Genomic DNA, 144,179 nt, shown 5'->3' with positions numbered 1-144,179 from the left:
GTGGAAAGGTTTTCTGAGTTGGGAAGAGACCTTATTTTTAATTATGTTTCCCCAACTCCAGTGGAAGATCCATTGCTTAAGTACTCAATTACAAGATTTCAAAAGAAAAATAGATTAAAAATTAAAGCTATTTGTTAATATTTTCTCAGTATTAGTAAATCAGAAGAAAACATAAGTGTATAATCATCTTTTATTATATTTAATAAAAATCATCAATGGTTATTTGGAATTAATTTGTTTTATGTTGTTATTTCCTTGCCATGCTTTTTATAGTAATAAACATGTTCTTACCATATGACCCAACAATTGCATTACTGACAAAAAAAAACCCTTCATTTATCCCAGAAAAATGAAAACTTATGTTCACACAAAGTCCTATACACAAATGTTTATAGCAGCTATATTTGTAATTAACACCAAACTAGAAACAATCCAATGCCCTTCAAAGGATGAATCATTAAATAATGGTGCATCCATACCATGGAATACTACTCAGCAATAAAAAGGAAAAATTTATATATGCAACAACTTTGATGGATCTCGAAGAGAATTATGCTGAATGAAAAAAGCCAATCTCAGATGATTGTAGGATCCCATTTATACAGCAGTTTTGAAATTAAAAAGTTCTAGAAAGGGAGAACAGATTAGAAGTTGTCAGTGGTTAGGGAGGTGTGGAAAGAAGGGAGGTGGCTATGGTTATAAAAATAGCAAGCGGGATCCTGGTGATGGAATTGTTTGCATCTTAACTGTGTTGGTAGTCATGCAAACCTAAAAGTGATAAATTTGCATAGAGCTAAATATGCACATGCACACACACGTAAAACTTGCAAAATCTGAATAAGTTTGAAAATATGTATCAACGTCAATTTCCAGGTTGTTATATTGTACTTAAGTGAGATGCTACCATTGGGCAAAACTAGTTTAGGGTATCTGAAATCTATTATTTCTTAAAATGCATGTGAACCTATAATTATTCATTTTTTTTTTCTTTAAATTGTAAAACATTTAACGCCAGAGCAACTCAGCAAAGGACAATTGCTTTGTTTTACTTAGCAGTAGCATTCTGTATTTCTATTGCAGAAAGGAATTTTTATGAAATATTAAATCATAAATAAGCCATGCCAGAAATTATCCCCTTGGTAACACAATACACTGTGAATTCTTTTCATGAATTCAAAGTCACAAAGTTGATGCTATAAGCCCACCACTGCTGAGAGAAGAACATGCTTTTAGTAAACACATGATGTTCCTCTAATCTAGTGAATGATCTATTGCTCACATAATCCTTGTGTAGAATTCAGTGATAAGCATGAGAGAAAAATACGAAATATTAACATTTCTGTAGAAATCATATATCAATACATATTTACAAAAATAACACACACACACACACGCACAGAGTTTAGATGTTATAACATTCCACAAAGCAGTGATAACTATGCACTTAGTATTTTGGAAACATTTTGACACAGTGTCACACATTTTAAAAAATAAATGAAAATTTTATAAAATGTAAATTCTAACTTTCCACAAAGATACATATTCTGAGCAAACTATAAGAAGTATTTTTCAAAGAATTGGGTATTTTCCAATGAGCTGCAAATATGAAACCAAGCATTTTTTTCCCCAAACTGCTAATTTAGTTCACCCTCCCCCATTATCCACTTTGGTAGCCATAAGTTTGTTTTCTGTCTGTGAGTCTATTTCTGTTTTGTAAATAAGTTTATTTATATCATTTTTTTAGATTCTATATATAAGTGATATTATACTGTATTTGTCTTTGCCTGAGTTACTTAATATGATAATCTCTAGGTCCATCTATGTTGCTGCAAAAGGCATTATTTTATTCTTTTTTATGGCTGAGTAATATTCATTGTATATATATATACCACATCTTCTTTATCCATTCAACTGTGAATGGACATTTAGGTTGCTTCTGTGTCTTGGCTATTGTAAATAGTGCTGCTGTGAACATGGGGTACCTGTATCTTTTCAAATTAGAGTTTTCTCTGGATATATGCCCAGGAGTAGGATTGCAAGATCATATAGTAACTCTATTTTTAGTTTTTTACCTCCATACTGTTCTCCATAGTGACTGCACCAATTCACATTCCCACCAACAGTGTGCTTTTTCTCCACACTCTTTCCAGCATTTATTATTTGAAGACTTTTTAATGATGGCCATTCTGACTGGTGTGAGGTGATACCTCATTGTAGTTTTGATTTGCATGTCTCTAATAATTAGTGATGTTGAGCATCTTTTCATGTGCCTGTTGGTCATCTGTATGTCTTCTTTGGAAAAATGTCTATTTAGGTCTTCTGCCCATTTTTTGATTGGGTTGTTTGTTTTTTTTTATAGATATTGAGCTGTATGAGCTGTTTGTATACTTTGGAAATTAATCCCTTGTCAGTATCATTGTTTGCAAAGATTTTCTCCCAGATGCTAGGTTGTCTTTTTATTTTGTTTATGTTTTCCCTTGCTGTGCAAAAGTGTTTCAGTTTAATTAGGTCCCATTAGTTTATTTTTGTTTTTATTTCCATTACTCTAGGAGACAGATCCAAAAAAATATTGTTGTAATTTATGTCAAAGCGTGTTCTATGTTTTCCTCTAGGAGTTTTATAGCATTCTGTCTTACATTTAGGTCTTTAATCCATTTTGAGTTTATTTTTGTATATGGTGTTAGAAAATGTTCTAACTTCATTCTTTTATATGTAGCTGTCCAGTTTTCCCAGCACCACTTATTGAAGAGACTGTCTTTTCTCCATTGCATATTCTTGCCTCCTTTATTGTAGATTAATTGAGCATAAGTGTGTGGGTTTATTTCTGGGCCTTCTATCCTGTTCCTGTTTCTATCCTGTTCCTGTTTCTCACCTGTTGATCTATATGTCTGTTATTGAGCCAGTACCATATTGATTACTGTAGTTTTGTAGTATAGTCTGAAGTCAGGAAGCATGATTCCTCCAGATTTGTTCTTCTTTCTCAAGATTGTTTTGGCTATTTGGGGTCTTTTGTGTTTCCATACAAATTTTTAAATTATTTGTTCTAGTTTTGTGAAAAATGCCATTGGTAATTTGATAGGGATTGAATTAAATTTGTGGATTGCCTTGGGTAGTATGGTCATTTTAAAAACATTGATTCTTCCAATCCAAGAACATGGTATATCTTTCCATCTGCTTGTGTCATCTTCAATTTCTTTCATCAGTGTCTTACAGTTTTTGGAGTATAGGTATTTTGCCAATAGTAACCAAGCATTATTTTTACAATAAGAAACAGAAGTCTATTTATAAAATATAAATTTTAATTTTCAATGAAGCCATGCATTTGAAATAAACCACCTCTTGGGGAATTTAAAACACACAGTGATATAATGACAAAGCATGTTGTTATCTGCAGTAAAAAACATTTAGTATCCTTTTGTATCATTCTCTATCAAGTTTGAGACAAGAAATATCTGAATGATACCTTGAGGAGTATACATTACAATAAGGACTAGACATCATATAAAAACATGATATCTCCTAGAGTATGACATGATTGACTGGTAAGTCGTATTTTAAAAGCCTTGATACATGCAGTGAAGGAATGAAAATAAAAACTACATGAAAAGCTTTAAAAATAAAAGGTGACATCAAGTCAGAACCAGAGTAAAAAATAATGGATGAAGAAACACCAAAAAAGTCTAAATTAAAACATGAAGCTGCCCTGGAAAAAAATACTTGGCAGTAAGTCAGTTACAGTATTACATAAAAACTTCATTGCCCATGGCCCCAGTGCCATCAAGATAAGACCAAAAGAAATTTGAATGAGCCATGAAAGGAATTAGCTTTATTGGATTTGACTGCCTTAGTCTTGTGAGGGTGGGTTTGATGAGAGTAACATATACATTAGTGAATATAAAGATCATAAGTATACTTTCTAAAGAGAGCTAGTTTTCCTTTCTAGTTTAAGTGAAGTCTATGAAATAAGGATGATGGTGGTATGAAAGATAAAAAAGTTACCATCTGAACATCCTGTAGGTGAAAAGGAATTTCTGGATCATATCATTGAAATATTTAAATTGTAACATAGAAACTTAGTGTTTATTTGAGCATACATTTGAAAATAGAACTTATCCCACAATAATATTATTTTGTTTTATCATTATTATTCTAAAGGAACTTTAGGCTTAAGAGGACCTCAGGTTTGGGCAGCTAAAATTCATGAACTAAGAGCATTGAAAAATATGACCTGGAATGTAAATAAATGTATTTCCACCATAAAAAAACACAATGATTTATAGAATTTGTAGATGTGGCCCAAAGTTTTATTTCTCAAGATCATAAAGAGAAAACAGACAAAAAAGCTGGGCATAGATCATATGCATTGATCTAGTAAGACTGTGAAAGGTGCTCAGACACTTGAAGGATAAATACTTATTCTTAACTGAGAAGGCAAAGAAGAAATAACTTTGAGACTGAAAATTGATAGGAGAGATTATTATGGCTGCCTTGTAGAAATTCCAAATTGTTAATATCCAAGACACCTACTTTACTTTCTTTAAACCTTCTGAAGAAAAAGCGCAGATAATGGAGAGGATATTTTTCTCTCATGATTCTTAGTAGTAAAAAGAAATGATTTCTTTACTGCATTAGGGTAAATGCTCCTAATTTTAGTGAATCATTTGATCTTTGAATTCTATTTGCTTTGCCAAAAAAAGTTTCCTGCAAAAATATGTCTTAATGAGTCCTTCAACAAAACGAACTACACCCTAAACACTTAGGTTTTCAGTGTGATTGACATTTTACTTGCATAGAGTTCAGTAAGGTCCCTGACAATGAAAACTCTTGTTTTGCCAAGTTAGTCATTTTTGAAGGACAATCATAAAGACTTTGTTCTAAAGATAAGGGTTTGAATAATGAGCTATATACTTTATATATTGTATATATTGGCCCCTGCCTTCAAGAAGTTTTTATTTGAACATGCATATAAGCCTAATGCATTAAATTTCTAAAATAAAAAACAATCACAACGTAGAATTATGTGCTTCACTTACTTCTATAGGTGTGTTGTCCTACAGCCATGGTCCTCAAACTTGAATATGCATCGGAGTCACCAGTGCGTTTGTTAGAACGCAGATTATGGAGTTCACCCCAGAGTGTCTGGCAGAGTAAATGTAAGGTGGAGCCCAAGAATTCTCATTTGTAACAATTTCCCAGATGATGCTAATACTGTCAATCTGAGGACTACACTTTGAGAACCACTACCCTAGGGAAATTCAGAAGAGGAAGATATCATTGTAAACTAGGATAGCTGAGCGTGTTTTGTGTAGGAGGTGGTTCTTACACTGTGATTCAAACAGATTTATACTGAATAACAATCTTATTCACTGTAACATTTATTCAGACTCATGATGATAAATGCAATTTAGTTATTATTCTTACCTTTATTCCTTCCTGCTCCTTTTTCTTCGTCTTTTGGCTGAGAACAAATAGTTTCATCAATTCCTCATTGCAATCTTCACTTTTGTCCAAAAGAAAGGGTGTACTTGTCACAGTTGTTTAAACTGGTACTGTCCTATCCAGTCCAGACCAATTTCCCAATAACATTTCCCAGGCTATATGTATAACTATTTTTGGACATAACTGTCTTTTCTATAAACCAATCAAACTGTTTCCAGTGACCAAAGCAAACTTCATTATTGAAGCAAGGGAGACCAAGTTGGGTTACACTATAATGAATGTCATACACAGATAAACTCTGCAATGTCAGCAATGTTTGCTCAATATTTCTAATTGCAAAAGCAATGTAAATAGTGAAATGTCAGGATAAAGATATAACAGGATGTAGGCACACAGACCAGATTTTCGTTTTACATTATTCAATGGAAAATTTTACCCACAGGAACTCTTTTTTAACTTCAAGAAACATTTATTTTTTCTAATTAAAATGTATCATTTTTATATGAAAAGGTAGTGCTTGGTGTTCTCCTCTCCAAATTATATCTTTGGTGCTCTACCTGGAAAGGGAGAGGTACAGGAAGATTCACTTTTTAAAAAGAACTAAGGAGTATTGTCAAAAACACAGAATATACTTTAAGATATATTTGCCAACATATTCACAGTATGTATTAAAGTATATTCACAGCATTTATACAGGAAGATGTTGATTTTATATATGTTTTTTACATCACTCACATAAACATCGTTTTGTGAGTGATAAATTAAAATCTTCAAACTGTGGCTCAAGTTTTACTTTATGAGTAGTGAAAGAAAAGAATCATCTCTCTGGGCCCAAACTAATGTAATAAAAACAGTGCTGGACGTCAAGGGTTTGAAGTAAATTGGAGAGTGAGTGGCAAACATACAGCAGCCTCCACTGTCCACCACCTGACCAGGCGGCTGAGCGCTCAAGAGGTATCTGTTCCAATGCACTGTTGCAGTTAGCTTCCCAGAGTCTATCCAAGCCACACTTCTCTCTTGGAGCCTTCAGCCCAGGGAGCAGGCACAGCTTTTCATCTTTCATTTTATTTCTTTTTCTTCTTTCCCTTTTGCTTTTGATAAGAGCTATTTGGGTAAGGTGCTTTATTATTCATTTTCTAAGAGCAAAGGGAAAACTCCATGAACCTTAGTAATGCAGTATTAATTAAGCTGAGACTTTCCCAGTCAAGAGGTGTACAACAGTAATTAATATATCCAATCCCAGTGTAGACTAAATATAGCAAAATGGACAGACTTCAAAAAAAATTTTTCCCATATGTAAAGCAATATTTCTGTTACCACAATGCTTTCTATGAAAGCACATATTTCTTAAAATCCCAATAGCTAAAGAGTCATGCTTCCATAACCAGGATAAATTTTAATTGGTTCAGAAAATCTGAGGGATGCCTTACTTATAATGATTCTAGGTAGCTAAAAATTATTGCCACAACAATAATAATTATTCTTCTTTTAATTATTTTTCAAGAGATGTGGACTTTTGAATAAACATAAAATACAGAATAGGAAAAAAAATGTTAAGTAAATTAAGAGTATGCAAACTTCAGATATTTCCAGCTCATCCTCTACCATGTCATTATGCATATTTATGTAGAGCAAAATTGTAAAAAATTATATAAAGATTAAATATTAAGAGAAAATTGATATATATAGACTTGAAAGGATTTAGTTCTTATAATTTCCCCATAGCATTTTCAGGTATATTTATTTTATGTGTAATTTATATATTCTTATGACTCCAAAATCAATAATGACAAAATATTGCAATCTAATCTATCATTTTATTGGCCAATATCCTAGTAGAAATAGAACCTCAAAATTTTGAGCCTTGTCATTTTCAGTTCCACAAATATTATCTCATTAAAATACATGTGTAATGTCTCATTAAAATAGATGTGTAATGTCTCATTAAAATTTCTTCAGGAAAAATGAGAATGAGTTTTCAGCCTACACACTGAACAAATCTGACAGGTTTTAAAGCTAGAATTCTTCTTAGCTGATTGATACTGAATAGCTTGCTTACACTTCATCCAACTCAAGATCTTTCTATAAACCAGTCACCTGAGATGAAAAATTTTCTCATTGTAATATACAGTGTGTTATCTCCTCTTTAATCATTTTTCTTTTCACAAAGGTATAAATAGAAGCTTCTCAATTTAAATGTCTCCTGCACATACCTATTTGTGTTAAGTATGATATAAAATAAAAATCTGTTCTTTTGTTTCTAATTTATACACACTAGAGTTCCTTTTCATGTTTTTCCCTACTAAAATTTAGAAAGGTTGTTTTTAAAACATTATAAGAATTCAAAATGCTATTTTCAGAATAGTTGTTTCTGTGTGTGGAAGATAACTTGACATCTATTTACTTATGATTTGCCCCTCGAGATAGACTTAGAGGAAAATGATAGAAATATTGATTGTCAGCTTGTGGATCAGCTTTAATCTTTATAAGTGGCACAGGGCTGATCTCATATTTCTACAAAAAAAAATAATTTGGGGAATGAATCCAATATATACCTTTTGGAAATAAAACTTTTTAATTTACAAAAAACTAAATTTTAAAGTCACTAGGCCTAGATGAGGTAGCAATTGAAATACAGCTAGTACTGCTATATGAGCCTTTACAACTTTTTTGCCTGAGGCCCCCTATGCAAACTCATCTATTAGGAAATATCTAAAAGGAAAACAACATGATGTTTTATTTCTAGGTTAAGCATTGCGTTCAGCATAGACTTGAACATGTCTGTTAACAATATTGACATATTCCCATTTTATCCTGGAATATTAATTATAAATATACTCCTTAAGAGTATAAAAGAGATATATTTTCTCCCAGGTCCACTCATCACACAAAAAATGAAAAACTTCTCCTCCTCTATCTCCATCCCAATCCTGGGGGATCATTAGGATTTTGTGTCCTAGAAGTCTAGACATTCCTTATACCCATGGATAACCAACAACATTTGCCCATTTTTAGGAAGAAGGATGAATCTAACAGAGGGGTAGGTTACCCCTCTATTAAGATATTACATCTGATGTGCCAAGACAAAAACATGAATGTGTTGTATAATGGTACTGAAGAAGGCCTCAGTCACACCTGGAAGGCAGTGAGGTCTCCAAGAACTGATAGAAAGAAAGAGTTTCTACAACAATCATGGAGATCTGAATGTGCTTCAGAGGAACACTTGGAGAGGCAGAACAACATGTGGGAGGGACATATGGATGCCTATAAGAACTAGACAATGGGTAAGGGTTAGGCTTAAGGTTAGGGTTAGGGTTAGGGCTGTGAGTTACTGGAAGGAAGCCTTATTGGCATGGAAGAATGGAATCACCAGGAAATTAATTTACCCTGACACTGCCTTAGTTCTTCCTCCAATTACACTCCACTGACTAGAAAACCTAGCTACATTGAAGGGATATGAATTGAGGAGTAAATAAAGGTAGGAGGAAAACAAAAGAAACCGACTATCTCCTCCATTTTCAAAATTCTTTACTATCACTGAATGTCTTGGTATCCACTTTAATAGATATATCTAAATTCAGCACAAAATTTAAGAAGCCTTGAAGGACTTATGAAAAAAGGAAGACTCTTTAAAGTGCAATGTAATTTAATTATGAAGTTTTTATATAAGATGTATAGATAAACTATATTTAAATCATGAAAGGGGAGGTTAATTAAATAAAATATGTTTAGGTTATATGGCAGAGCTCAGCACATCCCTTGATACCAGTATATAACTTGGTTACAACTATCTTGAGTCATCTTAGTCAGTGGCAAGGTCAATACTCTTAAAATTTAATGTATTAAAATTTCAGCTTATGCCTGGGTTGTATAAATCTTCAAAGAGCAACAGTTAGATAAACTATAATGAGAAATCTCTGGATAAAGTACAAAATCATAATTTTCCATGAGCTCATTAGGGAGCTGAGGTTGTTAAGCAATGAAGTACCCTGAAATTCAAGAAGAAACAAACTCCTCTAAGAAAAGATATCTAAGGCAGAACATGGATAAAGAGGGACTAGAAGCCATAGAAGTGGGTAAGAAAAAACAAAACAAAACAGCTGAAATTTTGATTAATTGGTAAAGAACAAGTATGAGCTATATGGCAGTTCAGAATCCTTGAGACACCCAGACTAAAGAGGATTTCACACTCGCTTGCAAGTTCTTTTCTATTGACCTATACTAGTTACCCTCAAGAAAGATTGGAGGCAGAGGAAAGCCCCTGTGGTTATACAAAGATGCAAGATGGAATGAGCTGCCACTATGGGAAGTGCACAAAACTTCACATTACTACCTGGGTCCTCCTCTTACACAGAGAAAACACTTTAAGCTTCTGAGGGATGGGCAGGAAGCATTGTCAATCTTATGATACAATGAAAGGTGAATTATTACAGGTATAATAGGGAAGAAAACCTTCTACCTTTGGGGAGAAGCAGGTTAGGAGACCATACCAACATAATCATAGGTGTTCTACCACTGGGGGAAAGGCAGAAAACCTTCTGCCTATAAAGTGAACTTTGGCTCTGATAGGAAAGAGGGATTTGAAAGCTGAGGAAGCCTCACACCGTGTTCTCATCTCAGGGCCTGTCTAATATTATGCTGGACCAGGAAAACACACTGCCTGCTCCCACCCCTCACCACCAGTGTAAGCAAGCATCAGGTGAGAAGTAACAGCAATCTACCATGCAAGGAAAGGCAAGAGGATGGAGAAAGACTTTTTCTTTTGTACAAGAAGGTTGTATTGGCTGATAGCTTGGAATGGAGCATAAATACATAGAAAAATTCCCCTGACCTTGAGCCTCTCCATTAATAATCATAAGGCAGTGGTAGACCACTGCTGGAAGAAATTCTTGCCTTTAGTACACTAACGTTACCAAAATCAAAAACAGAACTCAAACTCACTTCTACTCCTGAATAGAGTGACTCAACCACCCACAATTAATAACCAGACAGAGGAAAAGTCATGCTCATTTAGAAGGACAAATATTATTTACCACAACCTCTGCTATTCTACACCCAATGATCAGCAATCAATAAAAAGTTATGAGACAGATAAATAAATATGAAAATATCCAGCTCGGTCAAAGAACAAAGAAATCTATGGAACCAGAAATGGAGATGATCCCATTGTTGTAACTGTCAGTCTGGGATTTTAAGCAAACTATGATTTCTATGTTAAATGATCTAAAGGAAATAGTAGACAAATGCATAAACATATAGGCGATTTCAGGAATGAGATGAAATCTCTAAGACAGAGTCAAATGGACACAGCTAAGGAAATAATTAATTGAAGTGGGTCAGTGGAAATACCCAAACTGAAACACAAATGGAAAAGGGGAGGGTAAGAAAACAGAGCATCCAAGAGCTGTACATTACCAAGCAGTCTAGCATACATTTAATTGGAGTCCCATAAAGACAAGAGAAAAAACAGGGCAGAAAAATATAGGAAAAAAATGAAGAATTGGTGGCTCAAATTTTACAAAAATAATGAAAGATTTCAAACTGTAGATTCAAGAAGGCTAAATACCCTGAGTTAGATGAATACTAAGTACGTACACATACAGACATCATTTCAAATTGCTGAAGTTAAAAATAAGAGACAATCTTGAAGTCAGCCAGAGCTGGGGGTAGGGGAGGGGGCACAGTACTACATACAGAAGAACAAAGAGAAGAATGGGAGTAAACTTCTCCTCAGGAGCTGTGCAACTCAGAAGCTGATGGAGTGACTTACTTTAATTACTCAAAAAAAAAGAAAAGAAAACCCCCAACAAAAACAAAACTGTCAAGCCAGAATTCTCTAACCAGTGAAAATAGCTTTACAAAATGAAGGTGACATAAAGACTTTTTCTTACAAAGTCTTAAGAAGATTCACGGCCATCGCAGACACAATATGAGGAATGTTAAAGGAAACTCTTCAGGCAGAAGGAATATGGATTCAGATAGAAAAGTGGATCTTCACAAAGAAATTTTGAGCTCCAGAAATGGTAAAAATGAAGCACAAACATTAAGCTATTTCTAAAGGTTTTGTTTGTTTTCTATTTTATACCCTATTGTTTTACTATATTAAGTCATGGAAAGTGATATCTTTTAAACTTTCATGTTGTTAGCTTATAATTTACTTGCCTTATAACAGCATTTTTTAAAAAGAGAAAACCATTAGTGTCTTGATTGTACTGTGTAGAATTGGTCAAGCAAAAAAAAAATTCCTATAAGTGAATCTAAATGAGTAAACATTTCTATCTGAACTTTAGTGATTGTAAATATTATTTTGGGAAAAGTCCGACAAATAATAAAAGAATAATTATTTTACATGTAAAAAATTATACTTATTTAAGAATAATGGCCAAAGAAATACAAGGTGACTTTTTAAAAATTTTGGTATTGTCTAAGGTAAAAGAACTGCTTAATAACGCCCAGAAGCATAAAATAATTTTAATAGCTGGGTGAAGAATATTTGTCAACAGTAACATAACCTTGCCTTATTTGAAATGCAGCCAATGTACTCCTTTTGCGTGGCTCAAAGTCTGTTAGTTTATTGCTGTCCCTTAACTATTGCTCTGTAAATGATTTTTTAGCACTTGTATTTTGCATCAAAAATGGCCAAGGAGAAATAAACTTTCGTTGAACTTCCATATGTATCTCATTAAGAATTCACAGAAGATTTTATTTGCCAAATAAAAAGCAAAATGTCATTTTCCAGAATCAAAGTGAAAATTATAGTAATAAAATGAAATTTCTCCAGTCATAATAATTAGTATGTAGATTGACACTAAATACATAATGAGTTACTTATTCTCTCATACTCAAACAAAATATTGGAGAAGCATCAGAAATGAGGGCCTAAGGAGTCTATTCATTGTATTATGCTCCTGAAAATATAGTCAAACATAACATATAAACTTTTTGTTCATTGTATGACTGTCTATAAATGAAAAGTATTTTAAAAAGAAGCAGAAATGGTGCATAAATGGTAGTATTCCAATGTCCCAATATATGGAATGAAAGATGCCTGATAGTTTTTTCTCTTTTATTACCAATTATCCTATTCTATTCAGTCTCAAATACTAATGGGAAGACTATCAGAAATGTGCTCTTAAACTGTGTTCTTTTTTCTTTCTCACTTGTTATCTCTTAAAGCTTGGCTTAGACTCAATTACTTTATCTACAAAGGCCGTATTCTATCATCAAAACTGCCTAACGTAAGCTCTCAGTGGGTGACTTTGCAGCTTCAGGATCATGCTTGTGAGTGCAGGACATTTGACAAAATTGGGAGCTCTGGTGGCCATGGTTTAGCTTCTATAGATCCTGCATGCATCCACCTTTTCTGAGTCATACTCTGTCCCCAGAGTTCTATCACTTGACTTGGTTCACTCAGCTCTCCCTACCATCACCTGCAATGAGTTTAGACTTTTAGAGAAGACTGAGGGAGGTGGTGTCATCTATTATTTTCTCTGAAGCCAGCAAATACTAATAAACTAGAAAAAGCTTGGATTGGGGCAAAGCTGACTCCCTATTAGACTCTGCCAATAAGGGGTGTTAGAGAGACAAAAAGGCTGGAAAACGAAAATAAGTTACACATCCCTTCCTGTTTCACTTCAGATTTTCTTTTCCCTTTCTGTTCCTGTTATTGTTACTTCAGTAATGCTTCTTCACCCTGAAAGTGGCAGATAGATAGTTCCAGCGGCAGCCATTTTCCAGTACTCATAGAGTAAGGCTCATGAGACTCCCTCACGTGTCCCAGCACCAGCCATCCAACATCCTTCCTCAGAAATGGAATTTCAGCCCTGAAGAACCCCTCCTTCATGCTTCTAATTTTTAATCATTTCAAACTCTTCTTTTTGTTGTTAATCCCTAAGGATGCTAGGTGCTTCTTGTAGTTACTAACCTCTATGATACCCAAATTTTCCCTTTCACCTTTTTTATTTTTTCAATCTCTAGTTAGCAGTTCTTTTTTTTTTTTTTTTTTTTTTAAATTTATTTTATTTTTTTTTGGCTGCATTGGGTCTGTTGCTGCGCGAGGGCTTTCTCTAGTTGCGGCGAGCGGGGGCTTCTCTTCGTTGTGGTGTGTGCGTTTCTCATTGCGGTGGCTTCTCTTGTTGCGGAGCACAGGCTCCAGGCGTGCGGGCTTCAGTAGTTGTGGCACGTGGGCTCAGTAGTTGTGGCTCGCGGGCTCCAGAGTGCAGGCTCAGTAGCTGTGGCACACGGGTGCTCTGTGGCACGTGGGATCCTCCCGGACCAGGGCTCGAACCCGTGTCCCCTGCATTGGCAGGTGGATTCTTAACCACTGCGCCACCAGGGAAGCCCAGCAGTTCTTTATATTAAATTATTTCTGTTAAAATAACTGATGTGGTATCTTCCTCCTCACTGGACCTGACTGGCTGATTACGATATTGGTACCAGGATGGGGAACTCAAAAAGGAGACCCTCAAAGATGGAGATTTGGTATCAGTTTGGTCATGTCTTTGGTCAGGAACAGAGTACTGAGCTTCTTACAAATGGGAAAATAAGATGCAACTAATCCACATCGTGTAGTGACATCAGAATTAATTACATTATCACCTGTGTTTTATGGTGATGAATCAAACTCCTTGGGGGACTAAGTGACTGCTTCAATCAACTGTTAACTGTAGTCATGATGACCCCAAGGAGTACACTGGAGCACTTACAGGAAGAAAAAAACAAGCTCAGCTCTTTAAACTCTCATCTCAAATTAGAGTCAGATAACTGTGGAGATTCGATGACAGTCCCAAAATAAGCCCTTATTCTTTGTAGCCACAGGCCTGGTCTTAATTAAAATCACACCCAAACTTTAATTGAATGGGTTGTGAAATTATAACAAGTTGAATTTGTAGCCTCATCAATTTTCTCTCGTCAAGTTTAAGGCATTGCTTGGAAGAGACTGGGATTCTCATACTAGGAAATGGTTCATTGGGATGGATACGGGTAAAGCTCAGGATCTTCAAGCCTGAGTCACCCTGAGTTTCCCTTGCCAGTAAAAGTAGCCTGCTTTCTTGTTTCTGCAAATATCAGCCTTCCCTTATTTGAAGGGCCTGTAATAACCTCATCTGGTGTCTTGAAAATTGATGCTTCTCAAGACCGTCTTATTGCCATTCTGTCCACAGCTAGAGTCATATCACAGCATAATCCAGGAAGGCAGGTGCAAAGTAGGACTAGGAGGAAATAGCTTATACATCAAAAAAATTGCAAGAGTTTTGTGCACTTATATTGGAAGAAATCTGGGAGTGTGACTTAGAATTAGATCTATTTCTAATAATGGATAACTAAGCCCAAAACTAAGCTTTATAGCTTATAGTAACTTCTATAAATGCCATATATTATTTATAATATATGCCAATAAGTGGTACAAGTGGCTTGTACAGTGCTGAATTCTCTCATATATTATAGCTTTTAATTTGCCCCAATCACCAGTAAGATTGACAGCTATTATCCCCATTTTATAAAGAAACAGACTCACACAATCTTAGCTTATTGTTTGAGGTCAAGTGGTTATTTAGTGATATAGATTGCATTAATACCTACATCTGTCTGACACATATGGTTTTTCTTCTTCCCTAAACCCTATTTTGAAGTAAAGCTTTACAATTAAGGTTTATTTCTCTCATTGACACAGACAGTGCAAGGTGTCACAAAAGGAACTTGGCGGATTAAGTTCAGAATATGGGAAAAAGTACAGGTCATGAATGTCCTTTGTTAAGGAGCATTTATATTTGAATATAACATATATATTTCTATTTGATTTAAGGACTTGCTTCATTTTCTTTTATTAGAAATCAAGATAATTTTAATAATCTTGCCTGAGCCCAGAATCTCTTGTTCTTATATTCAAGATATACAGTTTGTGGACTATTGAACACAGATAAAACAAAGCCAATATTTTCTGTCATTTTATATTCTTATAAAATGTACCATTATCTTCTATTTGTTTCATTCACATTCAGTGCCTTTTTTCTATCCTGTCTCATCTTACAATGAATTCTCCCCCAAATGCCATCTTGTATTGAGTAGGTGACAGCACCTGAAAACTTCATCTCTGGCCATTTCTAACGTGTCATTAGGTATTAGGTAGAGTTGGGCAGGCTCCACAATGGAGGGGCACATGGACACATCACCAGATCACCAGGCAGAAATATTGCTCCTATTTCCTCCCTTCCTCTAAAGGTACTCAGTATTTCAAAGATAAGAAAGCAGCAGAAGGATCTGATTGATCATGTACTTTGGAGTATGGCAGACTTTGTGTTCAGTTCCACTCCAGCCACTTGCACCTGTGTGGATTGGGGTCCATCACTGAAACCCTCTTCGTTTCAATTTCCTCATATGTGCCAAAAGAATAATAATCCTTGCCCCTGAAGTTACTGGGCAGACCTGATGTGATTCAAGCAAAAGCTCTAGCTAACATGGTACCTGGGAGATTTATGTACCCAGTATTAGTAATAGGCTACCTTCTGAATTAAATCAACTAGTACTCCCTCTACTGTCTAGTAGCCAAATGACTCTGTGGGGGTGTGGGAGGGTGTGGGGAGAGGAATCTGAGAGAAGGAAATGGTAAATGAAGGGAAAGATAAGAAAACTTGTATATATGGATAAGATATTTTAGGATTAGAAGATTAAATGTGTTTTCTATTAAAGCAAAATATTTAACTTCGGTTACAGAAGGCTATCAAGTCTAGTCTATTAGACATAGACTATTATCAAGTCTATGATGACATTGGAAAAAATAAAGCACAAATTTAGGGCAATTGTTGTCTAATTGTGTTTCAAAATTTAGTACAAGTAAGAGAGAATTAGAAATCTGAAATCTAAAGTTAACTAATTAAATTATTTTCAAGTTCCTTCTGAAAATAAAATAAAACTTTTTAATTTTAGGAAATGCATAGATTACTCACATTTAATTCATTGAAAATTGAGGGCCAATTCAGAAATATTGTGTAATTAAGTGTTTATAGAAAATATTGCTATCGTAGTCTGTTTAAAGGAAGGCACAGCAAACCAAATAGCAGAGGTTAGCATGACAGATATCATATGAATTCACTTTTACCAAAAACATTCAAAGATTGTTTATTTTAAACCATAAAATGCAGCTCATTCATCTCTCCACATATTTGCAGAAGCTTTCTGGTTCGATTAGGGAACTCAATATGACTGTGAGGCTATTGATGGAGGTGAGCAGTAGTCCTGGCACAGTTGCATTGGCTTCTTTCCTGGTGGCCTTCTCAGAAAGAGATGCCTTTTTCTTCCCACAGCTTGCTGTCAGATCAACCACTGAGCATCTGGTACAGCAGATGGGCTCTGCCCTGTACCTGGAACAGTCACCAGTGAGTGCAATCAGTGCTTTCTCCACTTATGCATGAATTTAGTTACATGTTCTACTTTCAAATCATTCATTCTAGGATATATTTATTGATCCCTAGATTTGTTCAAGGCTGTAGAGATTACCAAGGTGAATATAGACATAAATTCTTACCTTAAGAGTTATGTTCAATTTTACATCCAAATCTTATTTCTGATGTTTCCCTGATCAGACTTACTTCTGATCTGGCACAGACTGGATTAATTTATGCATAATACTTTTATTTTTATATTGTGTTCCTTCTTCATGCTTTATGCCCTTTCGATGTTCTTGCTTTGTTTTATAAGCTATCCCAATCTCCATGCCTTGTTGCGACTTTGGAACTTATTTCTTTTCCTGGGTTTACTGTGGAATGGTACCAGGGATAGAGATTTATTAATCATTCCAAAAAAACTAAGGAAATTTTTCAACACACACATGCCCTAAGTTCACCCTAAGAGTGTCCAATTTGGTAAATCCAGCTGGTGTCCTGGTCTTACACTTTCTGTCACATTTTGTTCATATTACCTATTCTGAAATGACCACCAGGTTATGAGTGTATCCTTTTCTTGAACTTTATTATCAAGTATCCTGGTGTGATTCTGGTAGTAACTGTGTATTTTGTTTACAGCATTGAAGGGGAAGAGGAGGTGAGGTGGAAGGAAGGATACTATGTGTAGGGTATAGCAAAACAAAATGGTATTAATATTCAGCCAAGGAATACAATTGATAGAGGCTGGCTAGATATATTCAATATACATAAAACATGACTGAACAATAAAGTATCCTTACAGGCTAACATTTTGTGATCATGGATGTGCTTTCTCTTTGCTCTAAAGACAGAATCATGCAGTTCTATAGTCAGCTCCTTCAGGTTCTGCCTCAGCTTTAGCCTTTGTTACCGAATCAGATTTGTTCTGCCCAATACACAGCAAGACAAAATGCTGAGAGGCTGAGGTTTGCAGCAGAGAGAGGGTTTATTCACAAGGCAACCAAGTGAGGAAACGGGAGAACAAGACTGAACCTCCTCAAAGGCAAGGGGCTTTAGGTATTTATGGGATAAAGAATAAAGAAGCAGCACAGTCTGAGGCATGAGGAGCATGGGGAACATGGGGAGGTTGATTGGAAAAAGGTGCAGTAATCATTCTGCACAGGCGTAACTAAGCTGCAGGCCTCAGCCCATTTCAAAAGTGGAGGCACTTAGCATGATCTGAGGGTGGAGTTTTCAGCCTTCTGACATCAAAATGTCACTGAGCAGATACTTTTGCATGCCCAGTTGGAGGGTTGGTGGTTCTATCCAGTCATAACTGGCTCAGCTTGAACTAGAAAAAACTGATTCCAAGTTCCTGGAAAACAACTTGGGCAAACATCTTATTGTTCAGACTACATGCCACTAGGAGGACATGCCAGTCTTTTGTAGCAAATTAAAATTACCTTGACTAATGATGGCATGAATTTCAGGTGAAATGGATTTAACTAATGACTGCCCACCATTTCACCTTGGCAGAAGTTACACGCTTCCCAGGGTAGCCTATATCCAGTGGCATCTAAAGGCCTGGTCATCTCACTGAAGCAGGACGTGGAGATGAGCATTCTTGCTTTAGAGCTCCCCACCAAGTTGGCTGAGGCTTCGTCAAGCCTGCATAGCACTTGAACTTTTTTCTCTGCACAATGAAGCTTCCCCCACTCCTCCCTTTACAGGGGTTAGGTCCTAATAAACATCTTTTAGCATCTGTTTTCAGAGGACCTAACCTGTGACACATGCAGCAAATAGGAGTATAATATGCAGACCCCAAAAAAATTAAACTGTGAGATTATTATCTTGTAATGTGAGACTACAAGTTCCATTCAGACACTAGTATTGTTAGGAGATAGCTAGTTAGGACATAAAATTATTGTGCTTACAAGAGCTGAGAAGCAATAAACAATTCTAATATAATAAGCCATAAGTACCTGGCTGAATAATCTAAGTTTCTGTAGCAAAAAAAAACAAATTGTAGTTTTGGTGGATTCCTCTTTTTCTGCATCAATCCCATTGAAGCCAGCATCTATTCTTCTTTCATGTGAGATAAGAAACTTAATCTAAAGCAAAGTATTCACATATCTGCATCTACACCCATCATAGTCTCCTTCCTTCCATTTGGGATAAAAATATTCTCCTATCTGTGGCCCACCCATCAGAATCCTATTACCTTCCACAGTCTCTGAGACTTTATCCCATCAATTTACTCCTTTTTTCCTTTCTCTTCAACCTCAATCTCCTTGTTTCTAAATATGTTCAAGACTTTCCCAAAATAATTAACTATTCATGTGCACACACATTCAAACACAACAAAAATATTGAAAGAAGTCAAAATTAAAATTAAAGCTATATTTCAAAGGAATAAAACAAGATTTTCAAATATAGCCAAGCCTAGCCAAAGATATAAAATATTTAGTAAAATTCAAGTTGTATTTAGGTATAATTAATAAATAATGTTTTCTAAACATTTTAATTATTTACTTTTTATCCCCTCACTTTTCCTTTCTATGTTTTGTTTGTAATTTATTATTAGTACTCTAGCATATATATGATATATGCATTTTATATATTTATTATTAGTGATACACAATTGAAAAGTTTGGTCATTTTTGGCTTTAAAGAACATTGGTTTTATAAATCTTCCTACAATCTTTGAATGCATATAAAAGTCCCTATAAAATCTAAGATATAAAGCTACTTACTTTTATTCCAGTCTAAAGTCATTTTACTTACTGGAAATTAACTACAAGCACATAACTTATTCTAAAATTCCACTAAATATTTTCTTCATATAAAAGTTAAGGAGTCAATCACTATGCAAACATTGCCATTGGGGGTGAAGGACATACAGGATTTGTCTGTATTATTTCTTACAACAGCTTTTATATCTACAATTATCTTAAAATAAAAAGTTTAAAAAATTGACAAATAAAAGTTATCAAGTTGAATTTTTTATTCTTATAGGCAATATTTATAATGTCATCTAATTATGTTCATAAGATGAGAGTTTCAAGACAGTATTAACTTTTATCCTACTTTATTAATAATTTAAGGTAACATTTTTTGCAGCACAAAGTTTATTTTAATTTATATGTATCACAGTACAAACAGATTAATAGCAGAAACTATTATAAAAATTGAGGATATAGAGCAAAAATTTCAAATATTATTCATCATGCTTAACCCATAATTCCAATCTTCTTGTCAGAAATAACCAATATTACCCATTTATTTGCTTTATTTAGTTAGCATCTTTTCAATATATTGTCAAGTCAGTACAGAAAAGATCAAATCTATATTTTGAACAGCTGCGTAATATTCATCAGCTGCTTAAATTGGATATGTCATAAATTGCTTAGTCATTTTCCTATTAATACTATTGGATTGTTATTAGATGAATTATGGTTTTCTGCATGTCTCTTTGTCTAAATGTAAGTATATTTCTGTAGGAAATAAAATGGTTACATATTTGAATATTCACAGGTTTGAAGATTCTCAGATTGTCTTCAGCTAGGTATTACTTGAATTTTATGAAGGTGCAATTTTCCCCACAGTGTCTTTAATATAATGCTAACATTTTAAGAATGATAGCCTGGTGAACAAACCATTACACTTTCTTGTTATTTTAATTTCATTTTACTGATTATAAATGGCATTTGCCATTGTTTTTATGTTCATAAGCCATTTGCATTTCTTCTTCTGTAAATTGCCTGTCCAGTTTCTTAATATTCTATTGATTTGTTTGTGGTAATTGTTTTTTACTGTTTATATTAATCATTTTATGTCTGTAACTTTCCAACTTTTTCTCTTAATTTGTCCCTGTACATTGTTGAAATATCTAGAGAAAATCTAAAAATTTTCATATCAAACTTTCAGAATTTTATTGTTTGAAAAAATGATATACATCATATCTTTTTTCTAATATACTTTTTGTTATAGTGTCTGTGTAAATTTTACTTAAAAATGTAATGTATTAGGATTTTTTTGCAATGAAAGAAAATTATAATTTTATTTTTGTTTCACACTCTGTATGACGGACTCTAGGTCCATCCACATCTCTACAAATGACCCAATTTTGTTCCTTTTTATGGCTGAGTGATATTCCATCGTATATATGTACCACATCTTCTTTATCCCTTCATCTATCATTGGACATTTAGGTTGTTTCCATGTCCTGGCTAACGTAAACAGTGCTGCAATGAATATTGGGGTACATGTGTCCTTTTGAATTATGGTTTTCTCAGGGTATATGCCCAGTAGTGGGATTGCTGGGTCATATGGTAGTTCTATTTTTAGTTTTTTAAGGAACCTCCGTACTGTTCTTCATAGTGGCTGTATCAATTTACATTCCCACCAACAGTGCAAGAGGGTTCCCTTTTCTCCACACCCTCTCAAGCATTTATTGTTTGTATATTTTTTGATGATGGCCATTCTGACCAGTGTGAGGTGATGCCTCATTGTAGTTCTGATTTGCATTTCTCTAATAATTAGTGATGTTGAGCATCTTTTCATGTGCCTCTTGGCCATCTGTATGTCTTCTTTGGTGAAATGTCTATTCATGTCTTCTGCCCATTTTTTATTTGGGTTGTTTGTTTTTTTGATATTGAGCTCCATGGGCTATTTGTATATTTTGGAGATTAATCCTTTAATCTGTCTGTTGCTTCATTTGCAAATATTTTCTCCCATTCTGAGGGTTGTCTTTTCGTCTTGTTTATGGTTTCCTTTGCTGTACAAAAGCTTTTAAGTTTCATTAGGTCCCACTTATTTATTTTTGTTCTTATTTTCATTATTCTAGAAGGTGGGTCAAAAAAGACCATGCTGTGGTTTATGTCAAAGTGTGTTTTTCCTATGTTTTCCTCTAAGAGTTTTATAGTGTCCGGTCTTACATTAAGGTCTTTAATCCATTTTGAGTTTATTTTTGTTTATGGTGTTAGGGAGTGTTCTAATTTCAGTCTTTTACATGTAGCTGTCCAGTTTTCCCAGCACCACTTATTGAAGTGGCTGTCTTTTCTCCATTGTATATTCTTGCCTCCTTTGTCATAAATTAGGTGACCCATATGTGCGTGGGTTTGTCTCTGGGCTTTCTATCCTGTACCATTGATCTATATTTCTGTTTTTCTGTCAGTACCATACTGTCTTGATTACTGTAGCTTTGTAGTATATTTGAATTCAGGGAGCCTGATTCCTCCAGCTCCATTTTTCTTTCTCAAAATTGCTTTGGCTATCTGAGGTCTTTTGTGTTTCCAAATTGTAAAATGTAATAGGACTTTTTTGCTATGAAAGAAAATTATAATTTTATTTTTGTTTTCCAGTTGGATGAGCAAATTGTATCAATATCAGTTTGTGAATGGTGAATTAACTTCCAAAGATTTGAAATATCAAATATATACTATGCTAAAGTCTGTTATAGTCATAGTCTGTGTCTGTTTGGCTAGTACTCACTAAAACTAAAGTATTTTTGTCACTACATCTATAAAATGTGTCTTTGTACCTTATAAGGAACAATCTCTCTCATTATACTTGATGAGTTTTCTGGATAGAAAATAATATTCTAGCAATTTTATTTAATACTAAATGTTTGTTAGGTTGTAGAGAAAAGAAAGGTTTATACATAGATGTGGAAATTACTCATTAGTGTAGCTATTTGGAAGAGCAATTTGGCACAATCTGGAAGAATTGAAGAAGGGTATGGTCACTGATTTTTCTCTTATTAGACAAAGAATTTTGTAAATATACATGGTTATTTGATCATAATTTTTAAAAAAAGATATTCATCAATATCACCATGGTTAAATGGAATAAAAACAATAGATAATGAATGGATAAAACAGTGTATATACAAGGAAGTGTAATGTGCTATATTTATATAAGGAACTGTGAAGTTCTATATAGCCATTAAAAGTTATATGTTACCACAGATGCATTTCAAAAATATGAATGAAATACACTAAGTTAAAGAATTATACAGTATAATGCCATTTATATTAAGTTTAAAAATAATAAAAATAGTCCTTAATAAAGTTTGTGTTAAAATACAAGGTCACTGTACCTTCTACCTTGGTGCTCTTTCAAAGCACTGTGGTTTCAAATTCCTGTGTCCAATTTCCTAGTATATTCCCAAGATTTTAAAAAATTAGCTTCAGGATGTTTGCATATTAACATATTGCTCTGTCAGTATTTTTCTAAGCATTTAACAAATATTATACTTACCTACATAGAAATTTAATATAAAGTTCACTTTTTACAGTAATAACTTAATTCTCACATTAAAAAAAATCGTTATGTAAAATAAAGGAGTCTAATATTTTCTCATATTTGTTTCCGTAGGTATAAGTATTCTGTTTTCAACATATCTTTAGAAAATATTGATTTCTGTCTGGATTGTTTTGTGGCTCTTATGTGCATTGCCTTTTACATAAAACTAATTTATGTATCATTGAAAAGCTATTGAAAAGTTCATAATGACCCATGAATCAATACTAAACACTTAATCCAACCCTTTCCCCCTTACTTGTTGTATCTAAGTCAACAGTAATTAAGCTCAACATTTTCTTTCTGTCTCTCCCCAAAGAACCTCATCATTTGCTGTGTTACTTCAACATGATTTCCATTTCTGTTGCTCTGAGTATCATCTTGTCTCTCAGGAAATGGGCTGTGTACAAATACATAATCTTTAAAGAATAAAGTAGATCTGAAATATCTCCATGACCACTATTCAATATTGCTCTAGAGCTCTGCAGAATACTAATGTTTACTCAGAGGCATAATGAATAAACACAATTGGATATATTTCAAATATTAACCCACTCTTTTTCCTATAAAACTGATTTGAAAACAAACAGTTCACGTAATCTAGGATTTGAATAAGAACCTCTATCATGATTTCCAGTTGTCAGTTGCAAAATAGATCAAATAAAATTAATGGGAAGTTTTTAGTGCAGCCTAATTGTTAATGTTTTTAGGGTAAATATATACTTCAGTTTTTTTGTATTTTAGAACGTTGCTTAGCAACATTGTTTTTACCCTTGAAAATAAATGTTACAGTACAAAGTAATGTCAGTCACAACAACATTTCTTAGGCCAATAAATGCCATCTTATACCAAGCTGTTAAAATATAATACAACTCAAAGTAGGCATTAATTTCTTTAGCAATTAAAAGAGTGTGCATTTTAGTAACGTTTACTGATGGCATAGGTAGTTGATATTAATCGTCTGTTACAATCTCACAACATCTAAAATTGCAAGAGGAGGTTCCTGTTCAAGATGGTGATACTGAACTCACCTCCTGCCACAGACATACTGACCCTACAGCTGCATATGGGACAATTTCCTCTTAACATACATGTAAAGGCTGGCTGAGTGACAACTACACATTGGTCAAATGAGAAGAAAACGATATCAAAGTGGGTAGGAGAGGCTGAGACACAATCTCATAATCCCCACACCTGGCACAGTGACCCACAACCATGAGGGAACTAAAGTCCAGAGCTCCCTAAGGAAGGAAAAGTTTGAACCCCGCATTGGACATCCCAACTTTTAAAACATACACTTGAGAAACAAGCCCTCAAAATGTCTGTCTTTGAAAACCAATGGGTCTCACAGCTTGAGGCCCACAGGATGAGAAACAACTTTCAAAGGACTCGGGTGCTCAGACTCACCCACTCCAAGGCCCAGCTCAGAGGCAGCCTATTGTACTCAGACTTAAAGTGAAGTTGGATTACCTGCTTATATTAAAATGTTAGCCTGAGATGCAGGCATCTAATTTAATACGCATACCTAGGAGCCTGCTGGAACATTCTCTGGGGACAGAGACTGGTGGGCACCATCTTTGTGCTCTCCCTTTGCCATGCTCCAGAGTACCAGTATCTCCCGGAAGGGAGCTTTTATGTGCATCTAGTGCTCAATTTCATGACTGCCATCTAGGGACCACCTCTTGATTGCCTGGCTCTGGAGGCCAAGGGAGCTTACACTCCTGATCCCATGAGACTGTAATAATTGGTGTCCCCCAGGATGGAGCTCATACCCCTGTCTGGCACCTTGATTTTTATAACTGCTCCCAGGAGATACCTCTACGTTGTCTGGCTCTGGTGGCCAGTGGGGTTTAAGCTCATGGGTCCCACGTGTAACCAATGGAGAAAGAGTTCTTAAACAGCTACCATGCTTAGGGCATGGAAAGAGGCAACAGACTCAGGAGCTCCATCTTTCTACAATGGAAGCCTATTAGCAAATCAGCATAACTGTGGCCTGAGGGGCAGGCTTCGAGTTAAACACACATCTTGGGGCTGACTGTAATCTTTGCCAGAGATCTCGAAGGAAGGGCACTATCTTTGAGCTCACCCTCTGCTGCCCACCCCCAGTGTCAGTGTGTTATGGAGGGGAACTTTACACACATCTGGAGCCTCCATTTTTCTGTCTAGAGCCGTAATTTTTGTGACTGTTACCGAGGAGATATCCCTTGATCTCCTGGCTTTGGTAGCTGGGGGGCAGGGCTTGTATTCCTGGATCCCATGGGACTGTGGCAATTGGAGAGAAGAAGTTTGGTAGGCTACCATCCACAAGGGCACTGCACAGAGAGCAGACTGAGGCATATTCCCATCTTTCCGTAAAAGAAATCTCTTTGCTTCTCCTGGAGCTTCAGCCTGAGGGGCAAGCTTCGGATTTGGCACACATTTAGTGGCTTAAGAGCCACTCTCAAGGAATATAGGCCATGGACACCATCTTGGCACTCTTCCTCTCTCTTGCTGCAGCTTGCTGGTATCACCAAGAAAAGAGCTTATACACTTATCTGGATTACCAGTTTTGAGACTGCCACCCAGGGGAAACCTCCAGATCACCTGGCTGTTGTAGTCAGTGGGGCTTCCACTGGTGGTTCCACAGGACAGTATATATTTACATACTTTTGAAAGCTGATTTCTGAGGGTCTGGCTCCTAGTCAGCCTAAATCCAGGTGCTGATAGTCTCCCTTTTGAGACACTGACAGGTCTTGGCACATCCTCAACAACTGGGAGCTATTAAAATAAAATGGGACAAGCACAAAGATGTGAGAGACAACCAAGAGCTGAGGCAGGGTTGAATGAAAAGGTTTATCTCCTACAGGAGGCCACTCCTTCAAGACTGGGAGCGATGGATGTTTCATCTACTATATAGAAATCAATGCAGAGAATCAAGCAAATGAAGAAACAGAGAAATACATTTCAAATGAGAGAACAAGATAAAACCTTGGAAGAAAACCTTAATGAAAGAGAGCTAAGTAATTTACCTGAAAAAGAGTTCAAAGTAGTAGTCATAAAGATGCTCACTGAACTAGGGAAAAGAATAGATGAACACAGTGAGAACTTCAACAAAGCAATGGAAAACATAAAGTATCAAATAGATGTCACACAGCTGAAGAGTATAATAACTGAAAAATACACTAGAAGGGTTCAACAATATTAGAGGAAACAAAAACGAATCAGTCAACTTGAAGATGGGTAGTGGAACTCACCCTATCAAAGTGACAAAAAAAAAAAAAAGAATGAAAAATGGTGAAGTTAACTTAAGGGACTTAGAAGACAACATCAAATGAACTAACATTTGCATCCTAGGGCTCCCAGAAGGAGAAGAGAGAGAGAAAGGGGCAGAAATCTTATTTGAAGAAATAATGGCTGAAAACTTTTCTAATCTGGAGAAGAAACAGACATTCAGATCAAGGAAGCTCAGAGAGTTCCAAATAGGAGGAACCTAAGAAGACAGACACTAACCCACATTATAATTAAAATGTCAAACATAAAGACAAGGATACAATATTAAAAGCAACAAGAGAAAAACAACTTGTTACATATAAGAAAACCCCCACAAGACTATCAGCAAATTTTTCAGCAGAGACTTTGCAGGCCAGAAGGGAGTGACACAATATATTCAAAATACCGGGAAAAACAAACAAACAAAAAACCTTCCAACCAAGAATACTCCTTTATTTCTGAATGATAGCAAAGTTATCATTCAGAAATAAAGGAGAGATAAGTAGTTTTCCAAACAAACAAAAGCTAAAGGAGTTAATCACCATTAACCAACCTTCTAAGAAAGGTTCAAGGGACTTCTTTATGCTGAAAAGAAAGAGCACTAATTAGTAACAAGAACACATGCAAAGAATAAATCTCACTGGAATGGTAAGAATATATTAAAGGCTGTGCATTAATTACTTATAAAGCTAGTATGAAGGTTAAAAGACGAAAGTAGTAAAAACAATTTTGAATACAACAATAGGTTAAGAGATACACAAGATAAAAGATGTAACATGTGACATCAAAAGCATAAAATGTGGGAGGGGAGGAGTAATAATGTAGAGCTTTATAATGGGATCAAATTTAGGTCATTAAAATAGACAGTTATAGATATAAATTGTTATATGTAAGCTTCATGGTAACCAGAAGGAAAAAACCTATAGTAAATTCACAAAAGATAAACAGAAAGGAATTAAGCATACAACTAAAGAAAGTCATCAAAGCATAAAGGAAGAGAGCAAGAGAAAAAGAAAGGAAAGAGAGAAACTACAAAGACAGCTGGAAAAGAATTAACAAAATGACAGTAAGCACATACCTACCAAGTACTTCAAATGTAAATGGGCTGAATTCTCCAATCAAAAGACATAAAGTGGCTGGATGGATAAAAATAAGACACATTTATATGCTGCCTACAAGAGATGTAAAGACACACAGAGACTGAAAGTAAAAGGATGTAAGAAGATAATCTATGCAAATAAAAACCAAAAGAAAGCTGCAGTGGCTGTACTTATATCAGACAAAATAGACTTTAAAACAAAGACTAATAAGAGACAAAGAAGGACGTTACATAATGATAAAGGGGTCAATCCAACAAAGGTATATAACATATGTAAATATTTAAGTACCCAACATAGGAGCACCTAAATATACAAAGCAAATATTATCAGACCTAAAGGGAGAAATGGACAGCAATACGATAATAATAGGGGACATTAATATCCTACTTGCATTAATGGATGGATCTTCCAGACGGAAAATCAGTAAGAAAATATCAGCTTTAAATGACATGTTAGAGCAGATGTACTTAACAGATATATACAGAATATTCCATCCAAAAGCTGCAGAATACATTCTTTTCAAGTGCATGTGGAACATTTTCCAAGACAGAGCATATGTTAAGCCACAAGACAAGTCTTAATTTAAGAGAAATGAAATCATATCAAGCATCTTTTCTGACCACAATGGTATGAAAGTAGAAATTAATTACGTGAAGAAAACTGGAAAATTTGCAAATATGTGGAGATTAAACAACATGACACTGAACAACCAATGGGTCAAAGAAGAAATTTAAAAATACCTTGAGAAAATGGAAATGTAACATACCAAAATTTATGAGATAGAGCAAAAGCAGTTCTAAGAGGAAAATTTGTAGTGATAAAATCTTACCTTAAGAAATAAGAACTCTAAAATAAGCAACTTTACACCATAAGAAATGAGAAAAAGAAGAGCAAAGCCCAAAATTAGTAGAAGGAAGGAAACAACAAAGATTAGAACAGAAATAAATGAAATAAAGACTTAAGGGACAGTAGAAAAGATTAATGAAACTAAGAGTCATTCTTTGATAAGATAAACAAAATTCAAATTTTTAGCTAGATGCACCAAAGAAAAAAGAGAGAGGTGTCAGATAAATAAAATCACATATGAAAGAAGAGACATTACAACTGATACCATAGAAATACAAAGGATTATAAGAAACTTCTATAAACAATTACACACTAACAATCTGGACAACCTAGAAGAAATGGATAAATTCCTGGAAACATACAACCTACCAAGACTGAATCATGATAAAATTAAAAATATGAATAGACTGATTACTTGTAAGGAGATTGAATCACTAATCAAAAACCTCCCAACAAACAAAAGTCCACGATCAGATGGGTTCACTGGTGAATTTTACCAGGTATTTGAAGAAGAATTAATATCAATTCTTCTCAAACTCTTTGAAAAGTAGAAGAGGAGAAGACTCTTCCATACTTATTTATGAGGTCAGAATTACCCTGATACCAAAACCAGACAAGGATGATAAAAGAAAAAAAAATTACAGGCCAATATCCCTGATGAACATAGATGTGAAATTTTTCAACAGACTATTAACAAACCAATTCAACAATATACTGGAAGGATCATACACCATGATCAAGTGAGATTTATTCCAGGGATGCAAAGACAATTCAATACACAAGTATCAATTAATGTGATATATCATATTAACAGAACAGGGGTTAAAAATCACATGATCATTTCAATAAATGCAGGAAAAGCATTTGACAAATTCAGTATCTTCTACAGAATGAATATTTGTGTCTCCCTAAAATTCATATATTGAAACCTAATCCCCAGTGTGATGGCATTTGGAAGTGAGGTCTTTGGGAGGTAACTACAAAATATTCTCTTATGAATAAGATTAGTGTCCTTACAAAAGAGATCCCAGAGAGTGCCCTTGCCCCTTTTTTCATGTGAGATAGCAAAAAGATGGCTATCTACAAACTGGAAAGCAAGCCATCACCAGACATCAAATCTGCTGACAACTTGATCTTGGACTTTGCAGCCTCCAAAACTGAGAAATAAACTTCTGTTGTTTATAAGCCACTTATTCTATGATATTTTTGTTATAACAGTTAAAATGAACTAAAACTAGCCTTTAATCAGAAAACGTTCAATAAATTAGAAATGGAAAGAACCTAATGCAATGACAGCTATATATGAAAAGTCCACAGGTAACATGATTCTTAACAGTCAAAAAGCAGAAAGATTTTGCCCTAGAATTAGGAATGAGACAGGGATGCCCATTCTCATCACTTGTATGCAACATAGTACTAGAAGTCTAGCTAGAGCAATTAGGCAAGGAAAAGAATGAAAAGTCATCCAAATCAGAAAGGAAGAAGAAAATTATCTCTGCATACACGATCCTATATGTAGAAAACCTCAAAGACTACAAAGAAAGAAAACTGTTAGAATTAATAAATGTTAAAGTTGCAGGGTACAAAAATAAAAACACAAAAATCAGTTGAATTTTTCTATACACTAAAAAAGAGCTATCAGAAAAGAAAATAAATAATATCAAAAATAATAAAATACTTAGTAATAAACTTACCAAGGAGATGAAACACATGTAAACTGAAAATTACAAATCAGCAATTAAAGAAATTTTAAAAGACATGAATAAATGAAAAGACATCCCATATTCATGACTTGGAAGATTTAATATTGTTAAAATGTCCATACTAATCAAAGCAATCTACAGATTTAATGTGATAGCTATCAAAATTCTAATGGAATTTTTTTACAGAAATAAGAAAACAATTCTACAATTCATATGGAACTACAAAAGACCCTGGATTGCCAAAATAATCTTGAGACAGAAGAACAAATCTGGAGGCATCACACTTCCTGATTTCAGCATATACTACAGAGTTATGGTAATTAAAACAGTATGGTACTGGCATAAAAGCAAACATGTAGACCAATGGAATGGAATTGAGAGCCCAGAAAAAGCCCCATATATATGGTCACTTGATCTTCAACGAGAGCACCAAGAATAAAAAATGGGTAAAAGATAGAAACTTCAATAAATGTTGTTGAAAAAAACTGGATATCCACATGCAAAAGAATGAAATTGTATTCTTATTTTATACAATACACAAAAATTAACTCAAAATGGATTAAAGATTTAAATGTAAGACCTAGAATTGTAAAACACTTAGAAGAAAACATATTGGAAAAGTTTCATGACATTGGGCTTGGCAATAATTTCTTGGATATGACAACAAAAGCAAAAGCAACAATAGCAAATTTAGACAAAAGGGACTACATCAGACTAAAGAGCTTCTGGACAAAAAAGCAAACAATCAGCAGAATGAAAAGACAACATGTAAGTGGGAGAAAATATTTACAAACCATATATCTGAAAAGGGATTAATATCCAAAATATATAAGGAACTGCTATAACTCAACAGCAAAAAAACAAAAAAAACCAAGCAACCCAATTTTAAAAGAAGCAAAGGATTTAAATACACATTTCTTGAAAGACAACATGCAAATAGTCAGCAGGTATATGAAAAGATGCTCGACATCACTGATCATTAGGAAAATGCAAATCAAAACCACAATGAGATATTATCTTATACCAGTTAGGATGGGTATTATAAAATTTAAAATTGGTAACAAGTGTTGGCAAGATTGTGGAAAAATTATAACCCTTGTAACACTGTTGTTGGGACTGTAAATAGTGCAGTAACCATGGAAAACACTATGAAGTTTCTTCAAAAAATTAAAAATAGAACTACCGTGTGATCCAGCAATCCTCTTTTGGGTTATATATCCCCCGAATTTGAAATTGAATATCAAAATGATTTTGCACTCCCATGTTTATTGCAGGAGTATTCACAATAGCCAAGAGGTGGGAACAACCAAAATGTCTATCAGTAGATGAAGGGCTAAAGAAAACGTGGTATACACATACAATGGAATATTCAGCCTTAAAAAAGAAGGAGATCCTACTATATGAGACAAAATGAATGAAACCGGAGAACATTATGCTAAGAGAAATAAATAAGACACAGAAGGAAGAATACTACATGATACCACTTATATGAGGAATATAAAACAGTCAAATTCACAGAAACAGCAGATTTGTGGTTGAGGAGAGGGGGAAAGAACAAGTTGCTGCTCAACTGGCAAAAAGTCTCAATTATGTAAGATGAGTAAGTTCTAGAGATCTCCTGTGCAACAGTATTCTGTGCAATTTGTTGAGGATGAATCTCGTATTAAGTGTTCTCACCACAATAAAAATAAATGCATAAGTAAAATAAATTAAAAGAGTTGGTTACTGTTAAAATGCATTGCTGCCCCTCAAAGGTAGAAAGAGGTATAGTGTCCATTTGCTACTATGTGGTTTGCTGCCCTCCTTGTGTGACAGTGCTATATCAGGGGCTCATAATTGACCTCTATTTGATGTTAGGTTGGATATTTAGCAGCAGCAATACTTAGATCAGTCTTGGTGACTGAGCGCGCATAATTTTGAGCCCAGGCATAGGATCCGTCTCTGACAACATATCTACCCTATTCAAGTACCTATTGTAATCCACACAATTTTATAGGAGGAAAAATTTATATTCCCTTTAGAGCATAAGCCCTGGATAAGGAAACCTAGAATTAATAGAACCAGCTTCATTCCAAGCTCTGGTCCTGATCTGTTTTATTGTTACATTTGTCATGATATAAAAGGGACAGACTACCATGGTTGGCAGAGCCAGGGTCACATGCCAGCGAAATTCAGTACTTTCAGATAGAAAAATATTCAAGAAAGAAATTCTATTTTGAAATGACCTGAATCTATATAACTCTAAAAGAGAAAAGCGGCAAAATGAATTAAATGCAGTCAACAATGGGTTTTCTATTTAATGACATCAGGAAATGAACCGAATCCTTATTATTGTTTAGAATTGTGGGAAACATTTCAGATGAAATCCTTTGGAATGAGTGTCAAAGTCTTATCTTTTCCAGCTTAATACAACAGAGGTAGAAAAAAGTATGAGACATACATATCATTCCAAATCAAGTCAAAGTTCTATTTTCACAATATAGAAAAGCAGGAAAAATATTACAATGTTTCCTGGGCAAGTAGTGATATACCATTTCCTTGCTTACTATAGAGTCTACTGTAGTTTCTGAGTTTTTAAAAAAATCACAAAAAAGTATTCTTCATCTATACGTGGAGAAATAGACTGAAACTCTCCGAGATATTCTGGAAAAGGAGCCAATGAGAAATAAGGTAAAGTTTATTGAAAAAAATTCTACCTGGGAAAAAATTAAAATATACTGCTTTTGTAAAACAAAAGATCCTAAAATTTAATAGATAGCAAGTTAATGTAGTAATTTAGAAGACAATTAAATATTTGAAAAATGTGTCTAGCCTATTAAAAGAGTGAAAATTCTGATAAGAGAAATTTGAGCAAATTGAAATCTCAGGGGAAGGGCTATCTTTATTTCAACTCAGAATTTTAAAATGGAATCAATGTCAGAAAACAAAATAAAATTACTCTCCAGGAATATACTAAATGACAAGTGGGCAAGTTCGGTCTCAAAGGAAATTAGTGAGCAAAATTTATTTGGAGAAGTATTTATCTAAAGTAAGAAACACATTTAAGCTCTTCAAACACTGAAATGAAAAATTTTCCTTGTAAAGTTCTCTGCATTCTGTCCTCTTTTAAGGAAAAAGTAGTTTTTTTCATCAGCCTTGCCAGTAGAATTATAGATAAAATGTATCAAGCCTGAAATCTGTCAAATGTTAAAATACGTGAAATATACTGGGCAAGTTGGAGATTCTATGGCTAAAGAAAAAAAAACTTATTATACTTTTCTATTGAATTTATTTTGTCTTGATAACATTCCACAAGTTGAAATTTTTAATAAAGTATTGTTTTGATAGACATAATGCCAAGCTGATGTTTAATTCCGACCCAGATAAATATAACTGGCTAATATGTTTAGTCAGTAGAAAATTTTAAAGGGACATTCTTCTATCATGTATTATACTTTGAGTGTCATTTTCACAATAAAGAATAAAGATTTTGCTCTTTATATCCATTATATTTGAGGGATATATGCCTGATACTTCAAAGACACTAAAATTATTACTCAGATTTCATACTTTACTAAATACATTTTAATAAAGCATAGGACTCAGAGCAGGGGCCTCACATAAGGGTGGTACTGGCATGGGATCCCATCTGCCTTTTTTGGCTTTGTCTTTTCCATGGCTCCAGTTCTCTCTGGACAGAATCTGCCTTCATAGATGCAGGCCCTAATGAAAGCATCTCTTTCTTCATCCTGATAATCCTAAAGGGAAGTAGAACATTACTGTTATTATTCTCTGTATTATTTCATGGCTTCTGTCTGGATTTTAGTTCTTCAAACTGGCTAATTGGTTCCCAGATTTATATTTGCTCTATTTTACTACTACATGGCATGGGCTCTGTTTCCATACTGGACCCCAACAAATACACTATTTACAGAGAATCACATACAGCAAAGTAGAATAAATAATGTTTACAGTGGTGACTCTCTTTAAGAAAGCAGATGAAGAAGGAAGAGTAATCATATTAATATCCCTTTGTGACTATTAGATCAGTTATTCTCACACCATCCTGAAAGCTCATCCCTGAACCATGCTCTGAAACTGATACTGGCCTTGGGTGAGATTAATGAAAGATTCCCAACCTGAGTGAATCTCTAAACCAGTTTTGAGACTGTGGTCCCACTTTCCAGGGTTTTCTCATACCAGATGGCATAATTCCAGATGCCAATAATCTTCTAGTGTCTGATATTTTAACTTGTAAAGATTTACCTGCCTTTCCCCGTCTACATTGATAACTTGGTATTATACTACCGACATAGTTTATGAAAACTGGGTTTTAATTATTATTTCATCCTTGTTTAATCACTTTTCTCTTGGATCCATTTTTTTTTTCTGGTATTATATCCCATTTGCCTGTTCTAGACCAGACCATCCAGGCTATCACTGCTTTTACTCCATGCGTAGGCAAACCCGTATATAACTCTGAATACCTGCCTAGATGCCCCGTTCTGATCTCTGGTCTGGATCATTTCAGTGCTTTCAAACCCCAGTTATGACATAAATCATGTATTGTTTTGTATTTCCATGTAAAACATTCAAATTAAAAATAATTTAGCTAGACACTTGATGATGCATCTGTATGCAGAGGACGTTGCCTCAGAGGCTTTCCCAAGCTGCCTTAAGCAACCCCTAGAATTTGATAGATTAATGGGATAGACTTCATTATTTATGAACCATTTCTTAAATATAATGCTATTCATTCCAGATAAATGATCAAAACTTATTTGATACTCTATAAACTAAGTTCCAGGTAACACTAGTAATTTGTTTTAATTTTAGTTTGCGTATAGGATTCAAAACACATATTGTAGTTGATTTTATATTCCAGAGACAAAATTATTTGTTTATTAATTAAATGTTTACTAAGTGCTTAGTATATGACACCCTGGGAGAAGAAGCCATGATTTATGTCATGAAAATAAGTAGTTTAATGTAATATGCATATTTTGATAGGAGTACAGAATGTCATAGTAACACATTTTCCTAGGTAAATCTGCTCCCTTTTGTATAATTTTAACCTAACAAGGTCATTAAAATTTAAAAAAAAACTTTATTTCTCCACAGGCACATATTTTATGTTTGTGGAAGAAATGAGAAGGACTTCAATATTTTTAATCTTGTACTAAGCAATTCAGAAATATGCCTAAATCTGTCTACTCTTACTATCCACTATTTTATTTACATGATTCCTTTGCAGTAGTCAAAACAATTACCTCTTTTCCCTAAAAAAGGCTTGATCTTTTCTACCTTGATCTCTTTATAAATATTATTATTTTATGTATGAAGCATCTCCGTATATTGAAATTCTATCCACCATTCAATATCCATTTAAAATTCCTTTTCCATTAAAATTCCTCGTATCATTTTTGCGAACAACTAACTTCATAATATTTATTCTCTCTCTTATTTCCTTTATTTTTATACCCAAAACCCTTTCTATATTCCCCATTATAATATGTAAAATGTTCCATTCAGAAAAGGAATTAGAGAGAGAGTTATGAGAATTTTGAGGAAATCCCCCATTCCATGGCTCTAGAAAGAAGTCAGGAAAGGGGACTGAGAAGGAACAACCAAAGAGTCCAGGGAAAAATAACAAGGGAAAGTGCAATGAGAGTGTTGTAGGAATAAAGAAGAAAGACAATGATTGAAAAACTCGATCAAATTTACATGGGTTGTAGTGGAACAATGTGTGTGTGCCAAGTGAACAAATCTTTCTGTGGCTTTAAAAGATGTTTTTAGTAGTTTATCTGTAAATAAGATAAGTCCATTGATGGAGGGAAGTAAAGAGTTAAGGGAGGTTTTTTGAAAACAACTTTATTGAGACATAATTTAAATACAAAAACTGCATATATTTTATGCATGCAACATAATGAGTTTGGACCTATGCATACAACTGTGAAACCATCACCACAATCGAATAGACATATACATATACATAGATGTATACATCATGTTCAAAGGGAAGAATTTTTTTAAGTTATATTAAATAATCATGGAATTAACCCAATTAAAATAGACAAATATAGAGAAGAAAGAAGGGATAAATGATATATAAAGTTCAGGAAAAAGTGGGAGAACTTAAAGCCTAGGTGATTACTTTGCCTTAGCTAAAAGGAGGCATAGCTGTACCAACTAAACTAATCTGAAAAGAATGACTGATGCTATAGATGTGTAAAAGATCGTCGGGTTATAGATGTGATAGTGAGAATTTGATGGAGTTGAATCTAATATCTTTAAATTTTTCTCCATGAGGTGCATATGAAAGAAGTGGTAGGGGGTTGGATATTTAAAGGTATTGAAAAAAGTTTGAAACAATTTTGCAAAGAATGAGAGTTAGAAATGACAGAGAAATGTAATAAAAATTTGGAGTAGTTGAACTAACAAGGAGTATGCTTGTGATGTCTTAAAATGTAAATAAAGCTGTTAGGAGTAATATGCAGTATGATGTAGTATTCTTGAGGGAGGGGGATGAAACAGTAATGTGCATTGCTCTCAGAACTGAAGTAAATGGTATGAAAAGACTTTTCTCTAAAGCAGAATAATATCTTGGACTATTTCTTGATGTAAACTTGCACACATGTACATACATAGTTTCCTAACACTATTTGCCCTTTCTTCAAAGAATCAGCAGCATCCATTACCTGAGGAAAACATCAAAACTAAAGGATTTTTTCTCTAGGGTATCAGTGCTTTTGATTTTCAGGAGCCCAAGATTTTGAATATAAAAAGCTAAGAAGCTGAAAGACTGGGGAATACATACTATATTTAAAAGAATGTTTTTATTATTTAGGCAGTTTGGAAGTATCTCAGAAGAAAGCTACCCAAAAACACAGTGGCTTAAACAAGGTAAAAATATATTCCACTTTCACATAAGAGACTAAGGTTGTGGTCTAGTCTAATATGGAAGCTTGGCCATGTTGATGACCCAGGTTGTTTCTCTTGTTTTCTGACATCCTCAACACACAGCTTATATCTTCAGTTCCCATAATCAAGGTCCACATTACAGTCTTCGGGAAATGAAAAATATAGGAAGTGTAAGACATGCCTATGTTTTGGAAGAAGTTGCCCATCTCACATCTGCTCACATTTCACTGGCCAGAACATGTGAGCACCCAGCTGCAAGGTGGACTAGGAACTGTAGCTTTGTGGGAGGAGGGGTGTATGTTCAGAAAAGAGTGCACAGCCAGTGGTCAGTTAAAATCTGAAGATTCTATTTCTAAAGGAAGAAGAAAGTGATACATTCTACAGCAGTCTCTAATACAATATACCCCTTTGGTATATTGAAAATATACTCACAGAAAATACATTCAACATTTTCACAAGACAAGGCAACCAAATGATGGATCCAGTTACTACATTCATCTCAAGGTCTAAGTCCTCTGGGCTATGGGTACTCCTCTCCAGCAGATCCATATGTGATTGATGAATTAAAAATTAATAAGCATGTTATCTGCCTCCTTCTATCTCAAATAGTGTAGCAGAAACAAAAAGAGTGCACTTTTAAAACTTCCATTCAGAAACGGAAAGAATGAGAAATATTGTCAGTCAATTGTAATGATAAATCCCCCTTGAAATATTGTAGTGAGAATCTTCTTTAGAACATCTGGCAGTCATGATTTGGGTCTCTGAAAGTATCTTCTTGTCCACTATCCTTCATGGCCACATATGAAGAGACATTAGATCATGGGTCCTTCTTGGTGATTACACAATGCTTGCTGGTGCAATTTGGGAATACAAAAGTTTTCCTTCAGCGTTGAACAGTCACGTATTTGTGATTTCCTTCACATAAAAAAATTCTATTAGTAGATGTCCAATAAGAAAATGAACAAGTGATAAATAAAGTTTCCTTAATAGGTCTCTTATCAAGAAACCAAGTAAAGATAACACCTTGTAATGGTGCTTAAATATCAAAAGTCTTGTCATTTATTTAGATGGGTTGATACTCCAACAAAATAGACACTTGCTTGGGGAAACTGAAGCCTTGGCAGTGAAAGCAATACATTTACTGCAATGTGTTGATGGTTTGACTGTCGTTGTGTGTCAGAGAACAAGTGATGAGAGTTGCTCAAGAAAAGCTTGTGGTCAGAATCTTGACTCTTTTAGAGCCTCTTCATATCACTGCTTTAATTTAGGAATACACAATAGCTCATTGTTTTCATCTCTGAGAAACCCCAAATTATAGTTTTATCCCTCAAGATAGATTGCAGGCTATAGGCAGTAGGAGGTCCACTTAGCAAAGTTGTATCCCTTCCTTCAAGGTAAGTAAACCTAGTAGCTTGATTTCTTCTTAGTTCTAGGTGTTTAGTGAAAGTGGAAAAGAGAAACTGACACAAGCCAATATTATTAATTTTAAAACATTTCCCCATGTTTCCTAACTACAGTTGGCTTCTGGCCTGACTCCCAAAATATTGCAAGCAACAGTTTTATCTTGCTTCAGAATAACAATGTTTTCCAGTTTTCTAGTACACATTATATGTTTCCTTGGTGCCTTACACTCAAATGTTAAGCCAATATATTTTATTTTATTTTATTTTATTTTATTTATTTATTTATTTATTTTTTAAAGCTCTAGGAGAACATAATCCTAAATTTTTTTTTTATCAGATGTGTATGTTTGATTTATTTATTTTATTTTTATTTTTGGCTGTGTTGGGTCTTCGTTTCTGTGCGAGGGCTTTCTCTAGTTGTGGCAAGCGGGGGCTGCTCTTCATCGCGATGCGCGGGCCTCTCACTGTCGTGGCCTCTCTTGTTGCAGAGCACAGGCTCCAGACGCGCAGGCTCAGTAGTTGTGGCTCACGGGCCTAGTTGCTCCACGGCATGTGGGATCTTCCCAGACCAGGGCTCGAACCCATGTTCCCTGCATTGGCAGGCAGATTCTCAACCACTGCACCACCAGGGAAGCCCAAGCCAATATATTTTAGATTTTTATTTATGTGAGTGACCCACTTTTGTTAGAATATTTTATGGTAGTTACAATAAAGACTTAGCTGTCGAGAACACAGAACACTTTAAACAGGACAGTTGTCCTATCTACATAAAGTTCCAGCGAAATTCCAAGGAAGTGTATATATGTTTGATGATCCTGGGTACTCATAATCCTCCTAACTTGTTTCCCTGTCATTTTTAAGATACATGTTTCATCTTTTAGCATCAAGATGTTTGCTTCTGTTCCTGGCCACATTCTATGCACAGGAGGAGAACTGGAGCATGACAGAAAAATTACCTGAAACTTAGTAACAAGGCAAAACTAAAATTTGAATGGCAAATCTTTTCTATGTTATAAAGAGGCAAAAGCCACACAAGCACTGTTTGGAGAACGTAGTTAGTTAATCTCACTATTATTAATTGATCCCAGATTTAGTGAAATTGTTTGCTAATTTGTTAATGTTTTGGCCCTGTGGACATTATTCAATTTTGTATCTAATCCAATAATATTATTCTAACATTTTCTTTGTTAAATTGCCTTTGAAATCCATGATTTACAGATGGCCTTTGACCATGTCATAACATACTGCTTGTTTCCTCATTAATTAATACATTAAATCAAATCCTTGGTACATATTTATTTTCCATTTGTCTTGATTGTCATGATTTTATCTTCTGAAAATTATACTATACCAAAGGCAAGCCATTCCTTTTAGTGTCACAACCTGAAAGTTGCTCATATATCTATGGTTATAACATGGTAACATAGCCACACTTAACTACAAATGAGGTTGTGAAATATAGAATTTTTTTTCTGGATGTCAAGGGGCCCAATTAAAATTCAGGGGATTTCATAGTAAAGGAAAGGAAAGTGGATAGTGAAGGTCACCTATCAGTTTATAATTTATCAGCCATAATTGGTTTTCTTACCCTATATGAAACAAGATTTTCCTGGGCTATATCATAAAGAGAGATAAATCAAAGGGAAACACAGTATTAGATTCTAATGAGAGGTTCTGCTACACCCTCAGAGTTGGGTCCCAAAAATGAGGGAAATCACAGAAACCACCTAACTGGTTAGGGAGAATCTAAGAACAGAAGCTCCCTCTGCCTTGCTTTTTAGGTGAAGTCTTGTCGTGTTAGCCCATGCTTCACATGGTGTGAGTATTAAACAGCTGAGAGAACTATGTGAGGTTATCTAGGCTCATGGCCCTAAGATAGACTGATCAGGAACCAGCAATCTTTTATTACAAGGACCAGATAGTAGATTTTTTTGGCTTTGTAAATCATACCGTCACAAGCAAAAGCACTCCACTTTGTCGATGTAGCACATAAGCAGCCATAAATTATACTCACACATCTTTGAACATAACAAAAACTGACTATATAGTCAATTTGAATTGTACACTGTGCTTTGCCTGGAACACAAATCACAAAGATCTATTCACTTGTTAGTCACCATAATAAAGGAAAATTAACAACCTATATTGAGATTTTTGAGTTCTTATTTAATCAAATTCCTTTGTACTATAAGGTTCATTTTACAAATTTGTTTCTTAATAATCATCTTATTACTGCTAATTTCACTTTGAAGTTGGCTTTTTATTCACAGCTATACTGACAGGAAGTATTAGATTTCGTGGTATTATCTTCACTTATAAGCATTAATATGCCTTAGTCAAACTGCATGACTTCTATAATACAAGTCATGATAGCATAAATATTTCTCAAGTTTTTTATTGCATATGAGTGAAAACATCACTATGATTTGCCTAGGTATTTAGGTTAGAAATATTATTGTGGTAGTGCTAATTCTTACATTCTTCTCCTTTCAGATTCTCAGTTATATTGGCATTAGAAATCTTCTATGCTTTCTAGGTGAAGAGCACCTGTATGCACGGCATACTAATTCAAGAACTGTCAATGATATATAGTGAGTAGCCTCCTGATTTTTATTCTAAGTATTACAAATAGAAAATAATCTAAATGTTTTTTCTCCTAAAATATCCACCTGTATCATTTGGTAATGTTATTCTTCTTTTAAAATAAAGGAAAATTTTTTCTAGGATAAATTTGGAATATATATGTTGTTAGGATTACAGGGTAAATTCCCCATATAAAACCATTAAATATCTGAGTTTTATATCTCAGAGTTGTGGCTGGGACCTCAAAACCAAAGACTATTATACTTAGTGACCTAATATTCTAAAGAGAAGTGCTAGACAGAAGTTTATAGGATTTGCTAACAGAGACAAAAATTTGCCTAAGGACTGCAGATTTGCATGTCTATTCTCTCTACAACCAGCTCATTCCATTCTAAAAACACTGGCTACTTAACGTTCCTGGAACACGCCAGTCACCATCTGGCCATAGGGCTTTGACCTTGCATTACGTTTGCCCAAAGTGTTTTTGTCTCACTCTCACCTTCTTCAAGTCTTTGTTCCAATCTCACCAGGTCATACTGCTGATTACATTCACTATTTCGTTACACTGCTCTACTTTTCCTCTTTTCTACAGTTCTTATTATCTCCTAGGATATATCATAATTTGCATACTTCTTGTGCTTATTATCTGTTCCCTGCGTCTAGAATGTAACTTCCATAAGAACAGAGATCTCTGTCTGCTTTGTTTATGAATGCATCCTACGTATTTAAAATAGTGCTTGACATAAAACAGGTGCTCAACAATATTTTTGGCAAATAAATGAAAGAATCCTATTTAAAAAAACTTTTCTGAATAAATCTGCCATATGTTGTCAATATGTTTTGTAGTATCTATGTCTGGAAAAGTATGTATCTTACTGCTAAAAAGGAAAAAAACCCTGCAGTCACTTCATAATTTTATGAAAACAAAAAGCTAATTTTAAAATTTATTTTAGATAAATTTCCCTGCAATTAAAATATTTATATATTTTTTTAATTAAGATGAATGGATGCAGATTAAGTTAAAGATCTTATGTACAATAAGATAACTGAATATAATGTAATAAGATCTTTAATGTAAAATGAGGAAAGCAAAAATATAGTTTCTATCTAGTCCAAGATTATATTGTTTGAGTGCAAATTAAATGTGTAGTGTCTAAAGGAAAAGGTAGTGATACCAAAAAAAAGCTTCATTTTCTTAAAAGGATAAAAACATTATAAATGCAAATTCTAAAAGGAATTATTGAAAAGATAATTGTAGGACATAGTGGGTATTTTTAAAAAATTACATTATAGAAAATAAAAAATACTCCTCCTATACTAATTTGGTTTTGTTTTTTCTTTTACAGAAAATACCTAAGACCTAACATTAAATAGATCACAGTAAAGATATGTCTGTGAAAGCATAAGGAGTTTGAATTTTATAGCTCCCTGATAATGTTATTTGATGGTTTTTATTTCATTGATTCATTTTTATCAAATTTATTATGAGAAAATTTACATACGTAAAATGTATCCATTTTAACTTTACAGTTAGAGGAGTTTTGACATATGTAAGCATGTAACCAGGGTGGCAATCAAGATTAACATTTTCATCACCCCAAAACATTTCTTCATGAACATTTGCAGTCAATTCCCCATTGCTCCCAGTCCAAGGTAACTGCCCATCTCTGTCACGACAGAGGCAATATGCCTTTCAAAATCTCCTTTAAAAGGTATCAAAATTGCATAATCTTTTTTGTTTCTGACTCCTTTCACGAAGTATAATGCTTTTAGAATTGCCCATGATGTTGCATATATCCATTCTTTTTTATTGCTGATAATTTTCCATTTTCAGATACACTAATTTATTCATTCACTCACCTCTTGCTGTATATTTGTATTTTTTTCAGTTACTGTATTACAGGTGCTATGAAAATATGTGTAAAAATGAGCATATGTTTTAATAGCTCTTATGTAAATGGATCATATGTTAAGTATATGTATACTATTTTAAAAAACTGCCAAACTATTTTTAAAGTGGCTATATAATTTTACATTGTCACTAGTAATATATGAAATTTCTCATTACTCTACATCTTCATCAACACTTGGTATGGTCTGTTTTGTTTGCTTGTTTGTTTATTTGTTTTAATTTTCATCATTCTAGTTGATATGTATTGGTAGGTCATTGTGGTTTTAATTTGCATTTCCCTGACAGCACTTTCTTAATGAGCATATTTCCTGCACTGTCTTAATCAGAGCAGCCCACTGTTAAATAATTTATATATGATGTTTCCAGCAAGATTTCATTTAAGAATTAAAAGTTTAAAGAAAGATTCCATTGAAGGAATAAAGTTAAAGATTCCCTCTAACTGATATTTTTTGAATGCCTCTTTTCTCAGAAAGTGGCTTATGTAGTTTGGGTCTTTTTGTTCCGTTTCAGCATTTTTAAATACTTGAGGCAACTACAGCAAGTATTAATACAGAGGCAGGAATGGACATCTTATATCAAGTTATAAATTATGTTTAATTTAAGGTAGTAATCCTTTTTAACTTGATATAAGGTGTCCATTCCAAAGAAGGGAGGGAAAAAAATTAAAATAATTCACCATGATTAGAGATGTGACAAAGCATAAAGTGTTATTGAAATTTACCTGTTTATATGCACCTCATTATTTATATCCATTTTTATTACTAATTTTTAAATATTGAAATTTTTACCCCTTCAATCTGAGTTTAGCAACCAATTATAGTTTCATGGTTGTCTCATTCATTAGGGAAATGTGTTCAGTAATGTCAGGAGACTGTTTAAAACCATGAAAAAGGACATAGCCAAAATCTCACAGCCAACAGAAATAGTGGAGAATAAGCTGGCCTGTGACAAATGTTTGTGGAACTCTTCTATGAGTTGAATGTAAAGAGCAAAGAATTCTAGAGCATGTAATTAGATTATTTTCAACAAATAGCACAAGCAAATGTTAGCAATGATCATTGCTCTGTAAATTTCTATTAGGTCTCTCTTAGCCTGGCTAATATTTCCAATCTTTTTTTTTTTTTTTTTTTTTTTTTTAACATCTTTATTGAAGTATAATTGCCTTACAATGGTGTGTTAGCTTCTGCTTTATAACAAAGTGAATCAGTTATACATATACAATAAGTTCCCATTTCTCTTCCCTCTTGCATCTCCCTCCCTCCCACCCTCCCCATCCCATCCCTCTAGGTGGTCACAAAGCACCGAGCTGATCTCCCTGTGCTATGCGGCTGCTTCCCACTAGTTATCTATTTTACATTTGGTAGTGTATATATGTCCATGACACTCTCTTACCCTGTCACATCTCACCCCACCCCCTCCCCATATCCTCAAGTCCATTCTCTAGTAGGTCTGTGTCTTTATTCCCGTCTTGCCACTAGGTTCTTCATGGCCTTTTTTTTTTTTTTTTTTTTTCCCCTTAGATTCCGTATATATGTGTTAGCATACTGTATTTGTTTTTCTCTTTCTGACTTACTTCACTCTGTATGACAGACTCTAACTCCATCCACCTCATTACAAATACCTCCATTTCATTTCTTTTTATGGCTGAGTAATATTCCATTGTATATATGTGCCACATCTTCTTTATCCATTCATCTGTCGATGGACATTTAGATTGCTTCCATGTCCTGGCTATTGTAAATAGAGCTGCAATGAACATTTTGGTACATGACTCTTTTTGACCTATGGTTTTCTCAGGGTATATGCCCAGTAGTGGGATTGCTGGGTCGTATGGTAGTTCTATTTGTAGTTTTTTAAGGAACCTCCATACTGTTCTCCATAGTGGCTGTATCAATTTACATTCCCACCAACAGTGCAAGAGTGTTCCCTTTCCTCCACACCCTCTCCAGCATTTATTGTTTCTAGATTTTTTGATGATGGCCATTCTGACCGGTGTGAGATGATATCTCATTGTAGTTTTGATTTGCATTTCTCTAATGATTAATGATGTTGAGCATTCTTTCATGTGTCTGTAGGCCATCTGTATATCTTCTTTGGAGAAATGTCTATTTAGGTCTTCTGCCCATTTTTGGATTGGGTTGTTCGTTTTTTTGTTATTGAGCTGCATGAGCTGCTTGTAAATCTTGGAGATTAATCCTTTGTCAGTTGCTTCATTTGCAAATATTTTCTCCCATTCTGATGGTTGTCTTTTGGTCTTGTTTATGGTTTCCTTTGCTGTGCAAAAGCTTTTAAGTTTCATTAGGTCCCATTTGTTTATTTGTGTTCTTATTTCCATTTCTCTGGGAGCTGGGTCAAAAAGAATCTTGCTGTGATGTATGTCATAGAGTGTTCTGCCTATGTTTTCCTCTAAGAGTTTGATAGTGTCTGCCCTTACACTTAGATCTTTAATCCATTTTGAGTTTATTTTTGTGCATGGTGTCAGGGAGTGTTCTATTTTCATACTTTTACATGTACCTGTCCAATTTTCCCAGCACCACTTATTGAAGAGGCTGTCTTTTCTCCACTGTATATGCTTGCCTCCTTTATCAAAAATAAGGTGCCCATATGTGTGTGGGTTTATCTCTGGGCTTTCTATCCTGTTCCATTGATCTATATTTCTGTTTTTGTGCCAGTACCAAACTGTCTTGATTACTGAAGCTTTGTAATATAGTCTGAAGTCAGGGAGCCTGATTCCCCCAGCTCCATTTTTCGTTCTCAAGATTGCTTTGGCTATTCGGGGTCTTTTGTGTTTCCATACAAATTGTGAAATATTTTGTTCTAGTTCTGTGAAAAATGCCAGTGGTAGTTTGATAGGGATTGCATTGAATCTGTAGATTGCTTTGGGTAGTAGAGTCATTTTCACAATGTTGATTCTTCCAATCCAGGAACATGGTATATCTCTCCATCTATTTGTATCATCTTTAATTTCTTTCATCAGTGTCTTATAATTTTCTGCATACAGGTCTTTTGTCTCCTTAGGTAGGTTTATTCCTAGATATTTTATTCTTTTTGTTGCAATGGTAAATGGGAGTGTTTTCTTAATTTCACTTTCAGATTTTTCGTCATTAGTGTATAGAAATGCAAGAGATTTCTGTGCATTAATTTTGTATCCTGCTACTTTACCAAATTCATTGATTAGCTCTAGGAGTTTTCTGGTAGCATCTTTAGGATTCTCTATGTATAGTATCATGTCATCTGCAAATAGTGACAGCTTTACTTCTTCTTTTCCGATTTGGATTCCTTTTATTTCTTTGTCTTCTCTGATTGCTGTGGCTAACACTTCCAAAACTATGTTGAATAATAGTGGTGAGAGTGGGCAACCTTGTCTTGTTCCTGATCTTAGTGGAAATGGTTTCAGTTTTTCACCATTGAGGACAATGTTGGCTGTGGGTTTGTCATATATGGCCTTTATTATGTTGAGGAAAGTTCCCTCTATGCCTACTTTCTGCAGGGCTTTTATCATAAATGGGTGTTGAATTTTGTCGAAAGCTTTCTCTGCATCTATTGAGATGATCATATGGTTTTTCTCCTTCAGTTTGTTAATATGGTGTATCACATTGATTGATTTGCGTATATTGAAGAATCCTTGCATTCCTGGGATAAACCCCACTTGATCATGGTGTATGATCCTTTTAATGTGCTGTTGGATTCTGTTTGCTAGTATTTTGTTGAGGATTTTTGCATCTATGTTCATCAGTGATATTGGCCTGTAGTTTTCTTTCTTTGTGACATCTTTGTCTGGTTTTGGTATCAGGGTGATGGTGGCCTCGTAGAATGAGTTTGGGAGTGTTCCTCCCTCTGCAATATTTTGGAAGAGTTTGAGAAGGATAGGTGTTAGCTCTTCTCTAAATGTTTGATAGAATTCACCTGTGAAGCCATCTGGTCCTGGGCTTTTGTTTGTTGGAAGGTTTTTAATCACAGTTTCAATTTCAGTGCTTGTGATTGGTCTGTTCATATTTTCTATTTCTTCCTGGTTCAGTCTCAGCAGTTTGTGCATTTCTAAGAATCTGTCCATTTCTTCCAGGTTGTCCATTTTATTGGCATAGAGATGCTTGTAGTAATCTCTCATGATCTTTTGTATTTCTGCAGTGTCAGTGGTTACTTCTCCTTTTTCATTTCTAATTCTATTGATCTGAGTCTTCTCCCTTTTTCTCTTGATGAGTCTGGCTAATGGTTTATCAATTTTGTTTATCTTCTCAAAGAACCAGCTTTTAGTTTCATTGATTTTTGCTATTGTTTCCTTCATTTCTTTTTCATTTATTTCTGACCTGATCTTTATAATTTCTTTCCTTCTGCTGGCTTTGGGGTTTTTTTGTTCTTCTTTCTCTAATTGCTTTAGGTGCAAGGTTAGGTTGTTTATTCGAGATGTTTCCTGTTTCTTGAGGTAGGCTTGTATTGCTATAAACTTCCCTCTTAGCACTGCTTTTGCTGCGTCCCATAGGTTTTGGGTTGTCGTATCTCCATTGTCATTTGTTTCTAGGTATTTTTTGATTTCCCCTTTGATTTCTTCAGTGATCACTTCGTTATTAAGTAATGTATTGTGTAGCCTCCATGTGTTTGTATTTTTTACAGATCTTTTCCTGTAATTGATATCTAGTCTCATAGCGTTGTGGTCGGAAAAGGTACTTGATACGATTTCAATTTTCTTAAATTTACCAAGGCTTGATTTGTGACCCAAGATATGATCTATCCTGGAGAATGTTCCATGAGCACTTGAGAAAAATGTGTATTCTGTTGTTTTTGGATGGAATGTCCTATAAATATCAATTAAGTCCATCTTGTTTAATGTATCATTTAAAGCTTGTGTTTCCTTATTTATTTTCATTTTGGATGATCTGTCCATTGGTGAGAGTGGGGTGTTAAAGTCCCCTACTATGATTGTGTTGCTGTCGATTTCCCCTTTTATGGCTGTTAGTATTTGCCTTATGTATTGAGGTGCTCCTATGTTGGGTGCATAAATATTTACAATTGTTATACCTTCCTCTTGTATCGATCCCTTGATCATTATATAGTGTCCTTCTTTGTCTCTTGTAATAGTCTTTATTTTAAAGTCTATTTTGTCTGATATGAGAATTGCTACTCCAGCTTTCTTTTGATTTCCATTTGCATGGAATATCTTTTTCCATCCCCTCACTTTCAGTCTATATGTGTCTCTAGGTCTGAAGTGGGTCTCTTGTAGACAGCATATATATGGGTCTTGTTTTTGTATCCATTCAGCCAGCCTGTGTCTTTTGGTGGGAGCATTTAATCCATTTACATTCAAGGTAATTATCGATATGTATGTTCCTATTCCCATTTTCTTAAATGTTTTGGGTTTGTTATTGTAGGTGTTTTCCTTCTCTTGTGTTTCTTGCCTAGAGAAGTTCCTTTAGCATTTGTTGTAAAGCTGGTTTGGTGGTGCTGAACTCTCTCAGGTTTTGCTTGTCTGTAAAGGTTTTAATGTCTCCATCGAATCTGAATGAGATCCTTGCTGGGTAGTGTAATCTTGGTTGCAGGTTTTTCTCCTTCATCACTTTAAGTATATCCTGCCACTCCCTTCTGGCTTGCAGAGTTTCTGCTGAAAGATCAGATGTTAACCTTATGGGGATTCCCTTGTGTGTTATTTGTTTTTTTTCCCTTGCTGCCTTTAATATGTTTTCCTTATATTTAATTTTTGACAGTTTGATTAATATGTGTCTTGGTGTGTTTCTCCTTGGGTTTATCCTGTATGGGACTCTCTGTGCTTCCAGGACTTGATTAACTATTTCCTTTCCCATATTAGGGAAGTTTTCAACTATAATCTCTTCAAATATCTTCTCAGTCCCTTTCTTTTTCTCTTCTTCTTCTGGGACCCCTATAATTCGAATGTTGGCGCGTTTAATGTTGTCCCAGAGGTCTCTGAGACTGTCCTCAGTTCTTTTCATTCTTTTTTCTTTATCCTGCTCTGCAGTAGTTATTTCCACCATTTTATCTTCCAGGTCACTTATCCTTTCTTCTGCCTCAGTTATTCTGCTATTGATCCCATCTAGAGTATTTTTAATTTCATTTATTGTGGTTTTCATCATTGCTTGGTTCCTCTTTAGTTCTTCTACGTCCTTGTTAAATGTTTCTTGCATTTTGTCTATTCTATTTCCAAGATTTTGGATCATCCTTACTATCATTATTCTGAATTCTTTTTCAGGTAGACTACCTATTTCCTCTTCATTTGTTAAGTCTGGTATGTTTTGACCCTGCTCCTTCATCTGCTGTGTGTTTTTCTGTCGTCTCATTTTGCTTATCTTACTGTGTTTGGGGTCTCCTTTTCACAGGCTGCAGGTTCGTAGTTCCTGTTGTTTTTGGTATCTGTCCCCAGTGGCTAAGGTTGGTTCAGTGGGTTGTGTAGGCTTCCTGGTGGAGGGAACTAGTGCCTGAGCTCTGGTGGATGAGGTTGGATCTTGTCTTTCTGGTGGGCACGTCCACGTCTGGTGGTGTATTTTGGGGTGTCTGTGGCCTTATTATGATTTTAGGCAGCCTCTCTGCTAATGGATGGGGCTGTGTTCCTGTCTTGCTAGTTGTTTGGCATAGGGTGTCCAGCACTGTAGCTTGCTGTTCGTTGAGTGAAGCTGGGTCTTGATGTTGAGATGGAGATCTCTGAGAGATTTTTGCCGTTTGGTATTATGTGAAGCTGGGAGGTCTCTTGTGGACCAGTGTCCTGAAGTTAGCTCTCCCACCTCAGAGGCACGGCCCTGATGCCTGGCTGGAGCACCAAGAGCCTTTCGTCCACACGGCTCAGAGTAAAAGGGAGAAAAAATAGAAAGAAAGAAAGAAAGAAAGAAAGAGGCTATAATATAGTGAAGTAAAATAAAGCTATTGTAAAGCAAAGCTATACAGACAAAATCGCACCCAGAAGCATATACATATACACTCACAAATAAAGGAAAAGGGGAAAAATTAATATATCCTGCTCCCAAAGTCCACCTCCTGAATTTGGGATGATTCGTTGTCTATTCAGGTATTCACCAGATGCAGGCACATCAAGTTGTTTGTGGAGTTTTAATCCGCTGCTTCTAAGGCTGCTGGGAGAGATTTCCCCTTATCTTCCCTGTTCGCACAGTTCCTGGGGTTCAGCTTTGGATTTGGACCCGCCTCTGCGTGTAGGTCGCCTGAGGGCGTCTATTCCCCGCCCAGACAGGACGGGGTTAAAGGAGCAGCTGTTCGGGGGCTCTGGCTCACTCAGGCCGCGGGGAGGGAGGTGTACAGAGGAGGCGGGGTGAGCCTGCGGCGGCCGAGGCCGGCGTGACGTTGCACCAGCCTGAGGTGGGCAGTGCGTTCTCCCGGGGAACTTGTCCCCGGATCACGGGACCCTGGCAGTGGCGGGCTGCACAGGCTCCCGGGAGGGGCGATGTGGAGAGTGACTTGTGCTCACACACAGGCTTTTTGGAGGCGGCAGCAGCAGCCCCAGCATCTCACGCCCGTCTCTGGGGTCCGTGCTGATCGCCGCGGCTCGCGCCTTTCTCTGGAGTTCGTTTAGGCGGCACTCTGAATCCCCTCTCCTTGCGCGCCGCGAAACAAAGAGGCAAGAAAAAGTCTCTTGCCTCTTCGGCAGCTGCAGACTTTTTCCCGGACTCCCTACCAGCCAGCTGTGGTGCGCTAACCCCTTCAGGCTGTGTTCACGCCGCCAGCCCCAGTCCTCTCCCTGCGATCCAACCGAAACCGAAACCCGAGCCTCAGCTCCCAGCCCCGCCCGCCGAGCAGCCAAGCCCCTCGGGCTGGTGAGTGCTGCTCGGCGCCGAGCCTCTGTGCGGGAGTCTCTCCGTTTTTTTCCTCTGTGCCCCTGTTGCTGTGGGGTCTGCGGTGATCGCCGCGGCTCGCGCCCTTCTCTGGAGTTCGTTTAGGCGGCTCTCTGAATCCCCTCTCCTTGCGCGCCGCGAAACAAAGAGGCAAGAAAAAGTCTCTTGCCTCTTCGGCAGCTGCAGACTTTTTCCCGGTCTCCCTCCCAGCCAGCTGTTGTGCGCTAATCCCTTCAGGCTGTGTTCACGCTGCCAGCCTCAGTCCTCTCCCTGCGATCCGACGGAAGCCGAGCCTCAGCTTCCAGCCCCGCCCGCCCCGTCGGAGGAGCAGACAAGCCTCTCGGGCTGGAGAGTGCTGCTCGGCGCCGAGCCTCTGTGCGGGAATCTCTCCGTTTTTGCCTCTGCGCCCCTGTTGCTGTGGGATCCGCGCTGGTAGCTGCGGCTCGCGCCCGTCTCTGGAGTTTGTTTAGGCGGCGCTCTGAATCCCCTCTCCTCGCGCACCAGGAAACAAAGAGGGAAGAAAAAGTCTCTTGCCTCTTCGGCAGCTGCAGACTTTTTCCCGGACTCCCTCCCGGCTAGCTGTGGTGCACTAACCCCTTCAGACTGTGTTCACGCCGCCAACCCCAGTCCTCTCCCTGCGATCCGACCGAAGCCCGAGCCTCAGCTCCCAGCCCCGCCCGCCCCGGCGGGGGAGCAGACAAGCCTCTCGGGCTGGAGAGTGCTGCTCGGCGCCGAGCCTCCGTGCGGGAACCTCTCCGCTTTGCCCTCCGCACCCCTGTGGCTGCGCTCTCCTCCGTGGCTCCGAAGCTTCCCCCCTCTGCCACCCGCAGTCTCCGCCCGCGAAGGGGCTTCCTAGTGCGTGGAAATCTTTCCTCCTTCACGGCTCCCTCCCACTAGTGCAGGTGCCGTCCCTATTCTTTTGTCTCTGTTATTTCTTTTTTTCTTTTGCCCTACCCAAGTACGGGGGGAGTTTCTTGCCTTTTTGGAGGTCGGACGTTTTCTGCCAGCGTTCAGTGGGTGTTCTGTAGGAGCAGTTCCACGTGTAGATGTATTTCTACTGTATCTGTGGGAAGGAAGGTGATCTCCGCGTCTTACTCTTCCGCCATCTTCCCGAGCTCCCTATTTCCAATCTTTAATAGCACAACTTAGAGCCAAAAAGCAAAAGTTTCCTGTTACATGTCAAGAAGCAAGGACATTGCAGTGAATCCTCTGATACGTCCTGACCTTGCCTTGAGGACTTGGTTAAAGCTCATGCATAAAAAATAATTCCAGAGAATAAATTTTTCATTAGCCACGTTTGTCATTTTATGCATAAGAAACCCCATAAAGCCTTACCTATATGAAATGGCCTATCCTTGGTCTGAAGAGCAAGGAGAAAAAAGTTATATGGTGCTGTCTTCTTTGACCTCTGTCTTTCAAATAAATAGTCACTGTCTTTAAAGACAGTAGGTTAGCTTAATTTACATCTTCATAAAATAATTAGAGAACTATTGAGAAAACCATTCTTTCTAGGGAAGCAGTTAGATCCTCCTCTTGAAGAACATGGGCAAAGTCTATTATTAGATACCATTCTGTGGGCCTCATAAAAAGACAAATATCTTCCTATGATAAACAGTGCTTGAGGCTTGGCACCTTGGATGGGGCTTAATCTTGAGCAAGCAGTGCATCGGCTTCCTGAGTGTCTCCTGTGGCTTGACCAAAGTTTATTTTGGCTGAACCTTACTTCATTAAGGCAATGTTTGATTACCTATCTCTAGAACAAAATATAAGCAAAAATCCATTATCACATGCCATTTGGCAATTTGTAGTAGAGTTCACTGATGCATTTGACAAAATGTTTTCCTCCATGGTGGAGCTGCCCATCAAAAATCTATCCTTCCAATCTATACATCCTCCATCTGGAAAAATGGTACCTACATCATTACAGAGCCTTACATTTTATTGTCCCCCACAAAATTCTATTTTATGTCAACTGAGGGGAGGTATAGCTCAAGAAATTGTTAATATAATATCTGCATATTTCTTAGAAAACATTAATTGAAATATATAATTCATAACCCATATATAGGAGTTAAATCAAAATTGGAAAATATAAGTTACATCAGAAAATTTTCCTCTGCCTTTAAATGAGATACCCAAGAATTATCATTTCTCCATCATGTCTAATAAGTTATTTATTGGGAAGGTTACCCTAGAGAGCCCAGTATGGTTGGCAACATATAACTGTAATTGTTTATCTTGGAGGCTCAGAGTTATATTTTTCCATAATTACATTTTAGGACCATTGCTGATTTTAGGAAGCTCAGTATATCCCAGCCCAGATTTTAACTATCTATTTTTGGAATGAACAAGAGAAGGACTTTGTCAAAAGATAGCTAAGATTAGGTGAAAATAAACCCTCAATAGAAAGGAAATACTGAGAAGAAACTTAGTTGTTAACTGGTGGAAATGTATCTCATCATAAGCCAGACACTTTTGATGAGATGAATGGAAAGTTATGTTGATAGGAATGGAATTAAGTTGATTAAATGATTATCTGGGTCTGAAAATTTGGTCACTTTTTTTTCTAGAGTCTCAAATTATCCGTGTCAAATTTAAGAAGACAACCTAAAACTGCAGGATTATTTTCTCAGTTAGCTTTTTAAATTCCTCTTTTGTAAATTACTGAATCTTAACATGTAAAGAAAGTGATAAATCCTTATTCTTGGGGGTTTTTCAGTATAATTCTAACCTTGGTTAATGAGTATGGGTGCTCTCACTGTTACGCAGAGATGTCTAAGAATAATGACAGCCTTCTTCTCCTCAAACCCTTGTTCGTGTTACCTTCAGCAGCTCTAATATTAGCAGTTATAATCCATAGAGATACTTGAGGAGAACTACAGAAAGAAGCCTTAAGTCTTGCGTTGAAAGAACATGCCTTGGTTTAAAGCAGGGGTATACAAAGGAAAGGTAGTGACTTATCATGGATTCCCTTTGTACCTTCCTTCAGTGAGACATTTGGTGAGATTGACTCAGAATTCTTTTTTCTTTTCCTCTAAAGTAAGAGTTGAGAAATGACTTAAAGAACTCTCCTTAAATTAATAGGATTGTATGGGTTCTTGTGTTGTGATGAACAGATTGGACAATATAAATTCATTATGTTTTATATCAAATATATCTCATTAAAAAAACTAGATTAATAATTATTTCAATTATTATTTTTGGAAGAATCATTTAGATCCAGTGGCTAGGAACAATATGTTGCAGTTTGGAACAGTACAAACATGAGATTTTAAAGCACTAGAGACCTAAGTTCAAATCCTCATTCAGCTGCCTTATGAATATTTACCTAAAGAAAAATGTCTCTGAATTAATCTGAGCAATAATTTCCTCATATGTAAACTAAGTAACAATAATATTCACCCCATAGGGTGAATATTATTGAGAGTATTAAATGAAATAGTATATATAACCCACCTTTAAGATATGAGTCTGTTAAAAAAAAAAAAGATATGGTTCTGTAAACTGGCTCAAGTCTGGGAATTGATTGAGGGTCATAACTATTTCATGATTCAGGTTAATGACTTTTGTTCACTTGATCTAGAAATCCTCCACTATATATATATGTATATATAGATCAAGTAAGAATTTAGTAAATTTTACATCAATTTCACTTCCAGGAACACCATAATTAACTAGCAAATGCCATAGGTCTCTGAGAGTCAGGCTATTCTCATTGCTGCTTTGACTTTGCTGTTCATTACGGTAACCAGGCCCACCTTGCCTTTGGCAATTGAGGGCAGCCACTTGGCCTGAGGCACCCTGGGATCCAATTATCCCCAATGCATTTAGGTTCCCCAATTCAGTAGCAGCAGTTTCCACTACAAAGAGGAGCTATCACAGAGCTCTTCAAGGATGCTGTACTGAGAACATAGCAGACACTAATAATATTATAAACATTTTATTGTCATATATAATAGTAAGAATTATTAATGAAACATGACTATTCCTACTCCAAAATAGAAATAAATGTAATTATACATACAATAGATATTTTGGCACATCTTTAAAGTGCTTGTTAAAAAATTCTGATTCTAGAGCTGCAGCTTAACTGTTCTAAAACAGAGTATATGCAAGTCAGTTGCCAGAGTCTGCGTTTTTAGCAAGTGTCCCATTTTATTTTTATGCATGCTAAATTTTGAGAATATTTTTTGTAGTGCATTGCTTTTCTAATATAATTACTTGGGGCCGTATTATATTGATTTTTACAGTCCTCAGTTGTAACACTTTCAGATTTATTTTCATTCCAGAATTGATAAAGGCAAGAATAAATTGATAATGTTTGAATCACCATATGACAGACGTAAGGCAACATCAACTAAAAAAAATTATGTATATATATATATATATATATATATATAGACAAACTAGTTATATATGTATGTATACATACATAAATATACAATTACCAGAAACAGTATGTAATGTGTGTCTTACTTATATAAGTTATAATTCTTCTAACTAGGGAATTGGAGAAAAATATTCTTACCTGAATTTGACTAAAGGAAACAACTCCTAGTCCAAGTGAGATTCTCTTCTTCTTCCAGTTCTCTGTTTCTATGTTATCTATTGGTCTGTTCTCTGCTCTGTTCTATTTATGTCAATGTTCACTATCTTATATTAAACTTCTGGATTATACAGAGAAATCTTATGTTGTCATTGACAGTTTTGAATATTTTCTTTGATTTCAACACCTCCAGACTGTAGTGTTAGTTTCTGGCTCATTTTGAATAGGACACATTGAGAATTCCAAAAACATATTGCCTCCCAAAGCAAGGGCTATAGAAACATAGAATATACATAGGAATAAAAAGCATACAGAAAAATGCTCTTCAAATCTTCAAGTGTACATTGGAAATAAAACACTGTGTTAAAGATGAGAAACACATCATCAGTCCTCTGTTACTGTTACTGTAGCCTTTTGTTTTATCAACTTCATATGCAAATTAAGTAACAGACTAAAATGGGTTTCAAGCTGTTTGAAAAGCATGACAAAAAAATGTAGTATATTAATCTCCTTTGGAACCACAGTTATAATTACTTTCTTGCTTATCCAAAGTTTGCATTTATAAAAATGTAGAAAGAAGCAGACATCAGAAGAATTCATTATGAGGTAGTATGTTCGACTATCTCATTGCTTCTCTGTTGACTGATTGTTACAATACTAAAAATATTATTCATAGACTCACAGGCTTAGAAACATTATCTTTAGTGTATTTCAAAAACAGTTTTTAGAGCTTCTGGTTTTAGTGCCACCAAGTGAAGACCTTGGAAGTTCTTACTCTCATCCTCACAACAACCAGAAGAGCTGAACAAACTGAAATCCAGTGACTTTCTTCAGACCTATCGAAGGACTAAAGTCACAGGGCAAGCTATCACCCCAAAATCTGGAGAGACAAGCAAATCCAGAGTCATAGCCTAGATCTCCTTACCGGGAACAGAAGCCTCTGGAGGCATAAACTGATAGGAACACTTACAAGGTAATTTTTCTGGAGGTAAAACACTTACAAGGTAGTTGCTAGAAGCTGAGCATTCTCTAAGCCGACAGTGAGAAATTCCCAGGAGCTACAGTCTTAGGGAGGCCTCATTCTATTGTGGGTTTTACATCCAAGAACCACACAAAGTTCTCAATGTAAAGGGCCAGGAAAGACCCATTCATGACACTATTAGAGCGAGAAGAACTTTAAAATACATCCAGGACATTCTCTGTAACAGAAGTTTCCTTTCAAGGAAAAAAGACTGACAGAGCATTTTCCCAAGAGAAGAAAGGCATTTACCACTCTCCTGCCCCTTTGAGGCTTCCTGTCCCACTTAAGTGCGGAACAAAAGCTGAGAAACACTTATAAAAGTCACTGCCCTGGGACAGAGGCCCACTGAAAGACTGAGATTGAATCATGAGATCATAGAAAGTTTCCACTTCCCCATCCTTTACCACCAAACCAAGAGGGCTTACAGCTAAAAGACCTGCAAAACACAGAATCTCTCTGAGGAGGAGTACTTAGGGAAGCCCAGAATCAACAAGGGAGATAAAAACAAGAACATTAGAAGAATTTTAAACCTCATAGCAGCACAGATACAGCAAATATTAGACACAGCACAACTCCTAACCGGATTAGCAAATTTAAGGCTAATCTATGTCCAGCTGTCAACAACAACAAAATATTTATATAATGCTATTATTGCTTTTAATTAGATCCTATTTTTCTCTTTATAGACAAATTCAAACACATGAATCACAAGAACACATTTTAGGGAACAGTTTTATAGTAGTAACAGAAAGGAAAAATAATTTCCCTAGTACTCCTGACCCCCAACATATTTTTTATTGAATATACATTCCATTTTCAGTAAGATAAGATTTTTAGTCAGGATGATATACACAATTGCTTCATTATTTTTTAATTTGTGTGGTTGGCCTTCTCATAAATCTTTACAGAATAAAAAAATGTTTTTGAAGTTTTCACGTGTTGACACAAGATTAACAAATTGCTTCTACCTTCAAAGGGAGTATGTATAAACTAGAAAGAGAAAGTCAAAGAATCTGAGCTTTAGGAAAAAACTCACCAAGTCAGCTGACAGATGTTTACTCTCATGGGGGCTTAGATCCTGGTGGTAGCTGAGCAGTCTACAGAATTGACATTTATGCAAATAGTAACAAAAGTGTATGTAACTCATTCAATTGTTCTATTTCTCTTTTAACTAAAAGATCAACCTGAAAAACCAAAAACATAAATTAGCAGCAACCAAAGTGTGCAAGTGTTTATATGTCAGATGTGGGAAGAGTCAAGAGCAACTTTGATAAATATGGCATTTTGGCATTTTATCTAAACACTAGATTAGTTACTACAGTTTTAAAATAAAAATGTCAAATATCTGGAAAAATAACAAAGTGATGAAATTGCAAAGAATTTAATACTCTCTGAATTAAACCTTCTACAAAATCTAGCCTATTTTCCTAATCTCATAATAAATACCCTACATCCTAAAAGGATTGAAAGAAGTAAAGAATTAACAAAAAATATAATGGAGAAAGATGTAAATTTCAGTTAAACTAGAGTTTACAGGTATATAAGATAATTACTACAGCAACACTGACAACAGCAACATTAGTTAACATAAGTGACAGCAGGTTTGCCCAGGACAATCCTGGCTTCTTCATATTTTCCTGACTGAAATATTAGTATCACGCCATTTCACTCTAAAAATTAACCTGTAAGACCCTCTGAGATTTTCCTCTGCTCACCTCTCCAGTCCCATGCCACCCTCTCTAAACTCAACTCATCCTTAACTATTCAGTACTTCCTCTGGTTTTATGAATAGCATAAATGTGGCATGAGGTTGTTTTATACCAGAAACCGTCTGCCTCCTGTTTTCTGGCCAACTCTTATTTCTCAAATTACATTTGAAACATCCCTTCCTTAGGGAGGCTCTCCTTGACACTGCAGCCTAGACTAATTCATTAGCTCCTTTTTAATTGTTCTAATAACACGCATTTCCCTGTTGTAATTTTCTCACCAGTGAGGTATAGTCTTTAATGCCTACCTTCTTTTCTAGATTATAAGCTCCATGAAGGCAAGATCCAAGCCTTCTTTGTGACCTCTCTTTTCCTGTTTGTTGGTAGAGTGATCGGCACAAAGGAAGAGTTTACAAGTAATAATCAAATACATAGATGATTCTGTGATGACTCCCCTAATCTTCATCATACAAATGAGGAAACTGAGGCTTAAAAAGTTTACGTATAATTCTCATGGTCACATTCCTGCTAAACAACAAGCTGGATTTCAAACCCAGGCATGCATAAATTCAAAGCCCATGCTTTTGATTCTTTAAAAACAAAGAACAAATTACATGACACATTAGGCTTTGGAAAAATCACCTACTCTTTGAAAGATGTAAAATTAAATCATCTGGTAGGTTTTGGTTATAATTGGCTTTGTTTTTAAAATCAAGTTTATTGAAGTTTATTTTACATACAGTAATTTCACCAATTTAAATTATACAATTAGATAAGTTTTGCAAGTATATTCAGTCATCTAACAACCAGAATCAAGATATCAAACACTACCAAAAACACAAAAAGTTCCCTGGTACCCGTTTGCAGTCAATATCCAACACCCACACTTGGACCCTGGCTAACATTGATCAGTTTTGCCTTTTTCAGAATGTCATATAAATGGAATTATACATTAAGTAATATTTTGTTTTTAGCTTCTTTCACAGTTTTTGAGATTCATTCAGGTTGCATGTAGTTTATTCTTTTTATTGTTGAAAAGTATTTCATTCATATGGGTATACAACATTTCATTTACCTATTCATCTGTTGCTAAACATATGGATTGTTTCAAAATTTGAGCAATTGTAAATAAAGCTGCTCTAAATATTTATGAACAAACCATTATGTGGATAAATGTTTCATTTTATCTTAAATAAATACCTTGGAGTGGAATGGCTGGGTAATACAGTAAGAATATGTGTAACTTTACAAGAACTTGCAAAAAGTTTTCCAAAGTGATTACAAAATTTTACACTCCCATAGCAAGATAAGAGATTACCAACTGCTCCACATCTATTTTTAAGTGCGATAGTTTTGGGTTTGTTGCATAAGAAGAAACTACTATAATGGTAATAGAGATTGTTGATATGTAAATTTGGTTGTGGATCTATCTCAGAGAAGTGGCCTGATCATGGTAGTACTTGAAAAGCCAATTTAGTTTTGGGATTTACATGAATTCTTTGAAGGATAAAATTTTACTCTTTAACCAGGCTTACCCTACCCAGTCCATTAATTCTATATTAAAATCTTGTTCAATTACATTTTTTTGCAACAACAACAAAAAAAGTAAATTATTCAAATGTAATACTTTCTGCACTTAGAACTGTTATAAAACAGAAATGTTCCTTAAGGTATACTACAGTTCAATATACCAATGGAAATATAGTATTCAAAGTCTAAGTAATTGCATTAGTTTGCTAGGGCAACCATAACAAATTACCACAAACTGAGTGGCATAAACAACAGAAATGTATTGTCTCACAGTTCTATAAGCTAGAAGTCTGAGATCAAGGTGTTAGCAAGATTAATTTTTTCTTGGGTTGTGAGGAAAGAATTTGTTCCATGTCTCCCCCATAGCTTCTGATGGCTTGCTGGCAATCTTTGGCATTCTTTGGCTTGTAGAAGTGCCACCCCAAAATCTTCCGTCATTGTCGCATAATGTTCTCCCTGTGTGTGTGCCTATCTCCAAATTTGCCCTTTTAAGGACACCAGTCATATTGTATTGGGACCCAGCCTAATAACGTCATTTTAACTTATTTACTGCTGTAAAGACCCTATCTCCAAATAAAGTCACTTTCTGGGATACGGGGGAGTAGGCTTCCAATGTATGAAATTTTAGGGATACAATTCAACCAATAACAGTTACAGTCATCACTCAGTATCTGTGGGGATTGGTTCCAGGACCCACGTGGGTATGAAAATCTGCAGATACTCCAGTCCTTTATATAAAATGACATAGCAGAATTGGCCCTCCTGATTTTGTGGGTTCCACATCCTGGATCACAATATGAGGTTGGTTGAATACATGGGCATGGAAACTGCCTATAGGAAGGGTCAACTATATTTTGGATCCAGTGATGACTGTGCTTACTGTCATAGTGTAAAATAATAATTACTTGTAAATTTATAATAATGATAAGTTAACAGATATATGCAAGCCTCTTTGAATTGCTTTTTACAAGATTTCACTTTTATGGATTTCTTTAAGAGTAAGAATATTTCAGTGATAATGATGACAAAAAGTTACTAGTATGCAAAGCAAAAAGATAGAAAATTCTAAAATTATAAATATAGGTTTATTGAAGATAGTATATTATTTAATATTAGATAATAGATTATATTTTAAATACGGTAAATATCTTGTTTAGGTGTTTACTTTTGAAATTGTTAAATTAGTAACATATGAAGAAAAAGTGATATATGATTTTAATAATTTCATATGGAGGGTTCAAATGTAGTCATGTATATCATTTTCTAGGCTTCAAAGTTTTTATAAAAGTTATGATAATAAAAATTGTACCCTGAATTTCATATATAATTATAAAACAACTCACGTCTAATTCTAAACTGTAGTAATTGATCCTAGAGTGAGATTTATTCTGTGGTTATGAAAGGCAATGGTATTTACAACTAGGATAAATTAAAGCAAATGAAGAGGAAAATTGTATTCTATGTAATACTTAGTTCATTATATTCTTAAATGACTATGCCAACCCAAATTCATCAGTAAGAGATCTGATGTATGCAAAAAAATGAATAAAATGTATCACCAAGAAATAGCCTATATTTCACAAGCATAGATATTGTTGTATTATAATTCATGTGCATTTCTCTTTCAACATAGTAAAGTGAACGTAGTGAATACTCAAAATATTTAAAAACATAGATAACATACAGTATTATTAAACACAATGTCTCTTGTACTTTGAGTTAGAGAGAGAATTTGGGAATATTTTATGTTGCTTTGGATAAACTTATCCCTTCAAGATTTCTGTCCCTTTTAAGAAATTATATTGTGCTTCAGTCTATTATATGCTTATTAAAATTCCAATAATTAATTCAGTGAGTTAAGTCTAATTTCTTACAATTAAAAATTTTTTGGAAAAAATTGTTAAATTAATACATTTGGATTCCAATTGTGAATACAAGATTATTACCTATAAATAGGTATATAGTAGGCAGAATAATGCCCTCTCCCCAAAATATCTATATCCTAATCCATAGAACTTGTGAATATGTTACCTTACATGGAAAAAAGAACTTTGAAGTTATGATTAAGTTAAAGATATTAACTTATGGGGAGATTATTGTGAAATATCCAAGTGGGCCCAGTGTAATCACAAGTGTTCTTATAAGTGGAAAAAGGAGGCAGGAGCATCAAAGAAGGAAATATGACAACAGAAGCAGAAATCATGCGATGCAGAGTGATAGCTGGCTTTGAAAATGCAAGAGGACCATGACACAAGGAATTCAGGAAGCCTCTAGAAGCTACAGAAGGAAGGAAACGGATTCTCCCCCAGAACCTGAAGAAAGAATGCAGCCCTGCTGAAACCTTGATTTTAGCCTCATGGGCCCATTTCAGTTTTCTGACCTTCAAAACTGTAAGATAATAAATTTGTGTTGTCTTAAGCCACTAAGTTGTGGCAATTTCCTACAGCAGCAGAAGGGGAGCAGGACAGTAAATGTTATGTTTTTAAGAAGCTAGCATAAATAATAATGATATCAACCCTTTAAAAGATTCTTATAACTAAACACATAATTACCATATGACCCAGCAATCGCAACTTTGAGATTTATCCCCCCAAAATGGAAACTATATTCACAAAAAAAGGTACACAAATATTTCTACCAGCCTTATTTGTAATAGCAAAATACTAGAAAGAACTGAAAATTCTTTCAATGTGTGAATGATTTAAAAAAAAAAAAACTGTTACATCCATACAATAGACTACTAATTAGCAATAAAAAGGAGTAAATTTTTGGTACATGCAACAACCTGCATTGTCTGATGCTATTCTAAGTGTACATAGAAGAAATATTTGAGACAATTATAAAAAGGAACAAAGTTAAGTAAGTTTTCTATATTTGACTCTAACTGGTTAATGATGATACCAGTAGAGTGTGATAAGTTATGCGTATGTAGTAATACCTAGAACAACCACTAAAAAAGTTATACAAAGAGATGTACTCAAAAACACTATAAATGTATCAAAATGGAATGTAAAAAATGTTTGAGTAACCCACAGGAAGGTGGGGAAAACGAGGGATGCAAAACAGAGAGAACAAACAGAAAACAAGAAATAAAATGGTAGGCTTAATCCCAAACACATCAATAATTATAGGAAATGAATATTGTGTAAATATGCCAATTAAAAGATGAAGATTGGAGAGTGGAGTAAAAAACACTGCATAAGTACATACTTTTCATAAGAGACTTCGAATATAATGATGTAGGTAGGTTTAAAGTAAAAGGAAGGAAAAATGATATATTATGCATTATTCATCAAAAGAAAGCAGAAGTGTCTGTATTAATATCAGATAAAATAGACTTCAGAGCAAAGGAAATTATCAGGGACTAAGAAGTATGTACATAATGATAAAAGGTCAATCTACCAAGAAGACATAACAATCTTCAATGTGCATGCACCAAAGAACAGCTGCAAGATATGTGAAGAAAAACATGATAAACCTGAATGGGGAAATAGACAAATCCATAAGTAAGGTGGGAGACTCCAACAGTCCTCTCTTAACAATTTATGTAACAACAGTATAAAATATCTGAAACACTTTATAAGGATCCAAAAACATCATCACCCAACAGAATGAAACTGACTCTTATAAGACACTTCACCCAACCACAGAAGAATACACATCCCTTCAAGCATTAACAGAATACATGCTACATTATGTTCGTAGATCAGAAGACTCAGCATAGTAGACAATTCTAAAAATTTTAACAATATCCCAGCAAGATATTTTGTGAATATAAGCAAGTTTATTCTAAAAATTACATGAAAAAGCAAATAAACTGGAATAGCTAAAACAATTTTTTGAAAAAAAATGAAGTGTGAGGAACCAGACTATCTGATTTCAGGACCTATTATTAGTAACAGATAGTGTGAACATAGACATATAGATCAAAGAAACAAAAGAGAGAGCCCCAAAATGGACCTAACTGACTGACAAAGATGCCCAACTGACTTCTGACAAACATGTAAAAGAAATTCAATTAAGGGTGCTGGAACAATCAGATATCCATAGGTGTGCAATAGATAGATTAAATAGAGAGATAGACAGACACAGACAGACAGATGGAACCTTGACTTAAACCTTATACTTTTCAAAGAAAAGGAATCATAGATTTAAAATGTAAAACTATAAAATTTTTAGAATAAAACATAGGAGAAAATCTTTGGCGCCTAGGGCTCAATGGGCAGCTCTTAGACATGACAGAAAAACAATTCCATAAAAGAAAAAGTTGATTAATAGGATCTCATCAAAATAAAAGACTTACACTCTGTGAAAACTCTATTAAGACAACAAAAAGTTTAGCTACAGACTGGGTGAAAATATTTTCAAACCTGAGATCTGACAAAACACTCATATTTAGGTTATATAAAGAACAATCAAAATTCAACATTAAAAGAAGCAAATGCTCCATTTGTAAAATGGGAAAAAAATATGAAGAGACTTTTGACCAAAGATGATATATGTATGACAGATGAGCAGGAAAAGATGGTAAACTTCTCTAGCCATTAGGGAAATGCAAGTTATGATCGTGATGTAGTATCACTATACATTTGTTAGAACAGCTAAAAGTGAAAAAAATGGGAATAATACCAAATGCTGGGGAGGACATAGGGAAACTTGATCTCTTGTAGGTTGCTAGTGAGAATGTAAAATAATACATCCAACTCTAGAAGGTAGTTTGGCAGTGTCCCTAACTAAATATACACTAACCACATGACCCAGCAATTGTACTCCTGGGCATTTATTCCAAAGACATAAAAACTTATATTTATGCAAAAACCTGTACCTGATTGTTCACAGCAGCTTTATTATGTTTTTATTTTTTTCAGCTTTATTGAGATAAAATTGACAATTAAAATTATAAGAAATTTAAAGAGTACAACAGAAAGTAGAAATAGCCCAGATGTTCTTAAACAGGCAAATGGTTAAAAAAATTGTGGTATATCCATACAATGTTGTTTTGATATTATACTATAATTATGTAAGATATAAACACCAGGGGAAACTGTGATGTGTACATAGAACTCCTTGTTACTATAACTCTTTGCAACTTCCCATGAATCTTTAATAATTTATAAATATGTATACACACACATATATATACATATATATACACACATATATTCTATTTGGTTTCTTTATATTAGATACAGAGTAACTGAACTCATTTTCTGCTTGAATACAAGAAGAGGGGAGGAAGAAAAAACAGGGAGGAAGATCAGGAGGAAGAAAAAGAGAAAAAGGAGGAAATACTTTACCTATAATACTAGGATAATACTATTATCCTAGTATTATAGGTAAAGCCTATTAAAAATAGCTTTACCAAGAATCAAGGAGGCGTTTATAATAGTACACTTGAAACATTTGAGCACTTGAAGTACAGCATATCAGGAAGGTTTACATACTATAAATATAAATAAATTTGTAACTCTGTCTTCTGTGCATCTAATATAAGAATATAAGTCATTAGCAACTCACTGCCCTTTGAACTAAGTATAAACATTCATCTTTTGAAATAACCTTTCCCAGAATAAGTATGCCTCTTCTAGTGAGTCTGTTTTTCTTCAACTCGTTCAAATGACTGATATTATGTAGTAAATAACTGCTGTCCAAAGTAACAGAATTGCTACCGAATAAACTGATAAAACAAATTAATCTATAACATGCAGTGTCAACTCTAACTTGCAATCTAGCAGCACATTGTGTTGGGACATCTTTATTTTGTTTGGTTTTCTTTTGTTTTCAGTATAAACCGTACCTAACTTCTGGAAGTATGGTTAAGAATCTTTATCATTATTATAGAAGAAATGTTAGTTTAAAACAATAATTTAAATCTTAATCGGTTTATATATTTAGTTTAAAAACACATTAGATGGGGACTTCCCTGGTGGTCCAGTAGTTAAGACTTTGCCTTCCAATGCAGGGGATGTGGGTTCGATCCCTGGTCGGGGAGTTAAGATCCCACATGCCACACGGCCGAAAAACCAAACGTAAAACAGAAGCAATATTGTAACAAATTCAATAAAGACTTTAAAAATGGTCCACATCAAAAAAATCTTTAAAAAACTCATTAGATGATTTTGTCCTTTGAAAAACAAATGAACATTTATTAGAATGAGTCTAAAGAGTATTAATGTTAGTGTTTCAAAATTTTGAATAAGTTACTATTGAGCCAATCTTAATGTTGTCAACCAAATAATGTATACTACTTGAAATAATGTGATATTTTGGTTTGGGGGAAAAACAATTTTTTTCACAGTAAAATTATATTTCAGTCACCTCTCTGTGAAATGTTTCAGATTCCACTCTTGTCAAAATAGTTGCTTTCTCTCCTAGAGAAACATAACAAATCTTGTGTGAAAATTTAAATAAATTATCTTACTGAATTGTGACTATTTTGATACTTAAATTGCATCTCATACTCAATTATTGGTGCCATGTGACCAAGTACCTTGTCTTTTTTATATTTCTATATCTAATGCTTCAGCTATGCTTGAAGTGTAGATAATGCTCCGCATGTTGTTCAATTATTTGCATCATTAACTCAGTACTGAATTTGAGTAACAGATAGCTAAAAGATCATTTTTGAAAGGATATATTTAAAGTTAGGATGAATGTTCTTTTTGATGGTTTTACACACATGAAATTGCTCACTTTTTAAAATGAAACTCAAGTCAAATTCTCAAAATAAACCATCTTTTGCTGACTCTGTTCTTTCATCCAATTCCTCTGCAAATAACATAACACTGCAATAGCAAATGCTTCTACCAAACTAGATTATAGTAGGTGCCATTTTCTCTATTTTATTTATTTCATCCTGTTTCACTCTCACATTTTCCCCATTTTTCTTATTTCTACTACTATATTTTTATGTACACAATAATTTTGTAGTAAAATGTTTGCTTGATGATGTAAGATCGCTGTATTTGGCAAACCATTTCTCTTTAATTGATGTGAAGGAATGCCCAAGGAAAGGATGATGAAGCCATGATCTCGGGGCTTCTACACTCTTTTCTCTCCACTCAAGGTAAATGTCACAATAATAGTTAATCTTCAGCTTTTGCTTACCACATAATAATGAATTTAATCTTCATAATATGCTTATAGATGAAGCAAGCACTATTTCTTGAAATTTCTTGGAAATTAGAAGGAAGAGGTGGAAGGAAACCATAATTGAAGTTCTCCTGCCTGCCCTCAATTTTTCTGTGGATCTTGAGTAAAACAAGGAAACCAAAAACTGTCTTTTGGTAGCCCTGGAGATGTTTTTTAAATTGAGTAATTCAGAAATAGAGAAATGCAAGGTAAAAAAAAGGATAATGACAATCAAGGGGACATAAGATATGAATCCTCTCTTTCCAATTCATATTCAAAGGAGAAAATTGTTAAGGATTTTTACCCTTAAAATCTGACTCTTACCTTAATCTCAGATTGGTTCTTTATGCACTTCTCCAAAATTGTGAAGAATCAAATTTTACTTTGTTTAGTAACTTTTTAATGAATGGTGTGTGTGTTTCTGTGCATGAAAAAGAGGGAAATGCGGAGTTAGGGATAGGAATGATAAATGATGTGGAAGTTTGAAATACTTATTAGTAATCTTGAACTCTTTTTCTTTTATGTTATTGTTAAAGTTAAGCTAAAAATTTAGACTGTAACAGATTACTCCAAGAAACTTCTAGTCTCACAGTCTAGTACTCCACTCCAGGAACATAAATTACATATTCATAGGTCTTTTGTATATATAGGGTATATATTACTACTGCTATACTACCAGGGAATTTGTATTAAAATACATGACTAGTACACACACACACACATTATACATACAATCTTTAACATATTCAGTTAAATAAATGCAATATATTTGACCTATTTTAATGTGTCCTTAAATATTCATAAGAATCCAGAAATAATTTTCCTGTTATATGACTTCACTACTCAGATTTTTCCAGCTGTGTACTTGCTTTTATCAGCCCTCATTTTCTTTAACCAAGTTGAATACATCTGAATACATCAAATTCTAACTTTCCTCTGAAGATAATTGGCAGGTATTGATTTTTCTCCTTTTAGTAACTGTCAAGAGTACACTAAGAGAATCTGAGGATCTAGAATGTCAATCTTAATGATTCTAGATCCAGTAGGTCTAAATATTGCACTAGCAAAGCCCCACTCTTCCTTTAACAACATTAATTTCAAAATACCATGATGTAAACACCATGGATTCAAGCTCCTTATTTAACTCAATGATAGTAATATAGAGTTCTTTACATACTTTATTTCAAAATGCTGGTTGCAGAAAGGGGCAGATCATCACAATAACAACAGAAGAGGGGATCTTGAACACAGAAAACTCGTATCTACCCTGGCACTTTCCTCCTTCCACTGGAAGCTTCTGTTTATGGCTGATCCAAGGAAGTCTGACATAACCAAATGTGAATAATTAAAAAGGAATAAGCATCCATTCAAACATAACAATAAGATGAAAGGTGTAAAGTGGTCACATGACTATCCTATATTTAAAAACAGAAACAAAATGGTGACATGAAGCAAAGGAAATTGAATGCTTCCTAGACTACTTTGATTCAAAATTCAATGTATAACTAAATCTTACTTCCTCTTTCTCTTGTCACTGGCAAGTGCCATTCTATTCTCTGCTTTTATGAGTTTGACTCTTTTAGATTCGTCACATAAGAGGAATCATTTAGTATTCACTTCACAAAAGACAAACGAACTACAGAAGGACGTAAGGAAACGTTTTGGAGGAGATTGTGTGATGGTCTCATGAGTGCATGTATATGTTCAAAGCTATCAAATTGTATACATTAAATACGTGCAGTTTGTGTAATCAAATATAACTCAATAAAGCTAAAATATATCTATATTATATATTATAATATCATATATATAATATATTTATATGTTTTATACTGTCTGCTTGGCAGACAGTACCTAGATTTTTGTTCCCACATATATTCTACCACTCTAGGTAGTCTAATGCTCCTTCCTCAATATGCTTATTTTATTTTTTGAAGTATAAAAGCCCCCACATCTGCTCACAATTTCCTTAGATCAAATGGAACCACATTTCTAGGTAAAGTCAGAGATGGTGATGATTTATTTGCAAAGATTTTATCTCAGAAAAATTTAAAGTTTTGCTTCAGGCTTTCAGTAAAAAAAGGGCATGCAAATCAGAAGAAAAAACCAACTTTATATTGTAATCATATACTAAAATACTTCATCCTTGACTCCAATCTAGACATGTAGAAGTTTAGGCAATTGTTAGATATTCAGTCTCTCTCTTTTTCACTCTCTGTTTCTCTCTCTATATATATATGAAATGTTTTAATATGTAAAAACTTTATAAATAATAACTAAACTGACATGTTAAATATGATTAACTTCATTTTTATACAATTATTATTCCAACTTTATCATTGAATTTAGCTAGGAAGTGAATTAACAATACTTAGATTATTTTAATTCATATGGTAAATTAGTACTAATTTTTCTATTGCTATTATTCAGAATAAAAACAGATTAATCTGCAATAACATTCGGCAGGGTACAAGCATGCCGAGTTCACTCGTTAAATTTTGCTTTTATAAAAATGACATAAAATATAATTAATGACAAGACCACTTCATTGGTATATTCCATCATCAAGAGATTTTGCTACACTTAAAATTCTGTTCTGGATGTCAACATAGTGTCAAGTTATATAAATTTCCCCTACTTGCCATGTTCACTTTTAAAGTAGTTATTGACACAGAGGGAGGACACTGAGTGATTTGACACAGCACAGGAAGCCTTTATTTGTTATCTTGAAATGGTTCTCATGCCTTGGACATAACTGGAGGTTTATGATTGGATGACAGAATTGTCAAATCCATTACCAAACTTGCCAAGGAAACACACAATTCATACTGTTTTCCTTGTTTCATTTATTCATGTAACAATTCAATTTTATAACAATATTAGGTCCCATCAGGCTTGAAGACAATCGTTGGAACTCTCTGGTTGTTAAAGGCACTTAACCTTTGGCCTCCCAATTTATTTTAATACCCCAGGTATACTGGAAATCCAGAAGAGGAAAGAGCTGGAAATATCTGAATGCTGGAGTGAGAGGATTTATAAAATGGAAAAGAGAATGAAATATTACCTATGTAGAGAGATTTATTAGGATGCATGTGTCCACAGTTATAAATGCTGAACAATTTAAATATCTATCAAATAGGAAGTCATGGGAACCCACAAGTTTTAGAATGGTACATTTCTAATATCTTGGAGAATTTATTAGAATTTTCACTTAATCATCTGTTAGCAGATTTACAAGCAGATTTTGCTTGCCAACAAACTCTTTTACCCCGTTAACGATACAAAGATACAAAGGAAAAAATGTCCCCAGGCAAAGTATTTCAGTATATAGAAAGAAGAAAACAAAAACATATTTACCCAATTTAAGAATGTCATACAAAATACATTTATATATAATAAATACAAAATATACAAAATATATTTATATATCAGTTTTTTAACAAATAGAAATTGGAAGTAGTACTTTGGTGAGACTAGAGTTCAGGATATGTGTATGCATTGGGGAGAAAGAATATAGCAGAATAAGTACAAGGGTGAGAAACTTAGATTCTTGATTTAACACTTTTTATATTGACATTTGAAAACTGAAACAGAAATAACACATGATTCATAGAGTCACTAAGCTAGTTGGTGTCAGGTATCCTGTCTATTAATCGATTTCTCTTTCCATTTTCCTACATATGAATTTAAAGTTTTAACAACTGGCACTGATTTGCTGTGTTTTTGGTAATAATTAATAATTTTATTATTTAGTGGATTTTATTTCAATAGCTACTTATACCAGACAATATAATTTGGGATAAAATTAAGTACAGAAATTAAACTAATATGCTATTATTTTCTTTCATGTTAAAATACAGAGAGAAAAGTTCTGCTTTCAATTAAGATTTAGAAAGCTACAAGAGAAACCACTCATATGCTAACATGAAGATAATCTACAAAATCATAACTTTTCTTGAGCCCATCAGAGATATGAGATCACAAGTCATCCGGGTGAAGTGAATTCCAAAGTGCACCTCTTCAAGGAAGGAAAAGGAGCATAAACCATTTCACCTTTGGCAGGCACAAGAAGAGATAAGAGTCATAAAATCAGGTAAGAAGAAAATAGGCAAAATTGTAATATAATCTTTAAGACTGAGTGTGAGCAGTGTGACTGTTTAGAATTCCTCAGAGTTCCAGACAAAAGGATAGACCTCATGCACTTGGAAGCTCTTTTCCAGATAATAGATCATACACAGATCATCTATTTATGGACATATCAGAGATAACCTTTAGAATAACGGTGATTTCTATGTTCAAGTAAGTAGGTGGCAAGATGGAGAATTTTACTAGATAACTCTCAAAAATATAAATCAGAAAGAAATTTTAGAATTTAAAATTGCAAATATTGAAAGTAAGATGTCAGTAGATGAGTTTAACAGCAGAATGAGCAGAGCGTACAGGTTAGAGAATTAGAAGATCAATAGAAAATACCCAGACAGAATTAGAATCGTAGAGAACAAAAATGATGGAAAATTCAGAAAAGACTGTAATATTATCTATCTATCTATCTATCTATCTATATTCATTCCTCAGAGGGGTTAGAGACAAAATGGAAAAGTTTGACTTAGAGTTTTTCAAAACTGAGCTAGAGTTTTTCAAAACTGAAATAGGATATGAACCACAGACTCAGCAGATTTATCCTGCTAGGACTCAGGCAGAATAAATGCATTATCTTCCTGTTGCACATCATAGTAAAACTAATGAAAATCAAAACAAAGAGAAAGTACTTAAGTAGCCAGAGGAAAAAGATATTATCCTTAAAGGAATAGCAGTAAGGCTACAGCTGACTTTATAAAGAAGATATACAAGCCTCAGGAAAATGGAATAACTTCTTTAAAATGTTAAAAGAAACCAGCTGTCAACATACATTGCTATTTCCTTCAAAAGATTCTTCTAATTAAAGATGAAATAAAGGAATTTTCAGACCATCAAAATGAGAGATTTTATCACATTTTTTCCTGAACTAAACTAAATACCAAATGAAGTTCTTCAGGTTAATATTGAGCTATTCCAGGTAAAATATGGTAATAAAGGAAAGCAGAAAGGTGATAAATGTAGATAAATATAAATAAATATTGACTATACAAAAGCAATAACAGTAAATCTGGTAGGGGGTAAATATATATAAACTAATGTGCAAGGCAATAATAATACAAAATTTGGGAAAGTAGTAAGAAGAATTAAAGGGTTCTGAAGCAGTACTGTCCAATAGAACTGCCAACATTATGTAAATATTCTATTGTGAGGTGTCCAATAGGGCAGACTTGAACCACTGGTGCCTATTAAGCACTAGTAATGTGGCTAATACAACTAAGAAACTGAATTTTTATTTTATTTGAGTTCAATTCATATTAATTGGCTACATGTGTCTAGTGGCTACCATATTGAACATTAAAGTTCTAAAGATATTTGCATTGCCTGGGAAGGGGTAAAGTACTAGTTGACACTAAGTTGTAAAAAAGAAAAAAAAGTGAAGGTGTAAGTTTTACTGTTAACCACTAAATAAATAGCAAAAGAATTAATAACTAACAAACTAATAGAAGGTAAAGAATTCAGTAATTTTAAAAAGTGTTTAGGGGCTTCCCTGGTGGCGCAGTGGTTGAGAATCTGCCTGCTAATGCAGGGGACACGGGTTCGAGCCCTGGTCGGGGAAGATCCCACATGCCACGGAGCAACTAGGCCCTTGCGCCACAACTACTGAGCCTGTGCGTCTGGAGCCTGTGCTCCGCAACAAGAGAGGCCACGATAGTGAGAGGCCCGTGCACCGCGATGAAAAGTGGCCCCCGCTTGCCGCAACTAGAGAAAGCCCTCGCACAGAAACGAAGACCCAACACAGCCAAAAATTAATTAATTAATTAATTTTTTTTTAAAAAAAGTGTTTAATCTAAAAAGGTCAGTTATGAGAGACAAGGGAACAGAAAACTTGATAATACATAAAATAAATTGCAACATGGTAGGTATAAATCTTAATATTTCAATAATTACATTAACTTTAAATTCACTAAATACTCCAAATTGCAGACTCTCTTATCTGGTCTAGTACTGAAATGGTCTATGTATATGTAGTTTTTCTAAATTGTGTTTAACTCAGAAGTCTTACCCTGAGATTCCCATAGTATTGACAACCACAAGAACTATCTTTTCCTTTTAAACTCCAAAACTGGATCTTCTGCCATATTTTTATAATGTTTTATTGATAAATCACTTTCATTAATGTGTACATATATGTATATAGGATATATTTGATTATTCAAATGAAGAAGAGAAGGAAGGAAGAAAGGGAGGGAAGGAGGGAAGAAGGAAGGAAACAAATCATGGCTGCCTGCATAATGGGAATGCTTCTAAATGTCGTGTTAATCTTGATTCTTTGATTAACTATTTATGCCTGTCAGATTCCCAGGCCCAAACCTAAATCTTATTTTGAGAACCAACACATTGTTTCTTAAATTTTTTAATAGATGTTTCATCAATACATCAAAGCAAAACAAATTACACCTATTGAGTGCCCAGAGTGGGAGGAAAAAAATGAAAATTTACCCCTCTATATGTCAGATGAAGGTATTTTTTACAGTCACCTTCCTTATGATACTCTACATTAAGGACAACTATTTTTTTGCCATGGCTACTTTAAAACTCATTTATAATCACACATCTGTTCATATCATTCCCTCATAGAAAGTAGCCCAGGGGTTTTAAATTTAAGTTTGAAAGTTCTAAAGTGGTTAAACAGCTAATTAATTTTACAGGAAGATAGCAGTTGTTCTGTGGGTTATATTTTCTGTTGTATATTAAAGCCAGATAGTTTAGAAACCAATCCTCTTAAAGCACTAAAAAGGCCAATTTTTGTTAAAGGCAAAACTACGTAATTACCACTTAAATGCTGGAGAAATATAGGAAAGAATTCCTCCACCATCATCAAATTTATATCTCTATTAAAGATGCTAACTTTTCATTTTGTCTTTACATTTGCAAAATAATTAGGCTTTGCCTTTAGGAGTCAACAATTCAAAATCTTTAAGAATGGTACCAATTTCTGTTGATGTAACAGTCTTCTATGCACTTGTCAGAAGGCAAGAAGTATGCAGTCTTGTGAAGAATTTAAAAAGATAAAAGAAAACAATTCACAGTAGGGCAGTTTCAGCAATTAAGTTTGACCTAAAGAATCTAAGAATTGAATGCACATCTGACTAGAGGTTGCTATGCAAGCAATGATTCAAATTGTCACTGATTTATTATATTCATCTTTACTATGAAGGAGGATTGCACAAGAAAGGTAATTGATTATTTCCTAATCTTCTTTTAATCAGTAGAGCAACTTAAACTCGTACAATATTACCACTTTGTGGTTCATTCGATTTTATGTTGATCTCTCCTTTCCTCTACTGCTTATGTAGGTTTAAACACACACACACAAACAAACATACACACACACAGCTTTGAAAAAGTTGACTTGCTGCGTGTCACTCAACCGACGTAGTGGCAGAATTTAATTTCACATCCATGTCTCCATGCCTTTTAATTTCCTTCTTCTTCCAACATTCCATAAATTTCTCCTTATAATAATTTTCTCTCAGTGCAAGCTCATAGGAGTAATTAGAGTATTTACTATTTTATTTTGATTCAATAATTCATAAACCATGTCTCATTATATTGTATATGTAGAGTCATATACCTTCTGGAAATAAATGATTGACTTTCTCAAGGATATGAAGCCAGGCCTAATATCTTCTTTTCAATTTGTGTTTTTTATACCATACTATAATATTTTCCTTTAAGAGTAATGAATTATAAATCAGCAGATAAACCAAGCAATTTTATAAGGTAAAAATAATTTTAATAACTTTTTCTTTTGTCAGTTTTCTGAGAATTTGCCCAGGTTTCTAGTTTTGGTATGAAACAAGAAATCACAATCAATAGGAAATAAAAAGAAAGAAAAAAGAAAAGAATAACAATTATATAAGGGCAAAAAGTCATAATAATCAATACCATGGAGAAAATATATATCACATAGTATAAAGTTATACTTAATATTTGTGAGTGGAAAATTAATACTAAGGCAAAGTCATAAAATATTATTGATATCCATATAACCCAAACAATTCAAATAGTTGAAGGTCAAAAGCTGGTAAAATATCTGAACACATTCCAATGATTAAATTTCACAGACTTTTTTTTACCTTTGCTATTAGAACATTACAATTTTAAAAATCAATGTCTTTCCATTTAGAAGGAAAACTGTAAAGACATACATGCTCTTTTTGTAAAATAATTTAAATCCTCTTAACAAATGATACGTAGAGTAAATATTTTGGAACTGTTATTTTGTTAGTTAGGGCCTTCTTAGAAGCAGATATCAAAATGGGGTCATATGTGCAAGATATTTATTGGCAAAACACCAGTAAAAAATAGAAGCAGGGAGCCCAAGAAGGCAGGGAAAGCCTTAAGACCCCTCTACAGATCTAACCTCTAAGGGGGAGAGAAAGGAAGGAGGATTGTCTGGGTAGACTCTCAGTTTTAAGAAAGTTTCAGCCAGGCTTATGGGAGGTCCTTGTACCAAAGATGCTCATTAGAGGTTTCCCAAATTTCCCATCAACGTATAGGAAAAACTCTTTGCTTCCATGGAAAACTATACTTATTTATAGCTCACCCTTCCATGTGATCTGATTCTATGGGGGTTTATAATCCGTGAATTGTAGATCACTGATAGCAATGCAAAATAATTGTTGTCTCTAAATGCAAATAAATATTTGGAGTGGAGAGAGAACCCTTCCCCAGTTGAGGAAAAAAAACAGTTCTGTCTCCATTTGCACATTCATTTCAATATAAATTTGTCTATTCTTTGATTTCTCCTTTGAAGCAGTTATAACATCAACCTGATTCCTTATTATAAGCTAAATACAGTTTTTAACACGTGTTTACTTGAGAGTAACGATTTCCTCCTTTAATTTTTTTTTCTTTTAAGTCTTTGGAGATTTTCCACCATGCTGTCCAGTGGTTTCCCTTAACAGAGTCTGGTAAACCCTGTCAATAGAGAAGAATAGTTCATGGTCAGTTAAAGCCCAAGCACATCTTTTCTTGTCTCCCAGAGATAAATTCAAAGCATCATTAGAACTCTGCTGACTTTTTCTCCTTTTAATTTTCCTCTCTATACTTCTGTGTTTTGTTCTTGCTTTTGTTGTTTTGGCTAACTTTGTGGAGAGAGTTCTTTTACTTGAAAAGCTATTATTGTCAAAACCCACAAAATACATCAACTGCTTCTTCTGCTTGACAATTCTTCAGATATTTTAAGATGTAATGGTGTCTCTGCTTGATATGTTCTCCTGAGCCTTCACAGCATCTTTAACTTGTTCCTCACACAGACCCTCCAAACTACTGGGTGAATAATGGTTTTCAATCATTTCTCTCAGTGGAGCATTTACAACTACATTTAATGCACCATCTCCAGAATAATAAACACAAATTCACAGTAGAAGAGTAAGTTTCCTATATCTGGACACTAAATCACTACACATGCAGTTGAATGTGTTGGGGGTATTTTGTTTGTTTTTGTTTTGTTTCGAGCAGCATGTCTATTTACTTCCTCACTTTCACCAGAACTAGTAGCCAAATATAACTTCCTCCTGCCAATCCAAACCTCACATCATTCTGAAATTATGTATATTTTTGAAAATAGAAATATAAAATATTACATACAGTCCTCCTGCATTTCATCTCTATGGTTTCAGCTAATCATTATAGCTCTTATGAGCTCCACACTCTTGGCTTACAGGACGTCTTCACATTTGGAAACACACAATAGTGCCCCTCTGCCCCAAGATCTTCATATTTACTGTTCTCTCAGCCCTAAAGACCCTTTCCAACACCACCCCACCCAACACACACTTGCTTAACTCCCTTCAACTAGCTTGTTAACTTTTACTTATTCTTTACCTCTGACTCTAAAGATACCCCTGGAGGGCCCCAGTGAACACTCAGAATGGGTTACTAACAGTTCTGTGCTCTTCTTACACACTGAAGCCCTCATCTATAACACTGAGTTGACATCTGTGTCCCACACCAAGCAGAGAGCTCTGCAAGTACGAGTGCCATGTTGTTTTCTCCCCTGTTGCAGCCCAGGCAGCCAGCAGAAGATCTGACACCCAGTAGGCACTCAGTAAGTAACTACTGAGTGAGAGTCAATGTGACTTTTTTTTTTACTATGCAGTATGTCAGCTCTATCTGTTGTCATTCATCCATCTCTCTAATAACCATTAAGGTAATAAAGAATTTCAAATAGACAATGGTATTCTAGAACATTTCATTAACATTTTTAGACAATATAGTAGCTATGCTATGAATCTTCTTATTCTACTTTCTCTAGATGGATTTCATAACACACTGTCAAAAGTGATCATAAAATTATAATATACTATATCTACAATATTTTTCTTAGTAGTATTGCTTAAAAGCACATGAATCTATGGAATGGGATATAGTGAAAAGAACATAAATTACAGGATCAGTTAAACTTTTACTGGCTACATAATCTTAGAATAATTATTATAATTTTTTAATCTATTAGAAAATTACTAAAACACATATAATAGATTTTTTAGGAATTAAATAAAATGTTAATAGGTCTCACCACCTCCATCACCTCTCTGCCCAAACTCAGTATTAACAAGACCATTTAGTTTAAAATTTTGCCCTGAAAAATTTTTAAGTATGAATATTAAAATTACCATCCTATAATTTCCAGAAACAACCATTTTAAAAATTAGAAATATGTTACCCCTCTCCAGAATTCTGATTCCTCTCCCAATTTCTTTGCTACCTGAAAGATTACAAACATAGATACAACTTCAGCAAGGTTTTCAGCACCACAAAAATAATTTGCCTCTATCTGGGACTTTGAATCTACTTAAAAACAGTGAATGGCCCTCACATATTTTCAGTCCTGTCTTTCATGAATTGTCTTGTCCTTCAAGTTTGAAGACTGATCTATTTAAAAGAGAAAAGAACAAAAGAAAAGAAGAAGTTGTGCAGTTTTGCTTGCTATTTTTAATCTTTTAATATTAGATTATGTTCCCCAACCATTTGCCCCATCCTTCCTTTGTTCATTTTATTACTTCTAAATCTGCAGACACATTCTGTTGGGTTTAGCATTTAGCATTTTTCAAAATCCCCAATTTGTTCTTCAGGTTTCCTGAGGCTATTCTTAGAGATACACAAAAATATAAAAATATTTATCATCATTTATATGTTCCTTTTGTAAAATTTGAACATTTTCTTTCACAATTTGAGCTTAACAAAATGATCTCTAGACTAACGTGATATCTTTAGATGATTCTCTTTTTTCTATCTCTGAAATGTTTCACAACTGCAGAGTTTGTATTGTATTTTAGCAACATTCTATTTTCAGCTCTATTTTCTTCTAGAATGTCTAATACTACACTATTTTGCATAAATATTTAGTATTTTTTAAATTGTTTATTGAAATGTAATATATACCCCAAAAGTACAGAAATCATAAATGTATGACTCAATGAATTCTCACCAAGTGAATACATCCATATAACCAATAGCAATTCAGAAAGTAGGACATTTCAGGCATCCAAAATGCCTTTATTCAGTCATTCCCTGATTTTCCTCCTAAAAAAAGTAACTGTTTTCCTGACTTCTAATGCCTTAGATTAGCTTTTGTGTTTTGTACTTTATATAAATAGATCATATACCATGTTCTCTTTTGTTTTTGGCATCTTTTGCTCAGCCTATAGGTAAGATTTATTCATAGTGTGGTACAATAATTCATTCACTTTCATTGTTGTATAGTATTCCACTGTATAAATATACCAATCATATTTATCCATTCTATCATCAATAGACATTTTAAGTTGTTTCCAGCTTGGGGCCATATGCATTTCTTGTGGGGAAAATATGGATGCATTTCTGTTGGGACTATACCTAGAAGAGAAATTGCTAGATCATAGGTTATGCATATATTCAGATTTAATAGATCTGTCAAACTGTTTTTCAGAATAGCTGAACAAATTCACAAGCCTACCTGCAGTATAGACTTGTGCTAGCATGATATATCTTTCTCAGTCCCTTACTTCTAAGCTGATATAGTCTCTCTATTTAAAGTGGGTTTCTTGCACACAACATAGAGTTAGGTCTTGTTTTGTTTTTTATTTTTAATTGACTCTGACAGTCTCCACCTTTTAATTGGTATACTTAGATCATTCACATTTAAAGTGATTCTTGATATATGTGGTTTAATAGCAGCCAGATTTGTAACTATTATCCATTTGTTGCCCTTGTTCTGTGTTGTTTTTTGTGTCTTCTTCTCTTTCTGCCTTTTCTCGTTTTAATTGAACATTTTATGTAATTCCATTTTCTTCTCCTCTCTTAGCACATCAATTATATTTCTTTTTTTTAAAAATTTTTTTGTGGTTGTCCTAGAGTTTCCAGATATACATTTACAACTAATCTAAATCCACTTTCAAATAACACTCTACCACTTCATAGATAGTGTAAGTACTTTATAACAGAGTATTCCCAATTCCTCCCTTCTGTCTGAGATGACATTTGATGGCAGATTGAAATCATATTTGGGTAATCAGAGTTCAAGCATACAAAATGGAGTTGGGTGGCCATTGAGGACCTGGTTTCAGATGTGTCCCTGTACCACTGAGAGCTTGAACTTTCTGTTAACTATAGCAAACCCAAGGACACAAGCCATTTTGAAGCAACATCTTCTAGCTGCAACCTTGTGGTCTCAAGATTCTTCCTTCTTGTAACTATGCAACCATTGTGGATTCCAACCAATCCCTGCTTAACAAGCACCCTTACTTCTTGCCTGCTCCAGTTATAATTCTTGATTAAAAAAAAAAAAAAAAAAACTCCTGGAACTAAATGTGTCCTTGAAATTTTTGCCTTTATAAAACTTTATCCATTTTGTAGTCCAGCAAAACACAATTCATGTGCTTCTTGAATCTGTGTCTCCAGACTATAGTCCTAACAAAGCCCAAATAAATGCTTCTTTATTTCAATTATGTCTCCATTTCTGAAATTTTGGTTAACACATTGATGTCATTCATTTCGTTTATTCACAAGCTCTAATCATCACTATAATCGTTGTTATTATTAGTTTGCACAAACTGTTTTCCGTTAGATCAAACATAAGAAAAAAAAGGTTATATTTTATCTTCATTTATTTCTTCTCTAACACATTTCCTTTCTTTATGTAGATCTGTTTGTGACCTATATAAGTCTTCTCTCTGAATAATTTTATTTCTTGCAAGGCAGGTTTATTGACCACAAATTCCCTCAATTTTTTTTTTTCTAAAAAGTTATTTTTTCTCTGCTTTTGAAGGATAATTTCACTGGAATTCTAGGTTGGTAGTTTTTTCTTTCAACACTTCCAAATGTTTTTGGTGATCTGAGGCTACGTTACTTCTATGTCTTCTCTGAAAAATAATAACCAGGTAACTTCATGAATACATTTTCCTAATATATACAGAATAATTGCTAACATATATTGGATAATGACTTTGTGCCAGACTCTCTTCTATGTGCTTCATACATACCTGCTCATTAATCCTCACAACAATCCTGTGAGGTAGATATTATTATTATTGCAGGTGGGGAAATTAAAGCCTTTAAGTAACTTGCCATGTATCACCCAGGTATCAAGTGACAAACTACCTTGCTATGCTGTCTCCTGATTCAAAGTATCCTGGTATGTTTGACTATATCAAATACACAGCTAGTGTGGTCCTTTAAAAAATCGTTTTTCCATTGCTAAAATGTCTTTAATAATATTGCTGTATATTGTCCCACCACTGCAGTCTTTTCAAATAACAACCTGAAAGCCCTAGCAACGGTTCAGGTCTTGCACTGTTCTTTTAGAAATTTTTCTCCTGCTCTCATATAGGGTACTAAATCCTTCAGCTGAGGTCATTCTAATGTAACTAAATGAAAATCCACTGACTATTTAGAGGCAGCAGTTTGTTAATATGATTAGGAGTTTGTCTTTCTCCCACTCAGATTCAGTCAAGAAACATATTCCCTGAACTGAAAGATGTTTAACTATCAGCAAAGCCTGGAATCATGGCTGCCACAGACTGCCTGAGCAATGGGATGGCAGAGAGGGGAATATTCACTGGAAGTTTTCTCCACATGCTCGACAGCTGTGCCACTTAAAGTGTGCTCTGGTGACCAGCAGAATCAGCATCACCTGGATGCAGAATCCCAGTCTTCACCCAGACCTATTGAATCCTCAAGATCCCCAAGTAATTTGAATGCTCATTAAATTTTGAGAAGTACTGCTCTATTGACTATACCCGAAGTGGTTCTTTAGAGGTCCTCTGGAGCATTGAACACTGTCAGCATTTGCTTTAAGAAAATGGGTAAGTTATAATAGTTGTCACCAAACTTTTTGATCATGTACCACAATTAACATTTTTTAGCATAAATGATTAATTTCTGAATATTCTTTACAAATTAGATATGTGTATTAGTATAATAAAGTATTTTGCACATTATAAATATATGCACAAAGCAGAAATGGAAAAGGATGAGATAAAGATAAAATAATAAACAATATTTTATTTTATTTTTTAATAATAAAAATAAATATTGTTTATTGTAGAAAACTTGCAGAATATAGGAAAGACAAATGTAAATGTATACCTCATTCAGAGTCCCACCACTCAGGGATGCCACTGTGAACATTGCCTGGTTTATACATATAAACAATATATTAAATGGTTAATATTGTCACTAAAATATTTAACTTTCGTTAAAATTATTGATAATAATCAATTAATATGCTATATATTACAAGTATTTATATTTATTATAAGATATTAATAATAGTATGATAAATATAACTAGATATTCAGAATTTTAAAAATTAACATTGTGATTCATTCATTTAAAGGTATAATTCTAAATTCAGATTATTTCTATACTTAATTTTAATGACTATTATATCAATATATACAATATACAAAATATAAATGTGGTAAAAATCACGTAAAATGATAGTAGATGTAAATCTATCTCTATCTCAAAGCATCTTATTTTATTTTGAGCAGTTATTGTAAAATTATTCACATTATTAGTATATCTAGGCTATAATGTGGCTAATGAAAAACACTGCTTGGAAGAGAAGTGTGAAATCTGCCTTTTACATTTTGTTTGTGTGTTTTTGCACTATTGGTATTATCCTTAGTGGGATGACTATTCATATGAAATCTTTGAAGTCACTTGTTGATTTTCTATATCTGTAAATCTACCTAGTAGAGCATCTGTAAGCTGTGACATATGCACGATGTTGAAAGCAAGTGAACAAGTATGGGCTCCACCCCACCTCCTGCTGGGAGCTCCTGCTCTTTCATTCCAGTTTACCTCACACAGTGTGTGAGACACATAATCTTCTGTAACATGGACTCAGTGGGTTTAACAGTGTGCCTTCATACATTTTAAAGCTGTGGGGTTTATTTCTAAAGTTCTCTTTAAAAAATAAGTATATATGAAAACTCTGATAAATTATTTTACCTTCCAATACATATCCATTTTGGATACTGAGATGAACCCTCCAAATGCTAGAAGGTAAGAAAGGCAAGGAGGACTGAGCCAAACCAATATGGGAGAGGGGAGTGGGACAGTTTGTGTAAGCCCCAGGAACGTGGAGCACCTCAGGTAAAAAATTGAAGCAGGTGAGGTAGTCAAGGGTCATAACTCAAAAACAACAAGTATACAGGAAGCCCAGTCCCATTCCATTTGGGAAGAAACCTCTCAGGAAACAAGATTGGTAAGAATGGAATGGGAAGTAGACTGTAGTCAACAGGTGGCAGTACAGACAGACAGGGAGAAGAATAGGAAAATCTCCAAAACCTAAAAGATATTTGGAAAAAGCCCAGCAGTTTGAGCTCCTTACAGGGGCAAATGGAGAAGCTGCTATATGATACTATCTGTGAAAACATTGAGTCTCTTTTCTCATGCAGAGAGCAAATTAAATAAGTACTTTCTACGTCTGTTAATTAACAATGCAACGTTCAAATCAGTCAACAGATAAAAAGAGTTTATTGGGGCTTCCCTGGTGGCACAGTGGTTAAGAATCCGCCTGCCAATGCAGGGGACACGGGCTCGAGCCCTGGTCCAGGAGGATTCTACATGCCGCAGAGCAGCTAAGGCCATGCACCACAACTACTGAGCCTGCGCTCTAGAGCCCACGACCCACAACTACTGAGCCCGTGTGCCACAACTACTGAAGCCCACACACCTAGAACCTGTGCTCCACAACAAGAGAAGCCACCGCAATGAGAAGCCTGTGCACCGCAATGAAAGAGTAGCCCGCACTTGCCGCAACTAGAGAAAGCCAGTGCGCAACAACAAAGACCCAACACAGGCAAAAATAAATAAATAAATAAATAAATTTTTAAAAAAACAGTTTATTGAACATCTGTGAGATAGAACTACTGTAGTCTTATCTTTCCTCTGAAAGCCTCAAACTGATTAGGGAGGAAAAACACACATACAGAGAAACTGAAATAACAAACATGTCACTATATAATAATACTTAACAATTCATCAAGCAACTGTCACGCGCCAGGAAGAGTGTTAGGTGCTTTCCAACATAATCAAATATATAGCAACTCAGTGAGGTTCATGCTATTAGGTTTATATTATAGTTAAACAGAGCCCAGAGAGGTTAAGCAACCCGCTCAAGGCCTTATCTACACAGACACTAACTGACAAAACTGATATGTGAATCCAAGAAGCAGACTAAGCCTTTGCTCATAAACATCAAGTTCCATGGGCTACCAATACAAAAATTAGCCACTAAATAAGTGACACAGAAAGCAAGAGCTATAAGAATTGTGATGTGTGAAAATTTTTCATAGATGATATATTGAACAGTCAGAAGCTGGTGGTCAATTTCAGGTTTACTGTGAAACCCTGGATTCAATGACTCTACCTTACTTTGCTTCCCAATGTGAACAAGGATAAAGTTAATGGTATGACTAATGCTATCATAAATTTCCGGCCACTACTGAGCTATTTGCAAGCTACTTGTCACTATACACTGAGTTTACTCACCCCAACTCCCTTTCTTATTATCCACCACAAACTATTTCTTTATGACTTTGTGCTTCACCATGAGCGAAACACAGCAAACACAAACAAATTCATGAAGTTCGCCTCTGCACTCCAAGTGGTTGATGTGCGCCAGGTTTGAGAAATTCCATAAATTTATGAGTGCCTGTTGCTAAATATCTGCTTAATCTTACTCCTACAGAATGACCTTGAGAGTTTCATCTCAACACTGGTCATAATTTAATGGTATTAAAGAGAAAGAAGTTTTCATCCCACCAATTATAGTTTATGCTCATGAAACCCAATGATAAACAAAACTAAATTATGAATGCAACATCTCTAGAATAAAAAGGCCAAATGTAATGGGATGTTTGTGCCTTGTGTAGTATCGGTTTTAGTGCTTTAGCTCAATAGCATTACTCGGTTAGGTTTTAAGAAACTAGATTTAATAGTACTATTTTCAAAGATGTCTCTAGAGGCACTCCAGATATGTGAGATATTTCATCCAGTTTTAAAACTGCAGTTTTGACAAATGAGGGCAATTTTAGAAGAAGTAAAGGAAAAAAATCTTGAAATTATATGATAATAAATAATAAAAGTAATTAAGTGCTGATTAGTCCAGAAAAGAAAACACGGATGGAAGAAGCCTTCTTCAAACATTTGCATGTCACTTTCATTCACTTCAATCTGCATGCAAATCATTATCCATTTCGAGGTTCAAGCTTGCCTTTTGTGTTGATCTTCCTACTCCTGTCTACAACTGTTCTAATCAGAGGCCTTCTCTTTGAAGGTTTTCTTAACATTCAGCCTAACCCATGAGAGTCATGGGTCCCTTTGTGCAACTTAAGAACTGTAGATGTACTTCCATCATACCATCGATCACATTGGCTATGACTGCTTATTTGACTTGCTCACTTTTCAGGGTAGAGATTTTTAATATCCATTTCTACATTTAGGATCTGATACAAACTTTGTTCGTTAGATATGTGGTAGATGAATGAACAGATGAATAAGTGAATGCATGAATTCATAAGGAAGGAAAAGTGGACTTGCACTCTGTTGCTCTCATGTGTCCTTCAGCCAGTAAGTGGAAAGATAAGATTGCCAGATTTCGCAAATAAAAATATAGGATGCCCAGTTAAATCTGAACCTCAAATAAACAAGAAATAATTTTAGTATAACTATGTACCAAATATTGCATGGGCATTTTATCTGGCAACCCTAAAAATATAAAGACACAGATTCCAGCTCACTATAAGAAAAAAAAAAAAACCAAAAGAAAAACGGCTTCTAGAAACGTGGTTAGTACAGAGAACTTTTCGAGGAAGCAAGCTGCCAGACTCTCTTGTTTGAGCGTGGGATGAATGTCAGAGGAGCTCTGGATATATCTTTGCATTGGGTGAAGCCTTTCATGTCCCCTTCTTATTAAGCAGTACATTTTTGACAAAATTTGCACACAAATATACCTAGGCATTGAGAATGAATATATTCCACAAGCAAATTTCACATTTAAGTGGTTCTTTTAACAGCAAAACCCTACTCACCACACACCTGTCAGTTTCTTTTTGAAGACTAAATATACAGTGCATTGTTGATATATTTTACTTAAGTTTAGGTTCAGGTTGACCAAACTACTTAATTCTAATTCCATCTCTGTCCTAAGGGGTGTCCTAAGGTGGGTTATTTTAACTTTGTGCCATAGCTATGAAACACAAGTTCTATTACCTGCCTCGCTAGGTACCCTATGGGTTGATGGGTTCAGTACAGTCAAGAAGTGCATTGCTATGAAAAACAAAGTTATCAGTATTATTACAGTACAGCTAGTTCACGTCTTTATTACAAATTCTCTTTCTTTGCCTTAATGTTGCATTTTTATCAACTGTGATTTCCAAAGATATGAATAAATTCTAAAGGATTTAAATCCAAAGAAAAAATTATATAATTTAAGTATTGACAATAATAATAATATAATGACACAAAATAGCAGGCCTACCTGGCAGTCAATTAGCTACAAAATCATGTTAAAGTATTTCAAAATAACAGAAACATATATAGCAAACAATAGAAACAACATTCTCCTTCGGAACTCTAATATAATTATGTGCAAAATAATTATAATACAAAGATAAGATTATAGATATACCTAATCATATGAGTTTGAACCGCATGAAACTGCCACTTTTTTACCTAGAAAAATGACTTTTTCATGTGGTTCAAAGCAAAAATAAGCTATTGCCTCTGAATTTTCATAAACAATGTCTTGTATTTTTTTCTGAGAATATTTTTCATCAGAAAATGTATATTTAAATGCAGAATAATGAGAAGAGATTTCAAATAGAATGGTCTTTTAAAGTTTCTGAGAAAGGCAAGAATAGTAGCAGAATTCTTGTTACATAGTGCTTGTAAAATAAGTTTAGTCTATAAAGAGTTAAATGAGGAAATTGAACATTTTAGTTGACTGGCATAGGCTGATTCTATATAAAATTCCATCACCATGCTGTTATTCTACTAGCATTTATGAAGCTGTCACCGTGTGTAATTCTAAGCATAATTCTAAATGCTCATTTAACACCCACAATTTTTTTTAAGATTGACAACAGATATGCACACCTGTCTTCTGAATGTCAACTCTTTTATTATGACCATTTACAGAAAAGGAAACTTCAGAACAATGGCATAAGTAATGTGTCCAAAATTAAACAATTAATTAATGGAATAGGAGGGATTCAAATCAAAGGGTTTAATATCCAAAGCAAATCTTCTTAGTAACTGTGCTGCTTAAATTGTACAGCAATCTATAGGAAATTTCTATTGTTATTAACAAACATATATTTGGCTTCTTCCTATACATTTTTTTAGTTGTAATAGGGTTGCCAGATAAAGTATAGGAGACGCATGAATTTTAGATAAATGGAGTTTTTTTTTAGTATAAGTGTATCTCATTTACTATTTGGCACATACATATTCTAAAACTTTATTATCTGAAATTCAGATTTAACTGGGTGTCGTATTTTAATTTGTTAAATGACAACTTTCAATTTAAAAATAAATTGATACACAGAAGTGAGGTTTGACATCATGTTTCACTGATATTTTCTTACATATAGCCATTTCACCTAAATAGCATTTCTACCAGTTAGATTCCAGTTTTTTTTCAAATTGGCAACATATAAGCACACCTGTCTTCTGAACATCAGTAAAATGTTGCAAAAAGTTATTCTGACTCTATCATTAATGCCCTTCAGTTAAATCTGACCCAAAAAGATTATTATTAATTGAAATAATTATTAAGATTTTTAATCGAAGATCAATCTAGATTTTTGCTACTTAATTAAAACCTTAGGCTTTAGGCTACAAACTGAATTTTTAAATAAACTTTTAATTTCAGAATAGATGTGGATCTATAGAAATGTTGAAAGAATATTAGAATTCTCCAATACCCCATGCCCAGTTTCCCCTGTTGTTAACATTACTGTGGTATGTTTTCACAACTAACAAAGATTAATACATTATTAACATCTGAAGTTAATACTTTATTAACTGCCTTATTTTTAAGTTTTAATATCTGAGAACACAAAGCAAAGGAAACTACAAACAAGACAAAAAGACAAGCCTCAGGATGGGAGAAAATATTTGCAAACGAATCAAGGGACAAATGATTAATCTCCAAAATATATAAACAGCTCATGCAGCTCAATATTTTAAAAAAAACAACCCAATCAAAAAATGGGCAGAAGGCCTAAATAGACATTTCTCCAAAGAAGACATACAGATGGCCAAGAAGCACATGAAAAGCTGCTCAACATCACTAATTATTAGAGAAATGCAAATCAAAACTACAATGAGGTATCACCTCACACCAGTTAGAATGGGCATCATCAGAAAATCTACAAACAACAAATGCTGGAGAGGGTGTGAAGAAAAGGGAACCCTCTTGCACTGTTGATAGTAATGTAAATTGATACAGCCACTATGGAGAACAGTATGGAGGTTCCTTAAAATACTAAAAATAGAATTACCATATGATCCAGCAATCCCACTACTGGGCATATACTCAGAGAAAACCGTAATTCAGAAAGACACATGCACCCCAATGTTCATTGCAGCACTGTTTACAATAGCCAGGTCATGGAAGCAACCTAAATGCCCATCGACAGATGAATGGATAAAGAAGATGTGGTACATATATACAATGGAATATTACTCAGCCATAGAAAAGAACGAAATTGGGTCATTTGTTGAGACGTGGATGGATCTAGAGACTGTCATACAGAGTGAAGTAAGTCAGAAAGAGAAAAACAAATATCGTATGTTAACACATATATGTGGAACCTAGAAAAATGGTACAGATGAACCGGTTTGCAGGGCAGAAATAGAGATGCAGATGTAGAGAACAAATGTATGGACTCCAAGGGGGGAAAGTGGTGGAGGGCTGTGGGGGGTGGTGGGATGAATTGGGAGATTGGGATTGACATGTATACACTAATATGTATAAAATAGATGACTAATAAGAACCTGCTGTATAAAAAAATAAAATAAAATACAAAAACTCCAAAAAAAAAAATCTGAGGACAATACTTTATTGATTTCCTTGTTTTTGTACACAGTGTCCTCTTTCTGTTCCAGGATTCCATTCAGGATAACATGTTAGTTGTCACATCTCCTTAGCTTCGTCTTGGCTGTGACACTTTTTTAGACATTCCTTGTTTTTGATTACCTTAAGAATTTCTAGGAGTATAGGTCAGGCATTTTGTATAATGTTCTTCAATTCAGATTTGCCTGATGTTTTTCTCATGGTTATATAGGAGTTATGAGAACTTGGGAGAAAGACTACAGAGGTAAAGTGATATTCTCATCACATCATATCAAAGGTACATGCTACTAGAATCACTTATTTATTATATTACCTGGGGGTAGTGTTTATCAGTTTTCTCTGCAGTAAAGCTATCCTTTTTTCCTTATTTTCATACTGTACTCATTAAAAGAAAGTCATTGTGTGTACTCCACATTTAAGGGGTGAGAGGTTGTGAGGTGCTATAGTCTAAATGTCTGTGCCCTCCCAAAATTCTTATGTTGAAATCCTAACTCCCAAAGGTGATAATATTAGTGGACGGTGCCTTTGGGAAGTACTTCTTTAGTCATGAGGGTGAAACCCTCATGAATGAGATTAGTGCTCTTATAAAAGAGATCACATAGAGCGCCCTAATCCCTTTCACCATGTAAGGATAAAACGAGAAGTCTGTAACGCAGAAGAGGGCCCTCACCTGACTGTGCTGGCACCTTGATCTTGGACTTTCGGCCTCCAAAACTATGAGAAATAATTTCTGTTATTTATAAGCCACCCACTTATAAATCATTGTGGTTTTTTGTTATAGCAGCCCCAACAGACTAAGACAAAGGAGGATAGCTACATAAATTATTTGGAATTCTTCTGCAAGGAAGGTTTGTCTATTCTCTCCATTCATTCATTTACTCATTCATTTATTCAATAATTTACATTGGATATTTATTTTGTACTTTAGGTTATAAGCCAATACTATATTATTTATTGCTCAATATTTCTAGCTTTGTCATTGGGAGCTTTTCCATTGATTCTTGTGTCCCTTTGACATAGCCCCAGCATTTTGTTTTTTTAAGCACTTCCTTTCTGACACAAGAAGCTCCAGGTTCAAATTTTTCCAGCTTTTCCACTGGGACTCTTTCCATTGGCTCATATATCCCTTTGACACATCCCCATCACTATTGTTTTGTTTTCTTTGGGGCATTTACTTTCTGACACTGCAAGATGCTCCAGGCTCATCTTGTATATATTCCCTGCCTGAAACTTTAAAATCAGCCATTTCTCCAAGATGCCCTGGTTCATTTTATTGCTGTATGATATCAGGAACCAAGATCTAAGTGCTAGGTGTACTTGCTGCTATAGGAGTATCATTGTCTCTAGTCTCTCCCAACAGGCAGAGCTAGGACATATATGAGTGTATACTAACCTGTGTATGTGCACACATCTATATCTATATACATCTATATCTATATTAAGGTAAACATGAGTTCATACTGAAATCTCTGATTTTCATCCAGTACCACATGGTTTATTCTAGACTCTCCCTCACCCCTTGTTTATCTGTAACCCTCACTCCAACAGTAAGAAACCTGGCTCTCGTTATCTGCCATTCACCTACTTATTTGTTCAACTCCAATATGCACGTACAGTGGTTTCAGAATTGTTAATCCATACCCTCAAGCAAAACATGATAGAGCACAGTGATTATGTACAGTTCCTAGACTTAGAGTTCCACTCATTTCCAGAGGTTCTTATATTGGCATCTTTCTATTTTCATCCCCTTCAGTGAGGTTATGTCATGCATTGTAATATAGATTCTTTTATCATAGCCTGCATTCCTCCTGTGATCACCCAAATCTTAATTGATTTTTTAAATTATTTGCATATAATTAAGGTCAACTCTTTGTAGTCTAATGTTCTATGAGTTTTAACAGATGTATAGTGCCATGCATCCAGTATCATACAGAGTTGTTCTACCTAATAAATTCCCTAGGTTTTACCTTTCCTTTCTTCCCCCAAGGTCCCTGCCACCACTGAGCTATTTGCTGTCTCTATAGTTTTGCTTTTCCAGAATGTCATATAAATAGAATAATAAAATACGTAGTCTTTTTATATTGGTTCCCCTCACTTAGCAATATGCATTTCCGATTTATCCATGTTCTTCTTGACTTGATAGTTCATTCCATTTTATCACTGAAGAGTATTCCATCTTATAGATGGAACACCTATTGAAAGACATCTTGATTGCATCCAGCTTTTGGCAATCACAAATAAAGCCACACATGCAGGATTTTTTGTAAACACAAGTTTCCAAATCAGTCGAATAACTATCTAGAAGTGTCATTGCTAGATAGATAGTTTGATAAGTTTACATTTAGCTTTGTAAGAAACTGCTAAAGTCTTCCAAAATGGGTGAATCATTTTGCATTTCCACCAGCAATGAATGTAAGCTCCTATGTTCTATACACTCACTGCTAGTTGATATTACCAGCTTTTAATACCTCTTATAGAGCAGGTCTGCCGGCAGTAAATTTCCTAGGTTTCTGTTTGTCTGAAAAGTCATTATTTTTCTTCACTTATGAAAAATCATTCTAATTCAGTAGCTTTTTCTTTCAATACTTTAAAGATTTCCCTCTACCCTCTTCTTGATTGTATGGTGTTTCATGAAAAGTCTGATGATGAATTGTTATCCTCGTCCCACTCCTTGACCAACTTTCTTCAAGATTTTCTCTTTGTCTTTATTTTTCTGCAGTGTGAATATGATATGCCTAGGGTTTTTGCTCTTTTAATCCTGTTTCATATTTTCTGAGCTACTTATATCTGTGACTTGCTGTCTGTCATTAATTTTTGAAGGTTATTAACCATTATTAGCTCAAATATTTCTTTTGCCCCATTCTCTTTCTTCTTGTACTGATATTCCAGTTATACATATATATATTATATGTACATAATATATGTGTGTGTGTGTGCTACACATTTGGGTATCATCCCACAGTTCTTGGCTATTCTGTTATGTTCCTTTCATTATTTTTTTTCTTCATACTCCATTTGAGAAATTTCTGTATTCACCTATCTTCAGCATCACTGATTCTTTCCTCAGCTGAGTTGCATCTACTGTGAGCCCATCAAAGACATTCTTCACTATTATTACTCTATTTTTTATTTCTATCATTTATTTTTTAAATTTTTATTGGAGTATAGTTGATTTACAATGTTTTGCTAGTTTCAGGTGTACAACAAAATGAATCGGTTATACATATACATATGCCCACTCTTTTTTAGATTCTTTTCCCATATAGGCCATTACAGAGTATTGAATAGAGTTCCCAGTGCTATACAGTAGGAACTTATTCGTTATCTATTTTATATATAGTAGTGTGTATATGTCACTACCAATCTCCCAATTTATCCCTCCCCACCCCGTACCCCCTGGTAACCAGAAGTTTATTTTCTACATCTGTAACTCTTTTTCTGTGTTGTAGATAAGTTCAAACAGATGAACTTATCTATCATTTATTTTTTATTATTTCTTTTAGTTTCCATTCTTCTATTTACATTAACCATATTGTCTTGCATATTGTCTGCTTTTCCCATTAGAATCCTTAATATACTAATCATAGTTATTTTAACTTCCTTGTCTGATAATTCCAACATCTGTGAACAACAGTCTCCAGCTCACATTTTATCCTCATTTACCTGACTTTAAAAAGTGCTGGTTATTTTCTTTTAAAATTATCTCTTACAAGCCCCCTATATACTATACTGCATATCACAACTTAACTTCACAGCTTTCCAGCTGTAGGCTTTTTACATCATACATGTTATTTAACGTAATAATATGAATCAGGGTTCAGTCAGGAGACAAAACCCACACCTATGATTTAAACAGGAAAAATTAATATAAAGAATTGTTAACTAATAAAAAACAATTACTGAAAAGAGCAAAGAAGGATCCTAAGAGGTGCAGGAAGCAGCTACTATGTTTGCAGAAGAATATGTTAGGAAGGAATTTAGGACAGGGTAGATACTCAAGTCCTAGATTCAGATATATCATTAGAGGCCATGGCTGCTATGGAAATATACAACTCTTTAATAGAGAATAAATTTACAAAGGACATGGATGAAGCTTAACTGTGACGGCCACTGAGTTGAGTACTATTGGCCATGCACAAACCACATACATACACATATCACACTAATGCATAGACTGCCACTCAGAAAAGAGCACACTGGAAGAATGAAGGAAAGTCCCTTCACCTTACGCTACCCTTGCAGAGTCCTTTCACCGCTGTTGGCAAAACCTACTATCATCCAGACTAGAAAAATAGAAATGTGTACAGTGCCCATCTCTAACATCACAAACTAGAGTAAAGGAGAGTGAATTTGGAGCCGGGAGTCAACAGATTAGTAACTGGCACACTAATAACTTTTCTGACTCTTTTCTATAATGGAATATATATTCCTTTTACATTTTGGGTTTAGGGACAGTCATAAAATGATGTACAGAAAAGTCTCATCACTTGTATTTGAAAGTCAATGTTTTTTTTCCTCAAGTTTATTCTAAACAATTGTAAGTAAATCCAAAGTCTCAGAAAGTATAGTGCAAACACATACTTATATCTTAACCACCAGGGAATACATTTCCAGGCCATATGCTCCTTCAGTCTCTGGATATTGTAATAAAATAACTTTTTAAATTATTATAATTAAAATAATTTTAAACTGTAAAATATCAAAAATTGCATTCTTTCCTCTTTGATATGCTTTTATAGGAGCAGAGCATTCTCACATTTAAATTTTTTTTTTTTTATTCAGTTTGTTAATATGGTGTATCACATTGATTGATTTGCGTATATTGAAGAATCCTTGCATCCCTGGGATAAATCCCACTTGATCGTGGTGTATGATCCTTTTAATCTGTTGTTGGATTCTGTTTGCTAGTATTTTGTTGAGGATTTTTGCATCTATATTCATCAGTGATATTGGTCTGTAATTTTCTTTTTTTGTAGTGTCTTTGTCTGGTTTTGGTATCAGGGTGATGGTGGCCTCATAGAATGAGTTTGGGAGTGTTCCTTACTCTGCAGTTTTTTGGAAGAGTTTGAGAAGGATGGGTGTTAGCTCTTCTCTAAATGTTTGATAGAATTCACCTGTGAAGCCATCTGGTCCTGGACTTTTGTTTGTTGGAAGATTTTTAATCACAGTTTCAATTTCATTACTTGTGATTGGTCTGTTCATATTTTCTGTTTCTTCCTGGTTCAGTCTTGGAAGGTTATACCTTTCTAAGAATCTGTCCATTTCTTCCAGGTTGTCCATTTTGTTGGCATAAAGTTGCTTGTAGTAGTCTCTTAGGATGCTTTGTTTTTCTGCAGTGTCTGTTGTAACTTCTCCTTTTTCATTTCTGATTTTATTGATTTGAGTCCTCTCCCTCTTTTTCTTGATGAGTCTGGCTAATGGCTTATCAATTTTGTTTATCTTCTCAAAGAACCAACTTTTAGTTTTATTGATCTTTGCTATTGTTTTCTTAGTTTCTATTTCATTTATTTCCGCTCTGATCTTTATGATTTCTTTCCTTCTGCTAACTTTGGGTTTTGTTTGTTCTTCTTTCTCTAGTTTCTTTAGGTGTAAGGTTAGATTGTTTACTTGAGATTTTTCTTGTTTCTTGAGGTAGGCTTGTATAGCTATAAACTTCCCTCTTAGAACTGCTTTCGCTGCATCCCATAGGTTTTGGGTCATCCTGTTTTCATTGTCATTTGTCTCTAGGTATTTTTTTATTTCCTCTTTGATTTCTTCAGTGATCTCTTGGTTATTTAGTAACGTATTGTTTAGCCTCCATGTGTTTGTCTTTTTTACGTTTTTTTCCCTGTAATTCATTTCTAATCTCATAGCGTTGTGGTCAGAAAAGATGCTTGATATGATTTCAATTTTCTTAAATTTACTGAGGCTTGATTTGTGACCCAAGATGTGATCTATCCTGGAGAATGTTCCGTGCGCACTTGAGGAGAACGTGTAATCTGCTGTTTTTGGATGGAATGTCCTATATATATCAATTAAATCTATCTGGTCTATTGTATCATTTAAAGCTTCTGTTTCCTTATTTATTTTCATTTTGGATGATCTGTCCATTGGTGTAAGTGAGGTGTTAAAGTCCCCCACTATGATTGTGTTACTGTCAATTTCCTCTTTTATAGCTGTTAGCAGTTGCCTTATGTATTGAGGTGCTCCTATGTTGGGTGCATATATATTTATAATTGTTATATCTTCTTCTTGGATTGATCACTTGATCATTATGTAGTGTCCCTCCTTGTCTCTTGTAACATTCTTTATTTTAAAGTCTATTTTATCTGATATGAGTATAGCTACACCAGCTTTCTTTTGATTTCCATTTGCATGGAATATCTTTTTCCATCCCCTCACTTTCAGTCAGTATGTGTCCCTAGGTCTAAAGTGGGTCTCTTGTAGACAGCATATATATGGGTCTTGTTTTTGTATCCATTCAGCCGGTCTTTGTCTTTTGGTTGGGGCATTTAATCCATTCACGTTTAAGGTAATTATCGCTATGTATGTTCCTATGACCATTTTCTTAATTGTTTTGGGTTTGTCTTTGTAGGTCCTTTTCTTCTCTCGTGTTTCCCACTTAGAGAAGTTCCTTTAGCATTTGTTGTAGAGCTGGTTTGGTGGTGCTGAATTCTCTTAGCTTTTGTTTGTCTGTAAAGCTTTTGATTTCTCCATGGAGTCTGAATGAGATCCTTGCCAGGTAGAGTAATCTTGGTTGTAGGTTCTTCCCTTTCATCACTTTAGGTATATCATGCCACTCCCTTCTGGCTTGCAGAGTTTCTGCTGAGAAATCAGCTGATAACCTCATGGGAGTTCCCTTGTATGTTATTTGTCGTTTTTCCCTTGCTGCTTTCAATAATTTTTCTTTGTCTTTAATTTTTGCCACTTTGATTACTATGTGTCTCGGTGTGTTTCTCCTTGGGTTTATCATGTATGGGACTCTCTGCACTTCCTGGACTTGGGTGGCTATTTCCTTTCCCATGTTAGGGAAATTTTCGACTATAATCTCTTCAAATATTTTCTCTGGTCCTTTCTCTCTCTCTTCACCTTCTGGGACCCCTATAATGCGAATGTTGTTGCGTTTAATGTTGTCCCAGAGGTCTCTTAAGCTGTCTTCATTTCTTTTCATTCTTTTTTCTTTAGTGTGTTCCGCAGCAGTGAATTCCACCATTCTGTCTTCCAGGTCACTTATCCGTTCTTCTGCCTCAGTTATTCTGCTATTGATTCCTCCTAGAGTAGTTTTCATTTCAGTTATTGTATTGGTCATCTCTGTTTGTTTGTTCTTTAATTCTTCTAGGTCTTTGTTAATCATTTCTTGCATCTTCTCAATCTTTGCCTCCATTCTTATTCCGAGGTCCTGGATCATCTTCACTATCATTATTCTTAATTCTTTTTCTGGAAGGTTGCCTATCTCCACTTCATTTAGTTGTTTTTCTGGGGTTTTTTCTTGTTCCTTCATCTGGTACATAGCCCTCTGCCTTTTCATCTTGTCTATCTTTCTGTAACTGTGGTTTTTGGTCCACAGGCTGCAGGATTGTAGTTTTTCTTGCTTCTGCTGTCTGCCCTCTGGTGGTTGAGGCTATCTAAGAGGCTTGATGGGAGGCTCTGGTGGTGGGTAGAGCTGACTGTTGCTGTGGCGGTCAGAGCTCAGTAAAACTTTAATCCACTTGACTGTTGATGGGTGGGGCTGGGTTCCCTCCCTGTTGGTTGTTTTGCCTGAGGCAACCCAACACTGGAGCCTACCTGGGCTCTTTGGTGGGGTTAATGGCAGACTCTGGGAGGGCTCACACCAAGGAGCACTTCCCAGAACCTCCACTGCCAGAGTCCTTGTCCCCACAGTGAAACAGAGCCACCCCCCGCCTCTGCAGGAGACCCCCCAACACCAGCAGGTATGTCTGGTTCAGTCTCCCCCAGGGTCACTGCTCCTTCCCCTGTGTCCCGATGCGCACACTACTTTGTGTGTGCCCTCCAAGAGTGGGGTCTCTGTTTCCCCCAGTCCTGTCGAAGTCCTGCAATCAATTCCCACTAGGCTTCAAAGTCTGATTCTCTAGGAATTCCTCCTCCCGTTGCCAGACCTCCAGGTTGGGAAGCCTGACGTGGGGCTCAGAACCTTCACTCCAGTGGGTGGACTTCTGTGGTATAAGTGTTCGCCAGTCTGTGAGTCACCCACCCAGCAGTTATGGGATTAGATTTTACTCTGATTGCGCCTCTCCTACCGTCTCACTGTGGCTTCTCCTCTGTCCTTGGACGTGTGGTATCCTCCTTGGTGAAGTCCAGTGTCTTCCTGTCAATGATTGTCCAGCAGACAGTTGTGATTCTGGTGCTCTCGCAAGAGGGAGTGAGAGCACGTCCTTCTACTCCGCCATCTTGGTTAATCTTAAATTCTTAATATTTGAACAATATATCTGATTTAGAGTTTTCTCCTTAAAAATTTTAAAATATTTTATTAAATACTATTTTATTAAAAATAGGTGTTGATTATGGGTGTTAGTTTTCAGCAAATTTTCTTATACATATAATGCTAAATGTACAAATTTCATTAAATGTCAAAGTATAATTCACTGACTTTTCAGTTGTAAAAAGCATTTCTGAAATAAAATTTGTATAAGGAGCAGCAAGAAATAGGAAGGGACTATTCAGACCTTCTGAAACATTCAATATACATCTTATTTTTTTAGGAGGTGTGCATTATGATCTTTTAAAATGTTATGCTCTTTGAAAAGACATGGTCTTTAATGTACTCCCTCATATTATAGACACCTCACATCACAACCTTGAATTGCTAAGTAGGGCAGCAGATAATACTCCTGAACCGGTTGGTAGGCGTAAACACATGAAAATGTTTTGGAGGATATGCTATGTACTGACCTTTTGGAAAGAGCATAATGTCCGTATGTTTTATGGATAACACTTGCAATAGAATCTGCTCCTTCAGTCTCTGGATATTTTGTGATGCAGTGTCACCAAATCAAGACTTTTATTAGACGTTTATAAACATCAGAATTGGCATATTCAAGATATACATTTTTTAACATATCTTTATTGTAAAACCTCCCTTAAAAGCAATCCAGTAAACTGTCATTTAAGAAATCAAAATTGCAGTGCTGAATTAGATGCCAGACCATAATTGAGCAATGACCTGAAATTTAAAATTCTTTTTTAATTTAATTTTTATTTTATATTAGAGTATAGTTGATTTACAATGTTGTGTTAGTTTCAGGTGTATAGCTGAGTGATTCAGTTATATACATACATATATCCATTCTTTTTCAGATTTTTTTCTGAAAGGTTATTACAGAATATTGAGTATAGTGTCCTTGTTGATCATCTATTTTATATACAGTAGTGTGTATATGTTAATCCCAAACTCCTAATTTAAAATTCTAAATAATGACTGATTTTATATTACAGTTTTACAAAGGCATCAAATCTTTTTATCTAGGTTGAAACACAAACAGTGAAAGATAGCCTTATAGCATATTTTTGTTTATAAACAGTAAGTAACCCAGCACACCACCAGTCAGGATCTCTTATGGTGCTCAGCTTAGGATAAAATAAAAGCCTCTGTGCCTGTTGTGACTACAAATAGAAGCATAGGCACTGGCAACAAACTTTTCTTTATATTCCCAAGTTACTGGGTAGAAGCCATATTCAATTATTCATAAAGAATATTTACAGGCAAATTTAAAAATTATAGTAGATATAATACTATAAGATCCCAAAGAAACAAAAGCAATAATATTCACCACACATGAATAAGAAAAGTAAGGCAACCTATGGAATGGGAGAAAATATTTGCAAACTACCTATCCGATAAGGGGTTAATATACAAAATATGTAAGGAACTCATACAACTCAATAGCAAAAAAAACAAAAACAAAAATCCAATTACAAAATTGGCAAATTACCTGAGCAGACATTTTTCCAAGGAAGGTATACAAATGGTCAATGGGTATATCAAAAGGTGTTCAGTATCACTAATCATCAGGGAAATGCAAATCAAAACCATACTGAGATACCACCTCACACCTGTTGCAATGGCTGTTATCAAAAAGACAGATAAATGTTGGCAAGGGTGTGTCAAGGGTATGGAGAGAAGGGAACCCTTGTACATTGTTAGTAGAAATGTAAATTTGTATATCCATTATGGAAAACAGTGTGGAGTTTCCTCAAAAAATTAAAGAACTTCTGTATGATCCATAAATCCCATATCTATCTACATATCCCATATCTATCTATCTATATAGATAGAAAGATAGTGATGTATGTTTTTACATATATAAAATGAAATCTTATTCAGCAATAAAGAAAGAAGGAAATTCTGCCATTTGTGAAAATGAGGATGAAACTGCTAAAGGAAATAAGCTAGACAGAGAAAGACAAATACTGTATGATTTCTCTTACATGTGGAATCTAAAAAAAACGTAATTCATAGGACCAGAATGTAGAAAGTTAGTTGCCAATGGCTGGGGCATAGCAGAAATGGGAGTTGTTGGTCGAAGAGTACACGCTTTCAGCTATAAGGTGAATAATTCTTGGGATGTAATATACAGCATGGTGATTATATATAGTTAATAATAGTGTATTGTATACTTTAAAATTGCGTAGAAACTAACACAGCATTGTAAAGCAACTATACTCCAATACAAAAAAAATTTTTTTAAGTCCCCAATAAACTTGAAGGGAAGAAAAAGAAAATTGCTAAGAGAGTAGATCTTAAGTGTTCTCACCATGGTGGGTGGGGTGGGGGAGATAACTATGTGAGGTGATGAATGTGTTAATTAACTCAATTGTGGTAATCGTGTCACAATGTATACATATATTAAATCATCACATTGGACACCTTAAAAAATCATGTTGTACAACTTTAAAAGAATAAGAGCTATGATGTTTGCTATGTATCTGATTATGTAGGATTAATTATAATGATCAACCAAAGTTATTAAAGAGGAAAAAACTGAATAGCAGCATTGAGTATTTAATATAATTATAAATGGAAAGCAAATTGTGTAAAAGTACACTTTGTAACCACATTGAAATTTCATATGCATATTGATAAGGATAATACAAAAAAAAAAAAAGCAATTCATTTGGGGGTGATAGTATGACTATAGGTGAATTTATTTTTCATTTTGGTTTTTTTAAATTAATATTAGTAATTTCAAAACAACAAAAACTCCCCAGGCAGATTTGTTGTGTACTGTGACATGCACAGTATACCTTCTGCAGGTTTCAAGGCTTTCCCTTGCTTTTGCCATAACCGTATTTCTTCCCTGTCTACTCCTAACCACACTTCCTGATTACTAGATAAATCTACCTGCTGATACCAAGATGATAAAACCCCCAAACTCTCAATTCTTTCATTATACACTGCCCTAGCCATTTTTAATCAGTTCAGAAATGTTTCCTATAGAAAGTCTTCTCTGCTAACTCAGCTTAAACTTCCATCACATCCTACCAAACTATTTTTCACTCTGATGAAAAGAGGGTCAGTCTGCTGCCCAGGTCTCAGGTCTACTTTGTCCACTGCAGGACTGCCAAAAAAGATTCACAAGGACTTTTTATTTGATAAGAAAAGAAATTAGGATTAGAGAGCCAATGCTTTTCCTTTAAATCAAGATAATAGAATTTAGCTCTATTTTGTCTTAATTTTCTTTATATTTCCTAGCTTCTATAACAATAAAATACCATTGGCTCCATCATCATCTTGCACAAATGGGTTGAATTTATTTATAGGAGTGGCATTTTTTAAGCATTAAGCAAAGCAAAGGCTTAGATTATCTTCATTTTCATTGACAGTTGAGCCCTGGATTTGTTTTAGCTCATATTGCACTTAGATTTGTTTTTGACAGGACATAGAGAAAGGAAGGAAAGGATGTTCTTTTCCTTGAGTTGTGCCTGGACACTGTGAATATTAATCATTTGTTATCTAAGAAATCTATATCCTTTGCATATAGTCTGTTTTTACTATATCCTTTCATGTGAGTATTTTTCATCCTTTTCTAAATGTGAGCTTGTTGAGGAATAGGATTACTCTTGCCAAAACTATAAACAATATCTGATCATCAGGTGTTCAGACTAGAATTAAAAAAAAATAAAAATACTAAGGGCTTTCATGAATGGGTCTCTAGGCCAGGGGCTGGGAATAAAAAAAAAAAAAAACTCTACCCACAGATGTCTTAAAAGCTAGTAATGGGGAGACAGACTAGGAAATAGACAATAACAATAAGCTAAATCTTGGCAGGGGCTTCATTTGCATGATAAAATTATAATGAACAGTTTTTTATCCTTTAGATTTTGATTTAGGAAGTTTTTTGGCTTGCGTGTGTGTGTGTGTGTGTGTGCGTGTGCGTGTGTGTGTTTGTACCTGTTTGGAAATACAACATTCTCCTGCAAATGTCAGCTATCTTTAAATGAAAATAACCTGCCATTGGCAGTCTACATTCATAAACCAAGTGCAGCAGGCTAACACCAGGTATGTGAGACGTAATGCAAATCTTGATAAATGATCGGGTTTAATCAATAGTACCATTTTTAGAATATAAATACCGTTTTTAAAAAATGTAATACATGAAATATCTGCACTGGCCATAGCCACCAAGGGTTTAAGGATTGGTCAGCATTAAATACTAGCAGAATAATAATAGAATACAAAATGAAATTTCTTCTGTAAATGCTTCAATTCACAGGATAGAGAAAACTTCATAATTGGCAAAAATTCTTATGGAAACAAATTTTAATTATGAAAATAGTTATAAATAAGAATTGTCTTTGAAAATAATGTAAGGCATTAAAATCAAGGCTTCTAATTTATCAATACTTAAAATACTGGACAATCACATCCTACATCTGTATCATTAAAGGAGTGAAAACTGATTTTTAGGAGGTCATTTATAATCCTCTCAGTGAGTGTCTGCAATTTCTTCCCTACTCTATTTTTTGAATTAATTTCTCCATTCCTTCCTCTCTCCCTTTCTCCCTCCCTGCCTCTCTCTTTCTTTCTTTCTTTTCTCTCTTTCTCCCTTCCTTCCCTGCTCCATCTTTTCTCCCTCCCTCCTCCTCCTCTCTCTCTCAATCTCTCTTTCATTCTTTTTCTTTCTCAGATTAACTACCTCGAACACAACTTCAAAGCTTAAGCAGGAAAAACTTAAACTATATATTTCACAAGTGCTTGTAAAAAGATTCAACACATTAAAAACCTAAAAGCCAAGGTACCTGAGGAGAGAAAAGATGAAAAAATGATGAACGCTTTCAGAGAGAACCATGAAAGTGAAACCTGTTACTGATGGCCACAGGGCTCCAGGCTCACCATGGGTAATGGGCATTCTTCTTTCACAGCCTAAGGAAATAACTTATGTTCATAATGGAGCTACTAATTCAAAGTATCCTATATGCTATGGTTAAGGGAACAAGGGGTTGCCTGATTCACTTCAGATATATTTCTGTTGTAATAGTGAAATGCTTATATTCCAAAAAAAGTTTAAAATATAAAGGAAAGGTATGTTCATAGAGAAAATTTACTTCAATATACTATCTAATTTTACAATAATGTCAGAAACGTAATTTTTTAAAATGTTATCTTCATTTCTTAAGCCTTAGTAATTTGTACTTTAGCCAGCTATCGTATGTGCTTGAGTAGAAGTTTAGAAATTTAGTAATTTATCATGTTTAGTTATAATGGTCTCTTGAACTAAAAATTGTCTTGTCAGATCTTTTCCATATATACATGTAGATATGTTATGAATCTATAATTAAATATTTTCATTAGATAAGCTACAAAATTAGTGACTGGCTCCATAAAACTTAACGCTCAATGTAATATGCCCATAAGATGTCTTTCTTGAGCCAACAATGCCATATATTTTCCAGAAAACTTACTTTAGTATAATTCAGCTAATAACTTGGTTATTGTATTAATTGTATTTCCTCTCTTTGTCATCTGGGTATATCATTCCCCCCCCCCATTTCTTCTCATAATAAATATGTCTTTCAAAATAAATTTTAACATTTATTGGTAGGAATAGGAATCAAAATAAAATAGTCTATTTGTAAAACAATTCTATTTATTAAAGAGCAGATAATTCAGTAAGAAAGACAACCTGCAAATAAGAAAATTTAATACTGCCTTCCTTCCTGATATGCAAAATGTGGCTTATTATTGGTACTTTGCCTTAACTTTACACTCTATGCTCAATGATTTTATTCAAAGAGCAACCCATGTATGCCCTCACTTTAAATAAATCCCTTTGGCTTATGGTATTCAATAATCAAGACTTTGCTATGTATCTGGTTCTCTAAAAACCATTATGGGTTAAACTTACTCTAGATATAATGGAAACAACAATCAAGTTCAGAAGTTTTGGGGGCATGCCAAGCATCTACAGTGATCCCAGTTTTTTCCCAAACAAAATGTATCTGGCATAAAAATGGAATAATAATGTTCATCAGAAGCATCTTTCTGGGGAGATTCAAGATGGTGGTAGAGTAGGTGGACATGGAGTTCATCTCTCTCCATGGATGCAGCAGAAATACATCTATAGATGCAACAATTCTCACAGAACACTGGCTGAAAAACTAGCAGAAGACCTTGGACACTGGAAAGGACTATAAAGATCCCTGCATAACTGGGTAGGACGGAAAAAAGAAGGGAGAAGGACGAGGAGAGAAAGCGGGATGGGACCTGCATCCCAGGCGGGGGAGCTGAAGCAGAGAGATTCCCAAACTCGGGGAAACTCCCTCTCTGACTGGGAAATCGATTGGTACAGAAGGGAAGCATTTGAGGCTGTCAGAAGAGGGTGAGGCAGCCGATCTGTGGCAGACAGGACAGAGTGAGAAATACACAGATGGTCCGTACCGCAGCCCTACGTACCCCAGACTGGGACATGTGTTCACAGGTGTGCAAGGGGGCTGGGAATTGGTGCATGGGGATTGGAGAACAGACCCAGAGGGAGAACTGCTGTTGGCTGTGGGGAGATGGACTGAGGAGATGGGAGGGAAGAAATTCATGGCTGGGAATCCCTATGGAGAAAGACCAGACTGTCATGTAAGCAGGGCTATATTGCTGAGTCACACGCAGGGGGAAGAGCCACTATTGTAACCTCTCACAACACACAGGCGCCTGCCGACAACAATAAAAGAAGCCTGCTCAGGGCTGGCTCTTTTGCGCCAGCTGATGAGCAATAGAAAAAGCCCCCTCAGAGCTGGCCCTCATGCACCGGCTGCAGGGCAATAAAAATAAAAAAGCCCTCTCAGGGCTGGCCCTCGTGTGCCTGCTGCCAGGCACCAGAAAAACCCCGGCCAGGGTTGGCCATCATGCACCTTATGCTGGGTGCCAGAAAAGGCCCTCACTGGGACCATATCTCTTGTGCCTGTGGCTGCTGGCTTCCTTGTGCATTTGGAGCCTCCGGGTCTCCTGTGATCCAAGCAGTCATACCACCTCTGTGCCTGGTCCTCACAGGGGCAGACCCAAGAGCTGCAAGGCAGCCTCAGGACCAGACCTCTGTGGGTGGGCCACATGCAGAGGTGGGGATAAAATCAAAGCTGATCTCCAGGGACAGGGTGACTTTCCATCAGCTGTACAAGCTGCAGATTATATTCCCGTGATCAGCTAGGTAAACCCTGCATCTATGGAATATCTGAGTAGATAATGAGTGTTCCCACAAATGAAAACGGTCTAGCTCTGGCAGCTTTGGACTTTGGGGGCAGCACATGCAGGAATTGGGCCAGATGAGAGTCTGAGTAGCCCCCACAGGGCCCACAGCAGGTCCAGAGACCAGCCCAGAGGCAGAGGAGAGTCTCTTGGGGAGGCAGAGGTGGGCTGTGGCTCATGGCATGTGCAAGGACACTTACAGCGCAGACCTGAGGGAAACATAATTATTACTATTAATTTTATTATGTTTTGATTCATTCTGTTGTTGGTTCTGGCTTTTTGTTTTTTGTTTTTTAGGTTTTTTTGGGTTTCTTTTTCTCTCTTTATGTTTGTTTTGTAGTTGTTGTTTTAGTTTTTTGTTTTTTTATTTAGCCTTTTGGGATCCCTGTGTTTTATAACATATTTTTAATTTTTAACTTTTTTTTATACATTTCTATTTTTACTTTGGTTTTCTGTTGTTTTGTGTTCTTTTCCCTTTTTTTTCTTCTTTGTCTTTAATATAATTTTCTTTTCTTTTTTCATATTTCCATTTCTACTTTGCTTTTCTGTTCTGTGTTTTTTCCCTTTTTATTTTGTTTTATTTTATTATTTTTTTTAAATCATTTTTATTGGTTTGTTCTGTTTCCTTGCTTCATTCTTCAGTTGGCACACTGCTTTGGTTTTGTTTTTTAGGTTATGTGTTTTTGCTACTTTTAATCTTAATTGTTTGATTTCGTTCTTTGGTTCTTTTTTTTGTCTGGTTGTTCTCTAGCTTTTTGTTTTATTTGGCTCTGTTTTTGTTTCTTTTACGTGTGTGTGTGTTTCCCTGTTTCTGTTTGTGTTTGTTTGATTTTGTTTTTACAATTTCTCTGGGGTTTTGTTTGTCTTTTTTTTTCCCTTAATATATTTTCTATTTTTTTTATATTTCTATTTCTACATTGCTTTTCTGTTGTTCTGTCTGCTTTCCCCTTTCTCTTTTTTTAAATTTTTTATCATTTTTGTTGGTTTGTTTTTTTCTTTGCTTCATTCTTCAGTTGGCACTCTGCTTTGGTTTTCTTTTTTGGTTTTGTGTTTTTCTCAGCTTTCTTTTTAATTGTTTGATTTCATTCTTGGGATCTTTTGTTTGTCTGGTTGTTCTCTTGCTTTTTGACTTATTTGCTTCTGTTTTTGTTTCTTTTGTGCATGTGTGTGTTTCCTCGTTTCTGTTTCTTTTGTTTGATTTTACTTTTTACCATCTGTCTGGGGCTTTGTTCGTCTTTTTTTTGTTGTTTTTAATCCCCTTTATTGCCGGATGAGCGACTTGTGGGGTATTGGTCACTCTAAGAAGTCGAGCCTGAGGATCTGGGGAGGGAGCACCGAGTCCAGGATGCTGGAACACTAGCGAATTCCCAACCTCAGGGAAAATTAATCACCATGAGCTCTCACGGAGGCCTCTATCTGAATCCAAGACCCAGCTCCACCCAACTGCCAGCAGCTCCCAACCCTGGATGCCTCACACTAAACAACAAAAGTGACAAGAACACAAACCCACCCATCAGCACACAGACTACCTAAAGTCATACTAAGCTAACAGACACCCCAAAACACACCACTTGACATGGCCTTGCTCATCAGAGGGAAAAGACTCAGCTCTACCCACCAGAACGCAGGCACCACTCTGTCCCATCAGGAAGCCTATGCAAACAACTGTACCAAACTCACCACCAGGGCAGAGAACAGAAGCAAGAGGAACTACAACCCTGCAGCCTGGGGAATGGAGACCTCCAATACTGTTAATTAGACAAAATGAGGAGACAGAGAAATATCTTACAGGCAAAGGAGCAAGATAAAAACCCACAAGACCAAATAAATGAAGAGGAAATAAGCAAACTACCTGAAAAAGAATTCAGAGTAATGATAGTAAAGATGATCCAAAATCTTGGAAATACAATAGAGAAAACACAAGAAATGTTTAACAGGGACCTAGAAGAACTAAAGAGCAAACAAACAATAACTGAAATTAAAAATACTCTAGAAGGAATCAATAGCAGAATAACTGAGGCAGAAGAACGGATAAGTGAGCTGGAAGATAGAATAGTGGAAACAACTGCCACAGAGAAGAATAAAGAAAAAAGAATGAAAACAATGGAGGACAGTCTCAGAGGCCTATGGGACAACATTAAGCACACCAACATTTGAATTATAGGCTTCTGAGAAGCAGAGGAAAAAAAGAAATGGTCTGAGAAAATATTTGAAGTGATTATAGTCGAAAATGTCCCGAACATGGGAACAGAAATAGGCAATCGTGTCCAGGAAGCACAGAGAGTCCCGTAAAGGACAAACCCAAGGAGAAACATGCTGAGACACATATTAATCAAACTAACAAAAACAAAACACAAAGAAAAAATGTTAAAGCAGCAGGGGAAAAGCGACAAATAACATACAAAGGAATCCCCATGAGGTTAACAGCTGATCTTTCAGCAGAAATTCTACAGGCCAGAAGGAAGTGGCAAGATATATTTAAAGTGATGAAAGGGAAAAACCTACAACCAAGATTACTCTACCCAGCAAGGATCTCATTCAGATGCGATGGAGAAATCAAAAGCTTTACAGACAAGCAAAAGTTAAGAGAATTTCTCCCCACCAAACCAGCTTTACAACAAATGCTAAAGGAACTAATCTATGCAGGAAACACAAGAGAAGGAAAAGACTTACTAAAACAAACTGAAAACAATTAAGAAAATGGTAATAGGAACATACATATCAATAATTACCTTAGATGTAAATGGGCTAAATGCTCCAACCAAAAGACACAAATAATTCATAAAATTCTGCTCTACAAACTAGATATAGAGAAGGTTTGGCTACCAACTTTCAAAGATGGTTTAAAAATCCTGAAAATGGCCAGGTTATTTCTGTCTGTTAATTAGGGGAGAAGTTTCCATTATTGACTCTTATAGACTGAGAGAGCCTTTTTCTGAGCAATCCAGAAGGACAAGAGGTGCATATTTATGGGCAAGCCTGTGGAGGATGTCTTAAAAGTGGAAAAACAAAATTTCTTCTCACATCCTTGAAACCAAAAATAAATATGCCACTAGACTGTTTGTTTTATAATTTACAAATGTAAATCTGTGCTTAGTACTAACCACTGAAATGTGCATATTCTCACCTTAATTACCTAAATATTTTAAAATAGATTGCATTTTAATAGATTAAATCTGAGTTGGTTATTAAATACAGTTAATTATGAGATTTATTCATCTGGAAAGAAATTTAATGTAAAGATTACACTCTAAGGATAGAACGCTACAACTAGAGGATTTATTTTGAAAGGAAATAAAATGAATCCATATGATTAAAATATAATTGCAAAGATAATGAAAGTGTAATTAATACCAGTCATTCATATTAGCACAAATTTAAAATGAAAAATCTGTATATATTTTAGCTTTGTTTTCAAAACACAAATATCACTTAATTCAAGCTGAAACAAATCCAGATTAAGAAATGGAAAGTACTTTAAAATATCCTGAGAGGGTCTAATGTTTTATAAATTATAAATTAATTTTACTCCTCTAGAATATTAACTATCAAATATATTATAAATAAGAAGGAAGCAACTACATTTTTTACTACTAAAGCTATTAACCACAGAGCCAGTCAGCAAAACTTTATAATGTTAATTGCAACAAGGTACTCTAAATTTCTTACTCTATCTAAAGTGTTTATTGGAGAGTGATTTGTGGGGATCATCAACATGGCGGAGGAGTAAGACATGGAGATCACCTTCCTCCCCACAAATACATCAAAAATACATCTACATGTGGAACAGCTCCTACAGAACACCTACTGAACTCTGGCAGAAGACCTCAGACTTCCCAAAAGGCAAGAAAATCCCTACATAACTGGGTAGGGCAAAAGAAAAAGGGAAAAACAGAGACAAAAGAATAGGGATGGGACCTGCACCTCTGGGAGGGAGCTATGAAGGAGGAAAAGCTTCCACACACTAGGAAACTCCTTCACTGGTGGAGATTGGGGGTGGGCAGGGGGAAGCTTTGGAGCCACAGAGGAGAGCGCAGCAACAGGGGTACACAGGGCAAAGTGGAGAGATTCCCACACAGAGGATCAGTGCTGACCAGCACTCACAAGCCCCATAGGCTTGTCTGCTCACCTGCTGGGGCGGGTGGGGGCTGGGAGCTGAGGCTCGGGCTTCGGAGGTCAGATCCCAGGGAGAGGACTGGGGATGGCTGCGTGAACACAGCCTGAAGGGGGCTAGTGCACCACAGCTAGCTGGGAGGAAGTCCGGGAAAAAGTCTGGACCTGCCTAAGAGACAAGAGACCATTGTTTTGGGTTGCACGAGGAGAGGGGATTCCTTCCCTGTCTGCCCACAGAAGGCAGAGCACCACCTAAACAAGCTCCAGAGACGGGCACGGGCCACGACCGTCAACTTGGACACCAGAGAAGGGCATGAAACGCTAACACTGATGCTGCAGCCACCAAGACTCCTGTGTGCAAGCACAGGTCACTATCCAGACACCCCACCTGGAACCAGTGCAGCCCACCACGCCAGGGTCCCATGATACAGGGACAACTCCCCTGGGAGAACACACAGCATGCCTCAGACTGTTGAAATGTCATGCTGGCCTCTGCTGCCACAGGCTCGCCCCGCAGTCCAATTACAACTACCATACCCCTCCCTTCCCCCAGCGTGAGTGAGCAAGAGGCCCCTAATAAGCCCCTGCTTCAACCCCTTCCTGTCCGGGTGGGGAACAGATGCCTGAGGACAACCTACATGCAGAGACGGAGCAAAACCAAAGCTGAAACCCAGGAGATGTGTGAACAAAGAAGAGAAAGTGAACTTTCTCCGTGCAGCCTCAGAAGCGGTGGAATAAGTCCCCACACTCAACTTGATGTATCCTGCATCTCTGGAATACCTGAAGAGACAACGAATCATCCCTAAATTGAGGCGGTGGATTTTGAAAGCAACTGTAGACTTGGGATTCGCTGTCTGTGAGTGATTGGTTTCTGATTTTTATGTTTATCTTAGTATAGTTTATAACTCTTGTTATCATTGGTGGATTTGTTTATTGGTTTGGTTTCTCATTTCTTTTTTTATAAATACTTTAATTTTAATGATTTTTTGTATTCATTTCTCATTTTTTTCTTTCTTTTCTTCTCCCTTTTCTTCTGAGCCATGTGGCTGAGAGCATCTTGGTGCTCTGGCCTATTGTCAGGCCTGAGCCTTGGAGGTGGAAGAGCCAAGTTCAGGACATTGGACCACCAGAGACCTCCCAGTCCCATATAACATCAATTGGCAAGAACTCTCCCAGATATCTCCATCTCAATGCTAAGACCCAGATTCACCAAACAGCCAGCAAGCTGCAGTGCTGTATGTCCCATGCCACACAACTAGCAAGACAGGAATACAAACCCACCCATTAGCAGAGAGGCTGCCTAAAATCATAATAAGGTCACAGACACCACAATACACACCACCGGATGTGGTCCTGCCCACCAGAAGGGCAAGATCCAGCCTCATCCACCAGAACACAGGCACCAGTCCCCTCCACCAGAAAGCCTACACAAGCCACTGAACCAAACTTACCAACTGGGAGCAGACACCAAAAACAACGGGAACTACACACCTGCAGCCTGTGAAAAGCAGACCCCAAACACAATAGGTTAAGCAAAATGAGAAGACAGAGAAACACACAGCAGATGAAGGAGCAAGGTAAAAACCCACCAGACCAAAAAATTGAAGAGGAAATAGGCAGTCTACCTGAAAAAGAATTCAGAGTAATGATAGTAAATTAGTAATGATAGTAAAACTGTAAAAAATACAAACACATGGAGGTTAAACAATACACTACTAAATAACCAACAGATCATGGAACAAATCAAAGAGGAAATAAAAAAATACCTAGAAACAAATGACAATGGAAACACAACAACCCCAAACCTATGGGATGCAGCAAAAGCAATTCTAAGAGGGAAGTTTATAGCAATACAATCCTACCTCAAGAAACAAGAAAAATCTGAAATAAACAACCTAACACTACACCTAAAGCAATTAGAGAAAGAAGAAGAAAAGAAAAAAAAAACCCAAATTAGAAGAAGGACTGAAATCATAAAGATCAGATCAGAAGTAAATGAAAAAGAAATGAAGGAAATGATAGCAAAGATAAATAAAACTAAAAGCTGGTTCTTTGAGAAGATAAACAAAATTAATAAACCATTAGCCAGACTCATCAACCAAAAAGGGAAAAGACTCAAATCAATAGAATTAGAAATGAAAAAGGGGCTTCCCTGGTGGCGCAGTGGTTGGGAGTCTGCCTGCCAGTGCAGGGGACACGGGTTCGAGCCCTGGTCTGGGAGGATCCCACATGCCGCGGAGCAACTGGGCCTGTGAGCCACAACTGCTGAGCCTGCGCGTCTGGAGCCTGTGCTCTGCAACAAGAGAGGCCGCGACGGTGAGAGGCCCGCGCACCGCAATGAGGAGTGGCCCCCACTTGCCGCAACTAGAGAAAGCCCTTGCACAGAGACGGAGACCCAACACAGCCAAAAATAAATAAATTTATTAAAAAAAAAAAAAAAGAAATGAAAAAGGAGAAGTAACAACTGACACTGCAGAAATACAAAGGATTATGAGAGATTACTATAAGCAACTATATGCCAAAACAATGGACAACCTGGAAGAAATTCACAAATTCTTAGAAAAACACAACCTTCTAAGACTTTACCAGGAAGAAACAGAAAACATAAACAAACCAATCACAAGCACTGAAATTGAAACTGTTATTAAAAATCTTCCAACAAACAATGGCCCAGGACCAAATAGCTTCACAGGCGAATTCTATCAAACATTTAGAGAAGAGCTAACACCTATCCTTCTCAAACTCTTCCAAAATATAGCAGAGGGAGGAACACTCCCAAACTCATTCTACGAGGTCACCATCACCCTGATACCAAAACCAGACAAAGATGTCGCAAAGAAAGAAAACTACAGGCCAATATCACTGATGAACATTGATGCAAAAATCCTCAACAAAATACTAGCAAACACAATCCAACAGCACATTAAAAGGATCATACACCATGATCAAGTGGGGTTTATCCCAGGAATGCAAGGATTCTTCAATATACGCAAATCAATGAATGTCATACACCATATTAACAAACTGAAGGATAAAAAACAATGATAATCTCAATAGATGCAGAGAAAGCTTTCAACAAAATTCAACAGCCATTTATGATAAAAACCCTCCAGAGAGTAGGCATAGAGGAAACTTACCTCAACATAATAAAGGCCATTTATGAAAAACACACAACCAACATCATTCTCAATGGTGAAAAACTGAGACCATTTCCACTAAGATCAGGAACAAGACAAGGTTGCCCACTGTCACCACTATTATTCAATAGTTTGGGAAGTTTTAGCCACAGCAATCAGAGAAGAAAAAGAAATAAAAGGAATCCAAAACGGAAAAGAAGAAGTAAAACTGTCACTATTTTCAGATGACATGATACTATACATAGAGAATCCTAAAGATGCTACCAGAAAACTACTAGAGCTAATCAATGAATTTGGTAAAGTAGCAGGATACAAAATTAATGCACAGAAAACTCTTGCATTGCTATACATTAATGATGAAAATTCTGAAAGAGAAATTAAGGAAACACTCCCATTTACCATTGCAACAAAAAGAATAAAATACCTAGGAATAAACCTATCTAAGGGAAAAAGACCTGTATGCAGAATACTATAAGACAATGATGACAGAAATTAAAGATGATACAACCAGATGGAGAGATATACCATGTTCCTGGATTGGAAGAATCAACATTGTGAAAATGACAGTACTACCCAAAGCAATCTACAGATTCAATGCAAACTACCAAAGGCATTTTTCATAGAACTAGAACAAAAAATTTCACAATTTGTATGGAAACACAAAAGACCCCGAATAGCCAAAGCAATCTTGAGAAAGAAAAACGGAGCTGGAGGAATCATGCTCCCTGACTTCAGACTATACTACAAGGCTATAGTAATCAAGACAGTTTGGTACTGGCACAAAAACAGAAATATAGATCAATGGAACAAGATAGAAAGCCCAGAGATAATCCCACACATATATGGTCACCTTATCTTTGAGAAACAAGGCAAGAATATACAAGGGAGAAAAGACAGCATCTTCAATAAATGCTGCTGGGAAAACTGGACAGCTTCATGTAAAAGAATGAAATTAGAACACTCCCTAATATCATACACAAAAATAAACTCAAAATTGATCAAAGACCTAAATGTAAGGCCAGATACTATAAAACTCTTAGAGGAAAACATAGGCAGCACACTCTACGACATAAATCACAGCAAGATCCTTTTGACCCACCTCCTCGATAAATGGAAATAAAAACAAAAATAAACAAATGGGACCTAATGAAACTTAAAAGCTTTTGCACAGCAAAGTAAACCATAAACAAGATGAAAGACAACCCTCAGAATGGGAGAAAATATTTGCAAATGAAGCAACTGACAAAGGATTAATCTCCAAAATTTACAAGCAGCTCATGCTTCTCAATATCAAAGCAACAAACAACACAATCCAAACATGGGCAAAAGACCTAAATAGACATTTCTCCAAAGAAGATATACAGATTGCCCACAAACACATGAAAGGTTGCTCAACATCACTAATCATTAGAGAAATGCAAATCAAAACTACAATGAGATATCACCTCACACCAGTCAGAATGGCCATCATCAAAAAATCTACAAACAATAAATGCTGGAGAGGGTGTGGAGAAAAGGGAACCCTCTTGCACTGTTGGAGGGAATGTAAATTGATACAGCCACTATGGAGAACAGTATGGAAGTTCCTTAAAAAACTAAAAATAGAACTACCATACGACCCAGCAATCCCACTACTGGGCATATACCCTGAGAAAACCATAATTCAAAAAGAGTCATGTACCACAATGTTCATTGCAGCATTATCTACAATAGCCAGGACATGGAAGCAACCTAAGTGTCCATCGACAGATGAATGGATAAAGGAGATGTGGCACATATATACAGTAGGATATTACTCAGCCATAAAAAGAAGCGAAATTGAGTTAATTGTAGTGAGGTGGCTTGACCTAGAGTCTGTCATACAGAGTGAAGTAAGTCAGAAAGAGAAAAACAAATTCCGTATGCTAACACATATATATGGAATCATAAAAAAAAAAAATGGTACTGAAGAACCTAGGGGCAGGACAGGAATAAGGACGTAGATGTAGAGAATGAACTTGAGGACACGGGGAGGGGGAAGGGTAAGCTGGGATGAAGTGAGAGTGTGGCATGAACATATATATTCTACCAAATGTAGAATAGATAGCTAGTGGGAAGCAGCCACATAGCACAGGGAGATCAGCTCAGTGCTTTGTGACCACCTAGAGGAGTGGGATAAGGAGGGTGGGAGGGAGGAGCAAGAGGGAGCGGATATGGGGATATATGTATACGTATAGCTGATTCACTTTTTTATACAGCAGAAACTAACACACCATTGTAAAGCAATTATACTCCAATAAAGATGTTAAAAATAAATAAATAAATAGTGTTTATTGGTATGTCAGAAACTCTTGTTATGGAGAAATTGTTAAAAATTTGTGTTAACAGACTTAGAGAACGATCTTATCTTACCAGGGGGATGGGTGAGGGGGGCGCAGATAGACTGGGAGTTTGGGATTGATGTGTACACACTGCTCTATTTAAAATAGGTAACCAACAAGGACCTACTATATAGCACAGGGAGCTCTTCTTAATACTCTGTGAGAACTTAAATGGTAAAAGAATTTGAAAAAAAATAGATACATGTATATGTATAACTAAATCACTTTGCTGTACATCTGAAACTAACACAACAGTGTTAATCAACTATGCTCCAATACAAAATAAAAATTTTCTTTTTATTAAAAAAAAATTTGCATTAAATATCCATGATAATTTAATTGGACAAATTGTGGCTAATGCTTATAGCTAGACATTTTTTAATTTATTTAAATTGTTTCTGTGTACGTTTCATAAACAAAATTTTCTCAAGACCTATAAAGTTTACTAAATGAATATATGTGATTAACCAAAAATTCAAATGTGAAATAAAATATTTGGTGAATTAAATATACACAGTAATTATACCCAAAAAAGTCCATTGACTCAGCCAATAGTCAAGGTAGAATCTCTCTGAAATATAAATATTAGCAAGAAGTCAAGAAAACAAAATTAATGAATTAGCTAACTGTTCTTTCTGCTATGCATATCAGCTGTGAATTATATAGGTACATTGCAAGGAAATTTAAAAAAAAAAACATTTTAAGGAATATTTTATTATGTTGCTGCCATTCCAACCACCTTTAGGGGAAAATTTTTAAAAATAAAATAGGCTAACCTTCCTTTTATTGTTGTAAAATTCAGGAAAAAGAGTTTGGTCACATTAACTTGAAATTTTAAAAAAAGAATCATAAAACTGAAGAGGACAATGATGTATATATGTATATATATTTTTTAACAGTGATAATCATCTATTTATTTTTAAACTATTTCTGTTTTTTATGAATATGCAAATCTCATTTCTAAGCCGAATTTTGAATACATTTTCCTCAGTGGTATCTGCAATATTCCCTCCACGCCAAGAATCTCTTAGAAATAAGAGGTAGTCTACCTTTGATATCTTCTAGCATATAAGAAAATATCTTTGAGTTTTACTTCCTGTTATTTGCATTTATATATTCAAAAAATTGTTATGATAAATATTAATTATTTTTTCATTTCTCAAGTATATGCCTAAATGCTGGTGAGGAAGAATTGGGGAAGGATGCCCTGTTGAGTCTTTGAGAAGCACCCCCTGAAAACCGTGTTTATGATCAATTCCCAATACTAACATTGCACTTTCCCTGGGTACTAAAGTCATACAGGGCATAATCTTCCATACCCTGATTTAAATCTCTTTTTGTTACTTAATAAACTTGTTACAAGTTACGATAAATGATAATTCTGGTTTGTGACAGATGGTCCATCTCTAAGAACCTACAACAGTGATTTCAATGTTTTTAAAAACGTGCAAAAATAGATACCACAAGAAATTCATCCAGACCTATATTTCATAAAGTCTTTTCCTAAATTGTTGCATAAGTATGTATTCATATTTGAATGAAGCAAAAATAACTTTTATCTTATAAATAAGACTCACTACAGGCTTCTCTGCCAGAGAATATGTCTCTCTCTACATGCAACTGGAATTGCTGAATCTAAGTCAGGACCAGTTTGTGATATTTTATTAAATAGTTAGACATGTTATACCTGCTAAAATCAGCACATTCCTTTCAGATTACTCTTTAAGTTGTTTTTAAATGAAAAAAATGATCTTTAAGGTGTTAATGTTAATCATTTTTCAAAAGAAGGCCTAATGTTTGCTACAGTGTGAATATTACTGGTTGTCTCTGATTACTGTTGTAGTTCGCCAGCATCTCACTTGGTTTTCATCAGCTCCAACTCTAATATGGGTCATATGGGGAAATATTGAATAAAGAGGCAGTACCCTACAGTAAATACCTCGAGATGCGGATTGGTTCTGTTCACTCAACCTGTTCCTCATTAGAAGGAGATTAGGGATAGAGGATGACAGAGAAGGTGAAAAATTGGTCAAGGAAGAGCAAAAGCTAATTTTTAAACCTAAACAATAAGTTCTCAACCAGAAATTAACGTTACATTGCATAAAATATGGTTTTGTTTTGTGTAGGATTTAATGTGTTTATTTTCTCTTGACAGAGTCACCTCAAATGTCTCAGCACTTCTCTGGCACACTGAGGAATCCGCATCCAATGAATGAGCTAGCTCACTGTGAGAGGGGGAAAGAGCAGTGTCCTCAGCATGAAAATCAGGAGGAAAGTGAGTTAGGAGTCTAACTATCTCATCATCTTTTACTTGTGCTGTGCCCTTGGAATAAAGACGTAGAAGCAAGTAACTTGATGTTTTAAATTTGCCACTTAATTTCATTAAAGTTTCTCTTGCTCAACAAATATAGGTCTGGAATGCAGTGTGGCAAAGACAGTTGGTAATTGGTAAAGTCAGTTTACCAATTATTTCATGTACCCCCTTATACTTCCCAGTCCTTTTGCAGTTAGGTGGGGCCATGCAACTCGTTCTGGCCAACAGAATTACACAGGTCTTTTCCACAGGTCTTTTCACTTAATCACCAGTGAAAGGCCTTCTAAAACCTGCTTTGCCTATCGCATGGATTCAGATACAAGGTAGCAGGGCCTCTGCCAGCCAGAATCCCTGAGTGACTGTGAATTCAAAGCCTTACCAGCCCCAGTTACTAATTTGCATTGGATATATTTCATGAGCAAGGGAAAAATATTGTTGGGTTAAGCCATTGAGATTTTAGGGTTAATCCATCACTTCAGGATATTATAGCAAAACTGCAAGAATAATGGAAGAAATGAAAGAACTTCTTGGTCTACCTATACCATCATTTGACAAATGTGATTAATTAAGAGGTGTCTAGAACTGTTATTAAACTCAAAATACACAGGTAAACATTCAGAGAAGACTTTCCAGATGGTCTTTGGGGAGTGTAACATAAATTCTTCATGAAAAAAAATTTTCTCTACCATCAATCATCTATTCCTGACTATAACAAGTGCATCTTTCCCCTGGTCTCAATTGTTCTATTAATAATTTGCTGCCATATGCCTAAATTCTCTTGGTAGATGTTATTTTTCAATATTGACATGATTTATGATTGGAAAAGGCAGTTTATAATATTCTGTAACCCGTGGATTAAAACACCTGTTACGTTTTGGGGAATACAAAGCTCCTAATTCATATATCAGAAGAATAAATGGATGACTATGGGAATACAGATATATCCCAAAATGCTGGTGCTCTAAAACAAAATCCTAGTGCTGGTATACAATGTAAATTATACAATACCACAGTTGGCTGGTGCAGAGGATATGATCTGAAATGATCTGAGTCAAGAAGAATCATACCTTTCCCCAGGATTTAGAGATTTGGGACCCAGAAAGTTTAATCATTTCCCTCCAGGTAGCTGTTGGAAGTCAGGTTTTCTACCACGTGGAGAAAGAAAGTCTTCAGTAAGATGAATAAAAACAAATGCAACAGATATAAATTTTTAGTTGTGCAAGATAAGTACGTTCTAGAGAGCTGCTGTACAATATTGTACCTATTGGATATTGAAAACTTGCTTTCCCACAGAGGACTTTGAAAAACAGATTAAATGTTCATCTGTGAAAATAGTTCTGACTTTTGCAAATAGGTTAACAATCTGTGTTGTACATTTAAAATCTGTTAAGAGGGTAGATCTCATGTTAAGTGTTCTTATCACAATAAAAATAAAAATTTAAAAAAGCTAATGCATCCAAAGAAACTGAGATGAGTCACTGAAGAAACTTTGAGTTCTTGGTTCCATTATTACTGAGGCCCCCTTCTTGGATTCTAGTATCCCTACGCAACTCATATTTTAACTGGATCACCTGCCCTTTAAGACTTAGTTAATGGACTTGAACCATAATTGCACTATTTGTGGACAATTCAAAAAACTTCCCAAGATTTCTGTTAATCACTAGGGATTGGAGGGTGGGTGTGGAATGTGGAAGTGGCTTAGATTTTCATGGTCATCTCTGGCTTCTGCTGAGTTAATTCTGTTAATTTTTTCAGCCTCAAGCATGGCATTTGTGTGCATGACAGATTCTACTGAAGATTTGAAAAAGCCAGGATAGGATTTACAATTTAAAAATGGAAACAAGCTTTTAGTACTAAACTTCTGATCACCCCATTCCAGGATTTTTTTCCACTGGCCCTGTTATCCCACTTAGAATTCCCAGTTCTCCCCATCACTGATTCCTTTCTTCCTCTATCCCATCTCCCCCTTCTCAACTTCTCCTTTCCAGGAGAGTTCAAATAATCATCTGAACACTGCTTTGAAATTCAAACCAAAGCCCAGATTTACATATTCAAATCTACTTATGGACTCAATAGAAAAACATTAATTTACAGTGCCCACCTTCCTTAGGCAGAAGTCGTTGTAGACAGCAATTTTCCCCTTCACTCCTATTATAAATTAGCCTTTCTGTTTGTGCTAGGTCAACTTTAAGAGTCCCAAATGCACAATGCACTGGTAAAGACCAATGCAAATTAAATACCTTATTTATACAACATTTAAGTGAAACTGTTTACTTTCAATACATTTTGTTCCCCTAAAAGGGATTAGTAAAATGACTATTTTATACAATACTTTTGTTAAATATCTTTACCTTCAAATATAGGGCACTTCCAGCCAGGTTAATACATGGTTGGCAACCAAAGGTCTTTGAGGACATGCTTTAATTAATGAGTATAATAAGTGTTGAAGTAGATAGAAGTGACATAATTGTGTGCTCCTAGAAAGCTTTAAGAGTTTTTTTGCAATATTATTCACTAACTGCTCATTTACTGGATAAGTATTTTTTCATAGCAAGTAAAAAAAGTAAAACTTAGTCTTAAATTATCATATTACCTGAACTATAGTGGTAGAGACAAGAAAACATATATCTTAAGTGTCTAATCATTAGTGTTTCTCCATGTGGACTTCCTCAAACAAGTAATATATTTCTAATTTGAATATTTCCAAAATCACTCTTGTATTTTTTAAAAATACTCAGGTTGCCTAATTAATATCTCCCATGTAAGATGTCTTAGCAGGATTCAATCCTTTTCACTGAAATCGAGAATTAAATATATGAAAAGGCAAAGAGCAGGTTAGAGCACATACTTGAAATCTATAAGATAATGACTTAATCAGTACAAATGAGTGTATTTCCCCTTGAGGCCCTTTCTCTTGCAGTGCAACACTGCCAGGTACCTGGCAGGTGTGTATACCTTTTCCTCGGAGAGATGAAGAACATCTCCAGCAAGGGCAACCTTTGAAACTTCCAATTCCTGGGTTTATTGTTATAATCAGAAACAGATTTTAAAAATCAAAATAAAGCAGCAGATATTTAATGAGAGCTCTGGCAGACATGAGGACGTGGCCTGCCGATCGTTCTCCAAGAGAGACTCACTGCTCAGCTGTGAGGAGTGTGGTTAGCGGATAACCTCCAGCTCTTAGCGCCTTCAAGGTTTGCCAAGCTTTTAGTCCAAGTTTTTATGCTGACTCCCAGTCAAAGGCTGATTAAAGCTAAGTAAAGTTCTACTCCCAATTAGCTTTCCTCTAACATAAATCTTTGCTCCAGAGCTCGCTACCAGGCTCGCAGAGACATTCTGAGTTTTGCCTGGTAAACTGATTGCCTCTTCCTTACTCCCTTTTTCTTTCATAGGTATTACTCTGCAGTAAAACTTTTGTCTCAGCATCCCGACTTCCAGTTAACTCAAGGAGCACAGTTGGTACCAGGAGTGGTCTGAGAAGGCAGGCGGTAAGATGGGGTATGGGGACTGTCACTCACTCCTCAGCTGGCAATGCAGATCCCACCTGAGTGGCAAGTGGAGCACCAACAGCCTCTGGAACAAGGGAGTATTCCAATCATTGAAACGTACACCTGTGGCTCCCTGGGAGCCTGTCTGCTGGAGGGCTGTGCTGTGAATAGTGTGAAGATTCAGGCATTTGAACAGTACAAGGGTGTTAATAAATATAAAAATAATGAAATTAAATAATTTTTACTAAGTTCATTGCTGCCTTAAAGGTGGATAATGAAAAGCTTAAAGAAATTAACAAATAATTGAAAGTTAAGTGTGAGAGCAAGAGAGCCTCTTAGGTAGCTAAGAAGCAGCCCTTTTATCATGCAGTGGGCAAGCAGAAAAAGATGACGGTCAAGCCCAGTATTCAATAGCTTAGAGTTGCTAAGCTTCAAAGATGGATGAATGTTGAATCGAGGCGTGGTTCTCATGCTGAAGTCAGAGTCCTAGATGGGTAATGCTTGGATGCTGTCACATGGTATAGAGACATCTAGGTGGGTACCCCTGAAGAGTCTGACTCCCCACCATTTTCTGAATGTACAGAATAGTCCCACTCCTCCCCATTAAGAACTAGCACTCTTCCACATGGAGAGATAATATAGAGGTTTCCCCCACACAAAGCAACAAATTCCCTCTCAGGAGCTTCCCTGACTTCTCCTCCTGGCCAACAGACCTACAATAAATGTTGACTTAACGATGCATCCAGGCAAGTGTTGGCTCTAATGAGGGATAAAATAGACTATATACCAAAAGAGCTATGAGAGGTAGCAAGGAGGGGACAGAGGAGAACTTAACAGAACTGGATTCAGCAGGTACCCAGGTAAAGGGGCTTGACCATAAGACTGGATAAGGGAGAGTTTATTGACTTGGAGATAGGATTTAACTTTTTTTTGAAAAGCCAGGAAATAGTGCAAATTTGCTGCTAGGATTTCTAGCAGAATCCAGGGAAAAGTCACCCAGGGTGAGTGATATTGAAATACCTGAATTGCTGTGGCAGATGGTAGAGGAAAGGAATAAAAGGCTCAGGGATTTGGGTCTGCTGGAAGTTATGTTATGTGAGGCCACAAGACCCAAAAGAGGATTATGTTCCTTGAGAAGGCCTAGAAAACACACTATTTACCAAGACCATAATAAATGTGCTGGTGTGAGCATCATTAGCATCATAAAGGGTTCAGTGATAGCTCTTTTCTGTAGGCCAGGGCTGATGGTAGACACTATCACAGAAACTAGCTTGCTGATAGCAAAGGGGCCAGCAGGTCCCTGATGCAATAAAAGTCAGGTGGTGTGACTTAACTGCCAGAAGTCAGGGCGTTATAATTATTTTAATGAGCTACAAAATCAGAGTGCCTGCCAGGAGTGCCTGACCAGTAGAGAATTATGGAGAAGGTTAATAGAACATGGCATATCCCAAGGGGCAAAATAGGTTGGCAGTCATCAGGGTAGTGCTGAATATATACAATAAAAAATGAGGAAGAGACAGAACATAGAACAGTGGTTACCAGAGGCTGGGGAGTAGGGGGAGAGGAATGGGGAGTTATTATTTAATGGGTACCGAGTCTCAGTCTGGGATGATGAAAAAGTTTTGGAAATGGGTATGGTGTTGTATGCACAGCAATGTGATTATACTTAATGCCAATAAACTGTACACTTAAAATGTTTAAACTAGTAAATTTTGTTATGTATATTTTACCACTCACCGTAAAAACTGTGAGACAAAAAAAAGGTGAGCAAGAATGGATGAGCAAAAGGCTGAGAGTATTGCCCCAATAAAATGTCATGACTGCTTGCCCAGCTTACTCAGGTTCAGACTAGAATCTATTGATTGAAGAGGTGACCAAAACCCTCAGGGGAACTGCATCATCCCTGCAACATGATGACAAGTATACAGTGGAATGATCCCCTCGCTCTCCCCACACAGACTTGTGGCCATTTACTCAAGCTATTATATACCAGGGAAAGAGGGATACCCAGGTGTCTGAGGACACAAGAGTTCAAGATATCATTGATACCAGAAGACATGAAGTGTCTTCCTGACCTCCATGTTAGAATGGGAGCAAATGGGAGCAAGGAGATGGAGTCCTGACCAAAGTCTGGCTTACAGTATATTAACCAAATCCACACACTTACCCAGTGGTAATACCCCTAGTTCCCAAATGGATTAACATTCTTGGCAGTTAAAGAAAAAAACCAGCACTGGTTATTTCTTCTGTGGAACAGAGGAGGTAGAGTTGCTCTCACAGTTGGGGGCAAGTTTGGTCCTTTCAGGTCTTACTTTTAAGATTTGTTATGTAGAACCAAGCTGTGGTCAGTCTAGGCTAATTATTCCCTGCTACTGAGGCAAGAACATTCTGTGTCTATACCCAATTCCCAGTGAATCATGAGGTTTTCTATGTGGGCTAATGGAAATAGGATAGGTACTCTTCCCAAACCCATATGAGCACCAGGCAATGTTACTCCTACTGTTTCAGGATGCCTCTTTCCCTAGCCTTATGTAGTTCTTTCATACACATGTGCTGCTCTCTACTCAGCTGAATATTGGTGGGAGACTACTGAAGATCTCTGGAATTCTTTGCTCAGCTTTCTCTTCTCTGGTACAATGTCCTGCAAACAAGGACCACTGTCCTTTGTTGTAAACTATCGTATTATGCGTGTGCATGTGTACATATACACATTTACATCTATCAGCCTGATTTTATATTTTGTTTGTTTGTTATTTCAGGTGGTAAACAAATCCAGTCCTATTACTGCATCTTGGTCAGTAGTAGATGTCTTCTCACACTTACATACCTTATAAGTACCAGTTTCTAATTAAATGGTAGTTATAGATTTTCTGTAATCTTTTTGTTAAAGTAACTCTCCAAAGATTACCTCCTGTTAACATTGTCAACTCTGCTTTACTTTTTTCTTTAAAGTGGAAAGTGAAAAAATTAAATTTCACCAAGCATAAAGAGATATTTTCACTACTCCTTGTATTGACTGCCCTCTTTAAATACTATCTGTATTTTGGGGTTTTACTGCCCAAAGCACATGGTGCCTTAGGACAAGTTGCTTATGGAATTATTTGCAGTGGATCTATCTTATTCAAAAGAGAGGAAATGCATTTCCCCAAATGAATGTTTATAAATATGTTCTCTAAGCCAGGTCAGTAATAATTCCAAAGTTTTGGCTCAGTGTGTAAATCAAATATGAAAATCCATGAGAACTTCTGAGACCTTTTGCTTTAGGCCTTAATTCAAGCTTTTCAATAAAGCTGGATTTAACCAACTACCACTCACATTTAATTCAATTAAACAAGTATATATTGAGGCTCCATTACGTGCAAAGTCCCACTGTGCCATGAGGAGGAGTGGGCAGAGCCTGTACTTAAAGTGCTGATATCAGTTCTGTACAGTAATTTAAGCAACTTCTGTACAAATCAACATGGTAAATGCCACAAACGGTGTTTTCAGTAAACTCTCATCGAGGATCAAATTAGCGCTCATGAAGAAATGTAAAATTTGAAATGTGCCTTGCAGAGTTTCAACTAGAAATAACAGGACAAAGCTGTCAAAAGAGTGAGACCAAAATCAGCAAATACACAAATGTCAGAATGTATTGGATGAATTCAGAGGAAAATGGATGCAGTTAATTCAGCTTGGGTAGGGTATAGCTCACATGCATGAGAGTACACTGGGAAAATAGGATCTGGATCCTTTTTTTGAAGGCCTTTGTTGCCAAGCAGAGAATTTTCTACCTAACGACAATAAAGAGCTTCTAAAATTTTTTGAACTTGAGAATAACTTTGTCAGCAAAATAAATAATACATGGTGTTGAGCATAAAATAATGATTTAGAGAACTTGGTCATTAGAAGAATATATGAGACATCAGAAAACAGAAAAATTAGGACAAAGCAGAGATGTTTTACATAACATGATGTTTTTAAAAGGTAAATAAAATTCTCAGGTAGAAGAAACAGCATCAGCCTAGGAAGGAGATGTGAAGAAAGAGTAAAAGTGGAAGCCGGTCTCTAAAAAAGCTCCTAGTTACAGAAAGTATAGAAGAATTTTTAGAAAACAAAATGTCTAACAAATTTGAAATATGCTAAATTTCAGAAACAAATTAAAACAATTAATGCCATTTTTACTTTGAAAATTATCAGATATCAAAAAATGATAGGACTCCAAATTTTAAAGGATGTCCTTCTGCAATACATACCATAAAGCTTAAATTATTTAAATCCACTGTCCCTTCAAGGACTCTGTCAACTGAAAAAAAAAATGCACAACTTAAAAGTTGAGAATTATGTTCATTCAGCAAATATACTGAGGACTTAAGCCCAGGAGACAGCCTCTGGGTTAATTCTGAAGGACTACTGTTCCGAAGAGGTAAGGGAGGAGCCAGAATATATACAATTTTGAATTGATTCAAGATTTGTAGTGTCCTATTTGTAGGATCCCCATGAGCATATCTACAATTTAAATTGCAATACAGGAAATATATTTTGGAAAAGGTATTTTAATTCATTGGCAGGCTATTAACTGTTGAAAATGTGGACTAATTAGTTTTTCTATGTCGCAGATAGACTGTTTTAAAAAGCAGAATTTGCCGATAGACTTCTTGCTAACTTTTTAGTTTGTACCAGAAAAAGTTCATGAAGTCAAATTACTTTTGCTGGAATAACTGACTATTGAGATACCTACTATCTAGAACACCACAAAAATTAAAGTGTTATTAAAGTTTAATACAAACATTTTGTAGATAAAATATGCCATAACAAGCCAACCAGTTCTTGAATCTATCTTGGTAGTTCGTATTTCTGAACCCATATGTTAAATATTTAGAATGATGTTATGTTATTTAAGGAAAAAAATCAGTTAATATTTATAGTTGATTTACTATTAGAAGCATCATTCTGATTTATATTTCACACCTAATACTTTCACACTAGCAAAAACAAATAAACATAAAATTATATATATAATAAGAGTATGGGAATTTTAAAACATTGCTCCCTAATTGTAGATCTAAAACTAGAAGGGTTTTTAAGGCAGTATTTTAGTTCAGGCCAGGAAACATCAAGTGACTGTGTCAAAGCCACAAAGCTAGAGTGTACACAGGAGGATTCAGGGTTGTTTTTTTTTTTATCCTAGTACAGTGCTATTTCCACAACATCATGATACCTCCCTGAATTAAGAAGGAACTTAATTTTAGCCTCTTTCATTAAACCAGACATTTTACATTTTTTGGATAGAAATTCAAAAAATTAGATCTAGAAAGAGAGGTGATAATGTTAATCGCTTGTTACTATTTATTACTCATTATAATTTCTTGTATTGTAAAAACACATACCTGCTCTTAAAAGACATATGTCATGATACATTATACATACTTTTAAAGATACCACATGGAAACGTATTCAGCAGAAACTAAAGATAATTGACTATATTTACTAACAGGTAGTATATATCATCAACATTAATAAAGCTCAGAGGAGATATTCTCTAATACTGCATTATCTATCATGCTAGCTAATGCTAATAGTAATTAAGCAACAGAGAAAAAGGCTGGGCTAAACACCTAAATTACAGATGCTATTTACCAACATATTTGGTTCTATTAGAAGATGTGAAAAAAATTTTAAATGATCATCTAGAAAACAGTGAAAGAGATGTAAAGGGGTTTTTTTTTGGACAATAAAGTGTTTGTCCTAGTTGATGTACAATGAATATACCTCATTTTTGTACCTCTAATATGGTATAACTTACTGTCAAAAACAACCCTAATATAATTTTTGAATGTCAAGATTCTCTTATTTATAAATTCATAAAAATATCACTATTTTGGAAACATGTTTAATCCAATGGGTTTTGAATTATCCCAAATACTTATTCTTCCTTCTTACCAAAGAGCCATATAATCCAATGAAGAGAAGGAGAGACCAAGTCCTAGGTCCTTACCTAGACCCCTATGGGAGAAATATTCTTTTGCCTGAATTAATAATTCTTAGAAATTGGTGACTTCAAGTAGTTCTTCCTCTTGTATAGCTGTTTGACGGTAGAGATATTCCTCTTCTAATGCAGATATAAAAAGATAAAAAGCCACTGTAGACCTCCAGGGCATCCCAACTTTAGTATACTCATGTATCACATGCATCTTGTTAAAAAAGCAGATTCTGACTCAGTAGGTCTGAGGTGAGGCTGTGATTCTGCCTTTCTTTTTTTTTTTTTTTTTTTTAATTATTATTATTTATTTATTTATTTTTGGCTGTGTTGGGTCTTCGTTTCTGTGCGAGGGCTTTCTCTAGTTGCGGCAAGCGGGGGCCACTCTTCATCGCAGTGCGCGGGCCTCTCACTATCGCGGCCTCTCTTGTTGCGGAGCACAGGCTCCAGACGCGCAGGCTCAGTAATTGTGGCTCACGGGCCCAGCCGCTCCGCGGCATGTGGGATCTTCCCAGACCAGGGCTCGAACCCGCATCCCCTGCATTGGCAGGCAGATTCTCAACCACTGCGCCACCACGGAAGCCCCGATTCTGCCTTTCTAATGAGCTCCCAGGTGATGGTGATGCTGCTGCTCATAGGCCACACTTTGTGGGGCAAGAAGTAAACCACTTTTCCTTCCCTCTTTTCATTAGCCCTTGAAATGTATTTCTGACATTATTCAGTTAGGAATCAGAATGCATTAGGGAAGGTGAATAATAGTTGTCCTTCCTCCCAGTGTCATGATTTTACTTTAAATAAAATTGAAATATTACCATTATACCATATTTCAGGTTAACATCAGTTAAATCATCTCTGCTTGACTGCCTTGTAATTTAATCAACATTTATAGCCTTAATTCTACGAGAATGTAAATTCTAAAATCAAAACAACTGATTGGGACTTCCCTGGTGGCACAGTGGTTGAAGGTCCGCCTGCCAATGCAGTAGGACACAGGTTCAATCCCTGGTCCAGGAGGATCCCACATGCTGCAGAGCAGCTAGGCCCGTGTGCCACAACTACTGAGCCTGACTTTTTTTCCCTGATCTGGTCAATCTTGTGAAGGAAGTAGATAGATTGAGGCTGTTTTCACAGGTAGTTAGACAAAAGTATGTTAGTAAAAAAAACTATGACTCAGTAAAGGATTTGAGGGGTCATTAAAAGGGCCAAAATATTTCCCTTAAATAGGATGAAAGTCGAATTGATTAAATTTTCTCTTTCTTTCCCCCTTTGACTTAGCTGAGTCTGGCAGCCTGATTGCATGATATTCAAATTTCTGAGGCAATGTACTCACAGTCTTCCTTTATTGAGCTTGTCTCAATAAGATGTCTTCATTTTTTCCTTTAAGTTTCAGTGTGAAAAAGATTTCATCAAGTTACCGGTATGGTAATTTGTCTCTATAATTTAATATCTACCAGTTTACATTTAAATTATCTAACAAATTATTTGCTTTATAATATAGAATCTATAAAACAGTACTAAGTGGTAGTATAAAATTGGTGGTAATGCAAAACTAGAATAGAGTATATGAAGTATTACTAGTCTATAACAGGTAATGAGTAGCTAGATTGATAAAAATTCTAGACTTGCTAACAGTTTGCATGTATGACTAATTTAGGAAACATATAGTTGAAGCAATTGCCTATATTTCAATATTCCTATGAATATTCCTATGAAAGTCAATGAAAAATTCAACAAAATTCAACAATATTCATATGAAAGTCAATGAAAAATTACTCATTAGGATTTGTTCCAAAGTGCCTGCTTTATTACACTATGGTTTGAGGAGAAAGTTTTCAAAACAAGTTGTCAATCATGATATAAATTCAACTTCATTTCAAAAGAGTTATCTTCAAATGATCATAAACATGGAGAGACTAATTGAGTAAATCAAAAATCTGCAGCTGAAATTTGTGTGACTGAGAATCTTACCATGAGTTATACCTACTGACATGGTGGAATTGTTAGATATTATTTAATTCATATAAAAAGCGAAGGTAGATCCACTACCAAGTAAGCTACACATACACAGTGATAATAACTGTCTTTACGAGATGAACTCAGTATTGGTTTTCTGCTAGATACTGTGTTCCACAGGCCATTTACTCTCTCAGTAATCTCAGGTGCTCAATAAATACTGGTTAACTAGAATTTTCAGTGAAGTTGCACACCACATACAGTTGTTCTAAGACACCCTCACTCTTGACTAATGCCACTGATGAACATCAGGACCATGTACTACACAAGTTGGGGTTTTTACAGTGTGAGTCCATAGAAACATTCCCCACTCCTTGACTCAAGTTAACTAGAAGAATATCCAACTTCAAACTCATGAGCCCCAAGTCTTAACCAATAAACCAGATTAACTTTACTAAAGCAACCAAATCAATTAAATTACTAACAAATCTGTTATAAGAAAATAATTACCTTAATTGTTTAAATAATACTCTCAACTTCAAATGCTTTCACATCTCTTCTTTCATATACACAGGATTTTAAAGCACAAAAAGACACTCTGGTCTAATCATACTTTCCTATACAAACATCAACACCTATCCTTCCTCCACTCACCTTCCTGTCTCCAGTCATGAATGAACAAAATCAATTAGTATTAATCGAGGACCTACTCTGTGTTTGGCTCTGTTAGGTACTGAGAACTCAGTAGAAGGTCATGATTCCTACCATCTTGGCATTTACATCATAGCTCCCAAAGCAGACAATAATTAAGTAATTAGTTATTTACATCACAATTGTTATTACTACTCTAAAAGACTAGTGTTGCAATGAGACTGGATAACAGAGGCATTTGATCTATTCGAGGAACCATGGAAGACGATCTTTGGGAATTCCTGGTAACTGGTGTTTAAGCTGATGTCTAATGAATGAAGAGTTGGCAAGGCAGAGGGTGGAAATGGAAGAGGGCTGTGCAGGGAGCACTCCAAGCTGAGAATGAGACAACTTCCTACAGCTCCCAGGACCAAAGAGCATTTCAAAAACAGGTAAGAGAACATGTAAGTAAAATGAAGTTTTAACCAACTTAAGATATATCAAAGTTATGGCTGAAGTAACTGGAATAATAGTTAAAATTTTATTTTCATAATGAAACAATTGTTTGTCAAAAGTTCTTTCTCCTTGTCATTAATGCTTATGCATTCATGAATACAAATCTGTCTTTGTAAACTATATGTAATTAAGCTTTGTACCCTGTCTGGTAGCTGTTATTCACATACAACTTGTACAGATTTCAATGAAGTCCTTTTTTATAGTAATCTGTCATTGTTAACTTAATTTCTAATGAAAATGATGTATACAGGAAGAATAAGGATAATCAGAAATCATTATTTTCATTTTTCAAAGTTTGAAAAGAAACTCTTTTAATAGGTGTAAGAATAACACAGTTATTACAAATTGTGACAATTTAATGTCCTTTGAGGTCTGTTTTACACCAATGAAAAGAAGACCTTTAGGGAATTTCTAAAACATAGGATTATGAAAACTTTGAAATTAGAAAATATTTTAAGTAAAAAAGATTTTAAATACAGATAAATTATAAGATTTAACAACTAATTTTTATAGAATGTTCTGAATTTCATTTGTGTAGCATATCAAACTAAATTGAACAAACAAAAACTAAACTTATTTACAGTCAGTTGTCTCCAGATAACTATGTATCATAGAAATGTGATTGAGAGTATCACAAATTTTATGATACTCACCATATTTATTCTTCTTTCATACTCATCTGTACTTATGCTTATTACCCTCATATATAAATCACTTTTAAAATTTCTATACAATGTTAAACTAAGTTTTTACAAAGTATAAAATTTATTGATCTAGATATTTTGTTTACATAGCTCAAAAAACCTAGTTTGATTTTTTTTTAATTTAAATATATCTTCAAGAGTTTCAAAATCCCATAACTTCACTAATTAACACGGGATAAACAAATCCCACCTATATGTTCTTATGTATTATTCAGTGACTCTTGACAAACATGCAGTGCTAAAGTTGCGGGTGTCTGATAATCTTGCTCTCAAGATTGTTTCATAGAATCTAATATTAACACTAGTCTCAGGAGACGTGAGGTGCTTAGTATATGATGACCAGGCTTGTACTCTCAAATCTCAAGTTTGCTCATAAGGTGTGCTTAGGGGAGTTCCCTGATGGCATACTGTTTAGGATTCCAGGCTTTCACTGCCGTGGCCCGGATTCAATCCCTGGTCAGGGAACTGAGATTCCGCAAGACGCGTGGTGTGGCCAAAAAAAAAAAAAAAACGGTCTGCTTAAATAGGTACACAAAGAAATATCATATGTAAAAAGAAAGTTATAAATAAGATGAGTGTGTGACCTGGTTTGGTCAGGATTTTCCCAGGTTATACCAGTTATCCCAAGAAATATAATTAATAGCACACTTGTACTCTCAAAGGTGTCTGGTTTGTTTGGGTGATAAATCATATGATCATCCAAATTATGAGCTGGGACATAGGAAAAATTATGTAACTAGGTGACATGCCAACCACATCCAGCCTTAAAAAAGCTAAAAGGAAGGAAGCCCAAAGATCTGATCCTCCAACACGATATATACCTTAATGAAACTGGCCGTATCTATAATCACATTAAATTTAAATTTAAACACCTCAGTGAAAAGGCAGAGACTGCCATATTAGACAAAAAACAAGACCCAACTATATGTTGCTTATAAGGAACCCAATTTAAATATAAAGGTAAAAGGGGATAAAAGTAAAAGGGTGAAAAAAGACATAGTAAGCTAACAATTTTTAAAATCTGGAGTGGCTATACTAATATTAGACAAAGTTGATTTTATAACAAAAATATTAAGAAGCTCATTTCATAATGACAAGCAAGTAATTCAAATGACATAATAATCCCCCAAATTTAGGCACCTAATAGCAGAGCTCAAAATACATGAAACAAAAACTGACAGAACTACAAGGAGAAACAGACAAATCCACCACTAAATCACATATTTCAATAACCTATCTCAATAATCGATAGTACAAGTAGAAAATCAGTAAGACTATAGAAGACTTAATACTAACAAAGTCACCTATTTATGTCCATAGAACACTTCACCCAACAGCAGCAAAATATACATTTGTTGCAAGTGCACACAGAAACACATCCCAGTCTATAAAACATCACAAAAATTAAAGAGGATCAAGTCATACAATGTATATTATCTGAACACAATGGAAATTAGGAAACAGTAATAGAAATATATTAGGAAAACCCCCAAACATTTGGAAACTAAATAACACCTGGGCCGAAGAAGAAATCTAATGAGAAATTAGAAAGTTTTTTCATTTTAATGAAAATGAAAACACAACACATTGATCTATAGCATCAACACATTCACGCTCAAAATCCCAGCAGTTTGGTTTTTTGCTTTTTTTTTTTTTCCAGAAATTGAGAAGGTAAGTCTAAAATTTATATAGAATTGTAAAGGATTTAAAATACCCAAAACAACTTTTTTTTTTTTCACTAATGTTCATTCTTTTTTTTAAATTTAATTTATACAGTAGGTTCGTATTAGTTATCAATTTTATACATATTAGTGTATATATATGTCAATCTCAGTCTCCCAATTCATCACACCACCACCCCATTCCCCGCCCCCACCCCCCACCCCCAGCTTTCCCCTCTTGGTGACCATACATTTGTTCTCTATTCTGTGTCTCTATTTCTGCCTTGCAAACCGGTTCATCTGTATCATTTTTCTAGATTCCACATATATGTGTTAATATACGATATTTGTTTTTCTCTTTCTGATTTACTTCACTCTGTATGACACTCTCTAGGTCCATCCACATCTCTACAAATGACCCAATTTTGTTCCTTTTTATGGCTTTATATTCCAATGTATATATGAATGTACCACATCTTCTTTATGCATTTGTCTGTTGATGGATACCTAGGTTGTTTCCATGACCTGGCTATTGTAAATAGTGCTGCAGTGAACATTGGGGTGCATGTATCTTTTTTTTTTTTTTTTTAACATCTTTATTGAAGTATAATTGCCTTACAATGGTGTGTTAGCTTCTGCTTTATAACAAAGTGAATCAGTTATACACATACAATATGTTCCCATTTCTCTTCCCTCTTGCATCTCCCTCCCTCCCACCCTCCCCATCCCACCCCTCTAGGTGGTCACAAAGCACCAAGCTGATCTCCCTGTGCTATGCGGCTGCTTCCCACTAGCTATCTATTTTACATTTGGTAGTGTATATATGTCCATGACACTCTCTTACCCTGTCACATCTCACCCCACCCCCTCCCCATATCCTCAAGTCCATTCTCTAGTAGGTCTGTGTCTTTATTCCCATCTTGCCACTAGGTTCTTCATGGCTTTTTTTTTTTTTTCCCTTAGATTCCGTATATATGTGTTAGCATACTGTATTTGTTTTTCTCTTTCTGACTTACTTCACTCTGTATGACTGACTCTAACTCCATCCACCTCATTACAAATACCTCCATTTCATTTCTTTTTATGGCTGAGTAATATTCCATTGTATATATGTGCCACATCTTCTTTATCCATTCATCTGTCGATGGACATTTAGGTTGCTTCCATGTCCTGGCTATTGTAAATAGAGCTGCAATGAACATTTTGGTACATGACTCTTTTTGACCTATGGTTTTCTCAGGGTATATGCCCAGTAGTGGGATTGCTGGGTTGTATGGTAGTTCTATTTTTAGTTTTTTAAGGAACCTCCATACTGTTCTCCATAGTGGCTGTATCAATTTACATTCCCACCAACAGTGCAAGAGTGTTCCCTTTCCTCCACACCCTCTCCAGCATTTATTGTTTCTAGATTTTTTGATGATGGCCATTCTGACTGGTGTGAGATGATATCTCATTGTAGTTTTGATTTGCATTTCTCTAATGATTAATGATGTTGAGCATTCTTTCATGTGTCTGTAGGCCATCTGTATATCTTCTTTGGAGAAATGTCTATTTAGGTCTTCTGCCCATTTTTGGATTGGGTTGTTCGTTTTTTTGTTATTGAGCTGCATGAGCTGCTTGTAAATCTTGGAGATTAATCCTTTGTCAGTTGCTTCATTTGCAAATATTTTCTCCCATTCTGAGGGTTGTCTTTTGGTCTTGTTTATGGTTTCCTTTGCTGTGCAAAAGCTTTTAAGTTTCATTAGGTCCCATTTGTTTATTTGTGTTCTTATTTCCATTTCTCTGGGAGCTGGGTCAAAAAGAATCTTGCTGTGATGTATGTCATAGAGTGTTCTGCCTATGTTTTCCTCTAAGAGTTTGATAGTGTCTGGCCTTACATTTAGGTCTTTAATCCATTTTGAGTTTATTTTTGTGCATGGTGTCAGGGAGTGTTCTAATTTCATACTTTTACATGTAGCTGTCCAATTTTCCCAGCAACACTTATTGAAGAGGCTGTCTTTTCTCCACTGTATATTCTTGCCTCCTTTATCAAAGATAAGGTGACCATATGTGTGTGGGTTTATCTCTGGGCTTTCTATCCTGTTCCATTGATCTATATTTCTGTTTTTGTGCCAGTACCACACTGTCTTGATTACTGAAGCTTTGTAATATAGTCTGAAGTCAGGGAGCCTGATTCCCCCAGCTCCATTTTTCGTTCTCAAGATTGCTTTGGCTATTCGGGGTCTTTTGTGTCTCCATACAAATTGTGAAATTTTTTGTTCTAGTTCTGTGAAAAATGCCAGTGGTAGTTTGATAGGGATTGCATTAAATCTGTAGATTGCTTTGGGTAGTAGAGTCATTTTCACAATGTTGATTCTTCCAATCCAGGAACATGGTATATCTCTCCATCTATTTGTATCATCTTTAATTTCTTTCATCAGTGTCTTATAATTTTCTGCATACAGGTCTTTTGTCTCCTTAGGTAGGTTTATTCCTAGATATTTTATTCTTTTGGTTGCAGTGGTAAACGGGAGTGTTTTCTTAATTTCACTTTCAGATTTTTCGTCATTAGTGTATAGAAATGCAAGAGATTTCTGTGCATTAATTTTGTATCCTGCTACTTTACCAAATTCATTGATTAGCTCTAGGAGTTTTCTGGTAGCATCTTTAGGATTCTCTATGTATAGTATCATGTCATCTGCAAACAGTGACAGCTTTACTTCTTCTTTTCCAATTTGGATTCCTTTTATTTCTTTGTCTTCTCTGATTGCTGTGGCTAACACTTCCAAAACTATGTTGAATAATAGTGGTGAGAGTGGGCAACCTTGTCTTGTTCCTGATCTTAGTGGAAATGGTTTCAGTTTTTCACCATTGAGGACAATGTTGGCTGTGGGTTTGTCATATATGGCCTTTATTATGTTGAGGAAAGTTCCCTCTATGCCTACTTTCTGCAGGGCTTTTATCATAAATGGGTGTTGAATTTTGTCGAAAGCTTTCTCTGCATCTATTGAGATGATCATATGGTTTTTCTCCTTCAATTTGTTAATATGGTGTATCACATTGATTGATTTGCGTATATTGAAGAATCCTTGCATTCCTGGGATAAACCCCACTTGATCATGGTGTATGATCCTTTTAATGTGCTGTTGGATTCTGTTTGCTAGTATTTTGTTGAGGATTTTTGCATCTATGTTCATCAGTGATATTGGCCTGTAGTTTTCTTTCTTTGCGACATCTTTGTCTGGTTTTGGTATCAGGGTGATGGTGGCCTCATAGAATGAGTTTGGGAGTGTTCCTCCCTCTGCAATATTTTGGAAGAGGTTGAGAAGGATAGGTGTTAGCTCTTCTCTAAATGTTTGATAGAATTCACCTGTGAAGCCATCTGGTCCTGGGGTTTTGTTTGTTGGAAGGTTTTTAATCACAGTTTCAATTTCAGTGCTTGTGATTGGTCTGTTCATATTTTCTATTTCTTCCTGGTTCAGTCTTGGCAGTGTGTGCATTTCTAAGAATCTGTCCATTTCTTTCAGGTTGTCCATTTTATTGGCATAGAGTTGCTTGTAGTAATCTCTCATGGTCTTTTGTATTTCTGCAGTGTCAGTGGTTACTTCTCCTTTTTCATTTCTAATTCTATTGATTTGAGTCTTCTCCCTTTTTCTCTTGATGAGTCTGGCTAATGGTTTATCAATTTTGTTTATCTTCTCAAAGAACCAGGTTTTAGTTTCATTGATTTTTGCTATTGTTTCCTTCATTTCTTTTTCATTTATTTTTGACCTAATCTTTATGATTTCTTTCCTTCTGCTGGCTTTGGGGTTTTCTTCTTCTTTCTCTAATTGCTTTAGGTGCAAGGTTAGGTTGTTTATTCGAGATGTTTCCTGTTTCTTGAGGTAGGCTTGTATTGCTATAAACTTCCGTGTTAGCACTGTTTTTGCTGCGTCCCATAGGTTTTGGGTCATCGTATCTCCATTGTCATTTGTTTCTAGGTATTTTTTGATTTCCCCTTTGATTTCTTCAGTGATCACTTCGTTATTAAGCAGTGTATTGTGTAGCCTCCATGTGTTTGTATTTTTTACAGATCTTTTCCTGTAATTGATATCTAGTCTCATAGCGTTGTGGTCGGAAAAGATACTTGATATGATTTCCATTTTCTTAAATTTACCAAGGCTTGATTTGTGACCCATGATATGATCTATCCTGGAGAATGTTCCATGAGCACTTGAGAAAAATGTGTATTCTGTTGTTTTTGGGTGGAATGTCCTATAAATATCAATTAAGTCCATCTTGTTTAATGTATCATTTAAAGCTTGTGTTTCCTTATTTATTTTCATTTTGAATGATCTGTCCATTGGTGAAAGTGGGGTGTTAAAGTCCCCTACTATGATTGTGTTGCTGTCGATTTCCCCTTTTATGGCTGTTAGTATTTGCCTTATGTATTGAGGTGCTCCTATGTTGGGTGCATAAATATTTACAATTGTTATACCTTCCTCTTGGATCGATCCCTTGATCATTATATAGTGTCCTTCTTTGTCTCTTGTAATAGTCTTTATTTTAAAGTCTATTTTGTCTGATATGAGAATTGCTACTCCAGCTTTCTTTTGAAGGGAGAAAAAATAGAAAGAAAGAAAGAAGGAGGCTATAACATAGTGAAGTAAAATAAAGCTATTATAAAGCAGAGCTATACAGACAAAATCTCACCCAGAAGCATATACATATACACTCACAAAAAAAAGGAAAAGGGGAAAAATTAATATATCCTGCTCCAAAAGTCCACCTCCTGAATTTGGGATGATTCGTTGTCTATTCAGGTATTCAACAGATGCAGGCACATCAAGTTGTTTGTGGAGTTTTAATCCGCTGCTTCTGAGGCTGCTGGGAGAGATTTCCCCTTCTCTTCTCTGTTCGCACACCTCCTGGGGATCAGCTTTGGATTTGGACCCGCCTCTGCGTGTAGGTCACCTGAGGGCGTCTGTTCCCCGCCCAGACAGGACGGGGTTAAAGGAGCAGCTGCTTCGAGGGCTCTGGCTCACCCAGGCCGCGGGGAGGGAGGGGTACAGAGGAGGCGGGGCGAGCCTGCGGCGTCAGAGGCCGGTGTGACGTTGCAGCAGCCTGAGGTGCGCCGTGTGTTCTCCCGGGGAACTTGTCCCCGGATCACGGGAGCCTGGCGGTGGCGGGCTGTACCGGCTCCCAGGAGGGGCGGTGTGGAGAGTGACCTGTGCTCACACACAGGCTTTTTGGAGGCGGCAGCAGCAGCCCCAGCGTCTCACGCCCGTCTCTGGGGCCCGCGCTGATCGCTGCGGCTCGCGCCAGTCTCTGGAGCTTGTTTAGGCGGCGCTCTGAATCCCCTCTCCCTGCACGCTGTGAAACAAAGAGGCAAGAAAAAGTCTCTTGCCTCTTCGGCAGCTGCAGACTTTTTCCCGGACTCCCTACCAGCCAGCTGTGGTGCGCTAACCCCTTCAGGCTGTGTTCATGCCGCCAGCCCCAGTCCTCTCCCTGCGATCCGACCGAAGCCCGAGCCTCAGCTCCCAGCCCCGCCCGCCCTGGCGGGCGAGCAGACAAGCCTCTCGTGCTGGTGAGTGCTGCTCGTTGCCGAGCCTCTGTGCGGGAATCTCTACGCTTTGCCCTCCGCACCCCTGTGGCTGCGCTCTCCTCCGTGGCTCCGAAGCTTCCCCCCTCTGCCACCCGCAGTCTCTGCCCGCGAAGGGGCTTCCTAGTGCGTGGAAATCTTTCCTCCTTCACAGCTCCCTCCCACTGGTGCAGGTGCTGTCCCTATTCTTTTGTCTCTGTTATTTCTTTTTTCTTTTGCCCTACCCAAGTACGTGGGGAGTCTCTTGCCTTTTGGGAGGTCTGACGTCTTCTGCCAGCGTTCAGTGGGTGTTCTGTAGGAGCAGTTCCACGTGTAGATGTATTTCTACTGTATCTGTGGGAAGGAAGGTGATCTCCTCGTCTTACTCTTCCGCCATCTTCTCTCCAAAGGCCAAAACAACTTTTAAAGAGAACCAAGTTGGAAGAATATACTATGTGATGTCAAGACTAATTATAAAGCTGTAGTTAACAACACAGTATGATATTCACATAGAGATAGACAATAGATCAACAGCATAGAATAAATTTCAGGCATAGCCCTACACATATCCAGACAACTGATTTTTGTCAAAGGTACAAAGGCAATTCAGAGAAATAAGGATAGTCTTTCCAACAAATGGTGCAGGAATAATTGGTTACCCACGGGGGGAGAAATATAGATTTCATGTTAATTATTCTTACTACAATAAGAAAAACAAAAACAAAAATAAATACAAATAGGGAAAGGGTAGGAACTTTATGGTTTAATTTTCTTCTTACGGAAGGAGAGGGAAATTAAAGGTCTTATTAAAGGTTGCTTTTATGAGCTGTGGAGAAAAAAATTACTTAATGCCTTTTAAATTGAGAAATTTGTAGCCTTGGGGCTAAGTTACTATGGGGTTACGTTACTACGATTTAGAGTCTGAAAGATATTAGAAATTTATTAATTAAAATAAATTAATTAAGGAAGGATCTCCAAAACCCTCAACAGCTCTTCAACCGGAAGAAAGAACTCCAGTTCTTTACATATTTTTTGTATATATATATATATTTTTTATATATATTTTACATTGTAACCATCCATTTGAGATTTCCTTTAATGAAGTTTCTGCTACTAAAATAATATTAGAAATCATTTCTTTATTTGATCATGACAATGCAAAATATGTTTTTTTATCAATAAATTTGAAACAAATTTTTTTTCTGTTTGTGGTCTAGATTGTGCGTGTATACATGTGTGTGAGTGTGTGTGTTGAAAGAGAGAGTGAGTGCTTACATAAGAAAGACTCATAAATGCTTCAGCGAGAGAACACTCTTCCTGTGTTACTGATTTGCTAGAAATCTACCTATTTGCAGATAAGCTCATCTATCTGGAAATGATGACATGAAAAGTTATAGTTTCCCTTATTTTCCTTCACTTAAAATCACTGTGACTATTAAATACTGTTTAGTTTAACAGGATATCCATATACAACTGCAAAGTGGGGATTTTACACAACACAAAATATACATATTGGTCATGTTTTAAAAGCTTGAACGCAGGCAAGTCTGACTCGAGAGCTCATGCTCTCCTCCAAGTTATCTTGTCACTTCAGTGGTATAAAACCCCAAACAATCACAAACTTGTAATTTTTATGGACATAAGTTCTGCCTATTGTGTGGACTACAATTTTGGAACTTAAACTAACTTTCAAAACCATAGTTTGCAAGCTTCTTTCTCTCTTGTCATTTTATTCTTGCTTACTTGTTAAGTATTTATTTAATGGACATAAAGTTTCTGAACATTATACAGTACATTCTTTCTAGAATATAACAACAGACAACCATTTCACTGAGAATTAGGTACAACAATGTGGTTTGATAACCCCTTGAAATGACTTAAAAATTTATTCTTACCTGTATTACCAAGCTTCTTAACAAAGTTCAAAATGGAATTTTTTCTTTGATTTTGTCTTTTATTGAACAAGGAATTTTCTCCAGCAACTGTGGATACCATGTGAAGGCACAATATAAAACATGAGTTCAAAGGAGACTTACAGTTGCAAAACCAGCATTACTATTTTAGGAAGCATCAAATATTCTGTAGGTATCTTCCAAATTTCTAATTTTACTTAATTAATTTCTAACAGTATCGTAAGCCCTTCATTAGTTCAATCTGGCAACATTACAGTATCAAAAATGTCAAAATATTTAAGGTATACAGTTAACTGCATAACATGAGACTGTGAGCTACTTGAGGACAGAAATATTAACTGTTTTCATTTTCATATCTCTAGTAGTTGGCAAAATGTTAGGCCCAAAACATATAACAGACTAATAGTTCTTTGAGTTATATTCCTAAATAAACATCCAAGTTTTCATTTTGATTTAACAAGCAAATATCTATATGAATTTCCATAATAACACACAAGAATACAATTTTTTAAAACATTAAAGTTAAAATAAAAACATGTTAACTATTGAATTCTTAAATGAAATCATCTTATAACTTATTGGATGTGAAAAGTAAAAATCTCTTCATAAGAGAAAAAAATGTATCCACTAACACTACAAGAATTACAAATGATGGAGGAAATTAATATTCACAGCAGCTCTCACATTATCACCACCTAAATTAGGTTTGAGCTCCACTGGCATCTTTGCAGTTTATTATTTATAAACCTAACAACCTCTGGGCTTTTAATACATAAATATTTTTCTTTTTCTTCTTTTCAAGGCTAGACCATTTCTTTAAAATAAACTGCAAAATGAAACAGGTCATTCAGTTAAAGCATATATTATATTACTGAGGTAAAACAAATTGAGCTTTTAGTACAGACATGGCAGGATAACTAATAATCTTAATGAGTGGAATGAAACAAAATGTTTAATTAACACCGTATTACATAATGCATCGCTGAGGTAACCTTTGGCTTATAGGTTTGTTTTCTGGACCATAGAACAAAGTACACTATTGCCATCTCCTGGCAAGTATAGTGATCCTGAAGAGGAGGTTTAAATTTCAAGAATGCTCCTTACTTAATATTTACTAAATATTAAGTAGTAGTTCATATTTACTAAATGACAGGTGGAGAGGAGAGGAGAAGCCAATAGATTTCTCCTCCAGTGATAATAATTGTCATTTCTTAAATACACAAATACGAGGATTAAATTTTTCACCTATAAAAAGCAATTTTTTTTTTTACTTTTTTTAACCTTACCTCAACTTACATCATGCATCATTGTAAATTTAATATTAAGAACTTACAGGGACATGTGTAAGTGCTACGATATTAACTTCCTGACTAAAGCCAGTAAAGATTCATGCCTTGTTAAAACCTTTCTTAAGTAATTTGTATAAATATTTAAATAGGACTGGTGGAAAAAGTTTTAGAATCTTGTACTGATGGTCTGATGTTCCTATACGTAAGTTTTCTGTACACATTCCAAAAAAAAGTTTCCAGTGAAAAAAACTTGAGAAACTCATGTCTAATTTTTATTAGGTCATCGTTGAGTTCTGCCATCACTCATGCTCAAATTTAGTCCATTTTTTCACATTTTTAATTCAATAAAATTATACAGAAATGCATTTTGTTTTTCTATTTTAAGTTGTGAATGACTTTTGCTGTTCTCTCATGAAATTAATAATATTTTACCTTTTTCAAGGAATTACTTATTACTAATTATCAGTGTATATTTATTGATTTTCTTAGGGGAAGAGTTAATTGGGCATAAGAATTCATTTATATAAAATAAAAATTAATATAAAATTAGATCTTATCTTTAGGTTTTATTTGAGCCTCCAGTTGTTTTTTATGTCTCAGAATATTTCAAATGGAATGGATTACACACACAAACTTACACACAATACATAAGCTACATTAATTTACAGATAAACTCTTAATATAAGGTTCTGTGTTTGACCCTCTTCTTTTCTCCATCTGCCCACTTCCTCTTAGCAATTTTATTTATCCTCAAGGTTTCAATTAGCTCCTCTATGTGGATGACGCTAAAATCTCTACCTACAGCCATATCCTCTCCTCTGTGCTCTAAAGCCAACCCACAATTCAAACTTCCTACTAAGTATACCTGTATACATACTTGGTATATCTGCTAAATGAACCTATTCTATAAACACTTCAATCTAATAATATACAAATCTGAACATCCACCCCCATAAATATATTTCTTCTCTTATTCCATATTTCTGTTAATATCTGACCATCCTCCCAGCTAATTAAACTTGAAATTCTGGTAAACCTCATATATAATCTCCCACATCAGATATGCAAACATGCTTGCATGCTCAAGAACACACATACACACTCACAGACCCCTTTCCACTTTCACTGTCATTTCCCAAATGAAACCCTGATTAATTCTCACCTACCCACGTCAAGTAATCAGCCTCATGGCTAATAAGTCTCTAGTCTCTCCTCACTTAATAGCTTCCTAACTCTTATTGTCATTTTAATCATCCAAGAGAACATTACCTCAGAGCATCTTAAGCAAAACACTAACTCAATGTGTTAAGTAAATAAAAGCCTAGCCAAATAATTAGGAAAAAACTAGATTTTTAAAAATTTAAACAATTTATTTAAACCAACAGACAAAAAACCAGTTCACCCATTTCTCTCACCCCCCACCCCTGCCTCTGGCAACCTCCAATCTGTTCTTTGTATCTATAAGCTTCTTTTTTTTTTTTAAGATTCCATATGTAAGTGAGATCACATGGTATATGTCTTTCTCTGTCTGACTTATTTCACTTAGCATAATGTGAAATAAGAGGTCCACCCATGTTGTAGCAAATAGCAAGATTTCCTTCTTTTTGATGACTGAATAATATTCTAATATAGATAGATAAATAGATAGATAGATAGATAGATAGATAGATAGATAGATAGATAGATGATAGATAGAAGGAAAGAAATGTAGATCATATTTACTTTACCCATTCATCCACCAGTGGACACTTAGATTGTTTCTGTGTCTTGGCTATTGTAAATACTGCTCCAGTGAACATGGAGGTGTGCATATCTTTTTGAGTTAGTGTTTTCATTTCCTTCTTCATTTCCTTCAGGAGTTGATTGCAGTATTATATGGTAGTTCTACCGATATTTTTAATTTTTTTAAGAGCCTCCATATCGTTTTCCATAGTGACTGCACCAATGTACATTCCCAACAACAGTGCATATGAGTTCCTGTTTCTCCATACCCTTGCCAACACTTATCTCGTATCTTTTTCATAATAGCCATTCTGACAGATGTAAAGTGATATCTCATTGTGGTTTTAATTTGCATTTCCCTGATGATTAGTGATGTTGAGCATCTTTTCATATACTTTTTGGCCATTGTATGTCTTCTTTTGGGAAATGTCTATTCAGATCTTCTACCCAATTTTATATTTGTTTTTTGATATTGAGTTGTATGAGTTTTTATATATATTGGATATTAGCCCCTTATCAGATATATGATCAAAAATGTTTTCTCCCATTCAGTAGGTTGTCTTTCACTTTGTTGATGGTTTCCTTTGCCGTGCAGAAGCTTTTTAGTACAATGTAGTTCCATCTATCTATTTTTGCTTTTGTTACTTTTGCTTTTGGTGCTAATTCAAAAATTATTGCCAAGACCTATGTCAAGGAGCTTACTGACTATGTTTTCTTCTAGGACTTCTATGGTTTCAGTTCTTACGTTCAAGTCTCTAATCCATTTTGAGCTTATCTTTATGCATGATGTGAGATAGTGGGCAAGTTTTATTCTTTTGCACAGTGCTGTCCAATTTTCTCAACACCATTTATTGAAGAAGATTATCCTTTCCCCATTATACACATGGATTTATTTCTGGGCTCTCAATTCTGTTTCATTGATCTATGTGTCTGTTCTAATTACTAATGCTTTGTAGTATAGTTTGAAATCAGGGAATATAATGCCTCCAGCTTTGTTCTTTTTCAAGATTGCTTTGGCTATTCAGGGTCTTCTGTGGTTCCATACAAATTTTAGGATTATTTGTTCTATTTCTTTGAAAAATGCCATTTGAATTTTGATAAGGATTGCATTGAATTTGTAGATTGTTTTTGGTAATATAGACATTTAAAAAATATTGATTCTTCCAATCCATGAGCATGGTATATCTTTCCATTTATGTGTGTCTTCTTTGATTTCTTTTATTAATGTCTCATAGTGTTCAATAGTCTTCAATACACGGGTCACCTCCTTATCTAAATTTATTCCTAGTTGTTTTATTCTTTTGATGCAATTGTAAATGGGATGGTTTTCTTTCTTTTTGATCTTTTTTATTAGTATATGGAAACACAACAGATTTTTGTGTATTGATTTTGTGTCCTACAACTTTACTGAATCTGTTTACTGTTCTAACAATTTTTTTGATGGAACCTTTAGGGTTTTCTATATATAATGTCACCTGCATATAGTGACAGTTTTCTTCTTCCTTTCCAGTTTGGATGCCTTTTATTTCTTTTTTGTAACTGATTGCTCTGGCCAGGACTTCCAATACTATGTCGAATAAAAGTGGCAAATGTGGGAATCCTTGTCTTGTTCCTGATCTTAGAGGAAAGGCTTTCAGCATTTCACTGTTGAGTATGATGTTAGCCGTGGATTTGTCATACCTGGTCTTTATTACATGAGGTATGTTCCTTCTATATCTACTTTGTTGAGAATTTTTATAATAAATGGATGTTGAATTCTGTTAAATGCCTTTTCTGCATCTATTGAGCTGATCATATGATTTTTATTCTTCACTTTGTTAATGTGATGTAGCACATTGATTGATTTGAGGATGTTGAACCATCCTTTCATCTCTAGAATAAATTGCACTTGATCATGGTGTATGATCCTTTTAATGTGTTGCTGAATTCAGTTTGCTAATATTTTGTTAAGGAATTTTGAATTTATGTTCATCAGGGATACTGGCCTATGATTTTCTTTTCTTGTTGCATCTTTGGTTTTGGTATCAGGGTAATGTTGGCCTCATAAAGAGTTCCCTCCTGTTCTATTTTTGGAAGAGGTTGAGAAGGATTTGTATTAATTTTTGAATGTGTGATAGAATTCACCAGTGAAGCTGTCTGGAACTGGACTTTTGTTTGTTAGGAGGTTTTCCATTACTAGATTTTTTTTTTTTTTAAGTAAATGATATATTTACTATATAGCCTTAAATATACTAATGTGAGTGTGAGTTTCCAACGGGGGAAATACTATGTAATTTTTCCTTCTCTTACTTGGACTTTGAATTTTTTTATGTAAGACCATATTCCATAGAAGATACTTTGGAAAATATTGCTATAGAGCATCATCGTGATAACCCTCCTCTGCTCAAAAATGGAATGATTAAAAAAAAAAAAAATGGAATGATAAAGGGAGTACACTCCAGAGAGGTGCTGTGCAGTGTGCTAGCCACTAGCCAAGTGTGACTATTTAAGTTAAAATTAATCAACATTAAATGAAATTTAAAAATTCAGTCTCTCAGTCACACTAGTCACCTCACAAGTGTTCAGCAGCCACATGGGGCTAGTAGTTACCATATTGCACAGCAATGATCCAGAGTAAGACTGACTGGATTCAATTGTTTAGTAGCTGTTTGACCTGGGACAAGTTACTAAACTACTCAGAATCTCTATTTTCTCATTTACAAACTGAGGAAAATTATAGAATCAACTCACAGAATTGTTGTGAGAATTAAATGAGCTAATACGTGGCAAGTGCTCAGAAGAGGAACTGGCATATAGTAATAATTCAGTCAATTTTAAGTAATATTATCCATTAGCATTATTATAATTGTTCTTCATCACCTACTTCTTAATCTGTTATTCAAATCTTTTTGATCTGTCCCCACTTGCCTTTTAGCCTTTCTTTCTGCTCTTTCTTTACATCCAGATTGACTTCTAATCAACCTCACAGGTCCCA

This window comes from Balaenoptera physalus (genome assembly GCF_965194825.1).
Source record: "Balaenoptera physalus genome assembly, chromosome: 8".
NCBI lineage: Eukaryota > Metazoa > Chordata > Mammalia > Artiodactyla > Balaenopteridae > Balaenoptera > Balaenoptera physalus.
This window is presented reverse-complemented; position numbering follows the sequence as displayed.